At 40.8% G+C, this 144,179-nt stretch overlaps 1 long non-coding RNA gene across 1 annotated transcript; it reads right to left on the reverse strand.

Annotated features, from left to right (window-relative positions):
* Window positions 1-31,371: 31,371 nt before the first annotated feature.
* On the reverse strand, window positions 31,372-80,997 carry LOC119566001. The gene is made up of 3 exons (XR_005225005.2): window positions 80,919-80,997; window positions 32,945-33,006; window positions 31,372-32,171 (listed from the first exon to the last, which is right to left on the reverse strand). It is a non-coding gene; the product is annotated as an uncharacterized LOC119566001 (long non-coding RNA).
* Between the last annotated feature and the right edge of the window lie 63,182 nt (window positions 80,998-144,179).

Below are 144,179 nucleotides of genomic sequence, written 5' to 3' on the forward strand. Positions count from 1 at the left end.
CTCTTCATGTGGTTTTTAATGTTGGCATCCACCTTCCCATCATAACTCAACACTGAACCAATATTTGAATTGTCGCACACACTTTAACTCTATACCAGCTAGCTTTACTGGCTTCTTGTCCCTCTCAATGAAGCATCGCAAGTATTCCGTCTTGTCAGCTGACTCATAAACCATTTTCTTTTAATGCAGCGCTCCCCATTTTAGATCCCTTTCCAGTTTGTATTTATTGGTGAAAAGCATGCTTTGTGGAGCCTCTCCTCTAACTCCCTGCATCAATATGTCCATTACAATCACAAATAGGAATGAACTTAAGACTGATCCTTGATATAGACCCACCTTCACAGCCAATGACATGCTGTAGCCACAGCTGCATCTCACTACCATTGTGCTACCTTTGTCCATGTCCATGGTAGGTTAGAAAATACATCTCCAGCAGATTCCGCTACCACAGGCACCACTATATCAATTTTCTAAAAACTGTAATAAATCCACAAACACTAAATGCAATTCCTTGCTTTTCTTCCTGTACCTCTCCTGCAATATTTGGGCTGCAAGCACTGCATCCATTGTTGACCTTCCTGGCATAAACTCAAATCGGTTGTCACTTACTTTGTGTTCTAGTTCCTGTTGAAGTCTTTTCTCAATAATTCTTTTCAATCATTTCACAGTGTGACCCACTACCTTGATGGGTCTGTACTTGCTATATTCTTGTACATCTGCTTTATGCTTGAAAATGGAGACCAGTGTGCTCTTCCTCCACGTCAGGCATTTTTCCAGTTCAGATGATTAAGTGGAAGAAGTTTGTCATCACTCCCTCATGACCTAATGCTTTAAATGCCTCGATTAGAACACCATCTAGTCCCACTGCCTTTCCATATTTTATCATCTTAGCGCTCTCTGAGTCTCTGTCACAGTGATTGGTCTTGTGAGGTTGTTGGTTCTGCATACTTTCCTCCATGGTTTCCCTCTGGTTTTCTTCATTGAGCTGTTTCTTTAAAACCACTAATGATTTCTCTGTCTTCCACCACTATTGTTTCCCTGGCATCTTTAACACACTTCATGACTTTCATGTCCTCAGTTCTTCTTTGCCTAGTCTTGGTTAATCTGTATATTCTTTCCACCATTCCTTAGGCAGTAGTCCTGCACATAAGGCCTTAAGTGCCTGGCCTTTAGTGTCTGCAAACAATCTTTTGGCCTTTTCCTTTACTAGCTTGTATTCCTCATAACTCTTTCACCTTTCTTACTTTCTGCCATCATGTAAACTTTTCCTTCTTCTTTACTGTCTCTTGCACATCGATGGACCATCACCATGTTTCCTTGCCTTGAAATCGCTCTCCTTTTGTTTAGTCACAGGTAGCTTTTGCACTTTCTGTGATATATCTGGATATTTCTCCCCAAGCCTCACTGGTGTAATCATGGTCAGTTTGATCATTGTCCAACCTCTGTAATTAAATGTTCCTCCAACTTTGCCAGGTATATATTGGCAACAAGCAGGCAAGGGTGATGGCCATGCGCACCGGAAGGACTGCAAGAGTGGGGGGGCCCCCAAGCCCACCCCTCCAGCCCCACCATTCCTGGAGCCCCTCCCCTTCCCTTCTTACCTACTGACCAGACCAACGCATTCGGGTGACAGGTGCTTCCTGCTTCCCAGATCTGGCAGGTTCCCAACAGCAAGAGAAGACTCCGCTGCCGTTTTGGTAGCTGACTGGTGAGAGCCCAGCTGCTGGCATGTGGCTCAATACATGGTGGGACCTGGGTGCCAGCCTACTGGGCTAGGCCACAATGCGCTTCCTCACAGCCTGTTTTAAAGGTTGTGTGGGGGAACAGGACAATGGCTCTTCAGGCACCAGAACCTTTGTAGAAGGAGGAATTAATACTTAAATATTTTGGAGAGTGCATATGATTTTGTTAAAAAGTGAGGGGGGGGGCTATGGCTCACTGGCCCCCCTGGTTACTGTGCCGGTGGGGTTGGCTATCTGTAAGATTTTCTCACCAGCTTCATGTCTGCTTCCAAAGCCTTCTCCTCCATGACAGTCCTTCTAGCCCTCACTGTGTTCTCTTACATGACCACTGCGATCTGCTTTGATAATCAGGCACTCACAGCTTGTGGTACTTCATTTATCACTTGGTCCAGCGCTATCTGGAATTCCTCCTGTTCTATCATATAGCCAGCTTGGGGTGTATATCTGCATATTACATTAAGTATTTGGTCTCTGCTCAGTACTGTTCTAACTTTCATCAGCCTGTCACTCTTCCTTTGGATGTCCCCTACCTTACCTTACCTAAGTTTCTGCAATGATTATTCCTACTCCATGCCTCTTTGCTACCAAGCCATGACACATTATCTTGTAGCCCTTCCAGATGTTCATGGACTTCAACCCCTTCTATTTTGTATACAGGCAATGTGCACTCTCCTTTTCTTCAGCATTTCAGCTACTTCTTAGTTTCCCAATTTAAATGATACAAATGTACAGGAAGTGCATTTCCGAAGAAGGAATGTAGGACTGTCGCAATCTCCCGAGTGTGCTAACCTGAACCCTACAGTTGATTTGCTGTGTGATTGTAGGCAAATCACTGTGGGATAAATTTTATTCTCACTCTCTCCTGCAATGCCAATTGAGTTGTTATCCATATTTTAAAGATGAGGACATTTACACTCAGAGAAGCTGAGGGAATGTAACTGAAGGCAGAATCACACAGGCAGCTGCATGTCTTCATTGAAAAATGAGGATGCTCAGAACCTTGCAGGATTGGATTTAAAGTCCCACGGGCTTCCAGTCTTCAGGTCTCCAGGCTAATAAAGAACTGATAGATCAGCCTTATTCTTTGCATATCTTTTATTTCCATTTATATCTTTTGATTATATGAATTAAGACTAATTCCATACCTAATATGCACATTGTACTTTAATATAGGCCACGTGCTATACACTGTATCAGTGTAGTTCTGCAATCCAAAATAGAGTAATTTCATTTCAGAGGGCACCAAGGAATCTGAGTTTTGTGGTTAAGAAATGCCTTTATACTGAAACCCGAGTTCCTCCTCAGTGGATTTAATTTTCTGATATTCTGAAATCAAAAACACTGAAGAGTGTTTAATATTGTAAACAAAATAGTAAATGAAAGTTAATATACAGAATAATCAGTATTACTGGAACCAACGCATTTCACTGAAGCAAATTATTTCATTTATATCTAATGATTTTTATTAATGCCCAAATGTTTTTGCTGATGCTAGTAGAGTCCCCCCGCAATCAAAAATATGCATATATCTAAATAGTCAGACAATTTTTGCTTAAGCAAATATTTTTTTCAAAGTCAGGCAACATTTAATCTAACCAACATTTACCCAGATCAATACATTTTAATTGAAATTAATGGCAGTTAGTTCAGTGAAAAAATCTGTTGGTTTAAGCTAAGTACATTAAATCAATACATATCTAAATTTTGCTATATTTTGTGTAAAAAGTATTTTTATTCTTAGCTAAACTCATTTCTATTGAAACACGTGAATACTAACAGTAATCAAAGTACTGACTCTGAGACCCAGTATTGGTGATATCAATACATTTAGAAAAGGATAGGCAGAGCTTATTTGTATATATATCTCAAAATAATATAAAAGAGGTTAATTTGTAGAGAGGAAGGTTAAGACACTGGACTGGGACCAAGGAGACCTGGGGTTGGTTCTTGTCTCTGCCACAGACTCCTTGTGTAATCTTGGACAAATCTGGCTATGGGTATGTCTACGCTGCATCTGGGACTTCCCAGCTCACATAGACAGATGCATTAGCTCTGCTCAAAATAGCAGTGTACCTGGGGGTGCTGGCCCAGGCTACCAGCCTGAGTACATACCCAGAGGGTCTAGGCAGTTTTGTATTCAGGCTGTTACCCTGTGCTACCCCATCTACACTGCTGTTTTTAGCATGCTAGCTTGAGCAGAATGAGCATCTGTGTGTCTACGCAAGCTGAGAAGCACACTGCCAGCCGCAGTGTAGACGTACCCTATGTCTCAATCCCTCATTTGTAAAGGGGGGATTATAGTACACTTATTTTAAAGTGTAAGTATAACCGTTGAGCGGGCTAGAGTTTACTTCACCACCCCTCACCTGGTACTTAAACACAACTCCTATAGCAGAGCACATGGAGATCCAGAATTCAGTCACTGACGATTTTCAGCAAGGATTGCACAGCGTCAATATTCCCTCAATCAAGTGCAAAAAGAACGAACTTAAGAATTAAGTACTCTCTTTATAAAATCTTATAATGATAAAGAAACAGAATAATAGATTAATTTCTACTACATAACAAAGCTACTGCATTATCCATATACATTATCTTCACAGTTTTACATAAATATAAACCAAAGAAATAAATTAAATCTAAACAGATTAGTCCCTACAAACACACAGTGAGAAGTAAGTCAAAGTTTCCAAAGCTTACGTTGAGTTCACTGAGTCTCAGTTAGAGTCATGGTTCATCAACTCTGCACAGTCTGCTGAGTCAAAAGCAGTAGTATCTTCCCTCCTTTTGCTTGCAGAACTGTCCAGTTGGAACCCAGGCAGACTCTCCTCCTCTGCAAGACTGTGGAATCAGTGTTAGCCAGTCAGTTAACAAATTAACCACCTAACCAGTACTAAGTATATAAATGAAAAACCCTGTTACAAGAAATATACAAAACTAGGAAAAGCAAACTATAAGTGGCTCTTTTCCCATAATCACATTTAACTAAGAAAGGAGTTGGTGAACCATGCTGATTAAAACCAAATAACATTCAAGATGTACAACTAAAATGAAAGAAATTAGTTTTCCCTCCCAATTTCCTCTTTCTATAACTAACAGTGCTATGCTTCCCTGTATTGGAAAGTTAACAATAGGACCAACCTGCTGAAAAGCACTTCAGAGTTAGGGGAAAACCACATGCTTTCTGATCCTGTAGCTAAGTGTCTCCCAACCCAGGAAGGTCACATGTCCATTTTGTACAGCAGCTGCCCTGACTAATTGCCCTTAATGAAGTCTGAGTCCACCTACATGGAACCTATTGCATATACCCAAAACTACCACATCTCAGTTCCAGAAACTTCTGGGCATGGGGTGCTAATTGTGCATCTGCCTAGTTGCAGTGACCCAGTCAACTCACTTCTCTCTCCCCCTTCTCTCTCGAGCTCTTAAAAAGATATCTTCCTAATAGGCACGTGTGTTACCTAAGCTCTTTGGGGTAGGGACTGTCTCTTACTATGTGTTTGTACAGCACCCAGGACAATGGGGCCCAAACTCAGATAGGGCTTCTTGGCACTACCATAAAACTAATAATAATAGTAAGTGTTCACAAAGATGCACTTGTGCTGCATGGGTAGAACTGGATGTTTCAGTCTGCATTTGCTGGCATTTGCAAGTATAGTATGTAAATATTTCAACAGGAGGTACTCAAGAGTGAAGAAACAATTGCATACATTAGAAAGAGAGCACAAAAACAACTGGGTGGGATTGGGGCTGACACATGGTCATCTGTTTAAGTACTCAATTACAATCAAAGTATAATTAGACCACTAATTGCATGCCCAAATTTAGTTGATGAATTTGTAAGTGTAATTATGATTTATTGAAACACACTGTGTTAGAAGGAAATGGAAAGCCAAGCGCTGCAAGCTGAGGGACAGACTTTATTTTTTCATCTCCTTTGTATTTAAGCCACATAAAACAAATTTAAAAGATGGCCACAAAACACACACAACTCTGCCAGATATACCCCTGTCCTGCTGTACAAAAGGGCACAGCCCCATGCCCAGCCACTTGTTTCTGTGCTCTTGTATAGGGCCCTGATCTTGCAGTCTGATCTGTGCAGAAAAATTCCTGTTCTATTGTGGGGCTGCATTGACTTCAGTGGAAATACATGCAGGATTGAGACTTTTTTGCCCATGTGTCAGCTGCTGAAAATGGCAAGATGGGTTTTTGAGACTGCATCCATCCATTATTAGAAAGGTACTTTCCAGTAAAAGAAAAGAGAGAATTGTCTGAAACCAACCCCAATACTTTATATGCTGATTCTTTGGTCCTTCATCTACAAGAAAACAGGTGCACAAGAGCCATGGAGCCTATATCAACTCTTCAACTGGAGTAGCACCCTTATCTGCAGCCTATTGGGAACATTTCCTCTCCCTTTGTCTCCACTAAGTTCCCCAGCACCCAGTTGAGTAACTTGGGCTGGGCATGGAGGAGAGGATTAGTCCTTTAATATGAAATACAAATCTTGGAGGAAGCTTTAGATGATATTGAAGCTTTGTTTGTATTTGAAAAAACCTTCTAAAAGGAAGCCCTTACAACCGCTATGAGAAGCCCATTTGAAGCCCAGGTGGCAGCCACATGACATATGTGCAGGGTTTTATGAATCCTGTGAAGAGAAATCTCACATAGCTCGAGAGTCCATCAAACTTTCAAAGAGATGCTGCTGTATTTATAAGATGGCCTGCATTAAGGGAGAATTTATACCAAAATGTGCAATTCTGTGAAGGCTTAACAGAATTAAAATTTGAGATGTTCCAGGATCAAATTGCAAATCCAGACAACTCTCTTTATAAAACTCTGGGGGGAAATCAGAATGTAAAAATTTTTGGCTGGGCCTTTTTCTTACAAGTTTTGGTTCAGTCCATGATTATCTGAAAACATGAAAATGTGGTGAAGCTCAGCTGAGTCCAGTCCCTACTGAAAAATAGATTGTGAGATGGTTTATATCTAAAGTATTATGAAATCTAGGCAAACATACCATACAATCTTGCCATATGCATTGTAATTGTTTTATGAAACATATAACCTTTGGAAGGCTAGATTTTCATATGCATGCGCATGGTGCAAAGAGCTTATGATCCTCAGAGACCAAGAACTGCATCTTGAGACCAGATTGCTGAAATGGGGAGCAGATGGAGATGGAGACAACATACAGGGACATAGAGCAGGCGTACATCAAAAGAGGCTGCCTCAATCCTTGAGTTAAGGAAGCTGGTCTCATGATGAGAGGGAACTCTATTGGAAGGGAAGGACAAAAGAAACACTCCCTTACTTGGGAACTGCTTTCCAATTGTTGCCTGTTTTTGACTGTTTTGAGAAATAAATTTAAAGCATCAGTTCTGTTCTTGTCTTGAGCCTCATTAGGATGAGTTAGACATCCTTGTTAGAAAGGTTAAACGTTGTAAGCAGTAATAATTTTTATTAGTGCCTTTTATCATCTTCTTTCTAACTCCTTCAAAGTCCACAACAGATTGACCAGGGGACATATGTTTTCTATTTCTTCTGTAAAAGTCTGTGTCATTGTTTTGAGGGCAGAATTATATGGGGATGTCCAATAATATTATACTAATTAATGTTGTTTCATTAGTAATTTTATCCTTTCTGCAGGCACCCTGATGTGTTGGTGTCTCTCAGCGTACTGTATCCACCATACATTTCTTTACCCAACTCCAGACCGCCAAGAAATAATATTCCTGTATAAAATGCCTGTAGCATCTCTCTAGTGCAGCATTCTAGCACATTTCTTGAGGATGAATAGAGAGAGAAAATTCTAACTTATATGTTCAGGCATAGTTGCCCATTGCAGCTTTTCTTAGCCAAAATCTGAAGCACAGCTATAGGGCCCAGCTTGCTTCCACAAAGGCAGAGAAAATGTCTAAAATACACTTCAGCCAAGTTTCAGAGAAGAAGAAGAAGAAACCACTACTAAAATTTGAAAGTGAACCAGGTTTTGCAGAATTGTATTTGCATTGGCCCTCCTGTTCCATTGTACTGCCAAGTCAGGCAATGAGAAAGCGAGACTCTTGCCATCCAATCACCCTATAGCCTTGGGGAAGTGCACTCATCTGGGAACAAGAAGACCATGAGTTAAGGTCTAACCTTCACTGACCTGCTGTTATATTTCTGTGCACTTCAAAGCCCTTATTATTGAGCAAGACATCATACCCTACCTTAGAAGGCAATTAAGTATCATTCCCCATATAGCAAAGCCAGCGCAGAGAATGCACACTGGGAAGAATTAATTAATTAATTAATTATTCAAAACTGGCCCAGCCTTGCTGCCCTTCAAATACCTGCACATAGGGCAGGAAACTGTGGTCCTTGAAATCAAAAAAATATATTAACTTCTTCCCTGACAATCTCTGTGATATACCCATCACACTGACCAATTTGTAACCAACAGGATTGGTTAAAAATACCCAGTGTTGATAATAATTATACAATACCATATATTTTCTCTCTCTCAGACACACACAATTTGCAGCTACATATTAAATGCAGCATTATTATACCTACATCCCAGCTTTACCATAAGTATGTTTGTACAGTGCCTTGAAAATATAATATACCATTTCACTGTTAATGAATTCTTATCACAATTGCTAATAGCTTAGAAGCCCTATTCTGGAGCTGGTTTTGTGTGACAGTACAGCACCTTGTATTTTTGAAGCAATACACTCGATTCAGACTCTGAGTATTATTTATCTTTGGCTCATTGGTGGGTTGAAGAGGCAAAATACCTGCTAGCATAAAACATCAGCACTTTTTAATTACACTATTATGTCGTATAAGGTGGACCTGCGAGATGACCTACAAGAGGAAGTCAGCATTTTTTGAGTGAGCACCAGCACATTTTTGCACTTGCTTTCTTCAGCCTTTTCTCCTCTTTCAAATGGATCAAGTTCCCTTTCTTTGGATCTTTAGCTTTTGTCCATTAGTACATCCCCAAAGACTGTTTATCAAACAGAGCAAAACACTTTAGAGAAGATTTTAGGTTCTTTCAAGAGTTATTGCCAGTGCTTTGTTTATGTATTGTGATTATTTACTGAGTTAGCACTCCCCAAAGAAAAATCTGGGTAGATACCAGAAAAATGCTTTAGATAATTGCTACTTGGCTTGATCTCTTGGTATTTTGTGGTATTGTATGCAGTCTTAATGGCATCATCTGAGATTCTCTGGGTACAAAAACGCTTTAAACTGTGGTCCCTAATAAATTGTAAGGAAGCGATTTTCAAATCCCAATAGTAACTAGCTATGCTGAAAATATTTTAATGTCCAGACTGCTGTTTTTGATAACATCATAACAAATGGCGATATGAAACTTACATCCGTGAGGAAGATTGGGTCAAAAGATCATGATCTCTGTAAGCCTAAATCTTTAGTACAATCAACAAGTGTTTCCATTCATCCTCTTTTCCACTTACTGTCTTTTGGTTATTAATAGATTGCTTGTAGTGCAATGCTTATTATTATTTGCTTTGTTTACATCCTGAGATCTTTACTAAGTATTGAGTCTCTCTCAAAATATTGTTACTTTCTGAAACAATAGTATGATCCTCTCAATTAGCTTCTTTTGGTGGCTTTGTTTGCAGAATACCTTTTTGAAACAGTACTTTTTGGTACTACCTATGTGTTTATCCTGAGTTTATACTCAGCTGATGGTGATAAGTTTACATCTAAAAACTCAAAGGTCCAATAAGTTATTTCCTTGGTAAACTCTCTCAACTTAGTCTAAATAACTAAGAACAATTCAAGATCCATAAGCTCCAAAACTTTAAAAAGGCTTCAGTCTCATCTGGTTTTTTGCCAGTGATATTATATCCAAGTAAGACACTGTCAACTCGTAAAAGATTCAGGAGACAATCCGAGATTCTCTACATTTTGAGCCAGATAGTCAAGAAAATCCAACTATTCCATGGAGATGTTTTTAATAAGGCACTGAGATAGTCTAATCAAATTATGGAATATTTCAAAACCAAACCAAACTGACACAACCAATATTTTTTCATTACTCAATATTATGTAGGCATCTTTCTGGACCAGCAGTGACCAGTTAGCTTGGTCTATATATTTCAAAGCCTCAACCTTGTCATTTCAAAGTTAATGTTCACATTCCATATACTAAGATAATATGAAAACAGTATTAATCTAAAATACCCTTTGCAGTTTAAATTCATTGTTCTGTCTGGGGGGGGGGGGGGGCTGGCTAGACAGTTGATTATTAAAAATTTCTAAAAATAACTGAGGTAAATTGTGCAACTTACAAAAAAAAATCAGCAGGCCAAATTCTGAGTTCATTTATTCGCTTGCAACCCCACTGACTTCAGTGTGTGAGAGCAGAATTTGGCCAACATATTAGTTTTTGGTAATCAATAATGTACATATGGATCATGGGAAAAAGCTTAGCTGCTGTATATTTAGCCACTACACCTCTTTCCCTTTCCTTATCTCATCCTCTACCCTCAAACACCAGCTGCAAGCACATATTTGTCCATGTGAAAGTCTATGTGTGTGTGCTAGTGGGGAGTATCTCATCATTGATAGGAGTTGGCAAAGAAAGAGTACCACATTATTTTTCCACAAAGACAATTGTCACAGTATTTCCCAAGTGGCCAATCACTCTGCAGGGGACAGCTTCTTCTGTATTATACCTGCTTAACATAATTCATTAACTCTGTCAATTACCAGCTACTGCAGCAGTTTTTGTGATCATGTTACACAACATATGGGTTGCAGTTCAGATAGACTGTCCAGTTGTTTCCTGGCCTGATTTTCAAAGGTGCTCAGCACCCACAATTCCCATTCTCTTTAATACATATTGTGGATTCAGAGCACCTTTGGAAATTGGACAGATGTCTGTAAGGGATGACTATATTTTCCTTGACAGTGCATTCATGAAGGTTTCATTGTCAAAATATCACTGCTAATTCTGTTTTGGCATGTTTTTAAGATAAATGTTCAGTTTCCTTTGCTCCCACCTTCTGACAAAGCACACCTGATTTTAGTTTCTCATTTGGATTTATGAAACTATTGTGGCAGGACAGTAATGTTCTTGGTTTCCCTGTACTTCCTTCCTATTCCTTCCCTCCCCAGCTCTTCCAGCAGTTAGGGACAGATTCTTAAAATGGTTTTAGCCTGGCCTCTATGTTTATGGATGCAATTTCTTGGGAATGCAGTTTTGCCTATGTAAATTATCATATGCGCAAAAACTCCATTTTTAAACTCAAAAAGGGCTTTTGCAAATACTTGTGGTGAGACATCTATGTGAACTGTTATGCTGGCAAATTATACACCTAAATCTCAGATTTATAATGTCTAAATTATTAGATTAGACGTCTCATGACTTGGTTTGCGTGTGGAAATCTAACACACATGCTCAAAACACTGGTAAAAATTCAGAGGCCACTTTTGAAACTAAGAAAATCTATATTTCCACAAGGAAAATCAAATGACACCAACATCATCCTACTGCGTGTAACAAAGAGACCCACGATTAGACAAAATGAAACACACTTTTCAGATCAATCTAGCATCAAGTATTCTGAAAGGGAACAGATGAATAAAAAAAAAGAAAGTCATAAATACCTCCCAATTATTTGGAGTTTTCTGGTCACTTCCCAAAAAAGAAGCAACAAATGTACAATATCTACTACTGCTGAAGTAGGATCCCGCAGGTCAGATAATGGTTGCTTTCTGTTACCCTCCATTTTCCAAAGGTGGAGTCTGAACAGTATATTTTTCTGTGCTTCAACTTTCCAAATGATGCCCTCCCAAATCCCCTTCCTGCTTTTCTCCTCACTGCTCTTCATTTTTGCTTTTCCATTCAAATCAGTATAGTTCCTTGGATATTAGGGATGCCGTGGTCAGGATAGTTTCTTTGATAAATAAGAGCAAGTGGCATTCCCTGTAGTCTCTTCCCATGCTAGAGCATGATGCAATGCAATATGAGGTTCCAGCACACCAATTAGCTTTAAAATACCATAAGATCATATTGAGAAACAGCTGATACCAATTGCCATATGCCACATTAATACCAAGACTGCCATTAAGCACACCCCTGGGAACAGTACTGAATTCCCTAGTGCAGTTGGAATTTCACTGAATATGTATAAAGAAAGTCTCTATCGCTGTGTTCATCAGAGGGTTTGCAATAATTTTACATTGCCTTCTATAAGCCTGTGTACATTCTCAATTTTATACTGCTGACTGGGTTGAGATTCTTTTTTTTAGTATTAGATGGACAATCATTTAAAGATAAATCTCTAATTGCAATAAAAATAAAAGCTTGCAATTCTCTGACGTGCCCATCACCTGAATTTTTGAATTAGTCCGGGGGGGGCAGGAGGGGTTGGGGAATTGCAATATACCGTGAGCTAGTTCCATTCCTGAAAATGCTGTTTGTTCATAGTCAGGTGTAGGGTGAGGGTTTTTTTTTTTAAATAAAAATGAACACTATGCAAACACAGGCTGACTCCTTTTTAATCTGTCAGCATATTCTTTACATCTGTGCATAAACGTTATTATCACAAACGCAGTGTGTTACGGCAAAAATGATCAGAGTCCTCAAAATGTACTCTCTGCGGCTTCCAGTGGAATACAACTTTAATGCATTAATGTGAAAACAAGCAAGCTTTAGGAGGAAAAAATAGGCTTTTCATTTTCACAAAAGATTAGCCAAGGTTTCCCTCACTATCATATATACATACAGGATAAATATTTTGTACTGAGTACAATATTGTCTTATGACACATACTTGGCCTTGATAAAAATTTTCCACTGTATTCACATAAAATATTAACTGTTGATGAAAAGATACAGTCAGACTTAGGAGGAGACAGGGATATGGCATATCTTCAGAGATTTGTAAAGATTACCTTCTGAGGTGGGAACCTCTAAGTGTATGGGTGTGTGTCTGTTTATAGAAAAAAAATTACAGTCAGCTTTTCCATGTTTATAGGGATTACCTTTTATGTTATAGAATGATACTTTGAAGCACGGTTATTTTTAATTGCTTTATATGCCTTCTGAGACCATTCTGTGTCTCATTTTGTAATATACAGTACCAAGACATGTATGTTTGGTCAATGAATCGTTTCATGACTTTGTATTTATGCTAAAGTCTCAATAAGAGTGGTGGAAATGTTGCAGGTTTTTGTTTGTATTTTTGGTTTTTTTACTGTCACTATTGCTGTATACCTAATGAGGTGACAGAAAGAATTAAAAATGACAGATTGTTTTGGCTGCAGTGTTGCCATCTGAGATATATTTTCCTATAATACAGCTCAGTAAACCCAGCTTGTGTGAAGTCCTCTGTGTATGATTCATTGCCGCAGCAAGGGTACTCATGGAGGTTTAACGGGAGATGGTCTTGGGCTCGGCAGCAGGAAACTGGAATTGCTGTCAAAAGACCACACTGGGGACTGCTGCCAGCACCACTATACGAATTCACAGGGGGTTGGCCAGGCTACATAATAATATACATTACTCCTAAAACATCTAATTGGAAGTTGCATTGGTTGGCTAACAGAAATACGCATTTCTGGCCAAACACCTTGAAAACAAGTAGCTTCCAGTCCCTAATGCTTGCAAAAGTGTGGTTGTCCCTTAGGTGGCCAGTCCCTCAACGCCTTAAGTCAATTATGTAAAATAAGCATCAGTGAGATTAAAATCAGACTCTAGGTCTGCAGTAATAAACGTCTTAACATCCACGTGCCATTTTGCTGCCAAGTGTCTGGTAGAACAATAAAACATATCAGAAAAGATTCTTCAAGACAGAATGGTTAACTACAGGTGTTAGACTGATAGCCGGTATAATTAAGAAAAAAGATCTGTCATTTCACAGTCAGTGCAGAATAAATTCCAGATATCTGTGCGTAATCTTTCAAAGTACCTTTATCTCTAGAGCCAGTGAGGGTGACCACAGAATACCCTGAACCCAATTATGTACTTTCTGATTATCATATTTTTATTCCTCAAGACACAGGGCTAATATGAAAGATCAAAAAATGTTTAAACCAGAGTAATTTCAAATGTCAAGAACTAGTTATTCTTACAACAAGCTTCCAGATCTTGACAATGTAAGCTGTTTGCTGTTTGGTTTGATTCCTCCTGGGGAGGGGAAATGAGGGACTAGGGGATTTAAAGTGACTTTGTACTGTGGAATCAACATATGCTATTGAGACCTGCAGTTGACACCGGCTTTGTGGATTTTTTTTTCTGAGAGAGAGAAACCTGAAGAAGCATTGCAACCTGTCATGACCAGTGAATTTCTTTTTAAACCTTCAGACCAGAAGAATCTAAATAGGTAAGGGTATGCAGGAAGGGACTGGGATGTCAAGAAAAGTAAAAAGACCTAATAGATGAAAGTCACATAACGAATTCACCTCAGAATAGAAAGTAATTTTATCAGCAGTACAACAACAACAAAGGTGGAGAGGGGCCAGAGACTCTTTTACAAGGAACAGAAAGTATACTATTGCTATGCAAACAATCCCCAGTTTGGAAGAGGATTCATGGGGGTATTCATTTTGTTCTTGTGATCCTTCATGCCCAAGGAAAAGAATAGTAATATAAGAGAAAAAACAGTGGGGCTCCCGCAGTGGTGCTGTTATGCATGTAATGCAAGTGTGGAAGCAGCTTCAAGACCCTCACCTTGTGGGATGCCCTTGGGGCTTGATCGTCACAAATGCCGAGCACCCATAAGCACAGTTGAAGGCAATGGGACCTGTGGGTGCTCAGCACTTCTGAAAATCAGCTGCTAGGTATTTGGATGAGCGAGGAAGCTGGTCCAGCTCTTCATTCTCCTGCTGGCTCAGCAGAGACGGTAAATTCCACCCTCTCAACGAGAGGAAAGTGATGCAGCAGGAACTGGGAGCTAATTAAAAGAAAAAGCTCTGTAACGAAGAAGAAAGCTTTGTCTATGCATGTAAAACGTAGGGCTTTGGCCATTAACAAAAAAAAAAGGGAAAGTGATAATAACTTTTCAAGGGGTTACCCATTTCTCCCACCCTGACTGTTCATAGTTATTTCAGTTACAGACAAACCAAGAAAATCATTACACACCAGTTTTGAAAAGTAACACAGAAGATGGAAAAATACTGCAAGTAAATCATGCAAAATAGTATTCTGAGAATAGCTTCAAGAGAACAAAACAAAACTGTTTTCACTGAGATCAATCATGTTAGTTTTCTGTGGGGTTTTGGGGTATTTTTTTTTAGTTCTAATTATCAGTACCATGCAGGAATCACAGATTAGACACTATTGAAGCTATTTTTAAGTTTAGCGTATTGAAACCTGTTCTTTTTAATTAATCTGTTCAGAACAAACTCAGCTTTTAGATTGTGCAATATACTGCTCAGAGTATCCCTGAAATTGAATACTGAAAATGAAAAGACCACTGCCAAGAGCCCAGAGGTACACATGCACATATACATTATATTTGCCAAGCATCATATCATTTGGAGATGGGCTAAGGAGGCCTATAAGTTAGTTTTACAAAACTTTTGCTGTTTGGGTTTTATTTTGCAAAACTCTATTTTGATCTGGGTTCCATGTCATCTGAACCACCAGAGTCTATGAGAGGGATGACAGAGAAAAGATTCCAGTTTTGGCCCTTCTCTAATACCATTTGAAAATGGCCCCTGATTTTAGGGAACTATAATACTGAAACATAGGGCAGAGATTGAGCGAAAAGACTAAAGACAGACATGGTGCATCAGAGGAAGCTATCATTTTGAGTTGTGGTGGTAAATTTTGGTGGGAAGGTGTGCTAGGTAAACCAGGCTGCTATAGAAACTTGAAGTACAAAGGAGTGCTAGTCTGGGGGAGTAAGGGGTGGAAAAAAGAGGAGATGGGCACTTTTGTTTTTTTAAAATCCAGTCAAATCTATATGTAACAGAAGGGGTCTAGAAAAAGAATCACAGAGTAGAAGGGGGAAAGAGAATGAGAATGCTGAGAAAAGTTGAGAGATAGAAGAGAGTGCGAAGATGACTGTTATAGAAGGGGTACTGTACAAAGACAGGAAACTAGTAATTGGCAGTTGTGGAATCCAGTAAAAGAGGATGAAAGGAAGGGTAATGGAAGAACCGGGACAACCAAGACGGACAAATATCCATAAAATCCTAACACTGCTCTTCATGGCTCAAATCCTACTACTAAACCATTCCAGTATGTGTGCATGTACTTGTTCACAGACACCCATATAAGTGTATGTGTAAATATTACACATGTACATACACAAATATATACATATAGTGAGATACGGTTACAGGCAAAAAGGCATCCTTTAAAAATCGGACAGCAAATCATAGTGAGGAAAACAGAAAGGAGCATAAGTCAAGTGTAAAAGTATAATAATAGGGCAGGCCAAGAAAGAATCTAAAAAGCAACTAGCTAAGGACATAAAAACTAACAATTTTTTAAAGTAGCCCGCCAAACAGTCAGTGAGGGCTACAGGATCATCGAGATGCTAAAGGAGCACTCAAGGAAGACAAGACCATTGCATGGAAGCTAAATAAATTCTTTGCAACAGTCTTGACTACAGAGGATATGGGGGAGATCCCCACATAGGGTTGCCAACTTTCTAATTGCACAAAACTGAACACTCTTGACCCGACCCTGCCCCACCCTTTCTCTGAGGCCCCATCCCTTCTGAGGCCCCGCCCCCCCACTCACTGCATCCCACCTCCCTCTGTCGCTCACTCTCCCCCACCTTCACTCACTCACTCATTTTTATTGGGCTGGGGCAAGGGGTTGGGGTACAGGAGGAGCTGAGGGCTCCATCTGGGGGTGTGAGCTCTGGGGTGGGGCCAGAAATGAGGGGTTCACAGTGCAGGAGGGGGCTCCAGGCTGGGGCACATGGTTGGGGTCTAGGCTCTTGGGTGGGGCCAGGGATTAGGGGTTTGGGGTGCTGGAGGGGGCTCTGGGCTGGGGGTGGAGCCTAGGGGTTCAGAGTGTGGGAGGGTGCTCCTGGCTGAGACAGGGGATGGGGTGTGGGAGGAGGGTACAGGTTCTGGGCTGGGGTTGCGGGTTTTGGGGAGGGGTCAGAAATAAGGGGTTCAGGGTGCTGGAGGAGGTGCAGGGGGTGGGTTCCGGGAGGGAGTTGGGTGTGGGAGGGTGCTCCAGGCTGGGGTAAGGGGTTGGGGTGTAGGAGGGGGTGTGGGCTCCAGGCAGCACTTATGTCTGGGGGCATCCCTGGATCAGTGATATGTCCCTCGGCTCTGCATGGTGCGCACTGCCTCCATGTGCAGGTGCTGTCCCCCACAGCTCCCATTGGCTGTGATTCCTGGCCAATGGGAGCTGTGGGGCTGGCACACAGAGCCCCCCTGGCCATTCTTCCCCTTAGGAGCCAGAAGGAGGTGTCACCACTTCCGGGAGCCGCACAGAGCCAGGTAGGTAGCCTGTCAGCCCCGCCAACCGGACTTTTAACTTCCAGGTCAGCAGTGCTGACCAGAACTGCCAGGGTCCCTTTTCAACTGGGCGTTCTGGTCAAAAACCAGACACCTGGCAACCCTGTCCCCACTCCTGAGTAATTCTTTTTAGGTGACAAATCCTAGGAACTGTCCCGAACTGAAGAGTCAGTACACAAGGTTTTGGAACAAATTGATAAATTAAACAGTAAGACGTTACCAGGACCATATTGTATTCACTCAAGAGTAATGAAGGAACTCAAATATTAAATTGCAGAGCTACTAACTGTTGTACGTAGCCTATCACAGAAATCAGCCTCTGTAACAGATGACAATATTTTAAAAAGGCTCCAGAGATGATCCTGGCAATTACAGGTCAGTAAGCCTAACTTCAGCACCAGGCAAATTGGTTGAAACTATAGAAAAGAACAAAATTATCAGGCACATAGATTAACGTTGGGGAAAAGTCAAAATGGCTTTTCTAAAGGGAAATCATGCCTCACCAATCTATTAGAATTCTTTGTGGGTGTCTACAACTATGTGGACAAGAGTGATCCAGTTGATATAGTATACCTGGACTTTCAAAAAGCCTTTGACAAGGCTCCTCACCAAGAGCACTTAAGCAAAGTTAGCTGTAAGGGGATAAGAGGGAAGGTCCTCTCATGAATCAGTAACTGGTTAAAAGACAGGAAACAAAGGGTAGGAATAAATGGACAGTTTTCACAATGGAGACAAGTAAATAATGGGGTCCCCCGGGATCTGTGCTGTCCAACATATTCATAAATGATCTGGAAAAGTGGGGTGGAAAAATTCGCAGATGATTAAAAGTTACTCAAGCTAGTTAAGTTCAAAGCTGACTGTGAAGAGTGACAAAGGATCTCACTGAACTGGATGACTGGGCAACAAAATGGCAGATGAAATTCAATGTTGATATATGCAAAGTAATGCACATTTGTACGTATAGCTGGGATTATTTTTTCCAAATGGTGGGGTTTAAATTAGTTGTTACCACTCAAGAAAGCGAGTCATTGTGGATATATCTCTGAAAACATCTGCTCTAGGTGCAGCAGTAGTCAAAAAATGCTAACAGAATGTTAAGAACCATTAGGAAAAAGATAGATAATAAAACAGGAAATATAATGATAACATATAAATCCATGGTATGCCCACACCTGATTGCAGTTTTGGTTGCCCCATCTCAAAAAAGAAATATTAGAATTTAAGTTCAGAGAAGGGCAACAAAAACAAAAATTATTAAGGTTAGCACAGTTTCTATATGAGGAGAGATTAAAAGACTGGGACTGTTCATTTTAGAAAAGAGATGACTAAGGGGGATATGGTAGAGGTCTATAAAATCATAAATGGTGTGGAGAAAGCAAATAGGGAAGTGTTATTTACCCCTTCACAAACACAAGAACTAAGGGTCACCCGATGAAATTAATATACAACAGGTTTATAACAAAGATAAGGAATTACTTCTTCACACAATGCACAGTCAACCTGTCGAACTTGTTATCATGGGATGTTGTGAAGCCAGAAGTATAACTGGGTTCAAAAAAGATATAGATAAATTCATGGAGGGCAGGTCCACCAATTGCTATTAGCCAAGATGGCCAGCGCCACAAGCCCATGCTCTGGGAGTCCCTGAACCTCCCAGGGCCAAAAAATGGGACTGGACGACTGGGGATGTATCACTTGAAATTGCCCTGCTCTGTTCATTCCCTCTGAATCTGACACTGGCCACTGGCACTGGTCATTGTTAGGATACTAGACTAGATGGACCATTGGTCTGACCCAGTATGGCTGTTCTTATGTAGATGGATACAGTTATACACCTTTAATAAGCAATTTGGGCTTTGATTGACAAAGGAGCCTAAGAGATGTAGGCTCCCAACTCTACTGAATTTTAATCCCTTTGGTTTCTTTGTAAATCCCAGCTTCATACAGCATTGTTTAGATTAAATGCTGGTCTTTAATTGTGCATGTGCCTTGAGAGTTTAAGAAGTTACACAAATACACCGGGCCTTTCCCTTGGGGACAGTTTGGATCTATGTGACAGTCAATAAAAGAGGAAGATGTTAGTTTTATATACAGTGGTTTTACATAAAAATGTACACATTTTCAAATTTATTCAAGAGACTAGATTAGGCTTGTATAGCAAACAAAGCCTCCAAGAGGTTTGTACATTATTAATGAGACAGTGGAAGTACTCTACAATCAGCTTTCATCTAAATAAAGGTGATGATGTTTATCTGTACCCTTTGTATTCATTGTTGCCTTGAGTGCATAGTGCTTCCTGGTGGTATGCATGTTATCGATTTGCTGACTAATCTTTTTATCTGATCATTATAGATTGTAACTCTGCATCTATAACCTTCACACATACTGCTCTTGTGGTTAAATAAAACCAGATGCAAAATAATTAACATGTTTCCATATTGATATTTTCCTCCTAGCAAATAGTGTAAGCAAGACTTACATTTGACAACTAGAAGCAGTATTTTTAGGAAAAGGTGTAAATAGAAGATGAATATACAATCTTTAGTTCCTTAATATAAATTACTCAAGAAGAAATAGTATGTTGCCTTAGGGAAATCAACAGCTTCTTCAATTGGATTGCTTCTGTCATTGCATGGACACAGTCTTGTTTGATGTCCTCCTACCATTTGTCTTGTATGGAGTCTTTTATCTAAATCCAAAGCAATGCAGTCTTCACTGCTGCAATTTAATAATGGCTCCACAGGAGCTGTCATCCACAGTTTGCTATTCATCTTGTGAAGCCTTTGAGTTTTCAAAGTACCAACTAAGGTTGGTATTTCAATGCTGTGGACAGATCACTTAAGGCTCTTTTGTGTGTTCAAACCAGGTCTAAATTGAGGATCAGCTGATATTGAAATACCCACCTTATTGCGCCTGGGTGCCAACGATGCCATGAAAATGTCAGTAGGTAATTAGATAATTTGACACACCTCCTACCTGAGAAAGTATGACAGCATGGGTTTGAATCAAGATTTGAATTAGTACCAGCATTGTCTGGAGGGAACAAGCCCCTCTTAAATAAAAGAAAGAAAGATAAAAGGAGGACAGTGTGAAGAGGGGGAAAAAGTGGAAATGGCCATTGGTGGTATCATGAAGTGAAGAATTATCATGTGACAAAAGCTTGGAGTCTAGAGTAAGAAAAGCCTTTATGTAACTTTCTTTCAATGTTTCCTTTCTAAGGACAATTGAGATAATTTATTCCATTGTATTCATCTTCTTAGTACTCAATCCATTAGTATGTATGCAGCATGAGTATGGCAAAATGCTCATATAGGACAACTATAAATATGGTATTCAGAGTCCATCTTGGCACAGAGTAGATGGGTAGGAAGGAAGGAGAGGAAACGTGGTAGAAGTTGTGGCTGTTACACAGCCCCCCTTAATCTACATCACCAGGACTATGCACTGCTTAAATCCAATTTTAAAAGCTTTAGCAGTATATAAATCTACTGTTGACCTTCTGCATCATGGTGAATTTCACCCTTAGAGACTATGGCCAAGAAGCCATACAGGTACCTAGCTAGAATCCTAGTATGCCCATTCCCTGCATGGTATTGTAGAGGTAGCTCACAGAGAGCAGGGTTCCAGAACACAATGGAGGTGTGTGAGTTCACTTTACCTCCTGCAGCTCCTTCTTGTGGAGCTGAACTGTGTCAGTTCCACTGCCAAGGGCCCATTGCAATGGCAGAGACAGGAGCTAAATTTCCCCCATATTGACTCAACAGGTAGCTTCTAAGATACTCAGACATTCCTCCTACATTCTTTAACCTTCTCCAGTCTACTTGAAATGCTAGTCCTCTCTTATTAAGTGCTAGAATTGAAAAAAAAAGCATAAATATACCAGAAGCTCCTGGGTTAACCTTATCTCTGACCCTTCTATTATTCTAATTAAATATAATCAAAATATAATATGAAGATTCATGTTCCTTTCTTTTTAAAAGAGGTTTGCAATCTTTTAAAAATGACAAGTGAGTCAGTTAAGCATTAAAAAAGTAAAATATAGATATATAATTATCCAGATGCAGTGATATAAAATAGAATCTAAATTGAGCATATTTCAGCAGCATTGGGAGACCTCACCCCAGAGCTAATAATGTAACAGATCTATCTCACCAACAACTCCAAAGTTGCAACAGAGTTTTATCCACAAAGGAGAGTTCTCTGGCCTACTTTATTAAATACCTTGGAGGACTCTGTCTGTACCAGCACAGCTGAACAATGCAATTTATTAAGATCACACTTCTTACTTTTCCTACTTGAATTTTAGCCATTTTGTATCAAAAACATTTATAAATAAAGCAAATAGGATAAATAAACCTCATTTAAAATATCTGTCCTTCATCAGATACACTAAAAAAAATCCTAGCATTGATTTTCTCATTATTATTTATATAGCAGTATGTATTATATAGTAGATGTATAGTAGATGTATTTATTCACTTGCCTATTTTGCCATGATGAATAAGGTGAGTTGTATTGATAATGACAGATAGGGGCATTTCAAAAAAGCTAGGAGGAGAGTTGAACAAATAATGAAAAAGATATCCATTAAATATAATAATTAAATATTTAACAAAATTAATTGAAAATGAATATAAATATATTACAGTGTATGTGTGTGTGTATATATATATATATGAATGAAACTAATTGAAATCTTATTTCATAAACATGATGCACTGAGTTGGGATAACAAATAGTAGGGAGGAGATAGAGTAAAGAACGACAAGGGTTCCAGCTATCCATTCACTTAGTTTACACAGTTCGAGCACATCCTGGTGGCTCAATTAATTATTTTTTTCCATTTATATCTCTGTGTGTGATTGAAATACAAGATTTTGTAAGTCTAGTTGGCAGCCAGTATCAAGCAGAGCGCTCCAAGGGTTGGTCCTAGGGCCGGTTTTGTTCAATATCTTCATTAATGATCTGGAGGATGGCGTGGACTGCACCCTCAGCAAGTTTGCAGATGACACTAAACTGGGAGGAGTGGTAGATACGCTGGAGGGAAGGGATAGGATACAGCAGGACCTAGACAAATTAGAGGATTGGGCCAAAAGAAATCTGATGAGGTTCAACAAAGACAAGTGCAGAGTCCTGTACTTAGGACAGAAGAATCCCATGCATTGCTACAGACTAGGGACCGACTGGCTAAGCAGCAGTTCTGCAGAAAAGGACCTAGGGGTTACAGTGGACAAGAAGCTGGATATGAGTCAACAGTGCCAGGAAGGCTAACGGCATTTTGGGCTGTATAAGTAGGAGCACTGCCAGCAGATCGAGGGATGTGATTGTTCCCCTCTATTTGACATTGGTGAGGCCTCATCTGGAGTACTGTGTCCAGTTTTGGGCCCCACGCTCCAAGAAGGACGTGGAAAAACTGGAAAGTGTCCAGCGGAGGGCAACAAAAATGATTAGGGGACTGGAACACATGACTTATGAGGAGAGGCTGAGGGAACTGGGGTTGTTTAGTCTGCAGAAGAGAAGAGTTAGGGTGGATTTGATAGCTGCTTTCAACTACCTGAAAGGGGGTTCCAGAGAGGATGGATCTAGACTGTTCTCAGTGGTAGCAGATGACAGAACGAGGAGTAATGGTCTCAAGTTGCAGTGCTGGAGGTTTAGGTTGGATATTAAGAAAATCTTTTTCACTAGGAAGGTGGCGAAGCACTGGAATGTGTTACCTAGGGAGGTGGTGGAATCTCCTTCCTTTGAGGTTTTTAAGGTCAGGCTTGATAAAGCCCTGGCTGGGATGATTTAGTTGGTGTTGGTCCTGCTTTGAGCAGGGGGTTGGACTAGATGACCTCCTGAGGTCCCTTCCAACCCTGATATTCTATGATTCTATGATTTTACACACTGTAGAATAAAAAAATCACCATGATAACATTTTGCTAGCTCTAGTTTGGATATATAAAACAAAGACGGGAAACATAAAGTATGCCATTGTACCATCTCCCTGATATTGCACATGAGCAAAATTCTGCTCTACATAATCTAGGATTGCATAAAACAAAGGGTAGAAGCAAAACTACCGTCACACAAGCTACATTCAGAACCTAGCTGACATGTAACCGAATTGCAACTATCGATCACATCACTGAAAAATGCAGAGAGTACAATCACCCAGCGTGCATGTGTTTCACTGACTACTCCAAAACTTTTGATACCATCCAACACGATCGTCTTTGGAGGATACTGTCAGATATGGGGATTCCAAGCACTTCACTGAACTCATCACAAGTGTCTACCTCCAAAAACAGAGCATGGTGCCAACAGCAGCAAGCAATAGTGAGTGGCTTTCCACTGAGCAGGATGTGAGACAAAGATATATTTTGTCCCCAAGCCTCTCACCTAGATGCAGAGTTTATTACCAGACAAGCCTTGGAGGGTTTTGACATAATGGAAGGAATTGGGATTTCCATTTGTGGACACTTCTTAACTGGCCTCAGATATGCTGATGACATGATGCTCTCTGCCACAGCCACCAATGCAATGCAATAAATGTTGGAGTCTGGAGAAACAGTGAGGAATATGAACTATTCCTGATTGAGATGAAAACAAAATGCATGTATGTTGACATGACTTAAAAAAAAGCACAGGATGCAAGAGGATATCATGATTAACGTACAAACTGTAGAGGCAGTAGATAAACTTAATTATATGGGATCATATAAATCCAACCAAAGAGGCTGTTCCAAAGAAATCAGAATAAGATCAGGGATGGCTCACTCAGCTATGGAAAATCTTTTTTGCATGGAGAGTAGCTATATAATCCAGATAACTTGCACTCAAAAGTCCTTAAAGACCTGGCAGAGGAGATCTGGATCATAGATGTTCATCTTTAATACATTTTGTAATACCCATGAAATTCCAGAAGACTGGAAGAATGTCAATATTAAAAAAGAGCAAGTAAGATGACCTGGGTAACCCTAGGCCAGTTAGCCTGGCATCAATCTCAGGCAAAATAATGGAAAAGCCGATATGGGATTCAATGAAAGAATTAAAGGATAAGAATACAATTACTGCCAGTCAACCTGGTTTTATGGAAAATTTGTCACACAAACCTGGTTTTGTTCTCTTTTTGAGATTACAAGATTGGTTGATAAAGGTAACTGCATACATGTAATTGAATTTTGTAAGGTGTTTGACTTAGTACCACATGACATTCTGATTTTTAAAATTAGCACTATACAATATCCATAATGGACATGTTAAATGAATTAAGAACTGGCTAACTGACAGATCTCAAAAAGTAGGTGTCAATGGGAAATCATCAGATGGGGGTATTTCTAGTGCAGGGGTGGGCAAACTTTTTGGCATGATGGCCACATCTGGGTATGGAAATTGTATGGTGGGTCATGAATGCTCACGAAATTGGGGGTTGGGGTGTGGGAGGGTGTGAGGGCTCCAGCTGGGGGTGTGGCCAGAAATGAGGAGTTCAGAGTGCAGGAGGGGGCTCTGGGCTGGGGCAATAGGTTGGGGTGTGTGGGGAGGGTGGGGGGTCCAGCTGGGGGTGTGGGCTCTGGGGTGGGACTGGGGATGAGGGGTTGGGAGTGCAGAAAGGTGCTCTGGGCTGGGACTGAGGGGTTCAGAGGGTGGAAGGGGGATCAGGGATGGGGTGTGGGAGAGGGTCAGGGGTGCAGGCTCCGTGCAGTGCTTACCTCAAGCAGCTCCCAGAAGCAGAGGCACGGCCAGGCAGCTCTGCATCATGACCCGTCCACAGGTGCTGCCCCTGCAGCTCCCATTGGCTGTGGTTCCTGGCCAATGGGAGCTGCGGGGGCGGCATTTGGAGTGGGGGCAATGTGCAGAGCCCCCTGGCTGTCCGTACGCATAGGAGCCGGAGCGGGGACATGCCCCTGCTTCCGGGAGCTGTGTGGAGCCATGGCACATGTGGAGTGGGGCAAGCCCTGGACCCCTCTCCCCAGCGGGAGCTCGAGGGATGGATTAAAATGTCTGAAGGTCCAGATGTGGCCCCCAGGCCTTAGTTTGCCCACCCCTGTTCTAGTGGATTTCTCGGGGATTGGTACTAGGCCTGATGCTGATGCTCTTAAAAATTTTTATCAATGATCTGGAAGTAAATTTAAATTCACTGCTGATAAAATTTTCAGATGACACAAACATTGGTGGATGGAAAATAATGCAGAGGACAGTGCAGTCATACAGAGAGATCTGTATCACTTAGTAACAAAATGTGTTTTAATAAAGCAAGATCATACATTTAGGAACAAGCAATGCAGGCCATACCTACAGAATGGGGCACTGTATCCTGCAAAGCAGTGAGATAGGAGAGAAAATGGACAAGCAACTCAACATGTGTTCAGGGTGCTGCTGTGGCCAGAAGGGCTAATATGAACCTTGAATATATAAACAGGGGTGTGGTGGGTAAGGGTAGAGAGGTGATTTTTACCTCCATATATGGACTTGATGAGACGAATACTGGAATATTGCATACAGTTTTGATGTCTGCATTTTAAAACGGATGTTGAATAATTGGAGATGCTGCAGAAAAGAGCCACAAAAAATTATTCAAGGACTGGAGAAAATGCATCACAATGATTTAAAGAGCTCAATCCATTTTGCTTATCAAAAGGAAGATTGAGAGGTGATTTGATTACAGTGTCTAAACACCTTCAAGGGGAGCAAATTCCAGGTACTAAAGGGACTCTAATCTAGTGGAGAAAAGCAAACAAGAACCAATCTCTGGAACCTGAAGCAAGACAAATTCAAAATAGAAATAAGGCACACATTTTTAACATTGAGGGTGATTAACCATTGGAACAAACTACCAAGGGAAGTGGGAGATTCTCCATCTTTTCATATCCAGAGAGGATGCCTTTCTGGAAGATATGTTAGTCAAACACAAGTTATGCTTTAGTCAAAAACAAGTTACTGCTTAATACAGGGGAAATGTAATGGCCTGTGAAATTCAGAAGGTCAGACTAGATGATCTAATAGTCTCTTCTGGCTTTAAACTTTATGAATCAACTAATATGATCTTCAATACAGTATCTTGGCTGGGTTTTTGTGTGTGTGTGTGTGTGTGTGTGTGTGAATTCAAATACCAGTATTTGCCAGATCGAGTAATATAATCACTTGATTTTGGGGTTCTGAATCCACGTGAGTGAGTGCAGAATAGGACCCCCCTTCCTGTTCGAATTTAAAATTTTATTTTTTTATTTATACAAGCCCTTACAGTGGTAAACTTGCTTTTCATTTATATTTATATCTTTTATATATGGCTGCACCTAGAATAATCTTTGCTTAGCCTTCCGATGCTATTTCTCTTCTCCAACAGTCTGCTCCCAACCTCATTCCTGATTCTTAATTATAAATAGATTGTAAGCTCTTCATCTTCCTGTGTATTTGTGAGACACCACAAATATGTAAAATACTAGCAAATTAATACAAAATGATAATGCGCTGTTTGGGAAATGGATTTTTTATTTTACTCCCAGGTTCAAACCTTGCTTTCTCTACAGTCCAGAGCAAATATGAAATTCAGGGTTAACATGGAAAATAGTGACAGATATTAGCAACGTTAAAGCAGCACAAACAGTTAAATTGTAACCCAGGAGGACTAAGTGTAAAGAAAAAGCCTAATTTATATGATACAATGGACCTGGTCCGCTGCCAGGATGAAATTCACCCCTCTGCAGAGAGCCTAGCATAGGGTCTATACAAATCCCATGTAAGTCTTATTTTGAGGGCTTACGTGGGATTCTAGTGGCACAAAGCCCTTATGCTGGGCCCACACACACAGGCGAATTTCGCCCCATGAGGTAAAGATGGAGTTTGGCCATTGGCTTCAATAGAAGCAGGACAGAGTAACACTTTTCATTTGTCTGTAAAAAACTGTTTAAAATTGTTATGGAGAACCATCTTTTTTCTTTCCTCCCCTCACAGATTTTTAGGAGAATTGTACTGAGAATTATGCCTACAGTATGTACCATAAACAAACAAAAAAATCCACACTTGTGTCACTTTCTAATAGTTTTTTGTTATGCAGTCATGGATTATTTGATCCACTTCATTTGAATCTCGTCTTGATATTAAAATTAAAACAAATGTTTTTGTCAGCAAGATGAATACCTGCAGTAATAAAAGGCATGTTTGATGCATGTTTGTGACTTCTTTCCTCTGTGCACCATTTTTCTGTGACAGATCACGCAGTCTAAAGTGCTGGCTATCCTTCCTTTAGCTTTTCAGCTTTGCTATGTTGTGTGGAATAATGCCATGCTAAGATTATCTGCACTGAAAAAAGTGTATGTTGAAGGCTGGTTCTACAAAGAGATTCCTTAGAAAATGGCATTCTGCAGAACTTCAGCAGCATCTGTAGAATAGCCTATGTCAAAAACAGTATGCTGTCCTTCCCCGGCAATGTTCCTTATTTGAACTGCTTTCGCGTTAATTTTGATTTCATTTCATCTTTTTCATCAACTGAATGTCAAGACGATGTCTATATTTCATGCACATAAAGCAAATGTAGAAAGTTTCTCTGTGGATACCTTTTTGGCTTTTTAATAAATTCTTTCTTTTGCCTGAAGAGAATTAGAGGCTGGCTTTTGACCTCTATTAATTTTTTTAATTTAATAGTTCTCTGCATGCATTAATAAATATTATTAACCATACTTTGTACTACAGCATTTCCATTTCCTCTATCCCAATGCTTTCTCATCACTACCCAGTTGGAGAGCAGATTAGCAAAAGTAGAGGGAATAAATAGAGAGACTCATCAATATTTCAACTCATCAAAAACAAATAAGGGGATTTTAGTAATCTCTATATCTACCCATGCTTTACAAAAATGTAATTATAAATAAATTGCTATTTAACAGTTAAAACAATGTGGCTTAGCATAACACTGTTTTAGAAAGGCTAAACTGACCTCAGATTATAATATATTGAATTAACCCCCCCCCCATCCATTTTTACTTACAAATTATGCCTCCTTTACTCATGTTGAGTAGTACCTGACTCTATGAACAATTCCACTGATTTCAATAGAGCTGCTTGTGGGGTCAGATTAATTCTCTATATGAGTAGGAGTATTAGAATATGGCCCTTACTATCGTAGTTCTTCCAATATAGCCTCAAATTTACCCATATAATAAATAATTCTGTTTCAAAATAGAATGAGGCTATAAGTACATAATATAGCCTGAAGTCAAGCTGCAAATGGCACTTACAGACTTAATATAAGCCATAATATTTAAACCTAATTTGTGAACCATATGTATGTTCCTATAGATTTTTGTAAAATGAACATCATGTAAAAGTCCAGTAGCCGTCTGTTCATTTATTACCAGGGCAAATAATTTTTACACTAATATTGTTTTTGTTTTGTAGCTACAACATAGTGATAACTAACGGGTATTCTTAGGAGGCTACCCACTTGACACTGTTATAGCAAAGCATTTATCATACAGGAACAATTGACCCCTCTAGTGGAATCAACAATGTATTGCAATTGTATGTTTATGGCTATTTAGAATTAGCAATTCAAATAGATCCACAGTATAGTAATCTCTTCTATAAATGTTAGTAGCGATCCTTAAAATGAAGACTCACTTCTTTCATAATGCCCACAAAACCCAAAACAAACCTAAACCCTTAAACTTCCTACTTATCTTTTCTTTGTGCTTTACTGTGTTTATTCTGCAACTGTCTTTTTCAAAACGTATGCTTTTTTGTCCTGAGATTGTTCGTATGTTGTACAATACCAAGTTCATTATTGGCACTTAACAAATAACCTGTAATAATAAATATGATAATGCCCATTCCCATGCAAAAGGGGCTGGTTCCCATCTACTGGTGTTTGTTCACATTAATCTTAGTTTGTAGCTTCTTTGGTTTCATATGATAGTTGAGTGGGAAGTGATTCTCAAAGTACATTAGAGAATTAAATAACAATGTAAGAATAAGTTTGCATCAAGGTTTTTAGAAATACTTATTTCTGAAACAATGATTCAGAATTTCAGAGGAGTTTTCTGTAAAACATAGCCATGGAAAATGTACAGCTGAATAGAATAAAATAAAGAAACCATAGATTATAAGCATAGTGCAGGGGTAGGCAACCTATGGCACGCGTGCCAAAGGCAGCACGTGAGCTGATTTTCAGTGGCACTCACACTGCCCGGGTCCTGGCCACCGGTCTGGGGGGCTCTGCATTTTAATTTAATTTTAAATGAAGTTTCTTAAACATTTTAAAAACCTTATTTACTTTACATACAACAATAGTTTAGTTATATATTATAGACTTATAGAAAGAGACCTTCTAAACATGTTAAAATGTATTACTGGCATGCAAAACCTTAAATTAGAGCGAATAAATGAAGACTCGGCACACCACTTCTGAAAGGTTGCCGACCCCTGGCATAGCGTGCACACACCACACACACTCTTCTGCTTCACATAAGCCCCTTAAATTCCATTTCTTCCACAAACCATTCTCTTGCTTATTTCCTATCACTAGTGTTGTTACATGCTTCTGCATTTGATTTGTTTTTCCTTTATTTTTTTTTTCGTCTTGCCTGTGTTACATTGCAGTATCTTTGGACCTGAGACTGTGTCTTATGCTGTGTTTTGTAAAGCACTATGTAAATTTACTATCTGACTATTTAATAGTAAAAGGAAGGAGGTAATATTGCTATTAGAGAAACCTGCAATAAAGACCACATCCGAAAGGCAATGTCCTGTCTTAAAGGATCACTTAAAGTGTTCAGGATTTCCACTGCCACTTTGCTTGATGGTTAAAGGCCACCTCTTGTTTAGGCAACCAATTTTTGCTGGTCCTTCAGGTGCTTGCTTAAGACAAGTTTCACTGTATGTGAAATTACTTTATGGGTCTGACATACACTCAGAAAAGGCTGAAAATTTAGGGCTTGGCCTTTTGGCTAAGATAAAGTACAGTATCAGCTATTTATTAGTAGTAGAACCAAAACATTATTCAATGCTCTAGCACACACAAAGCAAGGCCATCAATGATCCTCAAAGTGTTTGCAATCTAAAGCTCCAATCCTGCAAATATGTAGCAGCTGGCTAGACTGGTCTGCCCACACAGAGCCCCACTGAAGTAAACATTAAAGAGCAACACAGATAAGATAGGTGACACTGGGAAGCCCATAAGAAGAATTAACCAGGCAGGTTTTATAAACTTTTATTTCTGGTATTTATTTCTTCTTGGCTTCCTTTTGGGAGGGAAATACCTACAAAATGGTCCAGTCCAAATAAAAACCATACTTATTGGACCATATCATCACAAATACCGGTACATAACACTCCAGCTTTCAGAACAACAAAAAACACCCGACTTGTGCATATTTCCTTCCACCCATGATAGACAGTCACTTGTTTAATTTCTCCTTTAAAGGCACACAGACACCATGATGAGTGTGATATAAGAACCTGAATACAATGGAATTTACAAAGAACTTGAACGCAGAGAGGGTAGTAGCTTGGAGAACTGGTGATATAATATCCAGTACATCTTCCCTTGGGTAAATCTATCTTTGCAAGGGAATAGGCTCAATGATCCAATAGGTCTTGTCCTTCTCAGACTTCTATAATCCATTTAATTGTGCCTACTGTGGAAGTCTGAAATTATACTTAGCACATGTGCTGAAATGCCCTCTCTTCCCTCCCTACATACTTATATGGCCCCACTCAGAACAGTAAGAGTTAAAGATATTTATGAAAACTCCTTAGTGCTGAATGCAATGAATTTTGTGAGTTTAAAATCAGCCAACTAATTTATATTTTATGTATCTTGTTTTGTCTAAGTCAACAGTAGTGTTAAACATGAAAACATACTAGAAAAGTCTATAATTTATCCCATTGACATTGAGATCATAACAATCTCAATAGAAATGTATGTTACATTCTTACTATCTATGAATCATGATATGAGGACTATAGTGACCCCTTTTAAAATGTCATGGTCTGTTACGTTAATGAGTATTTAGGGAAGCCTAAATCATAGGATCATTGGTGAGATACTTCATATCAGAATAGCACCTTCTAAAACTATTAGCAAGCATCATTTCAATTTGTTCTTATGGAGGATTTCAACTGCCCAGTCATTAAGGCTATGGGTGAGGGGTTTTCTAATATGGACCTTGACCTTACAGTGGGATCTGAACAGGTAGAGCCTTATACCCCGACGGAGTCCCCACAGGTGAATCCAATTGTAGGATCAAGATCATAGTGAAGGAAACCTTAAAACAAAGATCCATATATAAATGGACGGTAACTCATTTTATTTTCAAAATATGAAAAATAAAAATTTTCTCCCTAGCAGAGACCTTATGTGCTAACATGTACTTTAGAGGCATTTGTTATAGCCAAGTTCTGCTTAGTAAGTATTATTTGGCCTTTAATAATAATGCTTGCATTTGCATTGAGCAATATGATAATTACTTATTCCCACTTTTGAAAAAAGCCATACTGCATTGGGTGTGCAGAAGATCTGAATGAGCAGTAGCTTCAACAAGATGTTAACATTTAGTGTAATATGGTACATTAGTAGAGAGTCCTTGTAATTGTTTTTAATACACACTTTGGATTAGTGTTAGTTAAACAAAAACAGGATTTGAGAATATGTGTTTGAGCCATATTGGCTGCACTGTGGACTTCAGCCAGATGATTCATTATCTCCATTTTTTGATTCTGTAATTCCCAGAACTAGTGTACCAAATATATGAACACACTGCATTCTGGATTTATACACACAAAGGAGATAGACTCTGAGGAAAGTTTTTGTTTCAAGAAATCACAGTAGAGCTCAATATTAGCAGTTCTTGAAATACTCCTGAGTCCAGTCAAAACACATAGCTCAAGAATTCAAAGTCTTATCTTAAAGAGAGAGAGCTCTGAGCTGTAACGACCACATATATATATCTTCCAGCTGTTGAGAAAAGATCTGACATCAGTCCAAGATCAAATGAGAGATAATCTGTATCAGGAAATAAAAGAAATACAAATCCTTGAAGGGCAGGTGTAAATTGGATAAGCCAAAACCCTGTAAGACTTAGAGAATGAAAGAAGGCATTCAAGAGCTAAAATTTAAGGCTTTGTATACCAGGAAAGTATTGTATATATCATAACCTGCATGTGAAACATTAAAGCAAAAATATTTGACTCAATGTGTAATTTGACTCAATTCAAAGAGCTGAGTATTAAAAAAAAGAAAAACAAGAGGAAATTCAAGCATAATACTAAATCAGACTCACAATAGTAAAAATATAAAAAGGTGAAGTAGAAAGGAAAGGTGTTATCGTAAATCATGTTTGCGAAAGTGAATCTGGAAATCCATCTGTTAGTGGACCCATCAAAGTCAATGTTAAACATTACATGTAGCTGTAAATTCTCGACATGTGTCTGCAACAGTGTCACTTGTATGTTTAGAAGCAGCAAATTCATCTCTGTATGGGACCAGTGTGTTAGAGAAGCCAATAAGACAGAAGCCTGCAACACTGAACAAAAATAAATCAGTTTTGTTAGCCTCTAACAGATTGAAATCCTGGCAGGGTGGGAGAAATGCAAGGGTCCTGCTGTGAGAGTGAGGCAGGCACCATAGATATGTGACGAAGGTAAACGCTGATATCCTAATGAACCATTTGTGCCTGAAGGACCGATGTTGGAAAAAATAAAGCTGCTTTTTCAGTTTAGAAGAACTCTGCAAAGCCTGGAAGGACGAGGCGACACAAAGAGTGGAATGCTACATACCTAGTCCCTGGAACTCAGCGCTCCTTTCCGGGATCCATTATAGAAAAATAATCATTTCCCCCCTGTAAAATAGGAATGATTCGTCACACTTTAGTATAATAAAGGAATCTTTTCCTGTCTGTCTAAAGTGTTTATAGAGAAGCACTCACACTACTACCTAGGCACTGTTCATTCAGGGGGGAAAGGGGTTATTTCTGACTAATGCTAGGAAGGCACTACACGTAACTGTTAGCCTTTTATTATAAATATCATCTGATAATGTCCTAGCCCAGTTTTGCTTGAAAAACTGTTAGTTTTCCAGCATAAGCATGGTATAGGTCACCTTATACCCATTAAGCTTGTAATTCTGATGAATGAGTAAAGGGAGTCTAAATTCTAAAAATCTGTCATTTATTAAAAGCCAAGGATATTACTAATGATATATTAAAGCCCTGATATTTGCAGGCCTTCAGCTCTTAACTAGCCAAAAGTAACTTCAAAAACTTTTGTGGCTTAAATGTAGTAGTATAACTATTGGTGGGAATGTCCCTTATATGATTGCTGTTCAGCAAATGGTGTGGACTAAATTTATCCCTGCAGTAACGCCACTGCAATCCATGGAATTACACCACAGGTTAATGTGGCCCATTATGTAATGTTGTGCATGAAATGATACCCCCTTAAGGAAGAGGTTAGAATTTGGAGACTGGTGGACAGAGCCTTAGCTGGTGTAACTTTGAATAGATCCACGAAGTCAATGAAGCTATTTCAATTTACATCTGCTGAGGCAGAGGGGAAAAATAGAAACATAAGCACAAAAGAGAAAGGAGAGTTGCTCTTCTCATTGAAGAGTTACAGAAGTTAAATCAGTACTTCAAACATAGCCCGAGGAATGCGGGCACACTTAAGCATACTAGCTATTTCTTTTTAATAGATCTAAAGTTTATGCATATACTGTGTACACATAATAGCTGATTGTGCAAGAAATATAGCAATATATGCTCTTAGATCTAAGGTCTGCATCAAAGCCTTAAGTTTGGTCTACATTACCAACTTATGTCTATATAACTACGTCACTCATAGGTATGGAAAACCCACACCCGTGAGTGATGTAGTTATATCAACCTAACTCCCAGTGTAGACACCACTATGTCAATGGGAGGGGTCCCATTGACATAGCTACCACCTCTCGGGGGCGGGGGGGCATGGAGAACCTGTATTATAACACACGGAGGCAACAGGTATTCATCCTATTTGGTAAAGGAGAATCCAAACTTCAAGTATGTGTCATCATATTTTGTTACCATTCTCTTAATTTTTTTGGCTGACTCATTTCATGTAGGTGTAGATGGTCCAGGACTTTCATTATCTTCTTCACCAGTGCACCTTTCTTGTTTTAAAAAAATGAATGGATCCACGTCAGATTGAAATACTCCTTGCCATTTTTTTGGTTGTAAATGGTGGACTGTATGCACATTGCTAGGTTATCTTACAGTGAGCTGCATCGTTGTACTCACAAGAATTAAACTTGATATAGTGCAGCTCATTTTTTTAATAAATAAATAAATAATTTTCTTTCTATACTCTGTCCAACATATACAGCTCAAAACAGTACATTTATATAGCTTTTACTCAGATTACACAAGTCATGTGGAGTTAACGATTTACTAAGAGCTTGACTGGAGAATGCAGTTGTGTTGGTGGACCACCTGGGACTGTGCCGTAGCCCACCTTTAGGCCACAGCCTACAGTTTGGGACTCCCTGCAGGAAAAGATATTACCTCACACATCTTATCTCTCTGCTTATTCCTGTTAGCTAGATCCCAGTGTGTGTTTTGATAATAGCTGTACTTGCTGCTTGTCTAGATCAGTGTTTCTCAATGACTGGTCTGTGGACCGAAGCTGGTCCCCAAGATCACCCTGACACAGTTTAGGAAGGCAGGAAGACAGTCCCTGGATCAAAAAGGTTGAGAAACAATGGTCTAGATCACACTCAGCATGTTTCACCTTGTTAGCTGCTCAATGCAAGACACATCTTTTGCAAAAAATTAGCTGATGCTTAGCACCCACTGGCAGCCAGCTCCCTCCTGCCTCCCAGTGCCTCCTGCCTGCTGGCAGCCCTGCCAATCAACTCCTCTCTCTCCTTCCCAGAGCCTCCCGGCTGCTGCAATCAGCTGTTCTGTGGTGTGCAGGCGGCGCTGGGAGGGAGAGGTCACAGTGGGGATGGAGCGGGAAGACGCGGGGCAGGTATGGGGCCCTGTGGGAAGAGGTGGAGTGGTGGCAGGTCTAAGGCTGAGCAGCGGTTGAGCACCCCCAGGCAAAGGAAAAAGCCTGAACCTGTGGGAAGGATCATACTATGGACTTTCTTCACATACCATACCATGATCCTTGGAAAGTCAATCCTGCTGAAGGAGGAGCAGAAAGGATGGTCTATATTTGGATAGTTACGATACATCTTTTAATCTTGTTCTAGGTACTTACATATTATAGTGATAGGCCCTCTAGAAGAACACCACATTATATAGACCCCATGTGATGGGTGGAGCCTTGCCGGTCAAGTTGGGGCGCCCCCGTCAATCTAGTATGGGGGTGGCCTGTTCCACCACTTGGTCGTAGGTTTCTCCATTAAGCAGGTGATTTCTGCCAAGTGTGGCCCAGCCCCCCGACGGGTCACCTAAATGGGTAATCCGTGGATTCTGAGTGGCAAAACAATCAGTCTGTGGAATTAGCCCCCTGGTCAGGGCGAAGCAGCAAGCAGGCTGCAGCCCCTGGGCCAGGCATGGCAAGCAAATGATCAGTCTACAGGCCTCACATCTCTCTGGGCTGGGGCATAGTTTAGGCAGCTTCCTTAATGGGTGAGAGCCCGGCTTCCATGGTGGTCTCAATAGCCAGTGGATCACCTGGCAGGTAGTCTAGGTCCCCGGGCTTTACTGCCAGGGGCGCTGCAGGTACCTCTGCAGGAGCCAGCAGCATACTCCCTTCCTCCTCCATGCCCCCCCCCACCCCCCGCCTGCCAACTGGCCTGGGCCGCCTCCTTTTATCTGAGTTCTCCATCTGGAGCATGTGCAGCAGGGAAGAGAGAGCATGGCCTCCTGGGCCCACAATGATTGGTCCACCCCGGCGGCCCAGTGTGGGGCTGGTACACCCCATCACACCTCATATACTCGTTCTCTGCTTCTACTGATCTGGTAAACCCTTCACACGCTACACAGTTTAATAATTTTTTTCCAGAGATTCTGTTCCAATACATTAAGGTTGGATTTTAAATGCTCTAACTCCTTTTTAGTATATGTAGTCTCTGTGCAGGATTTTACATTGCCTTTGTTGGATTTCCTCAGATCAGTCTTGAACATATTCTTAATTTACTAATAGATATTTTGTAACAAAAAGCTATAAACACTATAGCTTGACCTGAAATAGCTGGGTGCCATATCTAGACACACAGAACTATTCATCTGTAACTTTGGTAACAGCTTCTGTCATAAATATAAAGGGAAGGCTAACCACCTTTAAATCCCTCCTGGCCAGAGGAAAAAACCCTTTCACCTGTAAAGGGTTAAGAAGCTAAAGATAACCTCGCTGGCACGTGACCAAAATGACCAATGAGGAGACAAGATACTTTCAAAGCTGGGTGGGGGGGAACAAAGGGTTCTGTCTGTCTGGGTGTTTTTTTTTTTGCCCGGACCAGAGCAGGAATGCAGGTTAGAACTCCTGTAAAGGGTTAATAAGCAATCTAGTTAGATATGCATTAGATTCTGTTTTGTTTAAATGGCTGATAAAATAAGTTGTGCTGAATGGAATGTAGATTCCTGTTTTTGTGTCTTTTTGTAACTTAAGGTTTTGCCTAGAGGGATTCTCTATGTTTTGAATCTGATTACCCTGTAAGGTATTTACCATCCTGATTTTACAGAAGTGATTCTTTTACTTTTTCTTCTATTAAAATTCTTCTTTTAGGAACCTGATTGCTTTTTCATTGTTCTTAAGATCCAAGGGTTTGGGTCTGTGTTCACCTATGCAAATTGGTGAGGATTTTTATCAAGCCTTCCCCAGGAAAGGAGGTGTAGGGTTTGGGAGGACTTTTGGGGGGGAAAGACATTTCCAAGCAGGCTCTTTCCCTGTTATATATTTGTTAGACGCTTGGTGGTGGCAGCAATAAAGTCCAAGGGCAAAAGGTAAAATAGTTTGTACCTTGGGGAAGTTTTAACCTAAGCTGGTAAAAATAAGCTTCGGGGTTTTTTCATGCAGGTCCCCACATCTATACCCTAGAGTTCAGAGTGGGGAAGGAACCTTGACTCTGTTACAGAACAATTTCAATCCACCTTAAAAGAGGTTAATGTAATAATGTATGTTGACAGCAAGAGAAACCGAATGCATAAACCTCCCTGTCACCTTCCAGGGTGCAATCTAGACCAGCGAGGGGTTGTGTCACCACCTGCCCTACAACCTTGGGTGCCTCACAATGCTTTGCTGCTGTAGCTCTCAAATAGCCTGACCGCATGCAGGTCACAACCTGAGTGTTTGTCTATAGGTGCAGCCTGCCAGCTACACATCAGCTGGATTCTGGCTTCCAGCAGCCTTGGTTACTACTTGCTGTGTGACCCCAACACACTCGCAGTCCTGAATTCCTCCCCCACCCCCACCCCCACAAAAAAAATGTGTGTTCTGCTCTGCCCAGCCCTCTCCTGGATAAGTCCAGATATTAGAGGTCCATTGCCCAGGTAACAACAGTTTGCTACTTTAAATGGAGTTACCAAACAATTCAGTTTAAACACAAACACTGGATTAGTTTTGATTAAAGAATAAAACCTATCTCTTTGTAGTTAAATAAACTTATCTTAAGTGAGTACAAGTTATTAAAGTCAGAAATGGTTACAAAGAGAAATAAAGATAAGACACTTCCTAGTAGCTAAGAATTAAACTAGACTTAGTTTGAGGTAAAATCTTTGTGACAGGTTCCTAGCAACACTGCTGATCAAATTTTCAAGTCAGGATCTCTCACAGAATCCAAAGGCTGGTTCCTTTGTCTTCTTGGGTGAAAGAGAGGGAGAAAGAAAGTGTGTGAACTTGGGGGGTGTTTTGCCCCTTACTTTTATAGTCCAGTTACCCATTTGAAATGCATTTTCCTGAAGGTTACCCCTAGATAAAGTTCCTTCTGGCTGTGAGGATGGAGGTATGGAGTCATGTGGTGAAAGAGGTTCCAAGCTGTTGCTTGTTAAAATACAAATCAATCTGCTCCTGCTCCCCTTTGTTGCTAAAGAATGGCCACTTGACCAGTGATTGTCTTTCAACTTTGATGACACTTGACTAGAGGCATCAGCTTGTCTTTTCTCTTTGAGGGACAGGTTTACCCCCTCTCTAGACTTGTCTGGTCAACACATTTCAGTCATAATTTCAGCTTACGTTTATAACTTCACATATAAAGTTGCTATATACATTTCACCATCATATTATTGACCTGTGAGTTATTAATTTTCCATTGATACCTCACAAGGCATATTTTGTACAAAGATTATTACAATGGTGTGTAATACAGGGTCGCATTCAGTCATATTACCTTGAGTAGTAAAGTTGCCACAAGGCACTCAACCCCCTCATCGGCTTGTTTGTAAGTGCAAGCAGTGTGATAAGAGTGGTAAACACCTGCTTCAAATGCACAAATCCCCCATTCCAGACCAATCAACTTAATGCCAAAAACAGTTCCGATCAACCCCTTTTATACTACTGTTTTTTATCTTCATACCTGAAGTCCAAATAAAGGGAGAGTAGCAGTGGAGATCAGGAATGGGTTTGTAATATATCTTAGTGGTTCTATACATGCTCAGAAAGCAGGGGGCAGAGCTACAAAGAATCCAAAACATCCAGGAGAGGAAATGTTTGTAATTCCTCAACATGCTCAGTAGCCACACTTGGAGCCAGTGTGTAGAAGCCTCCATTAGGTTGAACAATTCTATACATCCCAGAATCTTCTGGAACTCACCAAATCAGAGCTGAAGGGGACAGTCAAAGATGACCAGACTTGCCAGCCAGGCTCAGCTGAAAGCCTTAATAAGAGAACTGGTGTTCTGAAAGGAAGAGGACCTGGCAGGACATTGCTGCTTTGATCTGAGCCACAGCATCACTCCAACAAGAGGATGGACGTCCTTGTAGAAACAAAAACAATCTGATCTTTTTCCATTATGCTTTGGAGACCTAGAGGTAGTTGGAATTATTGGGGCAACTCTGTACCCCACGTTCTGAGCATCCCAGTAGCAAAGCATGTGTACAGTGACTGACAGGCAAGCACTGCAGGTGCTTCAGCAGCTAGGCCTTGTAGGGGCTAGCCCTGGTGGCTCCCAATAACTACTCAGATACATGGCTCAGGGAAATGTTATCTTACGAGGGATGGTGGGAAAAGGAATGGTTGCACATACCCTAGGTAAAGAGGCTGAAACAGTTACACTTCAAAGTGAGCAATAGCAATTCCTGTTTGGGTGCCTGGACAGTCCAATTGAGAATCAGAACTCTTCAGGCCTAATGCCTGAGGTGCCCTCTCCAGGCCAATCTCTATTTGAAGCAAAGAGGAGCTTGCAGGTTTTCAGGACAGGTTCAGTCAGTGTCTTTAGTTTGGGCCCCTGTGCACTGGCTCCCAGCCAAGCTGCTGCTGCTCCCCATAAGTTCCACAGAGACCTGTACCCAGCTGTGATGTCTGGCACTTACAAGCTGTTCCACGTGCAGTTCTGGATCCATTCCTGCCTCCAGCCTTTCTGCTGCTTTTTGTCATGTGGCCACTGCTTCAGCTTTGCTGCGGCTCCTGGTTTCCATTTGGCCATCGCCCCCAAACAGGGCCTAACCACTTACTGGCTCAGGACCTTCCTACCTGGCCAGAGGAAGGGGATGTGCAGTGGAAAGCAGACCAATGGGTACTGTAGTCCCCTGTTTTGCAGATCCATCACATAGTACCCATAGGGATACTTTTGCCACAGAGAGGTTGTAGACTCTAGAAAGTCTGTTAGCTATTAACTAGTTAAATTACATTTGGATTTTGTCTTAGCCAATGAGGAACAGAACAGAGGCAGACCTCAACAGGAAAAGGGTGTTTACATCGCTCAGCTGATTTAGCTGGGTCTTTCTGTGGAAGGATAGTGGCTTTTCCGAGTCAGAAACCCAGGGCATTGATTGTTTTATGTGCTGGGTTGCAGTGCGTGCAACTCTTGACTTCCTGACCTGAGTGGACTGTAACTAAGATTAGCAACCTAGTGGAGGACGGCAGCAAAACTGCCTAACCTCCATCTTTTGGAAATAGGAGTCAGGAAGTTGGCTCTACCTCCATGCCTCAGCCTCCCTGCTGGCTTTCTGCCTCTGGTCCAGCTGGCTCCCAGGTTGGCCGGGGCTAGCAGCTGAAATTCTGTGCTAGCAGCACACTCCCAATCTTCTGCTCCTGCCCTACTTTCCTTGAATAAGAAACAGCGCACTGAGCACTGGAGTGTAGCAAAGGGGCAGATTGCTGAGCATCCAGCATGGAGAGCTGCAGCACTAGCCTGCTCAGCCCCCATCCTCTTCTCTCCATCATGAAAGTAAGATACTGAGGAGGTAGAGGTGGGTGGCAGAATATTCAGGCTGAAGAGAGTCCAAGTTGATGATGGGGATGTTGCAGAGCTGGAGGAGGTGATCCAGGTAGGAGGGGAGAGACTTGATTGAGGGAACACAGACTGGAAGAGAAAGCTGCCTAGTGGGGAGAGCTGAAGCAAGGACAAGCTGGAGGGTGGCTCAGACCTTGGGAAGGGAGAAAAAATAGAGATAGTGGGGGAGAGGCAGACGTGGAATTATTCAGCAATTGGCAGGTGCAAAAATAGGCCAAGAGCCTCAGAAAAAGTTCTCCTCAGAAGAGCAGAAGGAATGGCCCTTGAAGATACCATTTGTCACTTGAAGATGTGAAAGTGTAAAGTGCTGTGTTTTCTGGAAAGCTGTGAGCAGGCAAGTGTAGGCAAACCATATGCAGATTTTTATCTCCAGTTTTTCGATGGCCCAATGTAGTCAGGTCTGAAATGCAGCTATTCAGAAAGATTCAATAATGACTTGTTAGAACGGCAGAAGCTTTCCGGTATGGGCTGAGACATACTTCTGTTCATTCCAGTTCTACTTCAACAACTGAAGGAAAGTGAATAACTCTACATTTTAGGCCTTGCGTTAGACTGGAAGTCATCTCTGTAGAACATCAGAGGGATGTGTGTGTGTGCATACACACACATAAAGGAGGATAAGTATTATGCTGAGGACTCCAAGTTGGGATGCAGTTGTCATAAATCACCAGGAAAAGTCACTGGGAAAGTATGTAGAGAAAGGCTTCCCGGAGCTTAACTATTCATAGATTTCTTTTTTAGTTAATATTTTAGATAATGTTTAAAATGCTTGTTTGTAAATAATAACTATATATTTGTGCATTCTAAACAATGAAGCAGTACTCTCTATTTGATTTGAAGGTAACTGCTGCCTATTAATAGAATTTAAAATTCAGGATTTAAATTCTGTGTCACAATTTATTAAAAGTCCTGAAAAGCAACTGGTTTATAGCCTGTCTTTTAACAAAGAGTTAGGCTCAAGTTCAGGAAAGAGAGTGTGATATTAGTGAGTTGTGTTGGGTGAATCTTCGCAAACATTTTCTGCAAATATTCACTCAGATGAATGAGCTGCAATTAACTATTCACACCCTTATTGTGTTCATTTTCCACAAATATTCCAGTATATCAGTTTATTGGCAGGAATATTCACTTCAGCAGTGACTTTCCATTTATAATTATTATTTTTACTAGAAAACAGATTCTAAGAACTATGCTCATCCAATCAGGAAAAACACATGTGACGTGTCCAATCAAGACAGCCAGTTTTGAATTTCCAATATCAAATATGTGGATTGAAGTGCTTGTAAATAAACTGCATACCAAGAATATTTGTAGAAATTAAATTAATTCAGATAATTAAATTAGAGATTCACAAACAGAAAATGAGGCAAAAAACTCTTTACAAATGAATTATGAATCATTTATCCAGTTCTATTCCTGATATATGACTTGCTCCAATATGCAGTGGTGTGTAGCTGTATTGGTCCCAGGATATGAGAGAGATAAGGTGGGTGAGGAAATTAAGAGAGACACTAGATTTATGGCTTATTACAACAATCTATATAACCCACTAACAACCCCTCCTTTCATTTGATTTCCTCTCCCCCTTCTTTTCCTCCCTATGATTGGGTGGGGTATTAATAGGCCACTTCACCTTGAATGATCCCTTGAAATATGTATTAACTACTTATGCTAAACCATTTGTTCCATCTTGTATTTATCTGTGACACTGAGTAAGTTTCCCAGAGCTGAAGAAGAGCTCTGCGTAAGCGCAAAAGCTTGTCTGCCTCGCCGACAGAAGTTGGTCCAAGAAAAAATGGTACCTCACCCACCTTGACCCAATATCTCAGTTATTAAATCAAGCTTTTTAAAAAAAATCTCAACTGCCCAGCAAATGGATGACTCAAGGTAATTCACAAAAAGAAAAGGAGGACTTGTGGCACCTTAGAGACTAACCAATTTATTTGAGCATGAGCTTTCGTGAGCTACAGCTCACTTCATCGGATGCATACTGTGGAAATCGCAGAAGACATTATATACACAGACACCATGAAACAATACCTCCTCCCACCCCACTCTCCTGCTGGTAATAGCTTATCTAAAGTGATCATCAAGTTGGGCCATTTCCAGCACAAATCCAGGTTCTCACCCTCCGCCCACCCACAAACAAACTCACTCTCTTGCTGGTAATAGACCATCCAAAGTGACCACTGTCTTCACAATGCGTATGATAATCAAGGTGGGCCATTTCCTGCAGAAATCCAGGTTCTCTCACCCCCTCACCCCCCTCCAAAAACCACACACACAAACTCACTCTCCTGCTGGTAATAGCCTATCAAGGTAATTCAGTGGCTGGATTTCATCACTAGATCCAGAAAGCAAAGGGCAGCAATTCTGACGATATCAAAGGAGTTTGAGTTAACATGCAACACACCATTTCACCTTGGCTAAATCTTCGTCTTATTTTTATCCTACAGGACCACCAACAACTGACAGAAGAAGTTAAGGCCCAAGAATAACGGGTAGTGGCTGCCTGTCTGAAACATGTTTTAGGACAACATTTCCATTGCTGAATTTTAGAACAAAAATTTTTTGATGAAGTTTAGTGCATAACATTTCTGAGAGGTGGAAAGCCAGAACTGTCCACCTTCCTAGCCAGGGCTTGCATATTTCAAGGTTTCCATCTTCTAAGTAACTGACTGATGCAGATTGGCAGTTATCTTTGGAAAGCCATTCTGAACATCAATAACCATCATTTGCGAAAGAAATTAATGCTGGATTTTGCTTAGTTTTGGTTCAAACCCTCTTATTATGCAGCCTCTAATCCTCTCTAATAGTTTTGTCATGCCCACCTTGTCTTTATTATGGGGAAGCAATATCCCCTCTATTGTTGCAGCTGCAGCCACCTTCTGAAGTCCAATTTTTGTCCTTCTTTAACTTTGGCTTGGAAAATTGGTTTTACCTGAAAATTTCCATACTTTGAAAGAAACGAAGAATGATTAATTTTCTTCAAACACTGCATAATCAAACTGTTTTTAATTTAGAGGTCATTTAAAAATTACCCTGACTGGAAATTTACTTCTCTAATGTATCTCTGTCTCCCTTTATCTCAAAAACAGCTTGTTAATATCTCTTTCAACTTTCCATAAAGTTATATTTACTTGAAACCTCATGCACCAGCTATATTATAGAAAAAATATATAACAATTAAGAAAAAATAGTGATTTTTGTTGTGGATAGTTTTGAGCCCCATCCTTTCCTCATTTAATTGAGTGGAAACCGGATAAAATACAATATGTTTGTGGGCATGTTGCTCTTTATTAACAGTTTGCTACTGTAAAACAACATATAGGTTTTTCCATAGCTTAACAGGTAACTGAGATCTTCCTTTAGCTCAAGACATCGAGGCCTGTGTCTTTGGAGCTATACAAATTCATAAATTCCTAGATTCCAAGACAAGAAGATACCATTCTCATCATCTACTTCTCCTCCATAACACAGGCAAGAACTTCCCCAAAATAATTCCAGAGCATATTTTTTAGAAAAACATTCAGTCTTGATTTAAAAATCTCCAGCAATTGAGAATCCAACACAGCCCTGAGTAAATTGCTCCAATGGTTAATTATCCCCACTTAAAATTTTATGCCTTATTTTCAATTTGAATTTGTCTAGCTTCAATTACCAGCCGTTGGATCATGCTATACCTTTCTCTGCTAGATTGAGGAGTGCATTATCAAACATTTGTTCCCTGTGTAGCGTGGCAAAGTTCCTCCTCTTCCTTGGTGGATCTTGTGCTTATTGGTGGATTTGCTTGCCTTGGAGCTTCACGGTAGCCCCCAGTTTGGCCATTTTCGTGAACCCACAGTCCAGGTCAACTCCTCCTGTGTCTGACCAGGAGTTGGGAAGTTTGGGGGGAATCCGGGCCCACCCTCTACTCCAGGTTCCAGCCCAGGGCCCTGTGGAATGCAGCTGTCTAGAGTGCCTCCTGGAACAGCTGCGCGACAGCTACAACTTCCTGGGCTACTTGCCCATGGCCTCCTCCCAACACCTTCTTTATCCTCACCATAGGACCTTCCTCCTGGTGTCTGATAATGGTTGTACTCCTCAGTCCTCCAACAGTATGCGTTCTCACTCTCAGCTCCTAGCGCCTCTTGCTCCCAGCTCCTTACACGCGCACCACAAACTGAAATGAGCTCCTTTTTAAACCCAGGTGCCCTGATTAGCCTGCCTTAATTGATTCTAGCAGCTTCTTGATTGGCTGCAGGTGTTCTAATCAGCCTGTCTGTCTTGTCTCCAGAAAGTTCCTGATTGTTCTGGAACCTTCCCTGTTACCTTACCCAGGGAAAAGGGACCTACTTAACCTGGGGCTAATGTATCTGCCTTCTATTACTCTCCTGTAGCCATCTGGCCCGACCCTGTCACAGTAGGTACTTACAGACTGTAATCAAATCACTTATTAATCATCTCTTTCTTAAACTAAATAGATAGACTCAAAGAGCTCAGTCACTATAAGGCATGTTTTCTAATCCTCTAATCATTCTCATGGATCTTCTCTGAACCTTCTCCAACTTATCAACATCCTTCTTGAATTGACACCAGAACTGGACACAATATTCCAGCAGCAGTCACAGCAGTGCCAAATACAGAGGTAAAATAACCACTCTACTCAGACTCAAGATTCAAATTTATGCATCCAAGGACTGCATCAGCCCATTTGGCCTCAGTGTCACACTGGGATCTCATGTTCAGCTGATTATCCACCACAACCACCAAATCTTTTTCAGAGTCACTGCTCCCCAGGATAGAGTGCCCCCATCCTGTAAGCATGGCCAACCTTCTACGTTCCTAGATGTACACATTTACATTTAGCCGTATTAAACACTTATTGTTTGCTTGCAATCAGTTTACCAGACTATCCAGATCATTCTGAATCAATTACCTGTCCTTTTCCTCATTTAACAATCCCCCAATTTTTGTGTCATTTGCAAACTATCAGTGAGGATTTTATGTTTTCTTTCAGGTCATTCATAAAAATATTAAATATCACAGAGCCAGGAACTGATCCCTGTGGGACCCCACTAGAAACACAACTGCTCGATAATGATTCCCTATTTACAGTTACATTTTGAGACCTATCAGTTAACCCAGTTCTAATCCATTTAATGTGTGCTATGTTAATTTCATAATCTTTCTAGTTTTTTTAATCAAAATGTCATGCGGTACCAAGTCAAATGCCTTACAGAAGTCTAAGTCTATTACATGAACACTATTACTTTTATCAATCAAACTTGTAATCTCATCAAAAAAGAGATCAAGTTAGTTTGACAGGATTTATTTTCCATAAACCCATGTTAATTGGAATTAATTATATTATCTTCCTTTAATTCTTTAGTAATTGAGTCCTATATCAGCCACTCCATTATCTTGCCCGGGATTGATGTCAGTATGACAGGTCTTTACTTACACAGGTCATCCTGTTTATTCTTTTTAAATATTGGCAGAGCATTAGCTTTCTTCCACTCTTTTGGAATTTTTCCAGTGTTCCAAATCTTATTAAAAATCACTATTAGTCCAGAGAGCTCCTCAGCCAGCTCTTTTAAAACTTTTGGATGCAAGTTACTTAGATCTGCTGGTTTTAAACATGTCTAACTTTAGTAGCTGTTATTTAAAATTCTCCTGAGATACTCTTTCCATTTGTTTGGGCATAAGCTTTTGAGGGTAAAAAACCCACTTCTTCAGATTCATGGAGTGAAAATTACAGGTGCAGGCATTATTATACTGACACATGAAGAGACGGGAATTACCTTACAAGTGGAGAACCAGTGCTGACAGGGCCAATACAATCAGGTTGGATGTTGTCCACTCTCAATAACTGCTGAGGAGGTGTCAATACCAAGAGAGGGAAAGTTGCTTTCATAGTGAGCCAGCCACTCCGAGTCCCTATTCAAGCCCAAATTAATGGTGTTAAATCTGCAAATGAATTTTAGTTCTGCAGTTTCTCTTTGAAGTCTGTTTTTGAAGTTTTTTTTGTTGAAGTATGGCTACTTTTAAGTCTGTTATAGAATGTCCAGGGAGATTGACGTATTCTCCTACTGACTTTTGTATGTTACCATTCCTGATGTCTGATTTGTGTCCATTTATTCTTTTACGTAGAGACTGTTCGGTTTGGCCAATGTACGTGGCAGAGGGGCATTGCTGGCACATGGCATATATCACATTAGTGCAGGTGAATGAGTCTCTGATGGTGTGGCTCATGTGGTTGGGTCCTCTGATGGTGTCACTAGAGTAGACATGGGGACAGAGTAGGCAACAGGGATTGTTACAGAGATTGGATCCTGGGTTGCAAAAAGAAAAGGAGTACTTGTGGCATCTTAGAGACTAACCAATTTATTATCCTGGGTTGGTGTTTCTGTGGTGTGGTGTGTAGTTGCTGGTGAGTATTTGCTTCAGGTTGGGAGGCTGTCTGTAAATGAGGGCTGGCCTGCCTCCCAAGATCTGTGAGAGTGAAGGATCATTTTCCAGGATAGGTTGTAGATCGTTGATGATGTGCTGGAGAGGTTTTAGCTGGGGGCTGTACATGATGGCCAGTGGTGTTCTGTTATTTTCCTTGTTGGGCCTGTCCTGTAGTAGGCTTCTGAATTCTAGGTACCTGTCTCGCTCTGTCAATCTGTTTCCTTGCTTCCCCAGGTGGGTATTGTAGTTTTAAGAATGCTTGATAAAGATCGTGTAGGAGTTTGTCTCTGTCTGAGAGATTGGAGCAAATGCAGTTGTATCGTAGAGCTTGGCTGTAGACGATGGATCGTGTGATGTGGTCTGGCTGAAAGCTGGAGGCATGTAGGTAGGAATAGCGGTCAGTAGGTTTCCGGTATAGGGTGGTGTTTATGTGACCATCACTTATTTGCACTGTAGTGTCCAGGAAGTGGATCTCTTGTGTGGACTGGTCCAGGCTGAGGTTGATGGTGGGGTGGAAATTGTTGAAATCCAGGTGGAATTTTTCGAGGGCCTTCTTCCTGTGGGTGTCCATATGATGAAGATGTCATCAATGTAGTGCAAGTAGAGCAGGGGCGCTATGGACGAGAGCTGAGGAAGCGTTGTTTTAAGTCAGCCATAAAAATGTTGGCATACTGTGGGGCCATGCAGGTACCCATAGCAATGCCGCTGAGCTTTGTGACTTTGTCCTCACCCATAACCATTTCAGATTTGGGGATAACTTATACCTTCAAGTCAGCAGCACTGCTACCCGGCTACCCTTATACGGCTACCCCTCTGATACTCTTTCCATTTGTGTTATCATCAAATGATCTGACTACACTATCTGATCTAGTTCCAGTTCTGCAAGTGTGTATGGATTATTATGGAGCGCTAGTACCCTGCTAGTCTGATTTTGATCCCCTTCATACCAAAAAAGAAAAATACTCATACTTTCATATTTCTAGTTACCTCTTATTGTCAACTAAAGCACTTTCTGAAAAAATGGATTTAATTAAGTGCCATGCCATTAATTTTATATACTTTTGTCATGTCCTCTTTTATCCATCTTATTCTACATTATTCTAATGTCCAGTCTTTTCAATCTCTGGTTATGAGAGTTTTCACTCCCTTCCTCATTCTCATTGCCTTTCTTGGAAACCCCTCTAGTTTTTCAATATTCTTTTGAGATCAGGGTGACTAGAACTGCACACTGTATTCTACATGAGGCTGCACCTTTGATTTGTATTACAGCATTATAATATTCTCTGTATTATTCATCGTCCTATTCCTTATGCATCCCGACACCTTGGGGTTTTTTTACCCCATCTGCAGGTTGAGCAGAGGACTTCATTAGAGCCATCAACAATGATGCTGAGGCCCCTTTATTAAATTGATACTGCTAATTTAGAGACCTGTAAGGTGTATGAGTAGTTTTCCCTCCAATGTGCATTACTTTTGTTTTTATCAACAGTTAATATCATTTGCCATATCATGGCACCTAAGTTGTTTAGGACTCTGTAAAGTTCTGCACAGACCTCTCTGGTCTTGACTAACCTAAATAACTTTGTGACATTTGCAAATTTTGCTACCTCATTGCTCACCGGCCCTTCCCATATCATTAATGTATTAAACTACGCAGAACTTAGCATAGAACTTTAAAGCACTCTGCTGTTAACCTTCAGTTATGAAGCAAATTGACCACTTAATCCTACTCTTTACTTTGTCTCATAGCCAGTTTATGATCTGTGTCTACTTAGCTTCTTTATTAGCTTCTTGTGCAGACCCTCCTCAAAGGCCTTTTGGAAACCTGAATAAATTATGTCAGTCAGTTCTCCTTTATCCACTACTTTAGTGACACATTGTGACCCAAGGACCTCCTGATGCCAACTCGCAGAGTTCACAGGAGTACACAGATCTCCTGGGTCCACCAAAAGAATGTCATAGATCTCTAATGAAACCTGTGTCACACTGGTAATCAATCATTGAGAGATGTATGTCTGGAAAATATGTGAAGAGTTATGGATGGATCACTTGCTGATTACCTATTCTGTTCATTCCCTCTGATACACCTGGCATTGGCCACTGTCTCTTCAATAAACTAAAGCAAGCTTCTTCATTCTCTCATATTAAGTATGTTTTCCAGGTCTAAAATCATTCCTATAGCTCTTCCAAATGGTCCGTCTTTTTTAAAGTGTGGACACCACAACTGAACAGAAGGGACCATTGTGATCATCTAGTCTGGCTTCCTGTATATTGCAGGCCACAGAACCTCACCTACCCATTCCAGTAAATCAGTCAGTGGTTATGGATCTATTATAGAAGTCCTTAAATCAAGATTTAAAGACTTCAAGTTACAGGGACACCACCATTTCATCACGATCCACAAATACCTACATGCGAAAGAAATTTATAATAGCAGATGGGTCTTTAATTTATCAGAAAATACAATGAGATCCAGTGGTTGGAAGTTGAAGTTAGACAAATTCAGACTAGAAATAAGAAGCAAGCTTTTAACAGAGAGGATAATTAGCCATTGGAACAATTTATCTAGGGATGTGGTGGATTCCCTACACTTGAAGTCTTTAAAGACTGAATCTCTTTCTAAAAGATATACCGTAGCTCAAACAGAAGTTACAAGCTTCATGCAGAAGTTACTATGTGGGGATTTATGGTCTGTGTTATGCACAAAATGTGACTAGATGATCACAATGTTCCCTTCAGTGCTTAAAATCTATGATTCTATAAAACATTTACTTCAACATTCCAGCAAACAAGTTTATTGGCAGGAATGATTTCAGAAACAGCTAATTTTAAGTGAGTATTGGAAACCTAATTCTTCGCGTTACATTCATTCTACGGGAGAAGAAAAACATAGCACGTGGCAAGGGCAACCAGTGATACAGCCTGTATAGATACCAAGTTCTTGAAACAAACTGATAGGAGCTAGAGACAATGAATAACTAATAATTTACTCAATAAATAACTTTTCTGCACATGAGCTTTCTGTGACCAGATCATGAATCTCAAATTTATTTATTTGAAATTATCAATTATTCACCCAGTAGGAGTCAATCGTGTGGTTTGCAATAGTCCTGCTCATTGTGTATTTTCAGTAACTTGAGCAAACTGACTGTTTGCAACTTTTGTTTTTAGAAGAAATAAGAAAAAATAGCTTCAATAGATGGTCATATCTTTAGGCAGCCCCTTACCTTCACTTTCTCATTTAAGCATGGAGTTTGGTGTTTTGTATTGCTGTGGAATGTGCTGAAAATACAGATTTTCTTGTAGTTTCTTGTTTTGTGCTCTGTAAGGAAGTATACTGGTACTTTAAGAGTACAGGGGAGCAGAAGACCCCTGTTCCAGGGAGCTGGAATGAACAAAGTCCAAGGAAATGGCCAGGTCCATAAGAGAGGAAGCAGTCCTGGGGAATCAGGGGTTGGATGAGGGGATCCCTGGGGAACTGTTTCTTTAAGGGCTGGAAGAGAGGCAGTAGGGTGGGGCAGAGTGCTCCTTTCTTTCAGCCAATTAGGAGGAACTCTCTGGATCAGGGTAGTATATAGATTGCCTTCTCCCTCAAACAGGGGAGACACTGGCAAAAGAAGGAAGCCAGAGTCTTAAACTCCAGGGAGAGACAGCTATGAGAGGTGACTCTGTGGAGAGCAGTTTGTGTGTGAATGGCTGAAGAGACAGAGATAAGTGTGAGTGTTTGGATTGCAGTGATGGACGTTATTGGTGGGACTGTTTGTGATCATTAAACCAGCCCCAAGAGGAAGGTGGTAGAGGCTGTGGGTGGGGGAGTGGGGTCTGTAAGGGGCCTTAAAGAGGGAGAACAAAGAGAGGATGCTGCAAAGGAACTGGCCACAAGGCCTCAGTAAGCAGGAGCCCTGTTACATGCCCATAACTGAAAGTTTTACTACTAGAATTCAAGCACATATTTTTAAAATGTATCCCTATAATGGCTTTTCAAAATCTTGCAAAGCAAGGATCGACTCAAGTTCACCTGGTGTCATTCCACACAGAAAATTTCAATTTTTCTCTCCAACACCCCTTCAGCTGAAATGAAGGAATTTCCACTGGTTAGGGCACTAGTCTAGTACAGGGAAGACCTGAGTCTAATTCCCTGCTCCACCACAGACTTCCTGTGTGATCTTGGACAAGTAAGTCACTTATGGCCAGATTTGTTATCTAGATGCCCAACTCCCATTAAAATCAATGGGAGCCAGGTAACTAAAAACCTTTAAAATATGGCCCATAGTCTCTGTGCCTCAGCTTCCTATCTGTAAAATAGGGACAACAGCACTTCCCTACCTCCCAGGGGTGTGTAATGAGAATAGGATATTAAATGTTATGAGGTGCTCAGATACTAGAGTGACATGAGCCATATAAGTACATTAGATAGATTCCCCAGGAAAGATGCGGATTTGTCCACTCTGATCTTAGAGCCCACTTCCAATTTACTTGTGCATGTTTCAAAATCCAGATAGTGTTTTTAAATAGCAGACGAATCTTGGTATAGTTCTAAGACAGAGTATGACACTTGTACTTACACATGTGCTCTTCTTGTCCCACTACACATAGAATCTGTTCACCAGCACCTGCCAATAGTTTTAAGGAATGACTGCTTCCTGAAGAGAAGTCTTACAGTTTGTGATCTGATGTAGCAGCAACACGGGGGACAAGCTGTGGCTCACAGTGTCAGCATTATTCTTGGGCTGCTGGGTAGGGTTGCTGCAAAAGTCATGACCACAAGAGACAGAACAGGATGGGAGCAAAGAGAGGCACAGCCAAATGGGATGTCAGGGTCTTGCAAACACAAATTGTGAAGGAGTCTCCTTGCCTATGAAGTGCTGGCTGCATAAGTTGCGTGAATAAAGAATGGTGTTACAGATGAGTTGCCCAGTGGAAACTATTGTAAAGTATTCTGGAGATGTTAAGAGTAGGAGATTGCTTCTTAAGGTAAACTAAGAAAATTCATTTAAAACTGCTTATCCTACCTGTCAGTCCATCTTTCATAGTCAATTCCAAGTGCCCATCAGCAGCAGCTCTATGTGGTGGAAGTCTCCTTCTACCACCTGTTCTCACATGATACCTGCTATGGGGCTCATCCAAATTGGATTCAGGAAAAAAAACTCTCCCAAGTCAGAACCAAAATTATAAGAGTGCATCTGGGTCTGAGGATCTGAATCAGAATTCCCCTCCAATTCAGGCATGGGAGAGATTCAGTTATGAATTTCTTGTTTTGACATTCTCTAAAACAGATTATATGAATATATTGCTAAATGAGATGCTAGATGAGAGAGTTTTGGTACCTTAAATGTATTGATCATTTGAGACCTTTGCCAATACGTTGTTTGCATGTTATTGTTGTCTCACTGGACTCTTAAAAATACATATACTATTACTTGTAATTTTCTTATAAATAAACTAATAAGAATCAGAAGGTCAGGAAAAGATATATGAAGGGAAGGCTTGCCTTTGGATTAAAAATATACTAATCTCTTTTTACCAAGGATTATTATTAGGTGTTTGTTTAGCGACCACTGATTTTATATGTAAGCCAATTGAATACACATTGTTCTTAATGCTGAAGTATTTTACTTTACCTCTATGTGATTTTCTTTGGGTATTTGCATTTAGATACTGTCCCTGTAAAATGAGAAATAATTTTACAAAGGGGGAGGAAGAGCCATAAGTGTCTCTCAGAAAAGAGCAATGGAGGGAGATTAAGAAAGTTAGGTTCTTTAAAATCTAAAATATGAAGAAAAGGGGGCATTAGTCAGAGAGAAAAATGAAAGAAGAAAGAGTAAAAGAGTAAAAATATTAATGTTGTCACCTGATACTTTCCCCTGCAATCTCTTTAGGTTCTTTAAAATCCTGAGAGTGAAACAGATTACATTTCAACTGAATAGAGGAAGAAAGGATGGAATTCTCTAACAATAGCCTCAGTGGCCAATTTCACAAGATAGGCAGAAGAGCAAAGTCACTAACAGGCTTTTTGTGACTGAAGAACATTGAGAATAAAGCTGAGAGCTCCCTTATTGACTGGAGATTCCCCAGGACTTGAGCCATACAAGGGCTTACTGTCGGTCTATAGACCTTCTGTCACTGGGGCAAACAAAGACTGAGGATGAAAGTTCCTCACACAGTAGCTTTCATTTTACAGTGCCCTCTGGAAGAGAGCAGTTCTCACAAGGATGGATAACTGTCCTGTCCGGCGTCCCTTCTGCTTGTTATCAACATATTTTATTTTGAAGTGCATAAGAAAGAATGCTGAAGATCAGTTTGGTTTTGTCCATACCAAAGAACTGAACTATTTATACCTGAGTCAGTTGCAGTGAACCAATTTAGGAATAAATGGGTCAGTGCCACCGCACTAGCCAGGCTGAACCATGTTAAAGAGCCCTTGCAGATTTACCCTGAATCCAAACAGATACTGCTCTGAATCACTTTGCATCATACCTTCTGGGTAGCTGGAGTGATTGAGGCTGAAATGGTGCTTAGCCCTGCTGGTGCACTGTCTTCTCCAAACCATATTTAGGCCCCTGTAAACTATCCTGAATGCTTCTGTGCTTGGAGGTCAGGCATTTTACAATCACTCGTGGGAGAACAAATGCATGGCTGTTTGGTGTAGATAAGAACTTTTGAGAGCAGCTACTGATGTAGTTGTAAAATTGTATTTCTTTAAAAGATGAGGTAATTCTGTAGATGAGCAGAAGTAGTAAAAGCAGCCCCGAGGTATTGTCCCTCTTTTCATTTTTACCATAATCCTGAGAAAGTGCATCATACCATATTCACTTCCTAAAGGCAGTGTGAAAATTGAGGTGCTGAGAGGAAGAAACGGGGTTGGAGCATAAGGAAGGCACCCAAAACTCTGCTATTGGGGTTGCTACCTGTCTTGAAGAGAAAAATGCAAACAATCAGCCCTAAACTGGTGTTTATTTGGAAGAGCCTGTTTATTGGGAATTTTCTGAACTTAGACTTTAATTGAGCATTAAAACTCTCCCTCCACTCCCTCCCCCGGGGGAAATTTGGGTTCTTATGTGACCCCCCCCCCATAACCATAGAGTGCTTCACAAACATCAGTTTATGCTCACAGTACTCCTGTGAGGTGGGAGAAGTATTATCCCCATTGTATAGATGGAAATTAGGGCACAAGGACACAATCAATCTCCCAAATCAAGACTCACACTGAATATAGCCTAGTACCATAACCACACAAACATTTCACCTTTTTCTTACTTATTACCAAGAAGAATAAAACTAAGAGTCAGACTCTAAAAATGTCCCACCTTACTAACATACATTCAGGAAACTAGAGACCAATTTATCAATGCATGGTCTTGCTTTGACCTTGATCTTTCAACGACATGTAGAAAGACCATTTTAAAATTGCTGGGTCATTTCTCAGCGTCAAGATGGAACCATATAGGAGAGACAAAATATAATAAAAGGAGGTTCTACCTGCAGAGAAAAAAATTTTCACCATGCTTTGAAACTGTAGCTAGCCACTTGCCAAAAGCCACAGGAGAATTTAAGATGAATACCCTTCTTTTCAAATGTCTACAGCATCCTCAGTTTTTGAAGAAATAGGACTCTTTCGTCACAATGTCATTCCATTTGATATAATCCATACAAAACCTTGCAAACCATACAAAACCTCCCAGACTATTCTGGGCACTGTAGGTAACAAGATCCAGTAACAGGTTTGACCATTCCTTTTGCACATATTTTGGTGCGTTTGCCCGTTTAGTCTGGGAAAGAAAAACAAAGTCCACCCTGACATATTTTTTTAGTTCTGTCCAGATAAGGAAGTTATCCATGGGACACATTAGAAATGCTTTATGCCAAGGGAAGCAGGAGATGCATGCTATGCTAGTACCCTACCAGTCAAGGATTAGAAAATTCTCATGATGAAGCAGTTTAAGGCTTTATCTTGTAAACCCATTGTTTGCAAATAAAATAATAAAGACAGAGATAGTATGTAGAGCAAAACAAGTAGCAATCACAGGCCTACCAGTGCCATTATCTCAAACACTATGAAACTGCTACCACCATATGAGAATTGTTGCAAAATGCCCTGGAATGAGTGATGCTGTATAAAATTTCAGTTGTAAGAGCACCACATTGTGAACCCACATATATCTAACTTACATTTGTCCTATAATGGTGGACTATAAACTAGAAATCTTCACCATTATCTCTTTAGATCTTTTAATTTTTGTACGTCATTCAGAAGGCATTGGCACAGGTTGGGCATAATGCATATGGTGCATAGTTGGTAGCTTGTCCCTGTGTTCACACAGGGCCAGGTTATGTACCCTTTACTCATATTGATGAGCAGCTACTCAAATGATGAATCCCACTGATTTTAGTGGGACTACTCAACTGTTCTCCAATATGAGTAAGGTGTGTGCTGGGGGCAGGGTCACAGGGTCTGGTTATCTTGAAATAACAGACTAGATAAATGTCCTTCTTTTAGGCTATGTGTTATAAATGAATGTTCATTTACTTCTGGGTGGGAATATCTGGAACGATACAGTTCTAAAGAAGTGGTGATCAGATGGGTTTCACAGGTGCCCTTTGACTTCTCAAGCTTCCTCTGGAGCTGATCTGTGATTGTTGAGGTTGGAGTGCCACACTAGACAACTTTGTAATGATCCGAGGCACACGGTCAAATAGTTCCTATTTGGTTTTCATCCAAGAAAAAAAAATAGTATTAAATTTCCGAAGTCTTGTATCATGCTGGTGACCTATCTGGAGAGTGATTAATTGTGCCCTTGGGGGTCTATGTAATATTCTATTTTGGACAAAAAGATCTTTTAAAATATATCTAAGAACTATAATTATGAGTGAGGATGGGGACCCATAACTGTAAACTGGTTCTCTGTGTTCCTTATTTAAGTACCTGCCAACAATTGAAAGACGGAAAGCTGGAGAGCATTTTGTACCAGCAAGCAGAATGCAGCAACTTTTCAGGATAAATTCTATCTGCTGTGAACAGTTTTGTCTCGTAAGAACCAATGAATCTATTAATCTGTTCTATGAGACAATGGATAGTGACGACCTGTCAGCTTTGTGGGATACATCAATGTCTAGCCTTATCCTTTTGAAGAAAGCCCATATGCCCTCTGCAGGCTCTGCATTACCGTAGCCCTGTTAACACTGTCAGCAGGACCATTATAAAACCTGCATTTCAGAGATCTATAATGCTGATATTTTTAACATTATAATCACACAGGGTTAAAGTTTTTCATGAGAGTCTCATCCACAGAGTGGTTTTGCAATTGTGGTGATGTGGTTTTTTTTAAACCAATTTAAGATAAAAGAAAAAACCTCAGAATTCTATGTTTATGCTACACAAAAAAAATTACTATTTCAGACATTAATCATATCTTTAAAGGGTTTAAAAGATATAGTCTTCAGCTGTGCAGTTTTAGCACTGATTTTAAAGGGTCTATCCTTTCCTATGTTGTATCTCTATTAATTTAACCAACCTTTAAAACAAATTTAAGGGGAAATTTTTTTGGCTCAACTTTTTGCATTCATTTTTAAAATGAAAATGTGTAGGCCACTAGCCCATTGTTTCTAATATTTAACTTTATACCAAATAATCTAAAATGTATTGGGTCAATGAGCAGTTAATTCATTGGTCTTTGCATCTGACTTATAGTGCCTTAATCCTCTCTCATTCATACTAACCCACTTCAGAAATAATTCTACTGAAGTCAATGTAATCACACCCATGTAAATGTGGAATGAACACAGAATCAGCCCACAGCATCCAGAGACTGAAAGTTTAGCTGTTTTCAAAAAATACAGGAGAGAGTGCTAGCAATTTTATAGAGAACTCTCCATAGAGATCATTTCTATGATTCTGGGGTAAATGCACAGAAATTAGAAGGTTAAAAGATTGAGAGAGTAATAAAGAAGCTGGCTACCAACCCATGAGATTTAATATGGAAATATTCAAGCTAGCATATCTTACAAAAAAAGATCTGAAGCTCAAATAGTTAAACTAGAGGGGAAAACTTGGAAACTGTGAAGGTTGAAAGAGTCCTACCAATGAGGAGAGCAGAAAGGGCTTGCCTACACTAGAATATTCTTCCGCTTTAACCATATGGGTATAGTTAAAGCTGTACAGCCCTCCCAGTGAGTGGACAGTTAATATTAATACCAAAAGGTACTTCATACCGGTAGCTATTCCCATACTGGAAGGGGAATAAGCTGTACCAGTATAACCACCACCATACACATCTTATATAGTGCTTTTTATCCACAGATCTCAAAGCATTCTGCAACGGAGGTTCAGTATTACTACTTGCATGTTACAGATGGGGAAACTGCAGCACAGAGAGAAAGGTGAGTTGCCCAAAGTCTCCAGATAGGCCAGGGGCAGACCTGGGACTAGAACCCAGTTTTCCTGAGTCCTAGGCCAGTGCGTTACCCATTAGGGGGAGTTGGTGTAGCTTGTGAGATGCTGGGGAAATGGGAATTGAAACTGAGGCCTGGTCTACACTACAGAGTTACAATAGTGCTCCCACTGACGTAAGTTGCCTACTACGTCAACTTAATAATGCCACCTCCGTGAGAGGCATAGCATTTATGTCAATGTAGTTAGGGCGACACAGTGTCCGTTTAGACGCTATGTTAATTACATCGCCAGTTGGCTGACAGTGGGAGTCCCTCTCCCCACTTCAGGGCTGAGAGCTCAAGCTGTCAGCCTGGCATAGGGCTCAATTTCACAGTAGATAGCCTACCAGTGGTGAAATTGACATTCTTGTCATTTTCAGGGCTGCTATTTCACATTTCCTTTCCAGCTCCAACTGTCAGACCTGGGGTGAGGGGCTCCAGCTGTGAGCCCCACATGGGGATGACAGGGGAGACAAAATGTGTGAGCCCTGCGAGTCAGTGCCCCACAGTATCACACTTCAGACGGTGCAAGCACTCCTGGTGAGGACGTGAGCCACTGGCAGAAGGAGGGCAGTGTGGACACCAACAGCTGATTTAATTGCTGTGGTGACTATAGGTTGACCAAACTTAAATCAACCTAATTTTGTACTGTAGACAGGCCCACAGTGTTCTTTTACAAGGAAGTGAGGCAGCCTGTTGCCCATTCTAACAGAAGCAGCTACTGTGTGTGAGGGCTGTGGCTCTATTAAAGATTGCTAGATGTTCTGACACTGTGGTCTCATATCATTCCTTCATATACCTTTGAGGCTGCAGTATAGTTTGGCAAAGAGAAGATGGATTATGATGACAGTGTGCAAATATTTGAAGGCCGTAAATGCTACAGGGTGAGGATTTGTTTAAAGTTGTCTCTGGAGAACAGAGGAATGTATAAAAGGCAAAATTTCATCTGAATATCATGCAAATCTTCTTTCAACAACATCTAATAGCATAGGCCCTAGTCCCCCAAGGGAAATGGTAGAAGACCCATTATTTGGGGCATTCAAAACTAAACTGGAAAAAAATAATATAAATGGATCATAAGGTACAATCCTGAATTGGAAGGGAGATGGAATGGATGACCTAAGATCTTTCCGAGCTCCTAATTCTAAGCATGCAAGTGCTGTGTGTGTGGGTTTGCGTTATGCTCAAGCCAAACATTAATATATCCTTACCAAGAAAGATATATATCACAAATGGTGCTGAGGTCTAGACGTTGCAAGCAAATACAGATGTCGGTGCAGCACCAATATTAGATTGTACTGAGAAACCAAGAAGTCTCACATCTGGATATAAAAGACAGACACATGAATTCCAGCTATTTCAATGAGTGCAAAGATTGGTGGATGATGAGAAGCAGCATACTCCGTTAACCAGCAGGGATTACTGGTTTGTTTATGTTAAAAATATAAAAAAAAATCTTCAGTTAAACCCTACTACACGCCATGTAGTTGATATGCTGTAACTAAGTGTTCCCATCACCATTATATCCTCCCTCCTCTTCATCTCCATGTTACACCCACTTGTTACATCTTGTCTGAATTTAGGCCCTGTTCCTGTATACACTTACAGATGTGCTTAACTTTAAGCCTATTGAACCTCTGGTCAGGATTGGGGTGTTTGTACAGCACTCAGCATAATTTAGCAGGGACTTATCCTAATTAGGGCCTCTGGGCATTACTGTAGTACAAATAATGATTAATAATAATGTTAAGGTTTCAGAGTGGTAGCCGTGTTAGTCTGTATCAGCAAAAAAACTGAGAAATACTTGTGGCACTTTAGAGACTAACCAATTTATCTGGGCATAAGCTTTCATGGGCTAAAACCCACTTCATCAGATGTATGCAGTGGAAAATAGAGTAGGAAGATATATATACACAGAGAACATGAAAAAATGCGTGTTGCCAAACCAACTGTAATGAGACTAATCAATAAAGGTGGGCTATCATCAGCAGGAGAAAAAAAACTTTTGTAGTGATAATCAGGATGGCCCATTTCAAACAGTTGGCAAAAAGGTGTGAGTAATGGTAGGGGGGAAATTAGCATGGGAAATAGTTTTTACTTTGTGTAATGACCCATCCACTCCCAGTCTTTATTCAAGTCTAATTTAATGGTGTCCAGTTTGCAAATTAATTCCAATTCTGCAGTTTCTCATTGGAGTCTGCTTCTGAAGTTTTTTTGTTGGAGAATTGTGACTTTTAGGTCTGAAATTGAGTGACCAGGGAGGTTGAAGTGTTCTCCGACTCATTTTGAATGTTATAATTATTGACATCTCATTTGTGTCCATTTATTCTTTTGCGTAGAGATTGTCCAGTTTGGCCAATGTACATGGCAGAGGGGCATTGCTGGCACATGATGGCATATATCACATTGGTAGATGTGCAGGTGAACAAGCCCCTGATGGTGTGACTGCTATGATTAGGTTCTATGATGGTGTCCCTTGAATCGATATGTGGACAGAGTTGGCAACGGGCTTTGTTGCAAGGATAGGTTCCTGGGTTAGTGTTTTTGTTGTGTGGTGTGTAGTTGCTGGTGAGTATTTGCTTCAGGTTGGGGGGCTGTCTGTAAGCGAGGACTGGCCTGTCTCCCAAGATCTGTGAGAGTGAGGGATCGTCCTTCAGGATAGGTTGTATATCCTTGGTGATGTGCTGGAGAGGTTTTAGTTGGGGGCTAGAGGTGATGGCTAGTGGCATTTTGTTACTTTCTTTGTTGGGCCTGTCCTGGAGTAGATGACTTCTGGGTATTCTTCTGGCTCTGTCAATCTGTTTCTTCACTTCAGCAGGTGGATATTGTAGTTTTAAGAACGCTTGATAGAGATCTTGTAGGTGTTTGTCTCTGTCTGAGGGATTGGAGCAAATGCAGTTGTATCCTAGAGCTTGGCTGTAGACAATGGATCGTGTGATGTGGTCTGGGTGAAAGCTGGAGGCATGTAGGTAAGTATAGCGGTCAGTAGGTTTCCGGTATAGGGTGGAGTTTATGTGACCATCGCTTATTAGCACTGTAGTGTCCAGGAAGTGGATCTCATTACAGTTGGTATGGGAACACCCATTTTTTCATGTTCTCTGTGTATATATATCTTCCTACTCTATTTTCCACTGCATGCATCCGACGAAGTGGGTTTTAGCCCATGAAAGCTTATGCCCAAATAAATTTGTTAGTCTCTAAGGTGCCACAAGTACTCCTCGTTTTTTTAATAATGTTAAAGTAAATGATATACCAGCCTACTCACAAAATGGTTTCCAAAAAAATGAAAACAATGAAGTTGCATCATATAAGGCTCACTTGTCAAGGATATGTAAAATAACAACAACAACATGGAAAGAGAGGAAAGAATAGCAAGTATAGGCTTTTAAAATTCAAGGGTTACACGGGGAAGGAACACTGTGACTCACAATGCTAAGGGCTCTTAGTAAGGATGTCAATTTACTCATGAATGACTACAGTATAACTGACCTGACATTATGGATGGAACTGAAGCAACAAGGTGTTAAATGTTTATCAGATAAAACAAAGTGAAAGCTATTTTCCCATGGGACAGGTAAACCTCCAGATGTGGGAAAATTGGCAACAGGTTTACAGAAGAGGTCAAGAAAATCAAGCAAGAATAAGGGGTGACAGTGAGAAAGTGCAGTACACTTCGGTGTACTATAATTGGCACTATAAACATATACAAGCTTTTTAAACAAATAGACGGAAGCTATGGGATGGAGGAGATACTATATGACCAAAGTTTGTGCACTGCGTAGTACACATATTCTACCCTAGTCAAACATACTGACTTAATTGGATATCTAATATCTGAGCCTGTGTAAGCCTAAATCACACCAGCAGGACTCTGAAGGACTTGGATTCTTAAGACTGACAACATTCACACACCATACACAAATAATGAGAATTTTAGCCCAATGTACTACAAGGAACTCCATTCCAAAGGAAGCCTATTCAAAGCTTTAAATCATCCAAAGCAGTCACACTACTTCTTCTCCCCACCCTGCCACACCAGTTGATCACCAGTCATGTGATCAACACAGTTTAAAATCCCCATTGCCCACTCCGACAAGAGAGAGAAATCCTCCCTCAACAGCCACAACCATCACCAATGCCTACTCAACCAGACAGGCTTTGCAGCATGCCCAGGTCAACAAATTTGGGCTATTTTGGACCTTTGTGGGGAAGACATTCCAAAGGCAAGGAATCACATTCTGCCAGCAGTCCCCGCCCTTTTATAATGAGGAATATCAGACTCAAGGGTCTCTGTTGATCATAGCTGTGGCAGAAGAGAGCTTACATGGAGAACAGAACAGAAAGCATGGGGAAATTTAAATCACAAGTTGCCAAAATAAAACTTTAATGTATTTTGACCAATGTTAAAACCAGGGTAATTACAAACACTAATCCGGTAGTGTTAGGAGCTGTCCTTGTACATGTACAGAATGGTTATGCAAAGTGTATACTAGCAGAAATGTAATGGACACAAAATGGAACTGCTTAAAGACTGGATAGGAAGTTTTTCTCTAGTGTGGGTGTGAAGCAATTTCATGTTCACATAGAATCATAGAATATCAGGGTTGGAAGGGACCTCAGGAGGTCATCTAATCCAACCCCCTGCTCAAAGCAGGACCTATCCCCAATCAAATCATCCGAGCCAGGGCTTTGTCAAGCCTGACCTTAAAAACTTCTAAGGAAGGAGATTCCACCACCTCCCTAGGTAACGCATTCCAGTGTTTCACCACCCTCCTAGTGAAAAAGTTTTTCCTAATATCCAACCTAAACCTCCCCCACTGCAACTTGAGACCATTACTCCTTGTCCTGTCCTCCTCTACCACTGAGAATAGTCTAGAACCATCCTCTCTGGAACCACCTCTCAGGTAGTTGAAAGCAGCTATCAAATCCCCCCTCATTCTTCTCTTCTGCAGACTAAACAATCCCAGTTCCCTCAGCCTCTCCTCATAAGTCATGTGTTCCAGACCCCTAATCATTTTTGTTGCCCTTCGCTGGACTCTCTCCAATTTATCCACATCCTTCTTGTAGTGTGGGGCCCAAAACTGGACACAGTACTCCAGATGAGGCCTCATCAATGTCGAATAGAGGGGAACGATCACGTCCCTCGATCTGCATGCTATGCCCCTACTTATACATCCCAAAATGCCATTGGCCTTCTTGGCAACAAGGTCACACTGCTGACTCATATCCAGCTTTTCGTCCACTGTCACCCCTACGTCCTTTTCCACAGAACTGCTGCCTAGCCATTCGGTCCCTAGTCTGTAGCTGTGCATTGGGTTCTTCCGTCCTAAGTGCAGGACCCTGCACTTATCCTTATTGAATCTCATCAGATTTCTTTTGGCCCAATCCTCCAATTTGTCTAGGTCCCTCTATATCCTATCCCTTCCCTCCAGCGTATCTACCACTCCTCCCAGTTTAGTATCATCTGCAAATTTGCTGAGAGTGCAATCCACACCATCCTCCAGATCATTTATGAAGATATTGAACAAAACCGGCCCCAGGACCGACCCCTGGGGCACTCCACTTGACACCGGCTGCCAACTAGACATGGAGCCATTGATCACTACCCGTTGAACCCGACAATCTAGCCAACTTTCTACCCACCTTATAGTACATTCATCCAGCCCATACTTCTTTAACTTGCTGACAAGAATACTGTGGGAGACCGTGTCAAAAGCTTTGCTAAAGTCAAGAAACAATACATCCACTGCTTTCCCTTCATCCACAGAACAAGTAATCTCATCATAGAAGGCAATTAGATTAGTCAGGCATGACCTACCCTTGGTGAATCCATGCTGAATGTTCCTGATCACTTTCCTCTCGTGTAAGTGCTTCAGGATTGATTCCTTGAGGACCTGCTCCATGATTTTTCCAGGAACTGAGGTGAGGCTGACTGGCCTGTAGTTCCCAGGATCCTCCTTCTTCCCTTTTTTAAAGATTGGCACTACATTAGCCTTTTTCCAGTCATCTGGGACTTCCCCCGTTCGCCACGAGTTTTCAAAGATAATGGCCAATGGCTCTGAAATCACATCCGCCAATTCCTTTAGCACTCTCGGACGCAACTCGTCCGGCCCCATGGACTTGTGCACGTCCAGCTTTTCTAAATAGTCCCTAACCACTTCTTTCTCCACAGAGGGCTGGCCATCTACTCCCCATGATGTGATGCCCAGCGCAGCAGTCTGGGAGCTGTCCTTGTTAGTGAAGACAGAGGCAAAAAAAGCATTGAGCACATTAGCTTTTTCCACATCCTCTGTCACTAGGTGGCCTCCCTCATTCAGTAAGGGGCCCACACTTTCCTTGGCTTTCTTCTTGTTGCCAACATACCTGAAGAAACCCTTCTTGTTACTCTTGACATCTCTTGCTAGCTGCAGCTCCAGGTGCGATTTGGCCCTCCTGATTTCATTCCTACATGCCCGAGCAATATTTTTATACTCTTCCCTGGTCATATGTCCAAACTTCCACTTCTTGTAAGCTTCTTTTTTATGTTTAAGATCCGCTAGGATTTCACCGTTAAGCCAAGCTGGTCGCCTGCCATATTTACTATTCTTTCGACTCATCGGGATGGTTTGTCCCTGTAACCTCAACAGGGATTCTTTGAAATACAGCCAGCTCTCCTGGACTCCTTTCCCCTTCATGTTAGTCCCCCAGGGGATCCTACCCATCCGCTCCCTGAGGGAGTCGAAGTCTGCTTTCCTGAAGTCCAGGGTCTGTATCCTGCTGCTTACCTTTTTTCCCTGTGTCAGGATCCTGAACTCAACCAACTCATGGTCACTGCCTCCCAGATTTCCGTCCACTTTTGCTTTCCCCACTAATTCTTCCCTGTTTGTGAGCAGCAGGTCAAGAAAAGCTCCCCCCCTAGTTGGCTCGTCTAGCACTTGCACCAGGAAATTGTCCCCTACGCTTTCCAAAAACTTCCTGGATTGTCTATGCACCGCTGTATTGCTCTCCCAGCAAATATCAGGAAAATTAAAGTCACCCATGAGAACCAGGGCGTGCGATCTAGTAGCTTCTGCGAGTTGCCGGAAGAAAGCCTCATCCACCTCATCCCGCTGGTCCGGTGGTCTATAGCAGACTCCCACCACTACATCACTCTTGTTGCTCACACTTCTAAACTTAATCCAGAGACTCTCAGGTTTTTCTGCAGTTTCGTACCGGAGCTCTGAGCAGTCATACTGCTCCCTTACATACAGTGCTACTCCCCCACCTTTTCTGCCCGCCTGTCCTTCCTGAACAGTTTATACCCATCCATGACAGTACTCCAGTCATGTGAGTTATCCCACCAAGTCTCTGTTATTCCAATCACGTCATAATTCCTTGACATCACCAGGACCTCCAGTTCTCCCTGCTTGTTTCCAAGGCTTTGTGCATTCGTATATAAGCACTTGAGATAACCTGCTGATCGCCTCTCATTCTCAGTATGAGGCAGGAGCCCTCCCCTCACAGACGTTCCTGCCTGTGCTTCCTCCCGGTATCCCGTTTTCCCACTTACCTCAGGGCTTTGGTCTCCTTCCCCCGGTGAACCTAGTTTAAAGCCCTCCTCACTAGGTTAGCCAGCCTGCTCGCAAAGATGCTCTTCCCTCTCTTCGTAAGATGGAGCCCCGTCTCTGCCCAGCACTCCTCCTTCACGGAACACCATCCCATGGTCAAAGAATCCAAAGCCTTCTCTCCGACACCACCTGCGTAGCCATTCGTTGACTTCCACGATTCGACGGTCCCTGCCCTGGCCTTTTCCTTCCACGGGGAGGATGGACGAGAACACCACTTGCGCCTCAAACTCCTTTATCCTTCTTCCCAGAGCCATGTAGTTCGCAGTGATCCGCTCAAGGTCATTCTTGGCAGTATCATTGGTGCCCACGTGGAGAAGCAGGAAGGGGTAGCGATCCGAGGGCTTGATGAGTCTCGGCAGTCTCTCCGTCACATCGCAAATCTTAGCCCATACATTGACTCTGAGTTGATCACAAAATGACTCTAAACTGTGTATTCTTTAACATTTAAAGTTTTTATGAGAACAGGACAATTGGAGTTATGACTACAATCAAACTTCAGAAAAGGTGCCAACTAGGCACAAAAATTGGGAACAGTACATTGACATGGTTATCCATGAAACAAGGCAGACTATGGCAGATGAATATGATAGTGTGTTACAGAATATTCTTTGCCTCATAAAATGAACACAAATGAAGTGGGAAGAGAATAAGAAAAATGAAGAGCTGGTGGAACTGAGATGCATTCAGACAGAAGAGTGACTGCAAATGAAACTGGAAACATACAGATCAGTAGGGCGAACTGAGTGTACAGATTACTTCCTTGTATAGGGAATAGCAGCCCCATGACAGCAACTGAAATTTTGAATCTGGTATACTAAGGACAGTGGTGAATCAAAAGTGTGGTGGTCTGGCAGCAATAAAGAAGAAAAAATAAATGGCAAAATATTGCCATGAGTATCGACTGTAAGACTGATAGCATAACCTGGGAAAGGAATTTTACAACTGATGTCTTAGGAAAATTACCTTCATTAGCCAGTGTCCTCATACTTTTAGACTCCATATAGCAGGTATATGAAATTCTTGTTTTACAAACTACATCATCTGATAAGATCACTGACTGCTTGGATTAAGAATTTATAACTCATGGATTACCACATTTACTGCTAGTTACATTTACATCAGTTCAACTCAATGAGCATCTTGAGCAAAATGGGACACAATATAAAACCCTGACCCCATTGTGGCTGGCACCTAAATAGAACATTAAAGAATGCTTGCATCTTCCAGACTGTCTGCCAAATGAAAGCTTAGGACATGCATATGTGCCTTCAGCATCTACAGGGTTAATAAACGCTATCAGAACAGCACAAGCGATAAAATACTCTGTTGGAAAGGTGATTTGAGACTATTTCTAATACATTATAGAAGCATATTACAGTCTCAAACAGGAGTTTAGCCCAACTAAATAACTCTTGAGACGAATGTTTAGGACAAAATTGCCAGAAATAATTGAGATCAACAGCAATGATTTAGAAGTCAGAGACAGAGAACAGAAGAAGGAAAAGAGATATGCAGATCAAAGGCGAGGACTTGAAAATTCTGAGCTACAACCCGGGAGACCAAATACTATTGCAGCAGAAATGCAAAGATAAGATTAAAACTATTTTTGAGAATGATCCATATCAAGTGATTCAGAAAAGTCTCTAACTGAGAATACTGTCCTCTGAAGGATAGCCATGTATATGAGAAATTCATCCAGTACAAAGTAAGAGTGAAGGGGACTATAATAAATCTGAAATAGGAGGTAACAAAGATGAGACTGGTGGCTTTACTAGTCAGAGTAATGAGAAGAAAATTGTTTCAGCCAGACCAAACAATTAAAAAAGAAAAGCCATGAGGATTTTGAAATGTTGCAAGCCACAAGGACCGATTAGACAGATGCTGGAAGACTATATGCAGATCTCTCCTGCCTAAGGAAAATGACATTAGCAGATATATTGTTTTATGAAGTATTCATATATAATATTTGGGGGGGAAATGTTGAAATATGTAGCAGTTCTCAAAGAAATTCAATTGTTTACAGTGAGACAGTGTGTGATTGAAAAGGAAGAAAGGATATAATATCCTCTTGTTTTAGATTAACATCACATGGCAGAAAGCAGTACCATCTACTCCACAGAGCTGACATCTGCTGCATGATTCTGAGTAGACACACAGGAAATAGGAAACTGAGGGTTAATAGGTTAATGAAAGAATAATAAAAAGTTAGTTGACACACAGATTGCTCATGAATGCCACCTCTGTGTGGAGTTATTCTGAACCTAAGTCTCAATGATTTGTATATCCCTATGTAGAAAGATGGCTGGGATATTACACTAACCTGGGCCTTTGCTTATTTAAGGAAACTGAATTTTTTAGAAGAATATTATTTAGAAACATTATTGGGTGGACAACATGCCTTACTACTTTCACTGCAAGTTACAAGATATATCAGGATGCAGACTTGTAAACATACCCCTCACCTTAAGTCATTTTCTGGGATGCAGATACACGACTCGTATTAATATGAACAAGAGTCATGTTGTTAAATCCATGTACAGTCCCAGGACTGCGGACTTGGGGAAACTAGAAATGTAAAAAACAATCTCAGCTTTCATGTAAAATAAGCAAGTGATGTAAAATGGTTACCAGGATTAGAAGGAAGTAGCCGCTGGGTTCCAACTCTGCAGCAGGAAGCAGGGATGGTTCAAAGAGAAAGACATACCTAATGTAAAATACGTCCATTAAATTTGTGGGTTTTCCAAAACATATTTTCTTTTCACCAGAAAAATTGTAAGGTCAGGTCTGTGTAGTGGTGAGATGAGGGGACAATCATTGGTGGAGAAAGACACAAAAATTGTTGCAGAGACTTGAAAAAAAATACTAAGACCAATTTTGACAACTTACTGAAAATGTACCTCCCTATATAGCTGGACTGATCCTGCTCCCATGGGAGTCAATGGGAATTTTTCCATTTATTTAAATGCACCTCTTATATCCTCAACATAGGTGCTGGAATTAGCGGTGCTGGGGGTGCTGCCTCACCCCCTGCTTGAAGTGGTTTCCATCATATACAGGGTTTGCAGTTTGCTTCAATGGTGCTCAGCACCCCCACTATACATATTGCTCCACCACCCCTGGTCCTCAATGGAGTAATCTTGTCCATAACACCTGGGGAGAGAAAACCCCACTATTGTCAAACATCCTCCTTCTTCTTATACCTTTGCCCTCCCCCGCCCCCCTCAAGCCCTCACTCTAAAGAAATAACACCAAAGCCTCATTCTCCTGTCTCCCAAACACTTTTCATTCTCCTCCAGGCTCTTTATCGGCTCTTTCTTCTCTCTCCCTCTTCCAAACAACTATCATTCACCACTCCCTCGCTCCACAAATAGCCTCGCTCTCTTCCTTCATCTGTGTCCCTTACTCTTCCCCAAGCCTCTTCTCTCCTCTATCTCATAAAATTCCTAGTCTTTTCTACCTCCCCGCAAATCCTCCTTCTATTTGATCCTGCACGAGGTCTTCCTCACTCCCTATACTGCACTCAAGCTCTTTCTTAAGCTTATACCTTCTGCATCTTAATGTCCCCAATCTTCTCTCTTAATCTCTGTGACAATCCCCCCTCTGCACTGAAACACATGCCATACCTCCCTCATCTCTTCCTCTCCAGCTCCCCTCCCCAAGGACCTCTACATCCCTTCTCCCCACCTCCGCTCTCTGCCTCCCCATGCCAGACCACCTCTTCCAAGTCTCTCCAATGAGACTGCCCCACTTGCAGCTCCCCTACTCAAAGGTGTCCCAAGAATTGACTCTGTCCACAACCAGAGTCTCACCCCCACCCAGGATGTACCATCCAACTAGCTCTCCTCCCATCAGTCTGCCTCAGCAGGCCCCCTGACCAAGCCTCTTTCATCCACAGTCAGCTCTCCACATGTCCCACACCAGTACCTGTCCACTTGTAATTGTCATCTAAGGTGGGAAATTAGGAAGTGCTTCTGTGCAACACCTGTGTCTACATTAGGAAGTGCATTAGGAATGTTGCTTCTGTGCAACACCTGTGTCTACTCCCAAGCCAGCTCAGCTCCCTGCCTGCTGAGCCAGACTGTTGCCACTCTGCATTCAGGCTAGGGAAAGAGCAGAGGGTGAGGGAGAGTGTCAGGCAGGTAGGGAGTGAGGTGGATCAGCTGCAGATGAAATGTTCATTGCAACCTCCTGCCTGCCTGGAGGCAGAAGTTCCAAGCATCCCCTACTGGCTGGAGGCTGCAAGGCAGCTGCATCCATCTGCTGAACATATCAGTTGTTTGAGTCCAGCATCCAGGATGAGGGGAGAGTCGATTGATCTGGCCGCATAAAGCAGCCTCACAGCTTGCCTATGCAGGAAAGTTATATCAGTATAACCTCAGTCTCCCCCGTACTTCCCGCCTGGGTCCCTCTCCTCCAGCCAAGGACTGAAAGCTGGGGGGAACATCTGCCCTATCATTATGCCTATGACCATAATTTATTCAAAATGTAGATACCTTTTACAGCATTTACAAAACACTCAAAAGCAAAGAAATTATTTAAGGACAGCCTAAACCTTAGTCTCCCATGAAAAAAAAAGTCTATTTCATCACAATATATGACATTAACTTTGATCCATGGATTGTTGGATCTTATTTTGATGTATTTTTGTTATTGTGAGCTTGGCGTCTAGATGTTTTCTTAAGGGTTACTGTAAAATGGGAGGGGGGAATCAGAATATTTAATCAACTGAAAGTAGAATTTTGTAAAGTACTTAATTTTTGTATTTTGAGAACAACTTTGTGGTTTAATAGAAAAGAGTATAACAATCATTTTATGATAAAATTATATACACGAATTTTCATTCGATCAGTTAGAGTTAAACATAATATTTGTTTCTTTTTCAAAGGGTTTTCTGTTGTGTTCATCTTTTAATATCAGTGATGAAAAGATTCATTGTGGATCAGAATTAAAGTGCTTATGATGAAATATGCTTTGCTTATACTGGTTAAAAATAATAGTTCATTTATGATGTGGACAGCGTAAGATTATATGTTGTACTTGACTATTCATTTCCTTACTGTTAAGTGCTTTGTTTTGATAAATGTTGCAATAGGTAACTATCTTGGTTCACTTTGCAACTTTTTTGTTTTGGGAATTTTCCATTTTTTAAAAATATGTATCTTTGCATGGGTGTAATTAAATGAAGGTACGGGTTTTTTCATTTTGAGATGGCACAAGGCAAGGCAAGAAAAGACTCACTTGTGGCCTGCACTGACCTTTATCGGGGACATACACCACTCATTGGCCATCCCAGCACCTATTAGACACCAGGAATTGCCCAGTGAGAGCTCCTGGCATCGGAGAGCCCCTTTTGGATATGGGACACCCAATATCACCCAGAGGAGTTGCCCACATCGACCCTGGGGTCCAGGCCTTCTACTCTCTAACAACCACAGAGATCTTCACCTCTCTCCCTGCAGCCTCACTTTTATCTGCGCTTCCTCTCTTTAGACTCACCAGGAAGCTCCTCCCCCAACTGGGCTTCATTTTCATTTGGATCTACCCCACATTTCCTTAATTGAACTCTGGCACTAAAAGTGTTAACTAGAGCTAGGGTGTGTACAGAGCCCATCACAGCCCCAAATCTGCCTGCAATGGGATTACTCATAGTGCCTAATGTTACATACATAGATAAACCTTTATAGGATCAGGGCTTTGTCCCTGCACACATACACAGCACAGCTTACCTTAACTCTGAGTAGTGATCTGAATCCTTCCAGCACTGTCAGATGTTGATTAGGGCACAAACAAGGCACTGCCTCACTAGTCTATCCTGGGCCACTCTTTGCATATCCTCTATGTTGTTAAGTCCCATATGTCTCTGAGCAGCCTTCAACAGAAGGATTTTTTTTGGTCATCCCTTTTGCATGTTCCTCAAGCTGCCCTACGGAACACATGCCATGGTAGATGCTCAACAACTCCTTGTCTACAAAGTTATCCAGAAAAAAAGATGGAAATATTTAAGACATGTTAAGATTGAAGCCAGAGCATCTGCTTTGGCTGATGTGCCACTGGGGATTTAGAGCAAACTTTTTGAATCACGCACCCCCAGGGCCAGCTCTAGGGAAGCAAAAAAAAAAAAAAGACGGAGCGGGGAGAGCTGGTGTGCCACCGAAGAATCAGCACTGCTGCCGCCTTGCACGCACCCCACTTTGGAGACCACTGATCTAGAGGAACATGCGAAAGGGGCCAGCCAAAAGAATTCTTCTGTCAAATGCTACTCATAGAGGGAAAAATCTTATGGAACGTAACAACACAGAGGACACGCAAAGAGAGGCCCAGGATAGGCTGGGAAGACAAAGTGTTGTTTCTGTACTAAGTGATGTCGGATGGCACAGGAAGGATTCAGCTTCAAATATTTTGTTGAAAAGTGTGTTGATTTTAATCGATGGTCTCATCACCACAAGCTTTCAACATTTCCCAGCTAACTTATTCCTCACCTGCAGCTTTCCCAGTTTTTTTTTTTTTATTGAGTCTTTTTGCTTCTTCGTGATGTGAGATATTATGATGTCTCATTCTTGGTGTTGAATTTCTTTGTCGAGTCAATAGTTCCTTGTGGTATTGGTCTACATGGCAACTCTTGAAAGTGCTCCTTTGCTCTTTGTTCTATTTCTGTCATGAAGAAATGTTGAGTGTTGATAAGAGAAATGCCCAAAAAATCAGAGCAAAGTGTCACCCAAACCTGTAACAGAAATCTCTTGGGTCCACATCTAACACCTAAACTAGTAGGCCACAGTGCTGAATTTCTCTAAGCTTCAGGAATCCCCTCTGAAAAAGATGTGTCTAGTAATGCTTCTTTGCACTTACATAGTGGATTTTCAGTTGTAGTTCTCAAAGTACTTTACAAGGTGGGTAAGAATTATTAGCCCAGTTTTACAGTTGGCCTAACTAATATACAGATTATCACTACAAAAGGTTCCCCCCGCCCCGTTCTCCTGCTGGTAATAGCTCACCTTAAGTGATCACTCTCGTTACAGTGTGTATGGTAACACCCATTGTTTCATGTTCTCTGTGTATATAAATCTCCCCACTGTATTTTTCACTGAATGCATCCGATGAAGTGAGCTGTAGCTCATGAAAGCTTATGCTCAAATAAATTGTTAGTCTCTAAGGTGCCACAAGTCCTCCTTTTCTTTTTGCAAATACCGACTACCACGGCTGCTACTCCGAAACCTGTAATATACAGATGTAAAGCTAGTTATGAGAGGCATTGTGATCTATTTGTTAAGAGATGGTTCTTGTCACCTCAGAGATTAAAGTTCTGTTCCCAGCTCTGCCAAACTTCGTGGGCAAGTTTTGGCAAGTCACTTAAATTCCACACCATTACCAAATATGGAAAATGATTCTGTGCTCATATTTCTAAGCAATTTTCAGCCCAAATCAGGTTTCTAAGCCAAAGTTATAAGAGGGGTGGAAACAGTGATTTCTAATGAGAGCTTGTTGCAACAGATAATGAGAATCATCATGATTCATGTCAAATATCTACTCAAACAAAATTAACATACAGATAAATATGCTACAGACTTTAGTGGCTATCTATATGTTTGCATTGCAGCATGAAGAAATCTGCACTGCCATTTGCCATGCATGTGAACATAATTGATTTTCCAGGGCTGTCAGCATAGAACTTTCCATGGGCACCAACATCATATTCAAATGCACATTTAAGAAATTAATGATGACATTTAAAATAAAAACATGTTTTAAATGAACTAGACTAATTTTCTTGGAGGTATGAAGGAATAGTATCACTCTCTTCGTGAGACATCTGCCTGGGTCCCCAGCCATTTGCCAACATTGTATCCTGAAATTTAATATGTCAAATCAAAACTCCATGAATTCTTTTTTTAAAACATGCACATTGACTATTTACCTACTACATACTACATGCAGAAATCAGATGTAATAAATACGTTCAGATAGCAACGCAGATTGTTACAAAACCAAGACAATTTAGATTTAAAGCTAAGAATGTATTACTTCATATACCACTGTGTAAAGGACAGCATCAGCCTTGGTTTGGAATTTCCTGTCTTTTATTGCTCTGTGGCACAACCTTAATGTTATTTAAACTCACTTTTTGTATTTAATGGATTTGAGCAACCTGATAAGCGCAATCTGACGGTCAATAAAACTCATAAGCACACATGTCACTGACTGACCTGCAGTGATAGGAGGCTAAAGGTTCTGATTACTAACACTTGAATAATGCACTCTGTGTTAGGCTGAACTTTCAGGAGTAAAATTTCAGCCCAGTATACTGGACTGTACATATTCCATTACTATTAATAGTACGGTAGGCCTATTTGCCCACACTAACCAATATAAGATGTACCTGGATCTTTCCTGGAACCTAAAGTCAGAAAAACAGTCTTACACCTTAGACATGCAGGTTGTTCATACAAACTCACAGGCATATTATTGATATAATACAATTAAAGCAAATTTGTCTTTACAAAAACATAATACCTACTGTGTTCGAGTAGAGAAATGAATGCCAACCAGCAATCTAAAAGCAATAAACAATAAACTTAAATTATAGTAAAAGTCAATTAGTATGCCAATTAGTTTATATTGCAAGCAACTTGCACGAAAAGTCTTATTTTTCACCATCATACAAGGTGTCAAGGAATGAACTATCATTTAGGATTCACTAATAATTATAAAGGGGAGTTTGACAGATTATGATGTGACTCCATAAAGTAGTAACGTAAAATAGCTAACTGCCAAATGGTAAAAGCTTTTATACTTCAGCAGCTTTAAAAAGGGTACACATGGTATTAGAGACTCACTTTGTAGTAAGACAAATAAATCTGGGAATGCATATGCTTTGTGTCAGTTTCATGTGGTTCCTAAACAAGATTTTTTACTGGAAATGTTTTCAATGCAAAAAGATAACAACATGGAGAAAAACACATCATTCATCAAGTACAACACACAAAAGCAAGACCTCACTTTATTCTTGGGGGGATAAGCTCAAAAAAGGTAGTAATCCACTCAAATCAGTGGAGTTCACTACCCTCACAATAAAAAGATACTGTGAAAGAAAACAAATACTTTCAAACAACATTATACCACTATTACATATTGTATATTAGAATTGGAACATTCCAGAGAAGGGCAACAGAAATCATTAGGGGTATGGAACAGTCTCCATTTGAGGAGAGACTAAAAAGACTGGTTTCAGAGTAGCAGCCGTGTTAGTCTGTATTCGCAAAAAGAAAAGGAGTACTTGTGGCACCTTAGAGACTAACCAATTTATTATTATTATTATTATTTATTTAAAAAGACTGAGACTATTCAGTTTAGAAAAGGGACAACTAAGCGGGGTTATGATAGAGGTCTATAAAAATCACGAATGGTATGGAGAAAAAGTGTTATTTACCCCTTCACATTACACAAGAACCAGAGGTCACTCAATGAAATGAATAGGGGGCTGGTTTAAAACAAACAAAAAGGAAGTACTTGTTCACATGACACACAGTCAGCGGATCTTGTTGCCAGAAAATGTGTAGGCCAAAAGTGTAAATGGTTTCAAAAAAGAATCATCAATGGGTATTAGCCAAGATGGTTAGGGACGCAACCCCATGCTCTGGGTATCCCTAAGCCTCTAACTGACAGAAGCTGGGAGTAGACTATAGGGAATGGATCACTCAATAACTGCCCTGTTCTGTTAATTCCTCTGAAGCACCTGGCATTGGCCACTGTTGGAAGACAGGATACTGAGCTAGATGGAGCATTGGTCTGAACCAGTATGTCCATTCTTATGTTCTTATTGTACATTTCAAGAGACAGTGCATTCCAAGCCAGTACGAAAGGCAAGTTCTGATTTGTGTTTCATGTTCCTGGCTCAGAAACTAGAGGCTGGGGTTTTCAATGCCACCAAAAGGATTTGGATGCTCAATTACTGTTAATTGTAAAGGAATTGGGCAGCTACATTCCTTTGTCAATATTAGAAATCTCTGCCTAATTGTTCTGTGTAGTCTGCTTCCCCTAGGATTAACTAGCCTTAGAATTTGTTTGTTCTCCTATCCTTGCACACAGACAGATTGAATTACTCCGCCAATGGTTGGCTGAAGTCTTCATTTGGCTCTCTCAAAAAAAGTCTCTGTGGAGAGGCTGGCCGGACACTCACAGTCCCCAGTTAGTGTTTTCCGTTTTGTGTCTGGACTCCCTGCGTGTGTTTGTCTGACCTGCATATCACCCTGGCTGAGAAACTGGTACCTTTATGGTCTCTAGACAGCAGTTTTACCTAGAGAACTAATGGAAAGCCTTCTTCCAGCTGAGACTATTGTAACTATGCTATATTGTTTCATCTGGTAGTTGATCTTACTTAAAGTTTATATGAGAGCCAGATGTGATGTAAGTAGGCTGTTAACCTACTCTCTTCGGAGTCCAGCACATAAAGTCTTACCTTAACTTTTCTTCCTGCTAAGAAGATTTGGTATACCAGTTTCTATGCTCTTTAGTCTAATCCCCCTCTGAATGTGTGGACTTGTTCTGTAACCTAGACAAGATTTCTGTTTCTTTGTAAAAAGTCACTCCCAGTCCCTTCTCTTCATCATGGAAACTGACAAGGTAAAATACAAATACAGTGAGGTAAAATGCAATGCAAAGGAAATGACTAAGCAGATAAAAGCAAGACAGTGTTTTGTATCTAGACTGCTTCTGCATCTAAAAAGGGCTGTCAAGAATTCTCGAAAATGACTGGCCACTGAAGCATTGGTGACAGCATGATAGTCAATATGGAAAAAACATTTTTCACAGATTTGTCTAAATACACTGTCCATGCATTACAATCCAAGTGTGCAGGATTCCATACTGTTTTATTTTCATGTTGCCTTCACCATCATGGATTGCTCTGAGGAGGCTGGCAGTTTATATGTTTTAAAACAGTGGTCCCCAAACTGTGGGGTGCACCCCCTAGGGGTCTTAGAGGAATGTTTGGGGGGCACAGTGGGGCCCAGGCCAGCCCCTATGGGGTGGGGAGGGAATGCTACCCAGCCCCACTCTGCCCCCAACTCAGCTTCTGGCCCCAGCCCCTATCACAGGCCCGCTTCTGGCCACAGGCCCTGGCCCCGACCATGAGCCCAGCTGCAGTGCTGGCCCTAGCCCTGACTTTGGCCCTGCTCCCACCCCCAGTTCTACTCCTGACCTGCAGCTTTGGCCCCCTCCAAGCCCTGGCTCCCCACCACAGCTCCTGGGGGGCGGGGGGGCACAGAAGTTTGGGGACCATGTTTTTAAAAGCTTTATTTGAGGTACAGCACTGGCTTTTAAAGCATCTCAAGGGCTATGAGAACCCAACTGCAACCTGTACATTGTGGATTTACTCCTAACAGAATGCGCCGGGCTGATATATGATAGAAGGCAAAGGTGGTGCTGTCACCATGTATTCAAAATGTGTGTGTTATGCGATATTTTAACCCAGCAGCTAATGTGTTAAAATTGGGTTAGCAAGTAAGAACATAAACTAACATGTTGCAGTGTTCCTGTTTGTAAGTGTGACAGATATCACGAACCCCATGCAGTATCTTTTGGCCGGGGGGGGATGGGACACCATATTGTATTCCGTTTATGTATCATTGTGGGCCACAGATTGCATGCAACTCCAGGGGGAGGGTTACCATAGCTTCTGCAGGAATGAAAAAAGAGTGAGCAAAGATTAAGGTGAATCCCATAAATTGTAAAAACCTGCAGAGAGGTACCATCCCACTCCTAGAGAAGGCTCAAACTAGGTTTTCCAGAAACCAATAGACAAAGAAATGGATTTGGGCATAAAAAGATTGCATTTAAACTGACTCATGGCCTTCTTTCAGATCCAGAAAACAGGCAGACAGGACCTTTGCTCCAAGATAAGCCTCAACACTTGTGGAAGGGTTAGAAAGGCTTTGCCTACTAGAATCATAGAATATCAGGGTTGGAAGGGACCTCAGGAGATCATCTAGTCCAACCCCCTGCTCAAAGCAGGACCAATCCCCAATTTTTGCTCCAGATCCCTAAATGGCCCCCTCAAGGATTGTACTCACAACCCTGGGTTTAGCAGGCCAATGCTCAAACCACTGAGCTATCCCTTCCCCCACCCATATATGGATGACCTCTGGTCAGCTTTTGCATGCACATAGGAACATTTATTGTTTTTATGTATTTTTCTCACTAATGCTTTTACTTAGAAAGAACTGTGTAGTAACTTGGAACTGCTACCACTATACTGTTTGTAGCCCTTGGAGAGAAAGCAATGCACTGGCCTTTAGGCAAAATTGGCTTGCTGGGAATATCAGAGTGTAAGGAAGGGAGCTATGCAGCCTTGAAACCCCAGTCAGGAAGGACAGATGTGTGTGTCTCAACCTAAAATACGTGATGTCTGGGAACTGGAAACCTTAAGTGGGTGTCATCAAGGGACAGCAGAGGGAGAATACAGGTGCAGTTAACCTGGAGACTGTGACACTAAGCGTCTGCAAACAGACCACTGACGACACTGTCACAACTAGCGTGCTGGGCTGCACAGATGTCTACGTCTGAAGATTGCTTTTGAGCAAGCAGAGCAAGAGCTATCTGAATGCTGGTCACAGTTTTCTTCTCAAAACTTTCAAGGTTGTTTCATAATAGAAAGGTTATGTTAAGAAAATACAAATGTGTGCTTAACAATTCTTTAATGCATAAGAGCACACCAGCAGGATAGGCCTAATTTTCAAAGTTCAGCACATGTCCTAAGATATGTTCCACCAAACATGCTAATCTCTGCTTGGAGCTTACTCTGCAGTTCATCTGTCTGAAACGTCTTGAAATACTTCAAGGGTTGCTGCTGCATAGTCACTAAGGCCTAGATTTTTAAAGGTGTTTAGGTGTTGCTATGTTCAGTTTAGACCTAAATCAATTAGGTGTTCAACACTGAGCTCAGCAAGGCCTAAATACCTTTAAAAATCTGGGCCTAAATTCAAGGATTCATGGAAGAATCTGGGAAAGCTTTTCTGGAAGGAAAGGATGCTTGCCGCTGTGGGTACGGGATATACCAGGGCCAAGGGAACACTTTTAGCTGTGGGAATCAGCTAATACATCTGTAGGCACAACTCTGGGCATAAGTTAGCAGGGACAGGGACAGGTATATCCCCACTGAAAATTTCAGTTTGGGGAAGGCAACGTGCCCCCCACCTCCATGACTTGTATGCCCCTATTGGAGGGAAGGAAGGGAGGCTACAGAGGAACTTTCTGCTAGCTAAAGAACACCTTTTTATCCCAGTCTAGACATACCCTATGAGTGTCATTGTCCCCCAACAAGATGTTGAAGAGGACAAAACTAGGCAAAATGAACAAACATAACAGTGTCATGTGGAATTTTTTATATTTTAAGTAGATCAAAGAACACTGGTCAGAATGAACTAGTGTGCAGCAGCGTTGGGCCCAAGGCTCGTTATGAAATAAAAGTGACTAGGCATGAACAGTAATAAACAGCCATTGTTTTCTTTCACAGCTGTAACACTTGTGTACAGTTAAACAGTACTGAAATGAAATGTGAAAAAATGAGTTGTTTTCCTAGTAAATATTTTGGATATGGTACATTTCTAATACTATAAGTTATTACTTATTTCTCTGACTGAAGAAAGCATAAATTATAATAAAGTGTAAAGGTTCTTGATGTTTTTTTTAAAGATAAATGAACTAAAATTTTTGATCAAGATGATTGCTTAAAGTCCTTTGTATTTAAACACTTGATGTTGCTTTATGTTCTAACCTCACAAAAGTTTTGCAACTATAAAAGAAATCTTAAACAGTGAAGTGTATTTTAGCATAATTTACTAACATTTTAATACAGAAAGTTATTTAAATAATTAAGGACATAATTAAGCCCCATCAACATACTGAACTGTTTATTTTTCAGATTAAAACTTCATAAGGATTCTTGTGCTTTCATCTTTATTAGACAATGTATTTGTTTTGTATTTTCATGGACATCTAATTAATGTTATCTGTTTAAAAATGAATAATTCCCCCTTTTGTCTGTCATGACTATATACTAATACATAGTACTATAGTTACTATGGCACTCCCTGGAGCTTAACCACATTCAGTGAGGAGAGGAGCGATACCACAGGAGTAGTGGTACCAGAAGTCTTTACACCAGCACCCATTATGCACAATGCTTCCTCAGTACCGGTGGAGTGCCCTTTGCAAAGGGGTAGCCAGTATTCCTCCCAGCCAGGCAAAAATCCAAATCCTCTTTTGATTGACAAACAGTAAACGTACACGTTCTCCCTTGCTACTGACATCGGATGAGACGCTGAACAGAACGTTATTGCCCTAAGACTAAAACAGTCACTTTACTATAGCTTCTCCTGGTGCTGCCTACCTTCCCTTGGCAGAGCTCTCTCTTCTGTACAGATCTCTTACACATCTTCATTTACCCTGAACTCTCTTTAGATTGGGCTTCCCTTACTGTCAAACAGCTATCCAAACAAAGGGGAAGAGTCCCCTAGTCATGTTGAAAGCTCAAGTCATCTCCCAACACCCTCACTTAACTTGTGTGCTTCACTCCTTCTCTTTGTTTCCCAGGTCAGCATTATCTGTTCCTACATACCGTCTTACTGCCCATTGTGGTGTCGCTGGTCTGTTAGATGAGACCCTATCACAGGGTTTGCTCTCTGCTAGTGCACCTCCTCCAATTCACTCTGGGGATTAGCAGATTCCAGGACCAATGCCTCCTTCCTGCCTCTTGCCACATGCCCTGCCTTCTCTTCCTGGCCCTCAGTGGTGCAAGATGCTCCATTTGTGAATTAGACCTCCAGACAAATCACATGCATCCTTCCCTCTGGGTATCAAAGTCTATTCTTACACACTGGAACAGGCAGTCTTCCCATTCACTGCCCACCCAGTACCTCTTCCCCAGTGGCTGGTAGGAAAATCTAGATTCACCCCCTACTCTGGGTTCCAGCTCAGGGACCCTAGAATCAGCAGCCAAACTCTGTTCCATTTCAGACCTTACTGCCTTTTCCCTGAGCCTTTGCTAACCTTCTGGCTCCCCTTCTTTAGGTTTACTAGTCCCAAAACTCCCTTCTTCTAGAGAGGAAAAGTATATTTCTTTGACTCTGTAACCCCCAGATACACTTCCCTTCTCCCAGAGAGTGACTGCAGAATACTTCTCTGCTGCTAACTTCCTGTCTTTATATACCCAGCCCAGCTTATTCCTCCTCAACTGGACTCCCTCAGTTTTCAATCAGAGGATTACTTATACCACCTGATTCCCCTCAGCTGTGGCCCATCTGGTTAATTGGCCTCCTTTTTAGATACATTAACTCCTTCAGGGCAAGAGTGGGGTGAACACCCCATCACAGAGCTAGAATAAATAGCTCTCCTTAATAGTCCAGTTTAGAAATACACCTTCCATTTTAAGTTTCCTTTTGAACAAAACACTCAGCTTAATATTATTTTAAACATGCATCTAGGATGTGGATATCACCATCTGCCACATAAACAAACCCCAACACTGAAATATATGGCCTTATTCCTCCATGCCCTACACCATCGTGCTTAGCACCCACTTGTGAGAGTAGGTAGATTCTCATTACAGTTAAGAGAAACAGAAGAGCAATTGTGTGAATCTAGCCAATGATAGTTGAATGTTCTCCCACTTTACCAAAAGTAGCACTGAGACTAATATTAAAAACAACAATGTGTTTTCTGTCATGATAAAGCCTAAGGTATTGGCTGAAATACAAAAATAATGCAGAATTGTTTCACTGCTAGACTGAAAATCATGCTGCTGACAGCAGTTCAGTTTTCTGAGTTATTGCATTAAGATCCTGTAAATCTACTTGTAACACTGCATAAGAATGATCCATGGATTAAAAATCAATGAGTAGCTTTATATAACACAGAAGAGTAAAGTAAAATAGTAACCTGAAACTTCAGATGTATGAGGAACATAATCTGCAAGGCAAACAAAAGAGACAAGATCCACATGAGCAGTTAATCAAAGGGTACTGTAAAGCCTGGTCTAAAATATGGAAATGCCTTTACAAGTCTATGTAAAAGAGGCCAAATCCTCAGCTGGAAAAATTGGGTCAAATGAAGTCACTGAAGGAGCTTCCATTTTCATCAGCTGGGGATCTCACCCAAGGTTTGTAAAATGAATGGACTACACTATATTCCTTTAATTTTTTTGCTAGCAGTCTGGAGAGGTAATTAGTATACAGCTGCATCCCCAAGAGTGTTGTTTAATACAACAGTTTTTTTCCTTGCAGTGGTATGCAAAAGCACACACAGAGAGGCTAAGAGCCAGAGGGCCTGACACACTGTGTATTCATATACACCATGGCAAGTGGGAGTAAATATTTCTGATTTGGTATACAAAGTGCAAAGCAGTGGAGAACGAGGCCCAGTAATCAGGATGTTTGAAATGAAGACAGTTTGTCAGGAAGTGGGAAATGAAAACTCAACCCCAAAACCATATATAGTATTGAGATTTCTTAAGTCCCATAGCTAACTATGAATAGGAAAGCATATATCTGATAAATGAGAGAAGTGAAGAAGGCAGAAAGGAAAATATGGTGAAATGTGAAACAGAGGAAGTGTGCAGACCACAAGGTTCCAGCAATGCACATAAAAAATAAACAGCACACTTGGAATTGCTCCTGAGGCTAGGGAACACTCAGAAAACAGTTTTTCAGACAGAAAAACCACCCTAAAGGAGGGACTAAAAGAAAGTAAAGTTGGAACAAACTGAAGCCTGATCTACACCTAAGACGTAGATGAACCTACATACATCTGTCAGGGCTGTGCAAAGTTAAGATGACCTAAGCCCTGGTGTGAACACCACTAGGTTTCTTCTGTCAACCTCGCTATCCCCCTCAGAGAGGTGGATTTACTACAGTGATGGAAAAGCCCCTTACACTGCTGTAGTGTCTACATTTCAGTGCTACAGCAGCGTTGCTGTAGTGTAGACATACCCTGAGAAACACTGTAACCATTTCAGGCAAGCAATTCCATGCCTAAGCAGGAATTTGTTATCTTGTAATTAAAGTGCATGTGTAGGGAATACTGTAAATACAGTGGTAAGGTTATATAGTTGTCTGTGGAAAACCTTGTGGATATCCAAAAGCAGATAGTAACCACCCACTTTGAGCCTGATTTTCATGGTGCTGAGCACTGACCTGGTGATTTCAGTTACCCCTCTGAAAATCAAGCCCCTGGGGATTCAAAATGTTCGGAAACAGATTGAAGACTCCTTTGTACAAGACCATGTCAAAGATGTACTTTACTGTGTGTGTGTTCTACCTTTAATCAAAAATTAAGCCCGGCATTTTCAAAGGGACTAAAAGGAGTCAGGGATCCCCACTCCCATTGAATTTCATTCAGATTTTGGGATCTTAATTCCCTTAGCTTTCTTTGAAAATCCCAGCCTAAGGGCTTGTCTACGCATGGACTTGTTCCTGATTGTCCACACATGGAGTTATTCTTATTCTGGAATAAGAGTGCTTTGTTCTTTAACCGACTTGGAAAATTTGAAATGTTTTCCTCTTCGTTGTAACTTCAGTCCTGCTGCTGTGTTTGGCTGCATTTGAGGATAACTTGCTCTTGGGAACATGCTGGGACTATACAGTATGTCAGTTTTTTAATAACATTTTTAAAAGCAGACTCATCTCCTTGACCATTTAAAGAGAGCTTTATCTTTCTTTCCAGACAGGCTATTTGATCGAGTAATTTAATACAAACTTTCCAGAGCATGAGCAATACAGGTTGTGTTCCAATCAAAGGGACCTTTACACTTAAAAATGTATCTATTTTGAAGCTGATTGACCTTTAAGAAAATGCGTATCCTGTTTTCCATGTCTTATTTTTTTTCCCTCTCTTTTCAAGCACACAGCTTCCTGAAAGGGATTTATACAGATCACATTTAGCAAAACTGTGAAAAGCAAGTGCTTAAACAGTACAGGCTTAAACCACATTGATATACAAACTACAAGAGTTACAGGGAGACTCAAGATCTGGAATTTTAGGCAAAAATCACATTGGCTCCATTGGATAATTTGCATAGAGTAAAGCAAACAAAATTTGGCTCATTCATTAGAACACTTTCTCCCCAGAATATTAGAGGTGTGTTGTACCAATACCTTTTTTTTTTTTTTTGCAGAACATATAATAATAAACTGCAAATAAATGATACAGTATTTTTCTATAAAAATCTAGGCTGTTATTTTCAAAGGAGCTTAAGGGAATTTGATGCCAAATCCCATTAACTTCTTTAGGCTCCTTTGAAAATGAAAACCCCAGCCTTAATTAGTATGAGCCAAACATCCAACTAGAATTATTGTGAAAAATAATAATGCATTGAATTAACTAATTTTTGATCTAAATAAAACCATTGTTTGCAACAGGCCCAGGTCATTGCTAAACTCTCTTTTTTCAGTTTGAGAATTGATAGCCACACCAGCTACACAAGCACTTTAAATTCAGTGTCATAGCACATTCTTTTATTGTAATTTTACATTAGCTTCCACTGGTAGCCAGGAATGCAATATAATGATGTGGAAACAAAATTTCAAGGTGTTAAGTTGATCCAATGCAGCTTTTGTTATATTGCCCAATAAGACCCCACTTTTTCAGTAGCCCCTTCAACTATATGGCCTAGAATTGATATTAATAGCTTATAGTTAGAACCATATTAGGTTTCTATTTACTTAGGCCCAGGTTCTCAAATGTATTTAGGTGCCTTATTCCCACTCGCCAGCTGGGCACTTGAAAAGGAAGGAAAAACAGAAGACCGACACACATTTTTTAAAAGTATGTGTGATTCCCAGCTCAGGTAGACTTACAGTCTGTTAGCTCTGTTCAAGCTCGAGCCCTCAAAACAGCAGTAAAAGCGCAGAGGTGTGGAAGGCTTTTCAGGCTAGCCACGGGAGAATATACCCAAGAAGCTGGACAGGATTGCACTCAGGTGGCTAGCCTAAGCTACCACACATGCAGCTGGGGCCAGACTGGTATTTTTAGCATGCTAGCTTGAAGAAAGCCAGTGTGTTCATGTTTACCTAAGCTGGGAAACACATCTCTCTGCTGCTGTGTAGACATACTCTTAAAGGTCAATCAGCTGCAAAAAAGATACATCTTTAAGTGTAAAGGGCCCTTTGGTCTGAATGCAACTGGTATTGTCCATTAAGGCACTTAAATCCATTTAAGGATCTGGGCCTTAGTTCCCATATCCCTCAATGTATAGAGGACAGCTTTTCTGTGGCACCCTTTTTCTTCTCAGGATAGTCAGGAACTGTTGCCAGGTGACAGAATTGTTTTTCAGTATCCAATAGGTACCTGAAGCTGCAGTACTTTTGTGGGCAAATCCTACACTAACTTCATTGGGCCCTAGCTGGAATCCCATTTGAACTCCTTTCTTAAAGAGACATCGCATACTTAGCTAATTTTTACAGTTTACAAAATATCAGAGGGGTAAAAGTGTTAGTCTGTATCCACAAAAACAACGAGGAGTCCAGTGGCACCTTAAAGACTAACAGATTTATTTGGGCCTAAGCTTTTGTGGGTAAAACACCCTCTTCTTCATGCATCTGAAGAAGTGGGGTTTTTACCGACAAAAGCTTACACCCAAATAAAATCTGTTAATCTTTAAGGTGCCACCGGACTCCTCATCGTTTTTGTAGTTTACAAAATATAAGGTAGCATGTTTTGTTTCTAATACACTGGATGCAACTCTTTACATTTCTGCAGCTGCACACCCTAAATCTCGGCACAACCCAGTAATATATCTTAGGTAGAAATATGACCCAATAAAAGTAGAGTATTATGAGCACTAAAGCTCTTTTATGCCTAAGTCAAAGTATGAGGCTTTTTACTGGAGTATTTTACTCAGTATTCATGGAACAGAAAGTGACTAGAGAATGACTATTTCTGTGTGCAGATTCAATAATTATTGTTTGTTTTAATGTATGCACAAAGTTGCACTCCACCCAAACCATATCATAGAAGTGAGAGAAAAGAGAGATCTCTTTCAAAACAGTACTAACAAAATACGATGTAATTTTGCAATGTATATGAATAACAATGCTGTGTTCACCAGTTTATTCTAGCTGCCTTAGAATACTATTCCAATTAATCAAAGGCAATCTAAGAGATTTTGTACAAAAAGGCTGTAACCAGCATCAATGGCTATTTCATATTGTATCTAGTAGTCATTTATAATGAATGAGTATTCATGACTTTTTGTAGAAGGGTTTGCATCTGTCAAAACAAATACCTATCAAAGTTGTGGTGTCACTTCTGTAACTTTTTAATAGCTATTTTGGAAACAGCTGGCTTGCTAGCACTTTTATTATTAATTAAATTATGGGCATATTTGAGGATTAACTTCATTCAGGTCTGATGGCGCCCCTGCCAACACTTATTTGCACTGCATCACCCCTTGCTTTCCAGGACTTGTCCCTTTAGCCAGGTCACTAGGTAGTTCTCCCTTTCCAGGGTAAGAAAATCCCACCAAACAAGCTATCCAGATGCTGTCTCAGAGTCTTCTGTTCCACATCTCCAGGTCCTGTACTACTTTCTCAGTAGCTAGTAGGAGAATTAGGGATCTCTTGCTCCTCTGGATTCCAGCCCAGGGACCCTATGACTAACAACCTAGATCTGCTCAATCTCAGACCATGTTGCTGTTTCCTTGGGCTCTTTCCTACCTCACCTCTCTATCTCCTTGCCTGTTTCTAGTTTACCATCAGAGCTTTCTCTATGGCTATTTCACCCTTCTCAGTCTCTTGCTAGACTCCATAGTCCAGAGACAGGACTACAGTGCTTACTCTCACCTTTGTTCCTAGCCAGCTCCCTTTTCCTCTAGGAATAACTACAGACCTCTTCCCTAAAGCCTCCTTCTTGGCTTCATCCCTTTATATAGGCCCCACCTGCTTCTTCCCAGCTGAACTTCATATTCCGTTAGGCTTCACTAAGCCCTGGCTCTCCTCCAGGTGCTGCATATAAGGTTAATTGACCTAACTGACCTACTCTGCTTTACAAACCCCCATAACAGAAAGATTTTGAAAACAATTGGAGAGTGATTAAAGAGCAACAAAAAATGATCAAGGACCTGGAAGAGATGATTTATGAGAACACAATTTTTAAAAAGCTAAATATGCATATCTTGTCTAAGAGACAGCTAGGGGATCTGATGACAGTCTGCAAGTATCTGAAAGATGTAAGAAACAACAGCCAAATTTATCTCTGTCATAACTCCACTCATAACAATGGAATAGCACAGGAAATGAATTTGACCTTAAGGATTAGAATTTTTTAATATGGTACACAGGTGTATAAACAGTGCATTGGAAAGGAGAGACTGGATAATTCAATAGGTCTTTTTCATCTCTAATTCCTTGGGCCTTTGAAACAACTGAATATGGTGGTTTATTTAGGTGTGACAACTATTGTTCAATCTCATTAAATATGCTTAACAATTAACTGGTATCCGTAACAGCAGCCTCCAACTGATGTAACTGGGAGTTATACCTATGTAGCTGATGACAGAATTGGGCCCACAATATACAATAAATTCTTTATATCTTTGCTAAACCAATTAATTTAGTTGCATAATTTAGTACATATTAAATAATTATTAGGAGCATATTTACTGAAATTCAATTGTTTGACATATATCTTCATAAAAATTGTTGCACTTCAATAAATATTCATAGTAACCAGTGTGTATTTAATTAACATATAATAACTCTCTCATTAAATCTAAGTTAAATACTTTTGGGGGATATTTCATTTAAAGTGCAACTGGAAATCTCTCTTTGGAAGATTACATAATTAACCTTATTTTTGGCTCCTGACCAAAGACAGGGCACTTGACGGCTAATGCTGAATTGTCCTTTCCCTGAACATGTGTCTACACTTTGATAAAAATCTAACCAAAGGGTTTGAGAACAAAACAAGAAAGAATAAAATGAATGTATTATTTAGCTCATCTGTGATTCCAAAATAGTTTATTTGGAAGCCTTAAAAGCCTTGAAAACAATGACAGAAGAGTACAATCTGCAATAAGTAACAAAGTTATGGACTATTTTAATTTACATCAAATAGCAAGTTAAATTGCTGATAAAAAGTGATGACATCTTTCAAAAAGTTTTAAACCACCCAGTCACTCTTAATTTTTCATTCATGCTTTACCTTCCCCTCTTTTCTATTGACCCCCTTGCCAGAATAGAACTGTTAGTAAAGTGCACTATTTCCTTTTGGCTTACATGCTAATGTACATGAATGGGCTTAAAGTTACTCACACTCACCTTTATACTTAATTTATGTGAGGCTCCAATCTTCTCTTTTCCGTACGAATCTTCTACAGTTGAGTAATCCATAGAATAGTCTGTGGTATAGGCCCAAGATTGTACATATGTAAAAGACTAAGTTTCACATACTAATAACACCACCATTGAAATGTGTATCCTGTTGTCTAAACTGGGACAAGTCTGTGCCTAGACAAGTCAGGAGGCCCATCTACAAGGTTTGTGTGTGTATGAGAGAGAGAGAGAAAAAAAAGCCTTAGACTTGAGGTATAGTGAAGATCTAGAGATTTGGCCTGACCATGATCTCACTTACCCACCATTTTATACTGATGTGACTTCAGTGCTATTACTCCGTATCTGAACCTGAGAAAGTAAAATTAGAATCAGGCCCAAGATAAAGCTGAACCAGATCAGTTCTAACTTACATAAGAGAACTGATCCTGTCATGAAGGAAATAAGACATAAAAGAAATGGATTTAATGCAGCAGGCAGGAAATTTGGTCACCAATGTATAGAAAGGATGTAGAGAAACTGGATAGGATCCAGAGGCAAGCGACAAAGATGATCAAAGGGATGGCATGCAAGCCATACGAGCAAAGGCTGAAGGAACTGGGTATGTTTAGTTTGGAAAAGAGGAGATTAAGGGCGAATATGATCTCAATTCCCTCTAAGCTGTGTAGCCGCACGGCCGCACAGCAGGCTATAAAGGGCTGTGCAGGTTCGCAGCCACCGGGGCCTGGAGCGCAGAGAGGATGGGGAGGTGGATGGGGAGAGGAGCAAACTGGGGCATGCAGGGCTCCCACAGCGAGAGGCGCCTCTCCCCCAACCCCGGCCCCAGAGCTCCTGCCAGCAGGGAGAGGTGCCTCTCCCCCCGGCCCTGGAGCTGCTGCCGGCAGGAAGAGGCGCCTCTCCCCCGAGGGGCTACTGTGGTAAGAGAGGGCTGGGGGGAGTCTTCTCTCCCTGCGGCAGCCCCAGGACAACCTGCACCCCAAACCCCTCATCCCTGGCGCCACCCCAGAGCCTGCATTCCCAGCCAGAGCCCTCACCCCCATTCACCCCAACCCTCTGCCCCAGCCCTGAGCCCCCTGCCACACTCTGAACCCCTCGGCCCCACCCCTGCCACAAATCACCTCCATATTGGTGCATACAACAAAATTCATTCCGCACATGGATGTAAAAAATTAGAGGGAACATTGAATATGATAGAGGTCTTCAGATAAGGACAAAAGAACAGCCATACTGGGTCAGACCAAAGGTCCATCTAGCCCAGCATCCTGTCTTCTGACAGTGGCCAATGCCAGGTGCCCCAGAGGGAATGAACAGAACAGGTAATCCTCAAGTGTTCCATCCCCTGTTGCCCATTCTCAGCTTCTGGCAAACAGAGGCTAGAGACACCATCCCTGCCCATCCTGGCTAATAGCCATTGATGGACCTATACTCCATGAATTTATCTAGTTCTTTTTTGAACCTTGTTAAAGTCTTGGCCTTCACAACATCCTCTGGCAAAGAGTTCCACAGGTTGACCGTGCATTGTGCAAAGAAATACTTCCTTTTTGTTTGTTTTAAACCTGTTGCCTATTAATTTCATTTGGTGATCCCTAGTTCTTGTGTTATGAGAAGGAGTAAATAACAGTTCCTTATTTACTTTCTCCATACCCGTCATGATTTTATAAACCTCTAAACCTTAGTCAACTCTTTTCCAAGCCGAAAAGCCTCAATCTTATTAATCTCTCCTTATATGGAAGCTGTTCCATACCCCTAATCATTTTTTTGCCCTTTTCTGAGCTTTTTCCAATTCCAATATATCTTTTCTGAGGTGGGACGACCACATCTGCAGGTAGTATTCAAGGTGTGAGCGTACCATGGATTTATAGAGGCAATATGACATTTTCTGTTTTATTATCTATCCCTTTCTTAATGAAGCCCAACATTCTGTTAGCTTTTTTCACTGCTGCTGCACATTGAGTGGCTGTCTTCAGAGAACTAGCCATGATGACTCCATGATCTCTTTCTTGAGTGGTAACAGCTATTTTAGACCCCATCATTTTATGGGGTCTAAAGATACTTGAAAGACTGCTATAGAAAAGATGGTGAAAAGTTGTTCTCTTTTTCCACAGAGGCAGGACAGAGGCAATGGGTGCAAACTGCAGCATAGCAGATTTAGACTAAATCCCAGGAAAAACTTCCTAACTGTACGAACAGTAGAACAATGGAACAGACTGCCTAGGTATGTTGTGGAAGCTCAATCACTGGTGGTTTTCAAAAGGAGGCTGGATATTCATCTGTCTTGGATGGTTTAGACACAACAAATGCTGCATGTTGGCAGGGGGTTAGACTAGATGACCCTTGTGGTCCCTTCTAAATCTGTGGTTCTGTGTTTCTATGATTCTATTAAACTAATCCCCCTTCAGTATTTGGATCCAGTGTGGTGAGACTATCCAATTTAACCAAGGATGGGGGAGGCACTGAGCCCTACCCAGCAGCCCCCAGTCAGGGATTCAGCCTGTGCTGGGCTCCTTTGTTCCCACCCCTCATGTGGGGAACAAGGGTGCCCAGAGTGACTCAGTCGACATCAGACTTAAAACCAGTTTTGTCCCAGTAGCCTTCGGAGCCCTGTACTTGGGATTGCCCCAGGATCTGGTCACCCACTTACTCCATCTAGATACCCTGGAGTCCGGCAGCAAGTTGTTTCAAAGGGGGTTGGATGGGGGTGGAGGAGGGTTGGAAGGGGGTATTTTTATTTCAAACAATTTTTCCTTTTCATTTTAAATATCCTAACTAACCAGCCAGACCTCTGTGTGGTTGAAAGTAAGGTAAAAAAAGAAAGGAAGGTAAAAAAAAATCCAACTTGATACAAACCAATCTTCTCCAGTGGGAAAATCCCTTGCCAAAAAACATTTTGGCTTGGCTCACAGCATACCTGGAGGTCCAACCAGGCAACTACACAGCAAAGGTGAGGTGAGGTGGGGTGGGGTGGATGGGGGCAGGGGCAAATAGTGGTCCACTCTTGAGAGGGACCTTCTATGACCCCACCGCCTCAGTTTAGCTAATAGCCCCTCCTAGCTCCTTCTCCTCCACATGCATTGCTCATTCCCACAAAGACAGGATAGGAGGGGCGATGGATATATATGCAGGTGGTACCTCCTTTCCCAGACCCCTCCTAAGATGGGCAGGGCATTTTTGTTGTATTCTTATTTCTCCCATCAAGAAACTGACACGTTCTTTCTTTTGGAAAGGCCTAAAGCCATTTTTGTGTGATGTATCTCAAAAATCTACCTTGATTGCTCTATAGATAATGGCAAAAAAGTTTCTTTTTGGGGAGCCTCACGTGGGGGGAGATAATCTTAGTGCCTGATTTTGCAAGTACTTACTATTGGGCATAACATCGCTTAATCCCATTGACGTCCCTTAGTAAGCACTATACCCAGTTATCAGCATTTTTCAGGATCTAACTCTTAGCTTTTCTGTTTTGCTACCTATCACTGTCTCTTTCATCAAACAGGAGACCAAAAAAACTTTCTTCAGGCAGTTACCTCTCAAATGTCCCTAATTTCAAAGGACATCTCTTATTTTAGTTCCAAAATTACCCACAAGCTATACATATATGATATCCTCCTCACTTTTACTGCTGAAATGATGTAGATTAGTAATACAGATTCATGAAAGTGAGGCAATAGACTTATTTACACTAACCAACAAAACAGAGTATTTTAAGTTTTCTGCATGCATAATTTTTGTGTCCCTCATTTGACTATTGTAACACATTGCTTCTTCCATCTGGGCCTGGTAAGATTGACAGCTATGTTCAAGGTATGTAGGTACATCTCCCTGTCTTCCCTTTAATACTTAGGCCTATGCCTACAGCATGTACCTCCTCTAGTAAAGTAACAGTATGATTTTGAATTCAAAGTGATCACTCAGTGAAATGAGAAGTGTTTTAAACATAATTTCACTATGTTGTTTTTTTTTAAAAATATCCCTTCCAAACATCATACTACGGTTTAGAAATGCATATATATATATATGGTATATTTTATACTGTATTGCACAAAACTCCATAAGAACATAAAATAAAATTAATTTAAACTACATAACATGTATAAAAGGAATATGGAAACTGTCTGTAATATTCAGGAAATAAGCTTCATAACTCACTAGAGGCTCTGCTATTCATGAGTTATGTGTTCTTTCCACATCTTTCACAAATTGATTATATATTTTTTGTTCTCTATTAACTATACTTTATCTTCCTCTGTGTGTGTGTACATATTTATACATATATTCATATATTTACATATGCAAATAATCACATACTAACAGTTTTTCATCCCTCTTGACTCCATGTGTTATCGCTTCACCAAACTAACAAATTAAAAACAACTTCCAATTTCTTTCACAAATACCTAGTGGCTAAATGTTACTAATGCATTTGTCGGAAAGGCGCAAACTCAAACATTGCTCAGTTAGGGAAGAAGAATATACAAGGTTGATTGTTTACAATCAGTTTTTGTAATCTGTATTTTCTTCACGGAGCTGAAAGTTTATCTCATCGTAGAACAACAGTTATAATTTCACCACAACTATTCATCAGAACTGATATTTCAGAGCCAGACGCAAACCATCACTTTTTGAGGCTACAAAGTAAGCAAGCTGTTGACTTTTTCCCCAATACACATTTTTTTAAAAAATGGCTGCCAGCAAGTTATGGGTTTATCTCATACATGTGAGAGTACTCCAATAAATCAGTTTTCCTGCAGTAGTCATGGAGTATGAGGCTTTTATAATCATGAAATAAGCCCCATAGCCCACTGCAGTTTTCAGAAGATTGAACATCACTGAGTATTATGCTCTTTGTATGGGTGTGTGGGTGTCTCATTTTTCAGGGGCTAGTGTTACATTTAGCTATGCTGTCAGCATGTATCTTGTACAACAGTAATGATTTCTACAAGTGAAGAAACATCAGGGAGTTTTTTCAACTCATGCCATCTTCACTATGAAATAATGAAGTTCACTTCAGGTGTTTCAAGTCTCTAAATCACTTTTTCTTCTCTTTCCCTTTCAGGAATGTTAATCTTGCATAATCTGTTATAAAACCATGCTTTGAAATCGTTCTGTATTGCAAGAAGCACAAGAAAGTAATCTGAATGAAGTCTATGAAGGAGATTTATCTGAATTCTCCCTCAGAACAATTACAGCCATTAGATATACCAATACCTTTGTATTCTTACTATTGCAATATTCTTGAAGTAATATTAGAAGGAGTTTCTTACTGGAAATAGATCTAAAACCAAGGTTTGATGACTTTCTCAACTAAACAGGTTTTGTGAGCTGTAAGCAAGGTAATGATGACAGATATTAAGGTCAGTGTAATTATCAGCTTTCCATATTTGGGTAAGTATTACCTTGGGTCTCATAGACAAACCATGTACAACTCTTATTTTATTACTGTCATTCCTTGAAAATGGACTTTGCAGTTTTACATTGTGAACATTTATGTCAGTTCCAAATGGGAATTTCATTTCTGCTTTAAAAATCCATCTTCTTCTACTTGATTTGGCTTTCTAAAACCAAAAGGTGCAGGCATGAAAAATAAAGAGAAATAAACCAAAGCAAATTTGGCTTTAAAGCTACAAATGTGCATGCTCAGAAATGCAGATTGTAAAATGGTATTTTATCCAAGAGAGAGGAGAATAGCAGACACAAGCTAGAATTCAAAAAGGAATTGTTGTGTCAGGTTTCCATTTACATTTCTGATACTCCTGCAATTATTAGATAGCTATTTGCTTTAATCTTTCCATATCAGCCACAAACTGCTTGTACACATTGTGTCATAATCACTGCGATAGGAACTTTATCCAAATGGCATTCAACTTCAAATTTTTATGCCCAAATTTTTGGATGATAACTATGTTTGAGGGTGATATAAGAATCTTATGTAAACAATGCTTTAGAACTGTACATATATCTTGGCTGCACTAAATCAGCAAAAGTAGTGGTGTGCTCATTCAAAGACACACTTCAATGGAAAAATGTTTCAAAGCCAAAACTAACATGAACTACTCTGCCAAACAGGTCTTGTGAGCTGTGAATACATAGGAACGTGTTAACAAAAGACAAGGTCAGCAAAGTAAGCCGTACTTCATTAGGTCTTTGTTATAATACTATTCAGTATCAAGACATATTAAACTCTTTCCCCCCATGTAACAGAGCTCCTTCTGAATTGTGTGTCTTTGAAATTACTCGTTTTCCCTTCGAGCCATCTTGCGACATTCTTATAGTACATGCTGAAGAGTCACTCACTACAAATGAGCAACTCTTTCAGAAGTCATTGGCTAACCTCATCCCATGAATAGCTCACACACTAATGGAATATCCTCTTCCAAGTCACTCTTATATGCTGGACTGAATGTTCCAGGTCTAAAAGGTGTACAGCCTGGAGCAGTTCAGTGTGTGCAAGCCTGAGTCCATCAAGTTTGTCAACTTTCTGCCATCAGTCATGAATTCAAAGCTTCTGCCATTTTCACAAAGTAAAGTCATGATAAAACACTTTGTAAGCTACAAAGTGAAGGAAACAAATACTCCTCTTTTCTCAGTGGTGACAACTTGTCTCTCTATTTTTCATCCAAACAAGTAGAGCGCTGTAAATCCCATCCAGCAGACACAGACTGGAAGAATTAATGAAAGATTTGCTTATGAGCTGTTTGAAGCAGATTAAATGTTGTGTTGACAATACACTTTGCAAATTATCTATCAACAGAAACATAGCTCCTCATCCTGATTTCAGTAGAAGCAGGCCCCGGAGAGGTGAGCTAAGCCAGTTTGGCTACCTCCAGACCTGAAGTTATCACCTAGATTATTTTCCCAAATTTAGTCCTTGAAATTAAGTCCTTATGTGTTTATACTGGAGCCTATGTCAATTACCAGACCACTTCACCACAGCCAAGAAATGCTCATTTTTAGAGCTAATCAATAACGAATTTTCACAGTGACTCAGTGGTCAGTAGCATAGGATTTCCCTAACTGCAATACACAGGAGAAAATAACGTGCTCAGGGGCCCACAGTTCCTCTGAGATCAAAGAGTTCCTCATGTAGAAAAAGGATAGACTATCATCCTCTGAGACTGTTTGGCTAAAGACTAGAGATGAGCAGGAAGTGGCTTTTTCGTCCCTTGTAAATTTTTGAGATTTTAAAAAAAGCCTCCTTGCTGTGCACTGGGACGAAACCAAGCCCTCTGAAAATTTTCTCAGAGAGAGACCACCCCCACCCCCCACATCCCAGAATAGCAAATACCCTGGTGGTTAGGGTACTCACCTGGAATGTGCAGGTCCAAGTTCCTTTTCTGACTCAGGCAAGGACTTGACTCTGGGTCTCTGTAAGACATTGCTGGGGATACCCAGAGCTGTGAATCACTATGTTACCTCTCTGCCTAAGTAAGAATGAGTTGTGCTGGTGATTAGACAATACGTCAACTCCCTGTCACACCAGCCTGTCTTCCTCACCAACAAACTCCTTAAGGCTCTCTCAGCCCAAACCTTGCCTGACGAGTAGCAATCAATGAACTCCAGCCCCTGAGCTCATCAAAGATGTTTCTCAGCAATGCACAGACACTACCACTTTGCATGCACAGAAGACATTAAATTCGCTGCTCTGTTAAAGAGTCAGTACATCACAGTTTATTAATTCAACTGGGGTAAATACACCCTTCCCTTCAGACATAGCACTGAATTGGTTTATAGTAAAAGTAAAAAGGTTATTGACAAAAGAGAATGGATTAAGTGATACCAAGTAAAAGAGATTAAGGTACAGATGGTTACAAGCAAATAATAGTGAAAACATGAATCTAAAAGTCTAAATCTAGCAAAACAGTTTATTTTACCCACAGTCTCCTTTCTAGCTTTTTGTAGGCCAGGGCCCATCCCGGAGATCAAATTGCTTGTTTTTTTGGTCTTCTCAGGTGAAAGATAAAGATGGAGTCTCTCTCTGTTCCTTTTGTCCCTAAAACAGTGGTTTCCAAACTTGTTCCGCCGCTTGTGCAGGGAAAGTGGCGGCCAGTACGTCCCTCGGCCTGCGCTGCTTCCAGCAGCTCCCATTGGCCGGGAGCAGCGAATCGCGGCCACTGGGAGCCGCGACTGGCCGAACCTGCGGATGCGGCAGGTAAACAAACTGGCCCGGCCCGCCAGGGGCTTTTCCTGCTTAAGCGGCGGAACAAGTTTGTGAACCACTGCCCTAAAGGGATAATGTTGTCTCACAAGTCAGGAAGGCCTCCTGGGGATTCAGTTTCTTGTGTCTCCCTAGAGTGCAGGAGCCATTATAATTCTCTGTATCTTGAGTTCAGGCTCAGGATAACTCCCACTGGTTTAGCTCAAAGGCTTTGTTTACTGCTCATTTGTGAAATGAGGTAAACCCACATTGTAGGCTATCTAGTCTAAAACATATTCTAGTAACATCATACAGAAGGAATCCATGACCACATATAACCTTAACACATGCATTTTACAATGATATTAATAACCAGAATGTTATTAGCTTTCATACGATACCTCACAAGGCATAATTTGTACAAATATTATAGCAGTAGTGTGTAGGGAGTGAATACAGAGGTACCTAATGTCATAGTCTCCCAGATGAGTGCCCAATCACTGGGATGTTGGCTATTCCAGGGTCGTTTTGACAAGAAATTTCATCCTGGAGCTGAGAAAGTTTGGTTGAAACTGATACATTTCCACAAAAGTTTTCAGTTTTGGCATTTTCCAATGAAAAACTGTTTTGTCAAAAAAATTCCCAATCAGCTCTTCTAAAGACCCACACGTACATCCATGTTTCTTTCTTTCTTTCTCTTTACTTCTCCGTGTGTGCCTGCTTTCCCCCGCATGTTAACTGAAGGCAAAACTGTTTGGAAAACCCCTCTTGTATCTAGATTTCTCCTATAATACAAGTCTATTGCTAAAAATAAGAAGCATTCACTACTGTGTGGGCTTTGATTGTTGCTTATTATACTAAACAAGATCATTCAACTCTTATCTGGTCTTCCTCCCAACTTCACAGTCTCCTCCCTCACTTGTTTGGTGTCTCAGCCTGCCATCGCTCATCATATGCAAAAGCTCATAAGCACTTCAGAGAAAGGACTGGTGCCGTTAGGGCCTTGATCCATGATTAGGACCTCTAGATACTATTGTGACATTTGGGGAAGGTTTATATTATAGTCAGTTTATTGATTTCATGATGGCACACAATCAGATCTCATTCAGCAAATCCTATGATCCTGTATTATAGATAAGAATAGTATTCTATTCAGGTAGCAAATATTGACATTTCTGTGAGTAGTAGGTGGATGAAATTACCTAGATACCTTTGCAGTTCAGGTATTTTAATGCCCACCATTCTCTATGTCCAAATTATAGTCCCTATCCTTGAAGATGCTGAGTTGAAGTTACTCAGCACATTGTAAAATTGGTAGAGCCCTGCAAATCTGTGGACCATGTTTATGGATCGCAGATCAGATGTAGATACAAACTTTGTATCCGTGCAGGGCTCTAAAAATTGGGTCCAGGGTGGCCCATGTTCTGTTTTCAGTTACACTGCTGTAAATATAGAATTCCTCCATTGATTTAAGTGGAGTTGCTCCAGGGTTGTTTTTTTGTTTGTTTGTTTGTTTTTGTTTTTGCAACAGTGTAATTGTAGAATGTAGCCATGTCTAGTTAAGAAATAGAAACCTGCAGATGGAAATACATAGGTTTGCAGATGTGTTTATATGTACAGTTTTGTTCTATCAAAGGAATAAGATTATGAGGCACAATTTTTCACAAATTTGACTAAGATACATTATTACAACCTGTCCTGTGAGTGACTAGTAAAGCTTTGCTAACTAATGAGTGGATTAGTGTCCTGAGTAGAGCAGGGTGGAAAGAGGATTTTCCATTTTGTGGGAAATTCTGCAACATAAAAAAAAATGTTGCAGGTCACTCAATGTTACATTTTGTTTTGATTTTGACCTTTACTTTTTTAATGTTTTTATATTAAAAAATGAATTCCATTTCAAAAAGTCATTTTGAAACACAAATTCAAAAGTTTTCATTCTGAAAAGGTCAAAATGGAACATTTCAACATTACCAAAACGCTTGGTTTTGTTTTTTTTTCTAAACAAATGGTTTTGCTGAATGTGACACGTTTTTCATTGCAAAACCATTTTGACAAAAAATTTCCAATCCATTCTAATCCTGAGTTTATGGAACAGTCCAAAAGCTTTAAAATTCCTTCCACCCTGCAAGATGGTTTCTGTTGAATAATAGTGAGTTCATATGAAAAAGAATTTCCCTTCCTGCAGGTACTATGGTGATGAATGCTATAGAAATCCCTACCAGAAAAACAAAACAAAAAAAAACCCAACCCTAAAATAATCATCAACAACAAAAACTCTTCAAAACCAAGCATTGTTTTGGCAGGACTACATGAAATACAAATTCCTATTTTAGAACTTATACTACCTGGGGAAATATGACCAGTGCTTAATTTATAATAAAACAGGTGCCAGGGTTCAAGCAATTTTTTTTTTTACATTCATAACTGATACAGCAAGCCCAGAGGTGCCAGGGTTATAAACGGCCAGGCCTACAGGTGCCGGAGCTCAGCCCTGGCAAGCCCTGGCACAAATTAAGCACTGAATATGACACATCTTCATGAGTGAAGAGAGAAGTGTTCCTCACGCATTGGTGCTTAGGAGAAGAACTACATTTGCCTCAAAAGAGAATGTGAAAATGGCTGGCATTGGACTACCCTTGTAGAGTTAGGGTTTTTTGAGGTGAAATTCATTAATAACTGTAAAGTATTTTGAGATTCTTGCAATATGCTATTGGTTCAGCTCCATTTGAAGTCATTGAAGCTGATGGAGCTATGCTGATTGACACTAGCTGAGGATCTGACCATATATAGCCATAGTGCAAAGTATTTGTTAAAGAGCAAGAAAAAACAAAACCCTGATGATTAATTTAGTCTTCATTTTCTTTATTTTCCGATAAACAATGTTAAGTCCTTTAAGAACACTAAAGCTTGAGTCTTTAGAGATACTCCACAGTTGGATTCATACAGAAGCTGCACTATTTCTCATTGTTTAAATCAATTCATTTGCATTGTGTTGAGTACTCCCAAGCTACAAGATGCTTAAATTGTAAAAAATAAGCTCTTTCTTCATCTTACTGGCAATGTACTGTAAACCACAGCATATAAAATAAGCCATGATGCAAATGATTTCATTAAATTATTAGATTCTATGAGATTAATATTAACAACTGACATTGCTCCATATAACAATAAAGGCTTTTCATTGGTACAGCTAGTTTTAAAATAGTGTGTTGTCATTCTTATCATTTAGTACCAGATGAGAGTAATAAGAAAAGAGCTTCCTCCATCAAACAGCTGGGAACCCCAGCTTCATAGATAAGAGAGGTTGTTATTTGCGACAAAGAGTGAAATGTACTCATTTTTTTCTAGGAATAATGAGATCTACATGGAAATGCAAAGGCCAATTTAACAAATTTGTACAGGCATTAATCTTATGTTTTAAGCTCATCTCAGAAAACGTGGACCTAATTCATGCTTGCTGTAACGTACATTTTCTTTCTGGGTTTTGAATAATCACATGTGGCTATTTTTTGTGATGAGAAAAAATTAAACAGAATGATCAAAATACTGAAAAGAATTGGTTCAAGTCAGGGTCAAGACCAGAATATTGTTATTCTAAGGTACGGAATAAAAACTTGGGGCTTCCCTTAGTGTGAACATTTTTTAAAGGGGGAGAATAGAGATGGGACACATTTCTGTAAAGCATATTTTTAGTCCTATTTTGGGGCTGAGTTTCAGGGCGTGGAGGAGATCCAGCAACCACCATCACTACAGCAGAGTTAGCAGGCCATTACAAGCCAGTGCAATCTAGAGCCCCTGAAGATATGATTATTTTCACTGGGGCTGAACCTATCCTCAGCTCTTCCCGCAATTGGAGGTGCAGGACCATGGTGGAAAGCCACCTTCCCCTTCACATCCCAGGGTTCACCAAACACTTATGCCGCATGTGAGGATTCAGACCTTAGTTTGTAAATCACATTGTTCAGAGCTGAACAATGGGGTTTTACATGTCTTACATTGCATATGCTGAACGGCTGGGTTCTAGCTTGAAAACATAGGCCATTGCTACACTACAAACTTTGGTTAAGGCAAGTTGCATCAACGTACAGCTGCCCAAGTTTGTATGCATTGTTTGGATGCCTGCATACTTGGCTTCTTGCATTAACACTGCATGTACTTACCAGAAGTGGTTATGTCGATGTAAAGTGCAGTGCATCAAGAGGTAGGTATCCCAGTGTATTCCCTGTCCTGCTGTCCACTACAATGCCTTTTAGGAATTTTTGCAATGTTTTGTGCTATAGTAATGACATGCCACATATCTCTATGAGCTAGGGGTCAAGTTCTTCGCATGCAGTTTTCTCTGTCCCACAATGCCATCCATATACCATAATTTACATGCCTTTTTGAAAAAAAAAATCTCACAAACCCATGTGGCACGGTTCGGTGCCTGGCATCTCTGATTGAAGCATGGAGCCTGCAGAGCTCTGCACTATTCTCATGAACGTTGCTCACACAGGATTCTCCTATATCTGCAGACCCTCAGGAAGTACCACAGCAACTGAGGACATGAGGAATTCTTCTAGGAAAGTTTGCTGAAGGAGACCGTGAAAAACAATTCATGGAGCAGATGAAGATGGTGGTGTACCACTTCTGGGCTTAAAAAGTGAGCATTGACTGGTGGGATTGCATGGTAACGCAAGTTTGGGACGATGAGCAGGGGCTGCAGAACTTTCGGATGTGAAAGTCCCACATTCCTGGATCTGTCTGCCAAGCTTGTCCAAGCCTTCCAGAGCAGGGACACCAGAATAAGAGCTGCCTTGACAATGGAGAAGTAAGTGGCAATTGCATTCTGGAGGTTTGCAATGCCAGATTGCTACCAGTCAATAGGAGATCATTTTGGAGTTGGAAGATCCACAGTAGGGGGCTATCGTCATGCAAGTGTTTAGGGCCATTAATCATCTCCTGCTATGCAGGACTAAGACTCTTGCAGGAAATAATGGATGGATTTACAGCAACTGGGCTCCCTAATGGTGGTTGGGCGACAGACGGCATGCATATCCCTATTTTGGCATCAGCCCACCTTGCCACAGAGTACATCAACAGATGCATGTTTCTGGGGTTATGCAAGCACTGGAGGATCACCTGGGATGCTTCACTGATATCAATATGGGCTGGCTAGGGAAAGGGCATGCCACTAGCATCTCTAAGAACACAGGACTGTTCAGAAAGTTGCAAGAGGGGATATTCCCTCCCAGATGGCAGATTACCATTGGCAATGTTGAAATGGCAATAGAGACCCAGCCTACCCATTGCTCCCCTGGTTCATGAAGCTGTACCCTAGCCACTTTGACAGCTGATATGATTTTGGTAGATTGAAGGAAACTGGTGGTATTTACTCACAAGATTGGATCTCAGTGAGAAAAATATCCCAGTGGTTATAGCTGCCCGTTGTGTCCTGCATAATATCTGTGAGGCAAACGGGGAAAAGCTGCTGCCAGATTGGAGGGTGAGCAGCTGTCTGCTGAACTTGAACAGTCATTGCAAGAGCCCAGTGTGGAGTTATGCAGTTGAGGAGCTGTTGAAGACGACTTTAACCACCAGCCACAGCACAGTTAGCTGCTGGACTGTTCTCTGGGCCTGGAGCTTTGTGGGCTGCTAAGAATTGTATAGTGCTTGCTGTACATTTATAAATGTGACTAGGTGTTTTTGTGAAGTTATGAATTCTGTGGTGTTTGCTGTGCATTTAGAAGTACTGTTTGCTTTGACTACTGCTATGCATTCTGCAATATTTGCTGTGAACTAATAAAGATAATTTGATTATCCAAAAATAGAACTTTACTGAGTGGAAACAACCGTGCAGAAAATCAAAGTGGAAAAAACCCCCACAAGAACATCAAACACTTTTTTACATAACTGTGGGGTGAAAATTTAGAAATATAAAGGAAGTAAACATATATGTCCATTTGAGTAAACAAATGTTGTCCGTTGCCACTACACATACACCGATCTGTGAAAACCACAATCGGCATATGTGAAGCTGTGTTTTTCCTTGCTGTCCCCCAGTGTGAAGTGGTAGGGGTAAGGATGTGGACCATGATGCCAGGTGCCAGTTGAGAGGGTGTAGGAAGCAGCAACCATGGAGTTCTCCAAGGACTGCAAAGTGTGGAGAGTCTAGGATTTTTGAACCTAAGGCCAACCAGGGTCTGTAGCATTTAGATTTGCTGGCTGGAAGACCCATTAAGTCCTAGTGCATTTCCTGGTCATTGTCCTGCTGGGACCCCTGGGCCTTTTTCCTGTCCTTTCTGTCTCTGTCTATGCTATTGGCCTTATTGACCTGCCAAGCCCTTTGTACGATGCAGCACTATCTTTCAGGATCTTAAAGAATGTCTTCTCTAATTCTTTTCTTTCTCCTCCTTGTTAGGGTCGGTGTTCTGTGGGCAAGAAAGGGGCACCCCTCCAGGCTGCCACACCAGAAATGGTGACAAAAATAGACAGACGTACCATTAGAATTACAGTAACAGTGGAAAGAGAAAGATAAGTTTCCAAACTCCCTTTCCTTATTCCCATAAACATTTTTAATATGAAATACTTATTGACACTTCAGCTTTAGGGCACCTCAACAAAGCACCGCTCCCCAGCCCTGGTAAGTATGGGCTGGAAGGGATGAGGAGAGTGAAGGATTTTTTGTTGCATGAAGGTATAAAATTTTAGTCCCTATTTCATGGGTACAAGTATAGAACAATGGCACTGAATATTGGCTCTATTTTCCACAGACAGTGATGATTTTAGCTGATATCTCACTCCTGAGGGTCACAAAGGCATAGAAAACACAATTGCTACATGTTGTCCCAAAACCACCTGGGCCCATATGCTGCTAGCCTGTTTACTGTAATGGTGAACTCATCTCAGAGGGGTGTGGGACATTGTTCTACTGCAAAGGAAGAAAGCAGCCATCCCTAGAAACCTTTGGGAGAGGATTACAGAGTACATCCACAAAAGTTTCATTGAGATCTCTCAGGAGGATAAAAGGGACATCCCAATTCACATAAAGTGCTCTGCATGCGCTGCTCCTACCCCCTCACCCGCACCTAACCCAACAGGAAAATGCAAAACGGATGCCGACTTTACCTCTTTTTTTCATGCCACTACCTCTTCTAGTACAAATAAAACAATTAAAAGTCGATACCTGTACCTTGTTAACTCGAGGACAGGACAGGTACCATCTTTAAATGTAAACATTGTTGGGAAAAATGCATTCACACACTTAACTGAGTTCCCTTTCTCTTCATCAGGCTCATCCACCCTCACCTGAAGGGACAGTCTAGACTGTGGCAGAGTCTCAGAGAGGTCCTGGCTCATGGCAGGGCTGGAGTCCCACACTGTGTCTCCCTCCTCATCCTCCTCACTGTTCACAGTCTCTGTCTTGGGCTCCTTTGAGATATCCACAGTCCCCACCATGGTCCTGGTGAGGTCTCCACCACATATGCCATGCAGTTTGTTGTAGAAGCAGCAGGTGTGTGGCACAGCATCAGATTTACTATTGCGCTCTCTGTCCTTGTGGTATCCCTGGCAAAGTTCCTTCACCTTCACACAGCACTGCTGCTGATCGCTGTCAAACCCTTTTGCCTGCATTGCCAGTGCAAGCTGCTCATAAATGTCCACATTTCTACACCTGGTCCATTGCTGTGCTTGCACAGACTCTTCTCCCCACTCGCCCAAGAGATCCAATGCTTTCTGTGTTCTGCAGGCAGGAGTGCGTAGAGCTGACCCGGTCAGTTGGGCAGATTCACACAACAAATGTGAGCTGCTAGGAAAAGGCATTTGAAAACATGCAGGAGACTTTAAAGGGCGGGATAGGGGCATTTAGTCTCTGTGACCCCAGTTACAATTTTAAACTCCCTGCCCACAGAGATCATTATCGCAAGGAAAGAGGAAATTTTGGGATAGCTGCTAGAGGACGATTAGGGTCAACATAGGTCATGCAGTGTCTTTATTTGCACTGCATCACCCTCAGTAGGTCATCCACAGCACTCTGCCATTTGGGGAAGTGGTTTTACCGCTGTAACTGGGTGCTTATGTCAGCCGGAGACAAATTTAAGTGTAGACACATACACAAATAGATTGATGCAAGGTGACTTACATAAACCTAACTTTATACTGCAGATCAGGCCATAACTAACATCCACGTTGCAACTGCTGCTGAACTTGGCCCAGTAACTAAAGCCTACCCAATATACATGTATATATATATACACACATATCAAACATTCTATTTACATATATTTTCTTGATCCTCAGCAGTCAGTTTTTGGAGCATTGTTTGACGTAGAAATGGCATTAATAATTTGGTTGATAGTCTGCTCCTAGCGAGGGATGCTGAAATTGTGTCTATGCAGTTTTTATTAAATCTGTCACCTGCCTTGCATACTATTGACTATGAGGCATTGATGACTTATTTGCAGTGCCTTGCTGGAACAGCAGTTTGTAGTCCAATAACCAATTTAACTTCACTTTCTGCCGCAAATACTAACTTGAGATTGTTAAAGAGCTCCCAGCTGATGTCCTATAATATAAAATAAGAATTGAAAGTTGCTGTGTGAACACAAAAGGCTGTTTGAAAGGGCAAGGGACTTTCTTAAAGAAATATTTAGCATGTTATACGGCTCCTAAAACAAAAATGGTGAAGGAAGCCAAGGCAAAGGCGTAAGTCCCCTGTGCAGAGCAGTGCCACACAAGGGCCAGAGAGGGCAGTAGTGAGCAAGAAAAGATAGCAACCTGAAAACTGTATTTTGAAAAACAGCTGTTTTATAATGTATTTTCATGATAGCTCTCAAAGCATTTTACTGAGGAAAGTAAGTATTATGGCACTTTACAGTTGGAAAAAGTGAGGCATAGAGAGGTAAAGTTACTAGGCCAACCAGTGGGGCAGTGTTGGAACTGGAAATAGAACCCCATTATCTTCTCTTATTATTATCTGATAGTGACCCCTATATTTGGGTTGCTTAACACATTTTATTATAAAAGATTTTTGCAGCCTTCTTTTGAGATGCTCTAGCACCTCTAGCATTGTTTGCAGCAGGCATTTGAAATTTGGCAGGAAAAAAGCCCTTAGGCTACAGAAGTGCCTTCTCTTTGTTCCTTAAAATTCCATTCAGGTTTTGCTGAGATTAAAATCTTTGAAATCTCCATTTCCCTTCTCTCATTAGCATTGTTCAGGAAAATTTTGGCAACATGCTGAAATAATAACACAACGTGAACATTCTAAAGAGCTGGCCCATCCTGCTACCAAAGCAGCAGCAGGGGCAGTAGATGCTTAACTGGGAATGATGGGAGCTGTAGGGTTGGGGAGAGAGTTGGATTGGGCTGGGCTCCCTCCCTCAACCCCATTCTGCAGCCAGTACAGGGTGCCAGCAGCCCATATCCTTTCTCTGCAATAAACCTTCTCCTGCCAGGTAATGAAATTATCCCTAGAGTTCTAGTCATAGAAATCTGTGCTGCAGTGCTGAAGGTTCAAGGTTTAAACCTGTTGAGGATGATGGGGGTGGGGGGAGGATTATAACAGTGGCATATAATACAACTGCTTTTTACTTCTTTTTAATGCTAGGAAATTACAGACCAAAAACTATGTTAAAAGAATGTTGTTTGTTGCAATATAAATAATACAAATATAGACAGTTTGAGAAATAGTCTCTGCCCTTGGATACTATAAATACATAAAACTATAATGGACTTTGTCGTAAATATAAAGGGAAGGGTAAACACCTTTAAAATCCCACCTCTGCTACCATGTCAAGGTTCCTTCCCCACTCTGAACTCTAGGGTACAGCTGTGGGGACCTGCATGAAAACCCGCTAAGCTTATTTTTACCAGCTTAGGTTAAAACTTCCCCAAGGTACAAACTATTTTACCTTTTGCCCTTGGACTTTATTGCTGCCACCACCAAGTGTTTAACAGATAAATAACAGGGAAAGAGCCCACTTGGAAACATCTTTCCCCCCAAAATCCTCCCCAAACCCTTGATGATGTGGCCATATTTTCGGATTCCTGAGCAGAACACCTGGAACATCTACAAAAAGTCTTCGAGCGCATAAGGGAGGCAGGACTAACGGTTAAGGCTAAGAAGCGTCAAATAGGCCTAAACAGAGTGACTTACCTTGGACACCAGGTGGGTCAAGGAACTATCAACCCCCTACAGGCCAAAGTGGATGCTATCCAAAAGTGGCCTGTCCCAAAGTCAAAGAAACAGGTCCAATCCTTCTTAGGCTTGGCCGGTTATTACAGGCGATTTGTACCGCAATACAGCCAAATCGCTGCCTCACTGACAGAACTAACAGAAAAGAAAAAGAAAACAGCCAAATGCCATTCAGTGGACCGAAGACTGTCAGAAAGCCTTTTAACCAGCTTAAAGTGACACTCATGTCTGACCCTGTAGTAAGGGCCCCAGACTTTGACAAACCGTTCCTAGTAACCATGGATGCGTCCAAGCGTGATGTGGGAGCAGTTTTAATGCAGGAAGGACCGGATCAAGAATTCCATCCTGTAGTGTTTCTCAGCAAGAAGCTGTCTGAGAGGGAAAGCAACTGGTCAGTTAGTGAAAAAGAATGTTACACCATTGTCTACACTCTGGAAAAGCTACGCCCATACGTTTGGGGACAGCGTTTGCACCTGCAAACCGACCATGCTGCGCTACAGTGGCTTCATACCGCCACAGGAAATGACAAAAAACTTATTCGGTGGAGTTTAGCTTTCCAAGATTTTGATTTCGACATCCAACACATCTCAGGAGCTTCTAACAAAGTGGCTGATGCACTCTCCCATGAAAGTTTCCCAGAATCAACTGGTTAAAATCGTCCTTGAGATGTGGAAAATATTGTTAGTTTTTATATACTTGGTAGTATATTTAGAGGTGCATGTGTCTTATTAACTCTGTTTTCTCCTAGAGCTCCAGGAAGAAATCACAGCCAGCGTTTCACCCTATCTGTGATTTGGGGGGCGTGTCATAAATATAAAGGGAAGGGTAAACACCTTTAAAATCCCTCCTGGCCAGAGGAAAAACCCTTTCACCTGTAAAGGGTTAAGAAGCTAGGATAACCTTGCTGGCACCTGACCAAAATGACCAATGAGGAGACAAGATATTTTCAAAGCTGGAGGGGGGAGAAACAAAGGCTCTCTCTGTTTGTGTAATGCTTTTGCCGGGAACAGAAATGGAATGGAGTCTTAGAACTTAGTAAGTAATCTAGCTAGATATGCGTTAGATTCTGTTTTGTTTAAATGGCTGATAAAATAGCTGTGCTGAATGGAATGTAGATTCCTGTTTTTGTGTCTTTTTGTAAATTAAGGTTTTGCCTAGAGGGATTCTCTATGTTTTGAATCTGATTACCCTGTAAGGTATTTACCATCCTGATTTTACAGAGGTGATTCTTTTACTTTTTTCTTCAATTAAAATTCTTCTTTTAAGAACCTGATTGCTTTTTCATTGTTCTTAAGACCCAAGGGTTTGGGTCTGTGCTCACCTTTGCAAATTGGTGAGGATTTTTATCAAGCCTTCCCCAGGAAAGGGGGCATAGGGTTTGGGGAGGATTTTGGGGGGAAAGACGTTTCCAAGCGGGCTCTTTCCCTGTTATATATCTGTTAGACGCTTGGTGGTGGCAGCAATAAAGTCCAAGGGCAAAAGGTAAAATAGTTTGTACCTTGGGGAAGTTTTAACCTAAGCTGGTAAAAATAAGCTTGGGGGTTTTCATACAGGTCCCCACATCTGTACCCTAGAGTTCAGAATGGGGAAGGAACCTTGACAGACTTCTTTGAGAACAATGGGGAAAATTTGGCCGTTAAATTGTTCACTATACACATAAATGAGTGAAACAAGAAATGTCCTGTTCAATGCTATCTTTTAGCCATTATTCATAGAGAGATAAAGTGGCTAGGTTCAACCAGTGGGGCAGTGTCCCCTTTAATACAATTAAGGAAACATGGATGAAGTAAGCTGTAGCTCACGAAAGCTTATGCTCAAATAAATTTGTTAGCCTCTAAGGTGCCACAAGTACTCCTGTTCTTTTTGAGAATACAAACTAACATGGCTGCTACTCTGAAACATGGAATGCCTAGTATGTTATGCACCTTTCATGAGCATGTTCTTCAGCAATACTCAAAGAACTAAGTAGAACTCATTACCAAATAGAGGCTTAAGAGCTTTTTACACTAAGGGGTCTATTCAGTTTATGTGAAAGTCCATTAATATAAATAAGAGCTACACAGATGTATCAAGGGGAAAATGTACACTGAGTGATTATTCATTATTTCAAAATACAAATGAACTCTACTCTCTTTCACTAATATGCACCTAGTCATAGTTTACCCATCTGCTTCTAGACCTGTGGTGAAAAATGTATTTAAACTGCTAAGAAAGAACAAGGTTTTAACTATTCTTGTCAGGACATACATTATGAATGTGGTGATGTATTATTTTTTGTTTCTTGGAGGTTTTTTAAGCCTTCCTGGAATTAGGGGCATATTTAATATGCTGTGTACAGCATACTAAATTCTAAATTATTTATGGAGAATAATGGCCCTAGGTACTTTGGAGAGACTTTGTATGGAAAGTTGGGGTGAGGAAGTTAGACTATTTAAAATCCACAAGAGGTCCAGTGCAGAGGAGAAGTTAAAGAGCAGCTAAGATGCTCTGCTAGTTAGTACTGCAAATGCCTAAGGTGGGTTGGATCTCCCTGCTGGCAGGCCAGTTACTCCCCAGCATCAGCTGATCCAAAAGGTTCTGCTTTCCACAGAAAATTTAGAAAAATTTTGCTTTTCGTCTGAAAACACCCAACTCTGTCCTCCCTAATGCATCCTGGTGGTTCTGCAAGAGAGGAACCATAGTGGCAAGAGAGGAAACCCTGGGACATGTATTCCAGCCCACAGGGAAGAATGGAGGCATGCAGCAAGTGAAATATAGCTCTCTGAAGGCACCTTGGTTTACATTCCTGAATTTAAATATTTAGTTTTCAATCAAAAGTTTTCAGCTGAAATTTTTCAACTTTCAATTTCGTACCCAAAATTTCATTGAAAACAATTTTGTTTTGTTTTCTTGAAATTATTCATGTCAAGAAAAATATTCTGACCAGCTCTAATCATATATAATATTTCTCAGGTTCTATATTTAAGGTTTTTCTCCCGTAATGATCTAAAAAGTGAACAACCTTTAAAGGTTGCAAACTGAGTGTGTCCATTTCCCCTTCCTATGTTTTTTCACTTTTTTCTCTCTTCTTCCTATCCTATGCTGCTTCTTACTTTTCTTCTTCTTCTTCTTCTTCTTCTTCTGTAGTCTGGGCTGCAGACTCAGTCTATATTATTTTTATCTATACAGATACGGCCCTTGACCTAAAGAACTTACAGTCTAATTAAAGATAAGATGCAACAAAAAGAATAACAGACAACAGGAAAGAAAGAAGAACTAGAGCAACAGTAATAAGCACATGCAATTACAGGGGCTCTCCATGAGCACAATTAGATGAATCCATCAGCTCTCCACCCTCCAGCCCCCAGCCCTTTTAAAGAGTAAAACTAATCAGGGGCAAGCACAGGGGTCTCATTTCTCAGCTAAAGGAATGATAAACTAAACCAACCAATAGCACAAGAAGATGTGTTGAGCCCTTTACTCTATATTCCTAGGTTTGGCTATAAAGTTGCTAACTAATTTTATCTATTCTGCTGTTCAAAATGTAGGCTGAATGGGTGTCCAAGCACTCACAACTCATACATACCAGAACTATTTTCTTTAAGGGTCATGTTTTCTTGCGGCCAGAGTAGCTGCTCTTTCTATATTATTTGTTCAATTTATTACAGATATGTTTTCTCTGGGAGACATCCTAAGCATTATTTTCCACAGACAGTTTGTAAATCACAAAACATGTATCCTACCACGTTCAGTGCTCCTCAATTTAAAATGTCCCAGATCTTTCACATTTTAATAGAACAATAAACTTTAACAAGTACCTTGGTTTTCAGCTATTGAATTGCTAAACTCCATTTGCTTCTTCCATATGTTTTATATTTTCAAATCCTCTAAATAGCTGCAGTATTTTCAAGTGCACAGCATGGTTCTTCATAGGAAAGGTCAATCATTCTGAGGTATATGATTTAATAATTTTACTGCCCATGTAGGAGATCATGTTGATTACACTTGGAGATAATATTTATTTTTTGCTTTGTTTCTGTTTATTCACTACTTTACTAATGCTTTAAAAGCAATTATCAGAGTTAATGCCTTAAGAGGTGAGCAATCACATCACTTTAGCTTCTATGTATAGGTTTTCCTTCACTTGTACAAATAATGATTTATGCAAAGTCACCCAGACAGCTATTGCTTTCATTGCGAAGTTTATTATCTCCAAGATGAACAGACAAGTCATTAAGCTCTCATAGAAGCATTAGCATAGAAAGATCGCTGTATTGTGATTTTCTGGTTACATGGTTCAATACAATGATGGTTTAAGGAAGTAAAAGCCAATTTTAGCACTGTCATTATAGAACACCGTATGTCATCAATAGGCAGTTATAAATACTATAGCTGATAAGAGTTGCCTCTTCATAAAGGGATATTTCTGTATGTACCAACCGAGCGAGTAACACATGAAAATAATTTATGAAGAATGGTGTTCAGGATTTATCTTTTATCTAACCTGAAATATATTTTTCAGTTACATCTTTGAGTCTAAAAGGTCTGTAGCAAGACAAATCTTCTCTAGAAGGTTCTTTTCATGTCATTGTACATTTTCACATGACAGATGAGTTTTCAAAAATAAGCAAGCTAATTAACTTGGTCTTAAAGAGGGATGCTGTGCTTTTGGCTTTAGCACTAATCCACTATACATCTTCTCTCCTGCATTTAGAAAAGGACATATGATCCTCTCTGGCATATTATGTGGCACATTATTTGTAAAATAAGCATAACCTTTACAATTTGCATATTTACAAGTCATTTAACAGGAGTAGATGTGGGGGGAATCCTTTGATCAGGTTTCTTGGTTGGCTTGGTATCAGAATGTTAACATATTGCTCTGCTATGGGAGCTCTTGGGTTTCAGAGAATCTTTTTGATTCCTGCTTCTGGGATTTTCAGATTTTGGAGGACCCTTTTGATCCCTGCTTCTGGATATCAGGTGCATCACCATGTGTAGGGAAATTCTCCACTGGCGTACAACTGCCAGAGATGATTCTGCCTTCCCCTCTGCCAAAGCACATCCCAGTATAAGGGCCATCCCAGAGATGTTCCAGCTGGGTCCTGGGTGGCTCTGTGGGGTGGTTTTTGTGGCACAGCAGAGCTTTGTTATACATAATCCTCCTCAAAAAGCCCCTGAGGGAACCCTAACTTGCTCTGGGGCTGAGCATCCCTGAATCAAGGAGGTACAATTGGCTCCCTGTGGCTGCCCCTCTCTGTTATGCCCAAGCACAGCAGAGTGGTAGTTAGGGGCTGCCAACTGGATAAACAAAGTATTCTCTGCATGGCTTATGATTTTTATTGATAGTCCACATAACTCGTGCAATATATAAGAAGGTATATTCACCCTTGTGTGAGAGAACCCACTTGAGGGCCAAGGCCAAAGACCAGCCACTCAGAAAGCCAAGGCTGTAGGAGAAAACCCACACAATGTCAGAGACTTGATGAGACTGCATTTGAAAAAGGCTATGAGACCCCATTAAATTGAAATCCTTTCACAGAAGCTACCCCATGTCCAAGTGGAAAATAGCAAGTCTTTATCCACAAACTAAAGTAATGATGTAACACATACTGGGTGGTCTGACAGACATAACTAGACACTCGAGATTACACATGGGGAAGGAAAAATCTATCAGCCATATGCAGGGCACCTGAAAAATCTGATGCAGGGAGATGTGGCTAGGCAGTGACAATATACCAGAAGACCCAAATCAGCACTTTATACCTCAGTTTTCAGATTTGTATTGGGGGCAAGCAGGGCAATATTTTTGTGTTTCCAATGACAAAATTAAAATGATTCTCAGATCCCTAACTGGCTTATTCTGTGAAGTGCTTGAGCACCAGTTGTTCCCAATGATCTCTTTTGAATTCAGATAAACTACCTCTATATTTAAGCACTAATTGTGGGAGTTAGGTAGCTAAATACCTTTAAAAATCTGGCCCTTCAGTACCTATCAGAAATCTCTTCCCTGTGTAGGTACCTGTAGTCTGTGATATAGGCAAAGAGGTGACTCCCTTGGATGAACTAAATAGACTGAGCTTCTTTGCGATGGATGGACGATAAACTGGAAATTCTATGACATATTGCACCCTTTTTATTCTTCTGTTGTTTTGAGCAGGAAGGATAAGAAATCTAGTTAAATCCAGCAGTACATGTAATTTCAATACTAGTTAAATAGTCATCTAAACTTTCCTAGAAATTGTTTCTAATATTCTCTTTTTCTCCTTCCCCGAAACATAGAAACTTTAAAACATCAAAAATGAAAAACCTGCCCACCCACAAAATATGATATGAAAAGAAACTGTTTAATAGCTCAACCTTTTTTTAAATATCTCACTCATTTTCCTCTTATCTGTCTAAACAGATTTATAAACATTTCTTATTTTCAATAAAATGATTTTATGAGTCAGAACATTTAGATCTATTATTACAAGGAAAAGATTTTACAGGTAAATAGGTTGCACAGCATCTTTCAGTTGTTCATGAAAGCCCAACATTGTGCATGTTATGAAGAGAAAAAGATTTTAAAAATTGGCATTCATTGTGCTAATGGAAATATTATGAAGGGTTGTGGGGGATGGGTGGAGGAAGAGAAGTATCTTCTTTCTAGGAACCTAACTTTGTGTGGACAGGTATCTAACATATGTTTTAAAACAAATCAAAGACACTCACAATTTGAATTTATTTTTCTGGGGTTTATAAAATATTTCGGGCTTAGTGAGTGTTCCTAACTGAATATTCTGCAGCTGTGTTTACAGCACATAATGAATAGCCCTTCACAGTGACAACACAACACAGTCCATATTCCTTCTAAGCAGGTTCTTCTCAATTAATTCATTATTTCCCCCAACTGTCTACAGTATGTTGCACAAAACTAGTCTCCTGTAGATATTCAAACAGAAAGAAAATCTAATATAGAATCAAATATTTTATCTTGAATGTTAGGTAAGGATCCTGGCCATATGAATATGGAGTGCAAGAACAGATCCTGTATTTATCATTCATATTATGGAAGTGCCCAAATTTCACTGAGAGCTGCCAAGTCAAATGGGAAGAGACAATGCCTTTCCCCAAATTAGCAAATTCAATACAAAAATTACAGATTGTAATTTGTGCTGTCCATTTAATTTTTGCATTTCACATAGCTAGGACAGCATAAAAGATTTTAAAGGGTGGTTTTTACTTTTGGTACTTCTGTTTTGGGGGAATCCAATTTTTTTTCATGTAGGTCTCAGTCCCTAATATCATCTTGACTGTCTGATTCTAACACACAGAGAAGTACTAACAAAACTGTGACTCAAGTCCTGAGGTCTTTACTCTGGCAAATTCCTCTTCAACCAAAAGGAGTCTTGACTAAATAATACCTAAGCATGATCCCAATTTTGGCTTGTGGGTGGGTGTCCTAAATACTATATGAAATCAAATTTTAAAAATGCCTGAAAACAAACACCTACCATCATACATGTGCATTTTAACAGGACCTAAATCTTGGTCTTAACCTACTTGACAGTGTGAGCTGTATTTTAGAATATTGAACTACAATTATTTTCATCAAAGTAAATGAAAAGGGGTGAATACATTTTAAAAAAATACTGCTACTTTTTAAATTATTCATATTGTGGCAGCGCCTAGAGACATCAACCTCATTGCACTGGTCACTGTGCAAACATATAACAAAGTGATGGTCCCTGCCCTATAGAACTTTAAATTTAAGTATAAGACTAGTGATAACAGGTGGATATAACAGACAGACAGAGGCAGCACCAGGGGACAATGAGATGAACATCATCTGGGTGAATGCTGCTGTCAGCAGGACACCAGCTAACTAACCACTGACAAGTTTTTGGTAGACATCACAGCTGAGATGAGTTTGCTATACTGCCCACAGAGGAGAACTTCATATAGAAATAGTAGATACAATTTCTTACGTAGACAGCTAGAGGCAAGACACAGATAAACAATGCAGAATGGAAAGAAAGTGGCATGCCCAGAAAATTGGAGTGTGAATGGAGATAAAAGGGGAGCATTTGACTGCTGAGAGACCAAGAAACATAAAACAAGAAAGTTACCATAGTTTGTCTTGCAGCTGTAGAATAGCCCAGTATCTGCTGAAAAATCGTCATGTAATTAAACATAATTAATAAGCACTCTGGGAGAGTGTGTTGCTGAGAGATAACGTCAGCCCTTGGGTGTGACCTATGGCATGGTGTTATCCTAGCAGAGCTCATGTCCTGTACTCCTGAGCTACAAACAATGAAGTTTTCCTTATAAAGACTACTTGGTCAACTTTGTTTATAGACTTCCATCTCCATGCTCTGCAACATTAACAGTCCAAATGTGAGTCAGATTGTTTTGTGATCAGCTTATTGTGCACAAATGAGTTAGTGCTAGTGCTAGAGGGGGAAGACACAGCAAAGCAAAACCTTGAGTCTAATATGTCAAACACAAAAACAAGTGAGTCTGAAAGAAACATTGGAATATGAAAATATAAAAACAGGCTTAATAAAGCAATTAGCAAAAATGTATAATGTATTTTCTCCCTGTGAATCAAAGTGTGCAGTGTGTTACAAATCTCACCTGAAACCACAGCCTTCTTGAGTCAGCTGGAAGCAGCAGATTTAGCATTAATAAAGTTCCTGCGGGAGTTGGCCAATGTGCTCTTACAGATAGCATGGTCTCAGGCAGTTCTTTGGGTTCCTCTATTGCAGAGTCCCATCAAAATTTCCTACCTATCCACTGGACAGCTGCTGTGGAGGGAAAGCAGCTGCTGCAGACAGCAAGGGCTAAGTTGCAGGCAGGATTTGATAACAAGAAGGGGTGGAGGAAAAGATAGAGGAGGTGCTGGAGGCTGCTGGCGGGGGTGCTGGAACAATTTGTATAGTGGGGGTGCTGAGAGCCATTGAACCAAACTATAAACCCTGTATGTGATGGAAATCACTTCAGGCCAGGGGTGTTGCCGCAGGGGGGAGCGTCTGGAAATAGAGAGGCGTGCTGGGGCAGAACTAGTGGCTGCAGAGGTTGGATAGAGGGTTGAGGCTGGTTCACAGGGGAAGTGGCTGGAGGTAGCTGGAGGGTGTTAATCTCAGAACTGCTACTAGTACTACATGCCTGCTGTGGACAAGAGGCTGAAACCTAGGGCATTTGCATTCTACAGCCTTTGAGGGGACTCTCCGCACTGAGACAAAACTGCAGCTGGAAGGAAGATGAGGCCTTGCGCCTAAGGACCTTAGGAGATGGAGCCAACCAGTGTTCTGTTTGTGTATCAATGAAGACATTGAGCCCTCAGAACACTTGACTCACGTATACAGTCCCCACTGACACGTTTCAACTATTAGAATTGAAATATGCAAATTAACTGTACATAAATAGGGACGATTGATAGGGATAAGTTACCTCTCATGTTGCAATGATAATACTTAAAAAAGACCTGAGCCGTTGAACCGGCCCCGACTATAACAGTAACAGTTATAAACAAACATGATTACAACTTTTGCTTAATTACAAACTAATTTCTCCAAATGTGCCTGTTTCCAGAGTTTTCAATTAGCTCTAGCTTACAAGAACCATGTCTTCACCTGCACCAAAATTAGAAGGGGTTTTGGTTCCAACTTCAGCTTTGAAGCGTCTTCAGTGCTCAGGAATCTCGCTCTCTGATATATCATGTTTTTCCAGAGTTTTCTCCAAAGTTTATATTGCCTGGAGGATAGATTTCATGCCTTTACCTTCAACATCTCTGTATTAGTGGTTTATGCTGAGTGGCTGACCTGACAGATTGCCTATCTCCCAGTGTCACGCTGCCCCAGCTGCAGTCAGCAGCAGTACACTCGGGCTGGAAGCTTCTTCTTATAAAAGAGAGGGGGTGGCTGGGAGGGCATACTTTGAGAGGGCTCTGAGCCTCTGGAGCCTGCTCGCCCACACATCCCTACTTCCCCTGCCTGAAATAGCTTGAATTTGGTGATCTTCCAGGCAATGCTGAAAAAGACACCTGTTTGAGAGGGATTTGGGACAGGGCTATGAGTATGCTTCCTAGAAAGTGGAAGCAGGTAGGTGGCTGGCTGGCTGAGTTCCTGCAGAACAGATTTTAATGCTGCTGAAATTTAATTGGGTTTATTGTATAATTAGGTGCCCTAATCTAATTAAAACCTTGGGTAGAAGACAATTATTTTACATCTAAATAAAATAAAATATATTATCCTGGATGAGCTAAAAAATAAAGACCTCATAGCTGTAGCAAAGGCCTTAGCTCTACTTCTGTCAAAGGCTTTTGTCTTGCCTTTAAAGAGCACCAGAACACTCAAGTCTCTTACCTAGAGATCCCATATTTTTGCCATATTCTGTCTTTCAGTTACAGACCAGATTCCCAGCCCTATCAAACACCACAGAAACTGTGCAGCTACCATCTGATCAAAGATATTTTCCTTAGAGGAGAGAAGTTTTGGATTCAAAATCTTCAGAGCAGCCTTTCAGTTTTACACAAATTAAGCCATTTGGGGAAAAAACAACACAAACTTTTAAAAAAAAATCAAATTGAAGTAAAGCTCTGAGAGAGCCTCAGCTACACATGTCCCTTCAGCCTGCCTGCCAAGAGGATGTTAATATAGTGATCATTCATCCACAGGCCCATCATAATGGATATTTGCAATTAAATAATGCTCTTAGCAATGTTTTGTTTCCTATGTAAGGCCTGTGGCCTGAAGCCCAAGAGAGTAGGGAGCTCACCACTGCGAAAACAGCCCAAAGCTGCTTCAGAACTCCCGGTGGACAGAAGCTCCACAGGGGAGGGAGCTGTCTGCCAGCATCAGTTGGTGAGTAACGAGAAACAACTGAATGAACCAGGCCTCATTAGCATTTCTTTTATGGGACAGTTTGGGGGCATTTGGGTAAAAAAATCAGTTATGTTTGGGGGTAATTAAATGGTATAATCCCGATTCGGAAATAAACAACAAGAGAACTGCACCAAATGTGCCTGTCCAAAGCCTTAGTCTTCCACCACTGGCACAAACGAGATAGGGGACAGAAGAAAGGGGCAACGGTGGCACTCAGCTTCTGGTAGGAGCCCTTGCCTGGTGGCAAGCACTCTGTTCAGAGTCCTACATGCTACTGACCCTCTCTGAAGATGGCAAAAAGGCAGCTTCTGAGAATGAGAGATGACTTTGAGGCAGGAAGTGGTACAGACATGGCTTTTGCTGAAGTCACAGAGGGTGCTGAGAAACTCCAGTGAGGGGCCCCACTATCCAGCAATCAAAGTGCCAATCACTACAGCTGGGTTAGGTGACAAAGTCCCTAGAGTAGGCCAGCAAGCACTTCCTTAGGTGCTGGAGATAGACCTGTCCAAACTCTGGACCCCACTACCACCAGACAACAAACAGTGAGTGGGGGGTGCAGTGGAAGAGGGAAGTCGTTATTGCAGGAACGACTTGCCTCACTGGATACTCACAACCGTAAGTGAAAGACTGAATTTAAGACTATTGCCAAGACACTCTGGGGTGGGTGTGGAAGACTTCAGCGGCTACTGATCAGAGTCAAGTTTTAATTATGAATCCAATTTTAAAAGTTCTATATCGTCTAACCTGAATTTTTAGAAGAAAGTCAAATTTGACCATAGAGTAGTTAAAACAATAGTAGCATCGGTATCGTATCGACTGTAGGAAGCCTCATTGTTAATGGGGAGGAGACCAGATAAACAAACAGTGGTTAATATTGAGTTTGTTTATATTAAACTTCTATCACATATTTTGGTTATTCATTAAGAAGACAGAAGCAAGAAGCAATTTCTTGAAATGAAAAAAAGATATACTTTATGTATGTCCAAGAGATGAGAACTGCTCACAGAGAGATTTCCAACATAATTTTAACATTCTATCTTATTCGGATTATAAAATAGATGCTTTGTTTATCATGGAAATGTGGACTTTGTGACTCAACATGTTACAAAGTATCAGGATCAGATGGGTTACAGTACTTGGAAGGGTCGAATACTGAAAACCATATTCCACTTTTTTCTATACTAATCTTTACCTCTGTCTTTTCTAAGGTTTTCAAAATTTCAGCTTTTGCTTTCAATCCAAGGGAAAATATCATTTATTAAAACCAAGAGACATTTTAGAATCCAGCATTTTTGACTGAATACTTCACAGGTCATACACCAAGTAAGATGCAGTAGTCAGAGAAACTCGTCCAGTATAAGGTGATTCCATGCTCTGTACAGTGCCAAACATCCTATCTGTGATCAATAATCAATCATTCACAATAAGAAATAAAGTTCTCCTTCACACTGTCATGGGGAATGAACTATATTTTCATGATGAAGACAGTGCCAGGGCCTGGTTCAAGGGCCTTTACTACCATCTTCTGAAAACTAAAGAGGATTTAATTCTCAGTGACCAGAATTACAGAAGCAAACTGTGAGAAAGTGTGGCTAGGAATTGAAGTTATGCTCATGTTCATTCCTAGGCAATGTGAGTGCCCATCAGCATAGGAAAATGGATTCATACAATATGTGTATTTTAACTATAGAATGGAAATCAGTGCAAGTATAAGTGCCCTCTTCACTGTGCCTATCCTGAGCAACTGAGCTGGATGTCTCCAGGGGGCACAGAAAGATGAATTAATGTTCAGCTACTCACTCCCAGACCCAAAACCAATGGAACAGGAATGAGTTACTCCATAGCCAATGCTCCAACAGGATGACATTCAGTCCCTGTTCCAGATAAAGGAAGGGCTTAAGGATCCAATAGGGGAAGCCCCATTAGAACCCCAAAGAGCTACTACATGCTGCTGCGCTAAGAGCCCATTGGGGCTGAGATATGTGGCTCCCCTCTGTACAGACTTCTGCCAAACTGTGACTGCTGTACAGCAGGACTGCAGAAGTTCCACTGGGTCACCGCCTTCAGACCCTGTGGACTTACAACTTTCATGTCTCCCTGTGTTTGATACCAGCAATCAACATAGGTGACAAGTGACTGAAATGTGGAATGCTTGCATTTTGTGGTGCATCACACCATAACTGACAGATCATAATGTCTTTAACTATAACCCTTGTTGTAAAGGATGCTTTCTCCCTGTTTTATAAAAATTAAAATTGTGTAAGTCATCTTCTAGTGACTGGTCAACATAGGGGATAACAATGTCTTCTGTAGCTCAAGTAATAGAAGTCTTGTTCTGGGCATCTGAAGGTCTATGATTCAAGATACCCACCAGGGGACCTTATAGCTGCATATGGTAGAGCTGGCTTATCCAGTTTTATAAAAATAACTATAGGTCTGCCCTATTAGAGATGTGGTTTCTATTTCCAACTGGCTGAAGGGATCTTGTGAAACCTTTCCATTGTCTTATTTGTAAAGCGAGGGAGGCTAATACTGACTGCCTTTTAGGGTAGGGTTATGAAGTCTCGGCAATACAGTCTGGAAACTGTACAGAAATATAAATGACAGTCAGTAGCACTGAGCCCAGAAATCATGATCTTCTGCCTTCCAGCTCAATGCAACTTCCCTTCCCATGCACCTTCCTCTCAGCCTTCAAGGTGGAGCATGCCACAAAATTTGGTGCATTTGAGGAGTCTGCATATAGAGGAAAGGGTAAGATGTATGTCATAGACAGTCACATTCATTTTGCAAAAATAAATTTAATTATAATACCTAGCACAGCAATAGTGGTGGTTTAGCTCAGTGGACATTCAGCCCTAAATCAAGCCTAAACAGCATCTGTTTATGTCTTGGAAGTAACACAGTCCAGGCATGGCATTAGTTTAGATTGCATTAGTTAACACAGTATAAACCTCACTCACCTTTTCCTCCCTCCCATTGCAACAGTCTCACATTCTCCTTTCTCTCTAGCTAGGCTGCAAAATGCTTAATTGCATCTTTATTGCTTTAAAATTTCATCTTTTTTTTTTTATTCTTTCAACTTACGTCATTTTTTCATCTGCTGCCTGTTTGAGAACCACTGAACCTGACTCTGAGAAACGTTATCTCTCTATTCTGCCTCTCATTATAAGACATTTTGTTATACTTTGTCTGAAGAATGCTATACAAAAATAAATTGTATTATGTTATACTGAGACATCCCTGTATAGTAGGAGGCACAAATCATATATCATCAGATTTAAGGAAAGATTGCCATCAGGTGTCTAAATGCTTCAGCTACCTCAGCTACCTGTTAAGTTGGTGGGTACCATTGTTTGCCGTCAGCCAGCTTAACTTGTATAATAATTCAATAAACTTATTCTATGCTATTTTGTGCAGGCTCTATAGAACCAACTTATAAAACTTCTGATTAAAAAAAATCCAAATATATCATAACAATATATATATAATTTTCCTTCTCAGTATGATTTCTTTAATTTAGACACATTATTAACCATATAACTGAATCTGTGCTAATATGAGTAATTGCATTGGCAGCTATTCTTCATTCAGTGGGTTGCACATGTATATTTTGAGAAGAGATGCACTGGCCTATATTCAGACTTGGTATAAGAGGTTGAAGCCATAGGGCAGTGGAGTTGCATAGGTTTACAGCAGGGCCACCATTTGATCAGTGAGCCAAATCTTCAAAAGAAAATCCTAAAAAGCACATGCTTAAATAGTCATAGCTGCACTTATGCACATGGTTACCTATTATATACTCCCAAATGCCTGTTTGCACCTGCAAATGTGGTATTTGGGTCTTGCTGGCTGAGCTGCTCTCAGAACCATGAGCACAGAATAGAAGCGTTGTTTGAAATTCTGTCCATTAAGTACTTAGTTAAGTGGCTCCCTTCCCTGTAATATCTGATGCCAAAAGTGTGCTGATGCTTTTACAGTAAAAATAGAAAAATTGTGCTTCCAGACATCTTAAAATCTCCTTGTACCTATAATATATTGAGTGTGGGAGGGGAAGGTAAAACAGAATGAAGGGGATGGGATGAGGAAGGACAAAGATTATAGCAATAAGGTCACTCAGTTTAGGCACATGCACATCTTGGGGTTTCAGTAGTACTATAGGTTTCAGAGTATCAGCCGTGTTAGTCTGTATTCACAAAAAGAAAAGGAGTACTTGTGGCACCTTAGAGACTAACCAATTTATTTGAGCATAAGCTTTCATGAGCTACAGCTCACTTCATCGGATGCATATATATAGTACTATATATGCCCTCCTCTCCCACAGTAAAATAAGCAGACATAGAGTGACATAGTAAATACAAAATATTGACTGGATTTGAGACCAGCTACAGTTAAGTATTGCCTGTAGGTTAAAACCATTCCTGAGATTATACAATACTTCATGAAGCCAGTCTCCGGAAGCTTTAATATCCTTGGCCTATAGTTTACTGCAATTTCCCCTGAAACCCAGTCAGCATTTGTTTAACATTTTTTGGATTGGGCGGAGGGGTTAAAAGAAAGTTTGTTCTGGGAAACACAGATGGGCTGAAATACAAGCTGAGATTCTCCACAATGGCAGAAACAGCAGAATGTGCATGATCTTGCTGGGTGAACTGTTACTTTCTGCACTGCGGCTGTTAGCCTGTTGTTTCAGTTTGGGGGGGGGTAATACTTATTTTTGGTCAGATAAGCATATTTGAACTTACCTCAATGGATTTAAAGGTTTAACACATATATAAAGCAACTACTGGTTTTAATGACTTATTACTATCAAGTATGGACATTTAATCACCCTGCATGATAACCAGTTTAGGCATAGGTGGTGGGAAGGACATATGCATAAACTACACAGGGGCCCAAATTGAGAAGTCTGGGCTCATACTGTAAACAATCCAAAGTTTGGGGATTTTAGGGTTTTGGTTATGCTCATTTATTAAGAAAGAGGCCAATTTGTGGCCTTGATCCAGATTGGGATGAGATTTCATACACCTTCCAAAATCTGGGACTGCTTGGAGAAAATGGGTTTGGGGTTAGGCCAACCTCCAAGAATATAGAATAAAAAGTAATGATTACTCAATAAAAAACACACTCAAAATCGGGATTATATGTCAACTCAAGTACTGAGACAAAAGTGAAATAATGTAATCATATACAAAATGTTTGCTAACCCGGTCTGCAGTGGGTATATTTAATATTTCAGCATCAGTAAGTTCAAATACTATTATAACAGTTAAGAGAATGCATTAAATGTGGGTCACTTCCAAATCCCTAAAGCCAGCACTGCAGCAAGACATTTAAATGATGACATGATGAGTTACAGTCTGCCAGCTTGGCACAGATTCAAAGTGGCAGCAGCTGAGGTGTGCTTTAAAAATAGGGATTTTTTAATTGGATTCAAAATCAATTAAAATCCCATTAGATACAATTGTAGTGATACAAATCATAAAATAATATTTTACAATAAACTATAAAAATGAGGAAGCTTGTATAATTACTGCTGTGGACTGCCCAGGCAGACCCACACCTTTCAATCATGGACAGTAGATATGTAGAAAGGATGCCTTTGACATGTAAAATTTGAAGAGGAGGTCAAAATACATAAAGCAGGATTCAGAGGTTCATGTGTACAGAAGAACTTTGACCCTCCATGGCTAAACATTGCTTTTGGAGATTACGCGCTGGCAAATCTAAATCTCAGAACAATAAGACACGGACCACGACTATTGCATTCATTTCAGTAGAAATGGTTAGTAGTTAGCTATCCAATTCTTTATTCCGGTTGGAGAAAAGTAATGGGCCAAGTGATGCTGGTGTAAATGAGTGCCACACCCAGTCAATGGAACTGTGCCCATTGACAGAGAATTTGGCTCAATTGTTTCTTTAGGGAAAAACAGCAGGCGAGTGTGGCAATTCCACCACCATTTCTGTCAAATAAGGAGATGAAATCCCAAGATCATATCAATTCCAATTTTACTGAGCTGTCAACCTATCTTGGACTAGCATTGCCATCTCCACAGTTTATCATCACCAATTCTTAATTCCTGTGCAACACACCATAGGTGAAGGTTGGGCTTTTATTTTTTTTGTGGGCTTGTATTTCTTTGGACAATTTTTGTGACTAGATCAATGACCCCTACTGAAGAGTTAAGACAATAAAGATGCTTATAAAGATAATGTCTAGGTTTCTGGTAAATCTAATTTTTCAGCTATTGACACAGCCAATTTTGGTTTATGTGCATTATTTTTTTAATAACATTGCATACTAGAAAATTTTAGTTATCACAAGGTATCAATAATCTTTTTTGCAATGATACTTGAAATAAGTGACCCTGCAAAGATTAAGTGCATAACTTAATTGTCCTTGTGTCAGATGGAAAAAACTGTGATTCCCCACAGCAGCCTATTGACTCCTTCAACCTTGCCTCTTGAAACCTTACTGAACACAGAAGCTGATACTGCAGGTTTTATATTTATAATGATTAATTAATTCTGCACTAAGCAATGTTCCTGACTGCAAGAACAAAATCCACTTTAGAAAACATAAATGACAGCTTGCCTAAAATAATTAACACCAGCACTGACAGAATTGGGGTGTTCTCCCTCTGCTTTACACTGGCGTATTTGAGAGAATTTAATTACTAATATTTCTGACTAGCAAAAGACTTGCATTCATAAAAAGCACTTGATGTGTTGGGACTAAAAATTCACATAAAGGATATATGTTACAGAAATGTAGTGCAGCCAAAGGATAAATGCTGGCTAAAAATTGAGAATATAGTTAAATAACTCAGACAAGTGTATGAGAATATTTGTTTTCCGAGGCAATCAGATCATGTTAAAAAAATAACAATCTGCATAACCAAATGTCATCCTGCTCTTTCTCCATCAACCCCACCATGCATAGCACCAGAGTCAGCTGCACTGTAAGGGTTCTGCCATGCAGGGCAGCAGGCTATGGTTCTTCATAAAACTGTTGCTCTGTGCAGGCTTGATATGCAGTGGGTTGATGGCAGGCTGGAGGTCATGACCAGTGGGGCTTTGTAAGGGGAAAATGCAGATGCTCTGGAGCCTTCACATGATTGTTCCATGGCCTTCGGTGGATCCTTCCTTCCCAGGCATTGTAGAAGTTCCCTGACTACAACCCATGTACTCTGCCTTTGCACAGGGAGAGAATTTGGCCCTTGGTATGTTGACTACTACATGCTACTTTAAACAAGGCCTTGAAATAATACCCCTCACCCCTGTGATGGGAGAGTTTTCTCCCTTTTTCCTTTCTTTTCTCTAAGCTAAATGGTCCCACCTGCCAGTCCTAGCTACAGTATAACTGTGTACAGAATTTATTAACTTCAGATTTCAAAGCTCTGATGACCTGCTCCTGTGATATAACTAAGTGTGGCAGGAGCACATAATACTGTCTCTTTCATTTCCCTAGGAATTTCTGGTCAGATTATATAGGTTTCGGTACAAGTGGAGACTCTCAGCCAAAGAAAACAACCCAGAGCTGCTGTTAGACTGTGTCTTTATCAAATGACTGCTTTTCGGATAAATTCTTTGACATTGTCATCAGTTTCCTTCCTGTGAATCCCCAGCCACCAACCCCCTACCACAGCCATAATTTTAATATACATATACTTCAATTTAAATTCTAGGTATTGAGATGGAAATGCCATAACCATCCTTCTTCCCCTTCACCCCCCCCCCATGAAAGCAGACTTGTGTGCACACACACACACACACCCTGTAACATTGATAACCCCATGTTTCACCTGAGAATGGCACTACAAGCAGTAATTTGCACAGGGTTCTGTAGTTCCACCACCGTTTAGTCTAGTTGGCTTACATTTGTATGTGTTTCAACATGCAAACTGCACTCACTTCCCAATGCACCACTATATCAAATCAATTACAGAGGACCAATGAAGACAGTAAGGTCAGGTTTTGTCACATGCTCCTCCTGCTCCCTGTCAGAGGTTTTCTGACAGGTGAGTGTGTGCACTGCTAGACAGAATGAAGCCCATTTTTCCAGCAGTAGGTTTATGTCACAGTGAATTCTGATACATCATCTAGGGCCTAGCCCTGCAAGGTGGAGAGTATTTATTACAATCAACTGTGAATTGTTCCATTTTGAGAGACACACCCCACCGCCCCTCCTGGATTGTATGCATACCTCACTTGTACATTGCATTGCTGGAAGACAAACTTTAGATCAATCCTCCTCAGCCTTTTCTTTACCTATGGGATGGAGAAAGAGATAGCTGTAGGGCTAGAATTACTGAAGCGAGTGCAGGTATGTGTAAGCTATCTTCCTGTGCCAGCCTGTCTCCTCATCCCTTGGGATTCACCCCAAGGGAGCAGAAACGATTGTGAGATGGATGAGAAATCTATCTGTGGTACCTCTTTAGGTAACTTCTGCTTAATTCTAATCATTACTTAATAATGAATAGAATTTACATAGTACTTTACATGTTCAAAGTGCTGTAAGAGCATTAACTAGTTAATCCTCATGACACTCCTGTGAGGTAGGTACATAAGTATTAGCCCCATTCTATACTTCTTTCCATAATAAGGGAACAATTAAGATTAAATTGATTGGCTAACTTTATAGAGACCCTAATTCCTACAAATAGGAAATAACAGGCTTAAATGGGTATACTTCTGGGTGTTTAAGAGCAGTGTTCATCAGCTGGATTGCAACTGATTTTTCAATGTAATTAACTTTGTATCAGAAAATAAACTTTATTGTTTCACTTCTAGTATATTAAGCACAATAGGAGGGATGCCCCATTTTCTCTGGCAATAATCAGGTTCCCTTCAGCCTTGTAATTGATTCAAGCAGGAACCAGATTATTTTCTAGTAAAACAGAGCACCCCTCCTATTATCCCTTAAGTAGCAGTCAGTCTGGGAAGAAAACAGTTACAATGATATATGAAGTACAAGGCAGATGCCAACTAAATAGATCTCTGCCTATGCTGGAAAGAAAGTGCTAAATAGTTTGAAGAATCAACAAAGGTTCTTTCTCAGCTAACTGTTGAACAAATGCTTTGCAAAACATACAAATTTGTCCAACTCATCCTCTGGCTTTCAATCTCTTATTATTGTTTATAATACAAAAGTGCCCCAAGAGTGTCCCCTTTCTGGCTGTGTACCTCCCACCCCAGAGATTCCATCATTCACGTCTCAAAATAGATATGAGTAGGGCCCTACAAATGTTAGGTCCATTTTGATCAATTTCATGGTCATAGGATTTTAAAAATAATAAATTTCGTGATTTCAGCTATTTAAATCTGAAATTTCACTGTGTTGTAATTGTAGGGGTCCTGACTCAAAGGAGTTGCAGGGGGGGTTGCAAGATCATTGTAGGGGGGGTTGCGGTACTGCTACGCTTACTTCTATACTGCTGCTGCTGCATGGTGGCAGCGCTGCCTTCGGAGCTAGGCAGCTGGAGAGTGGCAGCTGCTGGCCAGGAGCCCATCCCTGAAGGCAGAGCCCTGCCAGCAGCAGCACAGAAGTAAGGAAGGCATAGGTAAGATATGGCCACCCTTACTTCTGCCCTTCTGCCTGCAGAGCTGGGCTTTCAGTCAGCAGCCGCCACTCTCCGGCCACCCAGCTCTGAAGGCAATGTAACCCACACACCTCTTGGGTGCGGTGCTCTGTCCCATCTAGTGGCACTGCGACCACTTAGAGAGAGAGATTAATGAGTTTGTTCGACAGCCTTAGCTGAAGGCCATGTGGCTTTTAGCTCATGCACTAAGCTCCAGAGGTCCCCAGTTGTTGGCAGGCAGGATCGAACTGGGGACCTCTGGAGCTTAACTGGCTGTTAGCTAAAGCTGTAGAGCAAACTCATTAATCTCTCTCTCTAAGTGGTCTCAGTGCCAATAGATGGGACTGAACACCACACCCAAGAGGTGTGTGGGTTACAGCAACAAAGAAGTAAGGGTGGCTATACCATGACCCCCTAAAATAACCTTGTGACTCCCCTGCAACTTCCTTTTGTGTCAGGACCCCAGTGTGAGAAATTCTGGTCCGTCTCCCCCCATGAAATGTGTATAGTATAGGGTAAAAGCATAAGGTAGGGGCTTGAGCCATGGTTTGAGTTATTTTCTAACAACTAGACATTTTTAACCTGGTCCTTCTTGCTGCCAATCGACACCTGGCAGCAGGATTGCACATTTAAAAGGACACTTGAAATCTTTAGGGATTTATTATTCTGAAATAAGTGTCCTCATGCAGACTTGCATCAAAATAAGAGGTGTGAATTAAAACAGATTGAGTTATTTTAATGCAAGTTTGTGTGGAGATCAGCCCTGAGGCTGAGATTTAGGTAATCTCTTCTCTCAGTTTGTATGACTAACAGTGACCAGACCTATTTGTTTCTCCTCACACTAGCGCTCAGTTCTATTGCTCTGCTCAAGCCCCCCCCTCCCCCCACTTCCTCCCTGACTGCCAGCTCAGTGGTGCTGTGCCTGCCCTCATTCAGCCTATCCCCAGTCTTTCCTGTTGTCCTAATCTGGTGAGAAGGAAACCTGACACTTTCACTCACTTGGGTGAACACTTCTATGTGTCCCAGGCTTCTGTCCAGTGTTGTCCTAGTATGTTTTTTAGTTCTCCATGACAGAGTGGTGAATAGCTTCCTAAGACAAATAATTACTTCTTGAGAGTGCCCCTTTAAATCTCATTGTGCACAAGATACTAAGCCGAGCACCAAGTTCCATTCCATTTTTCCAAAAGCCCTATTTTAGACCATTTGATCCTGAAATGAAGATCAAACAGATACAGGCACAAGGAGGACTGTAAGCCATTGATGGATATCCAACTCTTGAAGGAACACAGACATAGTTATTACAGCTAACTTTCCCATTTTTCTAACATTATGCTGAGAACAACGCTGCCTTTTAGCTTTATTTTGTGGGTAGATCATCTATTTTAACCAAAAGCAATATAGTACTCTTCTGCAGCACTTTCAAAATCTTTTCATGCCTGTGAGAGTTTGGCTCATTTCACCTCACTCCCCCACCTTTAAAAATAAGGTCATTCTTCTCTCTTTCATTTTAACATGCCAGGAAAACCTTTTCTCTCTCCATTCATGTAAATTTAAACAAACACTTCAAAAGTTAACTCCAAAAAGTTAGTCACAATCCAAACAGCAAGAAGCCATCCAATGCTCACCCCTCTCCCCATCACAACCACCTCCTCACCCCAGACCTTTGTCCTTAAAACTAGGTCAATCTAGGTCCCCATGCTGATCTCCATTCTGCCAAACTCATTCATTTTTTTCTCCAATTTACTGCACAGATAGTGTGAGCTAGAGTTTCAGGTGAGTCATCATGTCCCTGAAAACAAGCTGAACCAGTGGCTCTGCCATAGGTAGTGTAAAACTGCCTCATTGACAACTGCCAAAATCTCAAAGAATATATACTGCAAAGGTTTGACCTTCCTTACTGCAAGCGCTGACTCCCCTGGTGTCCAAAAAAGTCTGAAAAGCCAATTCTGGCCATGCAACAGTGGGACTCAGTTCTGAGTCCAACAAATCCCAAAATGTGGATGTTAAAGGAGCAGAGCAGGCTTCCTTTATCTCCTTGGTTCTTCCTTCGTAGGTTACCTCTGACATACAATTTACTATGAAATACCCACTACCATGTAGCCCTGTACTTGAAGGGAACTCTGTTATTTCAAAGGTACAAAAATGGCCCACTGAGAAAATCTTCTGGACAATTCGCTACTGTTAAGTGACATTCTGAAAGATATTCCTTAGGCATCCTCTGGTACAGCACTTTCCTAAACTGTGAGCTACCATGCTGGAATTTTGTTGCCTGAATTTGCCAATAGGAGATAAATCTTAAAGCAACTGGTATGTAAGAGGGAGCCTGCTGGATTATTGCAGCAAGTGATACCTTTTGAGGGGCTGCATCCCTTTTTTCTCCACCAATTACTCCATTTCTTCCCCTGTGACATTTCTCAGGGATATTGGGAAATTAGAGTCCATCCTCTACCTGCAGCCACATGAACCATATGAAAATTAAAAAACAAAAACACCACCATCAAGAAAGTTTCAGGGAATACCATCCCTGCACCCCTTTCTTTAACTGGCAGGTAAACTATGCTTCTCTTCACTAGGTTATATTTATTGCCCCAGACCATCTGAATAAAATTACCCATCAATTTGACCAATAACTTTCCAGGAGGAGGACAGACATATGCCATGTAAATGCAAAGGGGAAACAGGAATATTTTCATTAATACAAATGTTTCTTCCAGTGCCAAGGTCCATCTCTTCCATCACATCACCTTAACCTGCAGGAGGCACTGCTTCTCCCAGTTCAACACAGTTACCGTATCATTACCGAAAATAAATCCCCAAATATCTATAACCCTAGGACGGCTTACCACAACCTGCAAACCTCAGGCAGAGCAAAAGAGTACCCTGAAATCCCCACCCACAAAGACTTACTCTTCTTCACATTGATCACTGCTAAATCCACAGCCTCTAGCTGAATAATTGTGTAAGGTGTCAAAAATATGTCCCTATCTTCTGTACTGCCCACCAGCACTGTGACATCATCTGCAGGCAAAAAAAAAATATTGACACAATTGAATTCCTATTCTCTTTAATCTGCACATTTGAGCCCTGAAATGCCCTGTTGTTATACACTGTCCACAATAAAGGGTCCAAAGAAAACCAATATAACAATGGATTCCAGGGACAACCTTGCCTTACCGAAGAATCTATCTGTATAGCCATTCTCTTCCTCCCATTTACATAAATATACAACATCTGTAGCCAGTTAATAAACTACAGGGGAATACTATATTGAGACTGGACCAACCATAAGTAAGGTAGGTTCACTCTGTCAAAAGCTGTGGCCTGATCCAAGGTCACAACATAACACTCACTGTCCCTGTCGCATGATTTCGAAAACTGCCCTCAAACTACACAAAATATCTGCCACTGTAAGACCTTTAACTGCATAAGACTGACTGTTCAATATGGCAACAAGACTCCAATTTTCCTCCAAGTCTCCCTTTTGTGGGGGGCTGGGAGGGGAAAGTCTTCATAAAAGGAACATCCCAGTATGCCTCTAATCAAGGCATAATTGAAAGCATACAAGGGTACCATGGGGGGGGGAGGGGGAATCCATAAACCTCTGATAAAATTCCAATGTCAAACTGTCCGCACCTGAGGAAGTTCCCTTCATCAGTGACAAGACAGCTGTGTGAATCTCCATCTCCTCTACTGGTCTCACAAGCAAGTTCCGTTCCTCATCTGCCAACGTTGGAAAGCCTGCAATACGTCTGTTAGAAAGGAGGAATGGAAATCTGTCTTCAAAAGAGCTCGCTGTAATATTCCTGAACTAGCCTCTACCTAACAGCAGGGTCCTGGCAGACCTGCCCAGTACTATACTCCCATAACCCCACCATATCCTGCTGTAGTCTCTTTTCCTATCATCCTGCGAATATATCAGAGGAGACTGCCCCAACCTTTTTTCCCCAAAGTCCTTTGCAAATGTGGCTGATTCCTGCTCCCCTTTGACATGGAACCATTTCCTTCTTGACTTCCTCACCCTTATTTTGATGCATTCTCCACCTTGCAGGCAACTATAAAGAGCTCACAAATGGTTCCGCAATGCTAAATAATGCTTGCAATCAGTTGTATACAGACTTCCTGAAAAGGAAAGTAGAGAGATCACCAGGATCTACTTCATCAATTCCCACCACTCTATCGGAGATGCATAAAACTCCTGAAATGTTTCTTGTTCGATAAAAAGAACAGGAGGACTTGTGGCACCTTAGAGACTGACAAATTTATTAGAGCATAAGCTTTCGTGGGCTACAGCCCACTTCATCGGATGCATAGAATGGAACATATAGTAAGATATATATATATATATATACACATACAGATAAGTACTCCTGTTCTTTTTGTGGATACAGACTAACACGGCTGCTACTCTGAAACTTGTTCCATAAAGATACCTAATTGTAACTACATTGGGTAAACTCATATTTTGTTTCCAATAACCCCAGCCAAGTTACTGTCCTGTACACCCAGAGGTCAACTCAGACCAAGCAGTAGTCAGAAAAGTCTGCGGGCTGCACTGCACTGTACATCATCCGGTCATTGAGATAGCTTGCACATACACCCTGCCCTATCGACTACCTGATTCCCCTCTAAAAAAATTAAATGCCCTCTGCTTTCTTAAATGAGGATGTGCAGAAACATCCTTTAACCCAGTGGCATCACACACTGCTTGTAATAAATTTCATCAGCTCATAACCCTTCAGGTTGCTTCCCTCTATCAGTCACTGCAGCTAAACAATTAAAATTCCCCATTAAAAAACCTGTTAAGAAATTAATAAGAAAAGAGCAACCTCTACGAAAAGATCTTTCCTCAGCTTCTGACACTGTGGGCCACAGATGGAGGCACAATTGTACCCAACACCCAAATAATAGATATCAACTGAAGCCTCTTTCCTGGCTGCAGTTCTACCACCTTCTGCGCCAACACCCCTACTCCATCATAAGTACAAGGCCCTCTGGACCAAAAAGCTGGGTCTCTCCTTCAATCCCTCTGAGCTACTATAACATCACGCCCAGAACATAGTCTTGTATCCTGGATCCCCATTACATCCAAATCCTGCCTTTACAAAAAACAAAGCTCATCATGCATACTCAGGATGGAGTGCATGTTCCAAGTTGCAGTTTTCAGTACTACATAGACAAAGGCTCCAGTCTGAATCATCACAAGAACTCACAATCTTTAAATAGTTGACCACCTTGTCACTGCTACTAAACCTGCTGACTTCCTCCTCTCTCTCTCTCTCTCTCTCACTCTTCCCTTTTCTTTGGCCTTTATTTCTTGCTGATTGGTTCATTATCTCAATGGGGAAGGAGAGGAAGGATGGGGAGAGTTGAGACCCCAGATCCCAATCCCAATCCCAACTCTGATAGTTCTTTCCGAAGTTACTCAAGCCCAGTAACCCGCGTCCCTTTCCCTCAACAAATATGTTTGTAACACATTAACTGGTTCTTCTCTCTGCTCTTGCCATCCGCAACAGTGTCTAATACAGAAAACTTGCTGTGTGTTGGAAATGTTGGAAATTCTGTATGGTTTGGACCGCTTTAGACCACCCTAAATTACTATAGTCCCAGCATTCTCCTTGGACCCTCTGTCCAATTACAAGAAACGCTTCTGTTCCTGAAGTTGAGCAACTCCCCAACTAACAAGTCTAACATATCCAAAGCCTGCCTGTCCATTCCTGGTCACTGGGATTCATGCATAACCAACTGAGCTTGTGGATGTTCCTTCTTCAGTTTTCCTTTTGCCACCCTCCCCATCTCTGATAGTCTCCCCCATATTACCCATGCTCATGTCCCCATTCATGTTGTCCTGATTCAGTGATTCCAACTCCCCCACCCTGACCCCTTCCCAACCTTCTATCAGGCAAGGACAAGGTCAGTCCTTCTCCCAAAGGCCCCGACACTCAGAATGGGGACTTCGTCAACCCTTGCAGGGCTGTTTAGAATCCTCTAAACAAGGATGGGTCATGGAAGAAGGAAGGGTCCTCAATAGTCTGGGGATGATGTCTTTATTGTGCCATGCCTTTGGGTACTGCCCATAAACACATCCACTTTCCCTTCCACTCATGTTGCATCTAATGAAGTCCCATCAGTCCTCAATGTAGTGTGCATTAGAACCACTTCCTCACACCACAGCCTACCCTAACATGCTCTGTAGAGCCACAGGTAAGACAAGATGCATGCCACATAGCACCTAAGTAAAGTACATTGGGAAGATGTTGCACTGATTACTTACCTGGAAAAATTAAATGATGCCTTTCAATTCACTATTCCAAACCCTAAACTGATCATAAACTTTAACTGAAGGCTGCAACACTTTAGCATAACATGAAACTCGGTGCAGAACATCTGCTTCATGTATATTTTCATTGAGGCAGAAAATTGTCACAGTCTTAATAGCAGGTTGGTATAAGGAAATGTCTATTAGATCATCTCAAACCCTAGTCCCCTTCTTAATTTCAAACAGCTCCCAGAAAAATTCCACTTCACCATAAGAGTAAAAGCAGATGTCTAATCCTCTGCTACCTGGCAGGTGTATCACAGCTTTCTGTTGTTCCGGAGAGAATCCAAAAGATTTTTAACAAGAGTCCCAACAACAAAATCCCTAGCGGGACATTTGCCCATGTCCCCCATGTAGCACAATCAAATTATGTATTCCTGCTGGGGCACTGTAGCATGATGTTTCCACTGGGATGAAGCCTAATCCTGACTGGCTCTGACTGCTGCACGGGATTTCTTCCCAGATGGCCCTTCAGGAGACTCACGGCTGGAAACAGGTACCTCAAGTCCTTCCTTATTGCCACTATTCCTCAGTTACTCATTCATGACAGGTCTTTGTGCTCCACCATTAGCACTGGGGCTTCCCTCTGTGCTGCTGAAAACCCCAAGGTCAAGAAGAACAGAAGATCCCACTTCAGATTATTCCAAAAATTGTTTTTTTTCAGCCACTTTTTCCTCTAGTCAACAGAGTGGAGTTCTTAAAATGAATGGACCCCCTGCAACTGAAGAGACCACACTAGTAGCCCCCTCTCCACTTACAGGGGAAGCAGAAGCCACAGTTGTGGCTGCTAAACTGCTCTTTACCCCTCCCTACATTACTGATACAGCACATGTGTGGCAAAGCTCCACTGTATTCCTGCCCCTCCTCAAGACCCTATGCAGAGTGTGAAATGGAGGACACGCCCTGACAACCATTTCTCAAAGTAAGGGGACATATAGTTCCACCACCTCCATACTCAGGGCTCCCTCTGGCAGCTGCACCCCAACAATATGAGGCTGGAAAGCAAACTCTTTTTCCTGCCTGTGGCTTCACCCCAAATCCTTCCCCACCCCCATGCAGTTCCCAAGTCAGCTACCCCACAGGTACCTTTGGCCTAGGGGCACAAACCCCAGCAACAAGGCTCACAACATTGGCTGATAGCACCACAGCATCCACCACCCTGTGCACAGACACTTCTGCATCAGTCTCCAGGACAAACAGACTCTTCCACCATCACATCCAAACAACTTACTGGGGGGAACAAAGTCTCCTTCAGCCCCACCATTGCAGCAGCAGCTATCTTGAAAGAAAGAGGAAGTGAGAATTCTCTCTTTGTTGCCTCTTTGAGCCTTGTTTCTAATTCTGAGCAACTACTTTGTAAACTAGTCTTACATAATTATCTTGCTGATTGTATCAAATCCTTTTATAGATTCTGCTCTGGGGAAGTTTTAACCTTACTCCTGTAGCAACAGAAATTCAGAGGCACAGACATGGTGGTAGTAAAATTAAAGTGTAGCATTGCAGACAAAAGAACAAAACAAAACAACTGCAATGCTTTAATTTTACTACCACCAAGTCTGTTCCTCTAAACTTCTGATTGCTACATGAACAGGTTTCCATATTCTGTTCAACCTTCATGAATAATATTAATTCCTCACAGGGGGAGGGAGGGACTTGTCATTCACACACCACTGCAGTCTAGTGTCATTAGCCCTCTGATTAAACTAAATCAAAGCCCAACCCCCTCCAGCATATTATATGGCCTTTCCATGTATAGTCTGGTATCTACCAAGTTTCCATTTCTTTCCAGAATTTTAAAGAAGGCCATTGAGAAACAACACAATTATGTGAACATCTCCATTTATTTGGTCTTAATGAAAGATTTCAGTCTTGATAAAAATCCAACTATAGCAGTGGAAGAGCTACGTTCCAAAAGACAGCAGCTTTCTCTTTAAAGGGACTTTGGCTGCTGGTCTGTTAAATATCAACAGCACAGTGTTGCCCTGTCATAAATATAAAGGGAAGGGTAACCACCTTTCTGTATACAGTGCTATAAAATCCCTCCTGGCCAGAGGCAACATCCTGTTACCTGTAAAGGGTTAAGAAGCTCAGCTAACATGGCTGGCACCTGACCCAAAGGACCAATAAGGGGACAAGATACTTTCAAATCTTGCGGGGGAGGCTTTTGTTTGTGCTCTTTGTTTTACGTAGTTGTTCTCTCTTGGGACTGAGAGAGGCCAGGCAGAAATCCACCTTCTCCAACCCATCCTAATCCAAGTCTCCAATATTGCAATCGGTATAGGTAAGCCAGGGCAAGGCAGATTAGTTTATCTTTTGTTTTATGTGAATTTTCCCTGTGTTAAGAGGGAGGTTTATTCCTGTTTTCTGTAACTTTAAGGTTTTGCCCAGAGGGGGATCCTCTGTGTTTTGAATCTGAATACCCTGTAAAGTATTTTCCATCCTGATTTTACAGAGATGATTTTTACCTTTCTTTTTTTTTTTTTTTTTTTAATAAAATCCTTCTTTTAAGAACCTGACTGATTTTTTCCATTGTTCCAAGATCCAGAGATTTGGATCTTTGATGATTTTGTAACAAATTGGTTAGGATATTATTCTCAATCCTCCCCAGGAAAGGGAGGGACTTGGGGGGATATTTTGGGGGAAGATGTTTCCAAGTGGTCTCTTTCCCTGTTCTTTGTTTAAAACGCTTGGTGGTGGCAGCACACTGTTCAAGGACAAGGCAAAGTTTGTACCTTGGGGAAGTTTTTAATCTAAGCTGGTAAGAATAAGCTTAGGGGGTCTTTCATGCAGGTCCCCACATCTGTACCCTAGAGTTCAGAGTGGGGAAGGAACCCTGACAGGCCCTTTGGTATAATAGGCTGAAATGCTGTCTTTTACTATGACTGTTATTTTCTTGATTCTGCTTTTATTTTTAATGTCTATTCAGGTTCTGCATAGAACTGTTTCTTTAATGTTCAAGGGTCAGGCTTGCTCTCTAAGGGTACGTCTTCACTACCCACTGGCTCGGCGGGTAGTGATCGATCTATCGGGGATCGATTTATCGCGTCTCATCTAGACGCGATAAATCGATCCCAGAATTGACGCCTGTGCTCCACCTCGGCAGGAGGAGTAAGCAGAGTCGACAGGGGAGCCGCCTCGGTCGACTCGCCGCCGTGAGGATGGCCAGGTAACTCGAACTAAGATACTTCAACTTCAGCTACACAAATAGCGTAGTGGAAGTTGTGTATCTTAGTTCGAACCCTCCCCCCCCCACCCCCAGTGTAGCCCAGGCCTAAGATCTTTATCATTTATAGAATGTCTTTTAAAAGAGATGAGCAAATAAGCTGATCTTCAGATGCTGTTTGTATTTGACCTTCAGACTTCAAATCAGATTACCACTGAACTGAATATAGCTCCCAGAATTGCCTGAGACCTCCTCCCCTTCCTCAACATGCTGTAGGTTCCCACTGTCACTTCCTTTGAGTTTTCTCCTGGGAAAAGGCTGCCTGTACACTTTTCTTGTACACTTTCTTCCTCTAGTGTCTTCTAAGGGGGTTCAATAGGGAGTTTACTCAAACAACAATGGTGTGATATGTCCAAAGATCTTTTCCCACTGACTTGAATTGTAACTTGTCTCTATTTTTACCTTCTTTGTGTGACTCATAATTATGTTGCTATGCTGAAAGGTGCTAACACCTGCCATCAGGTGAGTCTGCCAAGCACTGTCTTTCATAGTCAACAGGGAAGCAATCAAACCCCTTTAAGTAGTAAAGACAGCTGCAACCAATGGAGGGACTGCCCAAGGCCACTGGCTGCATGTGGGCTAAGGGGTTGCCCTGGCTGTAAACCCAGAGGCTTGGAGATTGGGTTGGAGTCTATGTGTGTTAGAGGTAGTAAACTAGAAGGTGTGTGAGCGTTACCCTGAGAGGAAGCAAAGAGACAGAGCTTTTGGGGTTTAGAGAACATTGGAGTGGCATACTTGGGGATTTCTGAGCAAGGAAACCACAGTTTCTACTGTGCTCAGCAAAACTGGATGAAGTGTGCATTTTTTGTAAATAAACAGGAATACACCAAGAACATACCTAACTCATATAATTAATTTCTCATTCTCTTGGAAACAAACCTGCAAGGTTCCAAATGTAGGCTAAAGACATGGAAGAAAGGGGCAACACTGTTGAAGACATTAGTTTTAACACTTAGGACAACTACATACCAATTACATGCCTTGTTAGCACTAAACGTGACATTTCTCAGTAATGTGGCCAGAAAGCTCACAGTTCACTGTTTCTAACTTAAAAGTTTAGTTGAGATGTAATGTATTCAGAATTAGTAGAACACAATAAAAAAAATTCAAATCAATTTTTTCCCCTAGTCCCAAGAAATTTTGTTTAGTATTTGGAACCTACATAAGCAAGATCCAGAGACTGGGCCATTCAATGCAAAAATTTTGAGAGACCAGTGCAAGAGAATACCTAGATTTAGTTCAGACTAAACATACCATCTCCTTTCCTCAGAGAATTAACAGGGAGTGTGGGTAAATGCAGCAGAGCTCATTCATCTGTCTCAGTCTGGAACATTTAAGAGAAACACGATGCACATCAATATCTATGTGGTAGTCGGCATTGTGCTTTTGAAAGCAGCAACGCAGAGACAAAAACTGTATTTCTGTAACTATATAAAATAACTTGAAAATAAGTCATATTCTTGGGCAGCCTTTAAAAAAATAACTACTTGATTTTATTAAATAGTGTCAGCAAACCATCTGAACCTTGCCACAATTTTTGAAAGGAGGGGAAATAATAATTAGCTAGAAATATTAAATAGCACTCCTGCTGATTTTTCTTAAAGAACTGGAGACTCCAAACAGTCAAAATTATGAAGCAATATTGATGTTGGAAGGAAAATACTGCAGTTTCCCCCCAGTTCAGTGCAGTAACCTTTATGGCTTTTGGAAACCAATGTGCAGCATGCAAACTGTTACCTTAGCCCTTAATGTGATTAAACATACTTCAGTCTTATTGTTTACAAGCTGAAGAAACTGGCAGTGTATTTGTCATGGCATAAAATAAATGTCATGCATCTTTAATTAGCAATGTATATCAGTGTTGAGGCTAACACAGACATAAATAAAAGATAAGAATGACATTCACATTCACTAAAATACAGAGCAGAGATTTAAAGATTAATAAACAAAGGAAATCAAAAAGTTTCTGTTGAGCCACATGAATGGATACATTGAGAATAGCTAGTCTTTCTTCTGGGCTTTCTCTCAGGCATTAAGCTCAAAGCATTATAAATATTATAAAAATATTCTTTACACAGAACTAAATATTGTTCAGTGATAAAAATAGCTCGCTTTATTCTCGGTTAAACAGAAGAGAAATACCCTACGGGTAGTAAAGGGCCTTATCAGCAAGGAACAATAAAAAACTGATCAAGGGAAGTAATCTTCCTCATCTCAGAGGGACTACTACAGTTGTTACATTCTACTTGTTGCAGTTTATCTATATGCAAGACTTTATAGTATCTTTCAGATTAATTTGGCATTTCAGAAACCAACTATAGCTTTAGGTCAAGTGACTCAATTTAAAGATTCCTAGTGAGTGTAAACTAATGTGGCGGCTTTCATTTTGGTCTTAGTTAGCTGGTATTGTGAACATGGGGCTAACTGCATGCAATTATGAGGCCTTTATTGAAATTTGATAAAAACAAATGATGACTTTGTGCTAAAAGCTTTTAACATATTTCAGGTGAATGTAATACTTGGGAAAGTGAGGGGTTGATAGCCATTATCTGTTTACTGGGAGCTATTTACATGCCCCCGTGACCACGAAGTCAGTATATGAAGCCTATTCCTGCCCTCAGGTAGGATTTGATCCTACTGTGGTTGAGGTCATGTCTAAAAGTCCCAGTGACTGTTTTAGTGCAGGCTCAAACTGCTACTCCTGTGACGTATCTATCCATTAGGAGATGTGCATTCATATCTGTTTGCAGAATTGGGCCCCTTTGGGACTAGGCCCTGTGTAAACTTCTCTCCATAGCTCTGATTGTGACTGGCTTCACTTCTGCTCTCTGAGTCGACTTCATTCCTAATGAAAGATTATATGCTATTATGGGGTTTGCTTAGCAAAGGCTGCAGTTAAGGATACAAACATATATCCATTATAAACTCATTTTCACTTGTTTATAGCTCTCTGAAAAATTCTTCTGAGATTAAATTTTCCAGGCTTGCTCTTAGCCCAAAGGTGAATGGTTCTGAAGGTTTAAACAAAATCCCTTCTTCCAGTTTTGAGTTAGGGGAGGTTGCGGATAATATACTTTTTCTTTAGTGCTAAGACTTCAAGACATTTTTGGCATAAAGATTGCTCACAAAACAGCTGATCTACACAAACCAAAGCTTTCCAAGTAACCAGCCCCTCCAGGCCACTTTACAGCACTAATTAAAAAATAATCAAGGTCTAGGTGAGGAGAGAATTGGATCTGTATCTATTCAGAGTGAATTTCCTCCGAGTTTAGGTTTGCAATGTTAGCTACAGAATTATTCAACAATCTAAAAAAAAGTCATAAATACTTGTTACATAAGTGAGAATTTTGCATTTATTTCATTGTGGAATTCCATTACTGTCTATTGTTCTGACTGTGAAGATGTAGTCTTATAATAGGATAGTGGCGCAATAAGGGAAATTAAACAGATAACTTTTAGTGTGTTTCAAAAGGTGAAAGAGGAGAGATGTTAAAGGAGCACTTTAAGAGTTTATGCTTTAGGACTCGCTACACCCAGAAGTAGTGCTGATGATCTGTGTCACTTCCAGGTTATTAATAATAAAAGCACTTACCTCTGTTGTAACCACACAGGCCTTTCTGCACTCCTGGCTCCTGCATGTGCCAAGAGTTGACAAATTCATACTGGAAAAGTGTCCCTGGTTTGCACATTCATTGTGACATACACTCAGTGTGGATCTCGCAGGCACATGGTGTACCCAGATGAGCTAAGCTGCCTTGTGTCCTCCATGTTCCAAGGAGGGCTATTGTATCACACAGCCCCAGAGTTTCAAGTAACATTCAAATGTTCTGTTAATTTCCTTATACCTCTATTTTTCTCTTCATCTTCTTTTTTCTTTTCTTTTCTTTTCTTTTTTCTTTTTTTGCAATAATTAGTTTGCAAAAGTCAACAATTATTAATGTATTATCCAGCTCAAAATAGTCCGCTTGGACTTTTCTGTTTGGGGTCCCACAGATCCTGCAGAGCAGGGGTGAGCAAACTTTTTGGCCTGAGGGCCACATCAGGGTTCCAAAACTGTATGGAGGGATGGGTAGGGAAGGCTGTGCTTCCCCAAACCCTAACCCTATCTGCCCCCTCCCACTTCCCACCCCCTGACTGCCCCCCTCAGAACACCCCGACCCATCCAACCCCCCATACTCCTTGTCCCCCCCAGGATCCCCTGCCCATAACCGGCCCCCCCGACCCCACCCCCTATCCAACCCCCCCTGCTCCCTGACTGCCCCGACCCCTATCCACACCCCCGCCCCCTGACAGGCCCCTGGGGACCCCCCCCCCCAAAGCCCCTTTCAGAATGCGGCCCTGCGAACATGGGCGGAGGAGCAGGGCAGCCGCGCAGCCAGAGAAAAGTGCTGCTTCCCTCTGGCCGGTTGCGCGGCCTCCCGCGTTTGCCGCGCTCCCGCCACCCACCTGCTCCCCTGAGGCTGCAGGTGAGCCTCCCTTCCTGCTCTCCCCTGCCCCTGCAGTGCAGCCCCCTCCCGCGCTGAGGCTGCACAGGACGTGGGACAGTGGGAGCGGGGCCAGGGACTAGCCTCCCCGGCCGGGAGCTCAAGGGCCGGACTGGACGGTCCCGCGCGCCACCTCTTCTGTAGAGTATTGTTAACATAGGAAGTTAAAATAAACGATAACCTGATGTCGTTGAGAACCCTCATTTCCTATTCTTTTGTTAGGATGAATAATTTGCATCGTTTTAATATCATTAACTGTTTGCTCATTGCTGCAATGCTCACTGTAATGACAAAAATGAAGACCTCAGAAAATCTCTGATATTACAAGACATGCTGCAGTGAGAAATACTTAATGCTATTGCAGACAGTCAGAGGCAAAAAGCTGCAAATGAAAATTACAATAAGTAAGTATAAAATTATTATAAAACTGTCACATTTCTAATATTTCATTTCACTTCTGACCATAAGCTCCACAGCTATAAAAGCAATATCTTTTACTCCTCAATGTGCACTGATGATGGCTTGCATTCTTCAGGGCTTATGATGTTAAAATGCCTTTAATTATGTCCCAGATAGCTGTCCTAAGGCATTCTTAAACCCCTTCAAGGTCAAAGCCTTACTTCTTGCTGATCCGCAGATCATCATTCTATGATTTCTGTTTCACTGACATAATATCTGTATTATTCTTGGGAAACATCATATTACTGTGTAGGGCACACAGGCATAGGATAACATCAACTGTCCCTAAAGGTTCAGATGCTGTTTGCTGATGTCTGTTTCTCCTTTTCTAGTCTTTAAAGGTCAGCTAGATTGAAAACTGAGGTATGTACTTATTTCATATTTGGAACAGATAGCAATATTACTAAGTTACTCCTTTTTTGTTGCAGCTGGGTCATGAATATCAAACATATGGTAAACAGAGGAAACATCTTACAAACTTGTATTTTTGATGACATCTTGTAATGAGAATGAGAAAGAAATGATTGGTTGCCAATCACAGGTACAATTAGGCACCTTGAATGCCCCAGTCTGTATGTAGTTTATGTTGAATTTAAATGATTGCTAGCTACACAGCCCATGGTAATAGACTCTACTCCCAAACCATTAATTTAAACTCTCAGACACCAAAACTCAAAGAAGATTCTTCTTCATGGATCGCTGACCTTGTTGACAAGTATCAAAAAGGATAAATTGCACATTACAGTGGTGCCCACTAGTTCTGATATAGTTAAGGGTCTTTCAATGTTTCTATTGCTATAAACCCTATTTCTTAGGGAATTACAACATCCTCTATTTAAAAAATCACTATAAATTGAAACTGGAGCTTTTTGTACATATGCTCATTCTGAATGTGCAGTATTGTCCATCTGACATGTAGGGTTTTGGGGTTTTTTTTGTTATATACAAACTCCTAGCCACAACTTTATGGCTTATCATGCAAATTACTCTTTCATCATTATGTTTAGACATAAGAGATATATCAGGTCCAGAGAAGTCATTGCAAGATATGTATGTGATCTCTCATGATAATCTTCAATTAAACTTTTAAACACACTTTTTTTAAACCCACAGAAACAAGAAAGTAAAAACAGGAAACAGTCCTTAACTCACCTTGTTGTGAATGGGAATTAGAATAAAAATGAGATCAAATTCTGCCTTCATAAAAATGCTCATAACTCCCACTTAAGACAACAGGTGAATATCTTAGTCCACAGCTTAAGTCTCAGCAATTGCCACTGGGGAAAGTAGGAGACAGGGTGGAAATCTTACCTCAATTTCCAAAGTCCAACATCCATTCTTACATATATAGCAAAGTTGTTGTGCTTGTTTAATGGTGCTACTAAGATCTTCTGCATGTAACTAAACCTCTGAGTTTCATAAGTCCACACAATATGGCCTATTTTATTTATCTCCTTCCTGTAAAAGAAAGCTATTTTATTCTTCTGATAATTTATAAGCCATTTCTTTATTAATTATAATTATTTAAGCAATTTTTGCTATCCCCCAGCAGAAACGGGGATGAAATGACAGTGCATGTTTTCAATGCCGTATTCAAGAGAACGGTGTTTAAAAATTCCTATTCTCAATAATAGGAGTTGTTCACTTAATTATCTGTCCATTGCACTAAAGACTGAGTGCTCTGTGTAATGCAATGTTAATGCAAACGTTTACTTCATCAAAATATCCAAACAAACTAACTAGTGCCCAAGATACAACAATGCAAAGGAGAAAGTGTAGTGGGCCTTATGGTATACTGGGTCTTTAGAGAAAGTCCACTTTACATTGGGTAAGTACAATGCATCTTCAGTAGGTCAGTATGGATTGCTTGGATTTCACGCTCCACATACACCAACCCAGTATACTGAATGAACCGATATATTATCTAGTTGGCATCATTGTGTTTTGTACTTTTGGTTTGTGTTTCTCCTTTTGGCCTATCTGGTCAGAAGAGAAAGATTGGTCTCCACTTATCAATCCTGAAGCTGAATCCACGATAAGAATTTATGAGCAAGGTTTGCAGAAGGGACGAGTAATTTTTGGGTGCCTCAGTTGAGGAGCCTGATTTTCAGAGAGAGGAGGTGCTCTGTATTTTCTGAAAAATTAAGCCCCCTTAAGGGGTGTCAAATCGGGCACCCAAAAATTGAGGTGTCCAAAAATAATTGGTCCATTTTGAAAATCTTGGCTGTAATCTCCTTTCACTTCCTAAATCAGTCCCAGACCATCAGTGAATATTAAAGAATTGAGTTTGAAATGTCCCATGTACAATATTTCAACATATTATACACTTCAAAACCAAATGTTATTTATAACATGGAAAGCATGGTGGTCTCAGGTACAGAAAAATATAACTAAAGGAGTCCCAAAGAAGTTAGTCCGTCATAGCCGCCTAGTCTAGTGAGCAGTTTTGTTCAAGAAGATGGATAGATACAACTAGCCTTTCAAACTCATCTGTTGCTCTTACCTGTAATTAATATTAATTAAGGTTGAGGCTCTCAGACATGAAATGACTGAGGGAATCTGCAGGGTTCATTTTCCTATTTGTCAGCTTTTATTTGAAAACAGCAGGTGAAATTCTGATCTGAGCAATGTTTAGCCCCAAACTATCATACAGATTGTTTTGTATCTCTGTAATTGCAAAAAACTGCTTTTGGTCGAAGCTCATGAACACTTTTTATTGCTAATTTTGGCAATAAACCTTGTAATGAGTTAATTGTAAAACATTAGTGAATCAAGCAAAAAGGATCCATCTGTTTATAAAATTTCAAGGATTTCTTCTGGCCATCACATTTAAAAACCATGATGATAGTCACTGTATCACCTATACTGAAAAAAAAAATCCTTCATTTTCAGATTTAGAATCATAGAATCATAGAATATCAGGGTTGGAAGGGACCTCAGGAGGTCATCTAGTCCAACCCCCTGCTCAAAGCAGGACCTATCCCCAATCAAATCATCCCAGCCAGGGCTTTGTCAAGCCTGACCTTAAAAACTTCCAAGGAAGGAGATTCTACCACCTCCCTAGGTAACGCATTCCAGTGTTTCACCACCCTCCTAGTGAAAAAGTTTTTCCTAATATCCAACCTAAACCTCCCCCACTGCAAATTTCTATCTAGCCAACTTTTATAGCCAAAATGTGAACAGTTAATGGAAACCCATCATATATCAGCCAAAGTTAACTGTACCACACTCTTAATTTAAATACAATTTGGGTGGACTGCATGGTTTGGAAGACTGGTAACAGGATACAAAACCTATCCCCAACTGATCTGAATCTTTCCCAGTTCCATCGTGACAGAGATATAACCATCTGACAGCTGTTCTTTAACATATGCACAGACCAGATCTTACTGGAAAGGTATCTATATACTATTCCTTATAAACCACAGTCTCAGTCTTAGAAGCAAGAACAAGGGCTAAGAGTGAGAAAGTTTTACCATTGACTTGAATGGGAGAAGGATCAGGTAGCTTCTCCAGGTCAATGTTTAAGCACTCTCCGAAATTTACATTGTCACTACTTATCTATTCCATGGTCTATTAAATAGTCTTCTTTTCTCAGTGCTTTCAATGTGGCAGCTTTCATGAGCACTACATTCATTTTTAAAGGAGAAAAATGTAAAAAATTGTAAT

This window comes from Chelonia mydas, chromosome 4, assembly GCF_015237465.2.
Source record: "Chelonia mydas isolate rCheMyd1 chromosome 4, rCheMyd1.pri.v2, whole genome shotgun sequence".
In the NCBI taxonomy this organism is placed as follows: domain Eukaryota; kingdom Metazoa; phylum Chordata; order Testudines; family Cheloniidae; genus Chelonia; species Chelonia mydas.